The sequence below is a fragment of the Canis lupus genome, chromosome 11, assembly GCF_048164855.1.
Source record: "Canis lupus baileyi chromosome 11, mCanLup2.hap1, whole genome shotgun sequence".
NCBI classification, from domain to species: Eukaryota; Metazoa; Chordata; class Mammalia; order Carnivora; family Canidae; genus Canis; species Canis lupus.
This window is the reverse complement of record NC_132848.1, coordinates 67,464,906-67,609,084: the sequence shown is the minus strand read 5'-3', so window position 1 is coordinate 67,609,084 and position 144,179 is coordinate 67,464,906. Positions and strand designations below refer to the sequence as shown.

The following is a 144,179-nucleotide window of genomic DNA, read 5'->3' as shown; positions in this document are numbered from 1 at the left end:
GAAGCAGGCTCCATGCAGGGAGCCCGACATGGGACTTGATCCTGGGTCTTCAGGATCATGCCCTGGACCAAAGGCAGGCACAAAACCGCTGAGCCACCCAGGGATCCCCTGTTTTTATCCTTTGTACTAGCTTTATAATTAATCCACAATCTTTATAATATTACAGTATTCTAAGTTTTATCATATATTTACCTTTTTCAGTGAGATTTATATTTTCATATGTTCCTATTACTAATTAGCACTCTTTCCTTTCAACCTAAAGACATCCCTTTAAGGGCCCCTGGCTGGCTCAGTTGGAAGAGCATGTGACTCAATCTCTGGGAATCATGGATTCAAGCCCCGCATTGGGTGTAGAGATTACTAAAAATATTAACTTAAAAAAAAAAGACATCCTTTAACATTTCTGATAAGGCCTGTTGAGTGGTGATGAACTCTTTTAGCTATTGCTTATCTGGAAATGTCTTTATTTCTCCTTTGATTCTGAATAACAACCTTGCTGGGTAGAGAATTCTTGGTTGGAAGTTTTTTTGTTTTGTTTTGTTTTGTTTTTTCCCAGTACTTTGAATACATCATGCCAATTCCTTCTGGCCAGCAAATTTCTGTTGAAATACCTGCTGATATTTTTATGACTGTTCCTTTGTATGCAACAAGTTGTTTTTCTCTTGCTGCTTTAAAGATTCCTTATCTTTGGGTTTAAAGATTCCTTATCTTTGGGACACTTGGGTGGCTCAGCGGTTTAGCTCGGCCCAGGGCGTGACCCTAGAGACCTGGGATCAAGTCCCACATTGGGCTCCCTGCATATGGAGCCTGCTTCTCCCTCTGCCTGTGTCTCTGCCTCCCTCTCTCTGTGTCTCTCATGAATAAATAATTTAAAAAAAAAAGAGAGAGAGAGAGAGAATGTTCTGTGTATTTGAAAATAATGTATTCTGTTACTTTGGATGGAATGTTTGGTATATACCTTTTAGGTCCATCTGGCATAATGTGTCATTTGAGGCCACTGTATCCATATTGATTTTCTGCCTGGATGAGCTATCCACTGGTGAAAGTGGGCTATTAATGCCCCATACTATGATTCTGTTGCTGCTTATTTCTTCCTTAAGGTGTGTTGATATTTGCTTTTATATTTATTAGGCTTTTCTATGGTGAGTACATAAATATTTATAAGTGTCATATCCTCTTGTCAGACTGACCCCTTCATCATTATGTAATGCCCTTCTTTGTCTTTTAACATCATGCCCTGGGATCCCTGGGTGGCGCAGCGGTTTGGCGCCTGCCTTTGGCCCAGGGCGCGATCCTGGAGATCCAGGATCGAATCCCACGTCAGGCTCCCGGTGCATGGAGCCTGCTTCTCCCTCTGCCTATGCCTCTGCCTCTCTCTCTCTCTCTCTCTGTGACTATCATAAATAAATTAAAAAAAAAAAAAAATCATGCCCTGGGCTGAAGGCGGCGCTAAACCACTGAGCCACCTGGGCTGCCCCAGAACATTCTCTAGGATCATCATGTTAGACCACAAAACAGGGCTTAATAAATTAAAGGTTAGTGAAATCTGATCACAATCATGTTTTCTAAAAAAAAAAAACAAAAAAACAAAAGAAAAAAAAACAATGTTTTCTTTTTTTTATTTTATCTTTTTTAAAAGATTTATTTATTTATTCATTCAGAGAGAGCAAGAGAGAGGCAGAGACACAGGCAGAGGGAGAAGCAGGCTCCATGCAGGAAGCCCAATGTAGGACTCGATCCTGGGTCTCCAGAATCACACCCCGGGCTGCAGGCGGCGCTAAACCGCTGCGCCACCAGGGCTGCCCCCAATCATGTTTTCTAATCACAAGGGTACAAAATGAAATCAATTACAAGGAGAAAACTGGAAAATTCACAATATGTGGAGATTTAAAAACATGCTACCAAACAGCCAGAGTCAAAGAAAAAAAACTCAAAAATTAAAAAATACCTTGAGAGAAATGAAAGTGGAAACACAGTATACCCAAAACCTATAAATTGCTGCAAAAGCAGTTCTAAGAGGGAAGTTCACAGTGATAAATGCATACATTAACAAACAAGATCGATCTCAATTTTAAAACCCTACTTTATACCTTAATGTACTAGAAAAAGAATAAACTAAGCCCAAAGTTAGTAGAGGAAGGAAATAGCAAAGATCAGAGCAGAAATGAATGAAAAGGAGACCAAAAAGACAGTAGAGAAGATCGATGAAACCAAGTTCTGAATCTTTGAAGAAATAAGATTGGCAAACCGTTAGAGTCACTGAGAAAAAAAGGGAGGACTCAAATGAAAGGGAGGGAGTGGGTTAAATGTCCTGACTCGATTTCAGCTCAGGTCTTGATCATTCCTAGAAATACATAACCTACTGAATCAGGAAGAAACAGGAAACTTGAACAGATTGATTACTGGTAAAGAGAGTGAATCAGTAATCACAAACCTCCCAACAACCAAAGGTCCATGAACAGAGAGGGCCTCACTGGTGAATTCTACCAAAATTTTAAGTAGGATTAAGACCAATCCTTCTCAACCTCTTCCAAAGAACAAAAGAGGAGGAACACTTCCAAATTCATTTTATGAGGTCAGCATCACCTTGATATGAAAACCTGACAAGAACACCACAAAAAAAGAAAATTACAGGCCGATATCCCTGGTGAGCACAGATGCAAAACTTCTCACCAAAAATTAACTAAATTCAGCAAAACATTAGAAAGATCATAAACCATAATAAAGTGGGATTTATTTCAGTTATGCAAGGATGGCTCAATATCCATAAATCCATCAACAGGATTAGCAACATGAAGGATAAAAATCATATGATCATCTCAATAGGTGCAGAAAGCATTGGACAAAATTCAACATCCATTTATGATAAAAATCCTCAACAGGTCAGGTTCAGCACAGTCTGCTTTAGATTCCCTCTCTCTGTCCCTCCCCCCACTTGCACACATGCTCTAAAATAAAATCTTTTTAAAAATTTGCTTGAACATGGTTAATTTTCATCAATAATGTTATGTTAGCATGCAAAGGCTTATTTTAAAGCAAGTTTTTAATAAATTTTTTTAAAACCTCTCCATTTTAATCTCTACTATAGACCTATCAACAGCTACTAAAGCTCTTTGTCATCCTCATTAACTTCTAAGAGGATAAAGAGATCCTGAGAACAAAAAGCGAGTGGCCTTTCTCCTCCTTAGTTAACAGCTATTTCTTAGTCATTTCTGCCCTTACCCTCTCCAAATGCAGCTTTGACTCTGGCTCTTCTCTTTTGAGGTACTTTCTATTATCTTATTTTAGCCAGTTCTCCTCTGTCTCCTTTCTTAGCTCAAGATGGTTTTGTCTTTCTAGTTCCTTCTTTAGCCAGTTCTGCAGAGGCCAGATCTTTTTCTTTTTTTTTTTTTTTTTTTATCCTTTAAGAAAGAGAGAGAGAGATGGGGGCAGGGGGAAGGAGGGAGAGACAGAGAATCTTAAGCAAGTTCCACGCCCAACATGGAACCTGACTTGGAGCTCGATCTCATGATCTGAGTTGAAACCAAGAGTCAGAAACCTAACCGACTGAGCCACCCAGGTGCCCTGAGGCCATCCATATCTTCTTGCATCTTCCCAGAGACGCAGGGCAGCAGTTCTCTTAGATTAGCATCTGTTTCTATAGAACAATAGTGTTCAGAGAGTTGTGCTGCCCCCAGCCCTGAGGGCAGGTCTCCTTTCGTTCTTTTCATTGGCCCCTTGTTGGTGTTCACATGGAGAGCCCTCTCTCTGGGCTCAGCCTTGGCCATCAGGCAAGGTAAATGCAGCATCCTTAGCCTCCCACTTGGGTGCCGGCGGCCTCCTCTGTGGATCTGAGGCTGCTGAGCACCCTCTGGGAGATTTCTGAACCAGCTGACGTGTTTCTTCTCAGGCTCTCTGATGAGGCTGGGGAACGCAGCAGACCTTGAGCAGCCACTCCCGGCCCCCTTCCCCTCTCTACCCATTGCGGACACTTCCTCTAGCAATTCAGCATCTGAAGGAGATGATGCGTGCCTTTAGCCACCCTTCTTTCACTGCATTACGTGCTGGAAATTACAGTCCTTGTCGCTTTTGAGAAAGGCAGACGAGGGGAACTAGGCCGTGTCTGACCTGGAAGACCACTTCCTGCCTGCCCAGGTGAGAGATGATCACTGACCAAGGGACAGAGGGAAACAAAACCTAGTTCTTCCCCTTCCGGGGGCCGTCTGGTTCGGCGGGGCCAACATGAATGGCGTGACATCCAAGAATGTTCTTCTAAATGCATCCCAGTGGATGATGTGGTGAGTGAAAATTCTGCCCGGATTTTGGCTCGTGGCCCCAGTGTGGTCAGAGGGCCGTCGCCAGGCTTCACGTGCGTGTGGGATTTCTGGGAGGCGTGCGGGACGCTCGCAAGGGGGTATCAGGTGTGTCTGCTGTGCTTCTGCGCTCACCTGGGAGTCTTCGGAATTAATATTTGTGGCTCGATGCAAAAAACCAGCCCACGTTTTTCCCTTTTTGTCAAGACTGGGTAATAACTACCTCTGTCTCATGCTTGCCATGCTCCATTAGTAACTATGGTTGCCTTTTGAGTGTCTTCCAAAAAAGCCTTCCCCTGCCAAGAGAGAGAAAACTGATCATGTCTGCGCAGCCCTGAAAGCTGACATTGTAGGCCGTCACAAAACCACCCTGTGCGGTGTGCAGCGAAGGAGAAAGGGCAAGAGAAAGAAACACGGGACCCCAGGCTGTGGTCCCTTTCTGAGTCTACCTTCTGGGGCCAGGAAGTTGTGGCACGGTTCCTGCGTGCAGCTTTTGAATGAACGTCTTTGCCTCCTTGCTGGCTTGGTGTGACAAGCAGAAGCCACTTTGAAGATGCCTCGCCCCGACAGAGCCCAGATATTTACATAGTGGCCTTTCATTCTGTGAACAGAGTGTGTGCCTCTGCAAATATTTTCGGCCTCCCTGCATGCCTGTGGGCCCCTAAGTGCCATTCACCAGCTTTTAAGTTTGTTTTGCAGGCAGCAGGCCGCCCAGAGGAAGGCCTGACTCAGAGCACAGGGGGGCCCGGCCCGGCTGTCTGCCGCCACCACCTCCCACCACTGCCGACCTGGAGGGGAAGGAAGCGGTGGGTTTTACAGCTGGTGTTTTAGGTTTAGGGGAAAAAAAAAAAAGAGAGAGAGAAAAGAGTTTTTCAAAAAAACGTAAAAGGACACTAAATGTAAGTAGATGTGCAGTCTTGGGGGAGAAGAGAGATTGCATGTTTGCAGGATTCATCACTCCGCCCGGTGACAGCGAGGGAGGCCTGTGCTCAGCCTCTGGTATTTTGGGAGCTGGTTCCAAACGCTGTGAGAGGAGCAGGGGGCCCGGGTGCCTTGCCCCTTCCTTGGAAGAGGGGGTCATGTCCGGGTTATGTTGAGGCACGACGGTGTTTCCTTCCCTCTGTCTCCTGTGACTTTGCACTGAGATTCTCATTTTCCCATCAAATGGCGGGTTGGCGGCTTCATGGGTGCAGGGCACAGGGCGCAGGGAGCAGGAGGAGGAAGGGGGAAGGAAGGGGGGAGGAAGGGGGGAAGGAGGAGGGAAGGAGGGAAGAAGGGGGGAAGGGGAGGAAAGGAGGGGGAAGGAGGGGAGGGAGGGAGAGGAGGGGCCAGGAGGGGCGGGAGGAGGGGGGAGAAGAGGGGGGAGAAGGGGGAGGATGGGGATGCCGGGGGCGCCCTACCCCCCCCAGGCTGACCCGAGCCCAGGGACGCCCAGGGACATGCAGGGCCGGTGGGGCTGGCGCACGGGGTGCACGGCGTCCCCGGGGCTCCCCCCCCCCAGCTGGCACCGAGACCCGACGCTCCCGTCCTGGAAGCCGCAGCGCCTCGGGTCTGGGACAGCGCCCGGGCACTGAGCTTCCCGCCCGGGGCCCCTAGGAGCATCGCCGGCAGCTCCCGGGCTCGCCCTGTGGGGTGCACGCCGGCGCCCGAGCGGCCTCTGCGGACGAGCAGGGCGCGGACCCCATGCTCGCAGGCCCCAGCCGACCGCCGGTTCCAGCAGCCCCGGGCCTGGCCGCCCCCCAGCAGCCCGCGCCCCCCACCCCGGGACCTGGCACAAGCGGGGCCCTCCCGTGGGTGCTGGTCCCCATGGGTGCTGTCGCCCCGGGCTGTGCAGGACGGCGGCGACACAGGCCTCCAGGGTCAGCGCGGGGCCCTCCTGCGACCTCCGTCCCCTCCCCAGCGGCGTGGAGGCCACCCCATGGCATGAGCCACTGCAGGCAAGTGCAGGGGACACGGAGTCACTACAGGGAGGACAGCGGATCCGGGGCGGCCCGAGTCGGGGAGAGACACATAAGGACAAAGGAGACCTTGTATGAAGCCAGGACGACTGTAGGGGGGTTGTCACCCCAAAGACTCCTGACAGCTGGGCCTACAGCACGTCAGCCCAGGGACAGAGCGAAGGGCAGGCCGCACCCTGTCCCCCAGGCCCAGAAGCTTCTCACGCCTCAGCATGAACCAGAGTAGGGGCAACGCTGTGCACGCTGCACTGAGAGGGACGGTGGAGGGGACCCCCCCCCACCGTGTCTGCTGTGTGACCTGGGCCACCTCGCCACCTCTGTGGCTGCCTCCTGGGGTGGCGGGCGGGGCGCAAGCCTTACCAATGCCCGGCTGCCCCAGGGGGGAGCGGGGGGCTGGAGAGGAGCTCCTGCTCCCCACAGGCTCGGTCTCCTTCAGAAACACCCTGGGGGCCCGGGCGCTGCCACAGTCCGTCCCTGTCGAAGCCGAGGTGGTCCTTACGGCACGTACCAACGCCTAGGGCCTGGGTGGCTCCCTGGTTGCCATCCCCAGTACCCAGGGATGACGGAAGCGGAGTCTCTGACCCAGTAACCTGGTGAGGGACCCCCAACTGTCCCCACCTGTCATCTCGCTCTGGTGATCGAAATGAACAACGCGGTCACACACGTTTGCACAGCCATGTGCCTGAGGATGCTAACTGCAGCCCTGTGGCTGATGGCAAAAATTCAAGACAGGCCCGAGACACAGAAAACTCCAGAAAGTCCTCATGTCCCTAAGGAGTGGACTGGTTAAGTTCCTATATTCAGGTCTGTGCTGTGAACCACCGTGCGGCCACGTGAAAGGCAGTTGTGTACTGACACCACACGAAGAAGAGGTGCAGAGAGTGTGGACAGCACACAGCCATTTGCACGTACATGTGTAGACACACACACGGACACATCTGTGTGTTCCTGCAGCTGGAAGGCAGCACAAGCAGCCAGGCGTGGGGACTGGATCCGGGCTGGGGTCTGGTGGGACACAGTTGTTCCGCTGTAACCCCCTAGTACTGCCTTTTGCCGTATATGGACGGATTCCACTTTGAGGTTTTTTTAATCAAAGAAGAAAACAAGACACCGGTGTTAGAACCCCAATCCTAGGGGGCACCTGGGTGGCTCAGTGGTTGAGCGTCTGCCTTCGGCTCAGGTCATGATCCCGGGGTCGGGGGATCAAATCCCAAGTCAGGTTCCCCGCAGGGAGCCTGCTTCTCTCTCCACCTGTGTGTCTCATGAAGAAAGAAAGAAAATCTTTAAAAAATAAAAAAAGAACCCCAACCCTAGATTTTTTTTTTAAGATTTTATTTTATTTATTCATGAGAAACACAAAGAGAGAGACAGACAGACAGACAGACAGACACAGGCTCCATGCAGGGAGCCTAATGCAGGACTCCATCCCGGGACCCCAGGATCACGCCCCGGGCCGAAGGCGGTGTTAAACCCCTGAGCCCCCCGGGGACCTCCCAACCCTAGATTTCAAGCCAAGCTTTGCTGCATCACCACTGTGTGACCTGGGTTGAGCCTCGATTACCTGTGAAGTGGGGCCAGTACTAGTGCCACCGTCACCAGGCCGCCGCGGGGAGTTGGGTGCAGGCCCGGCGCCCCCGAAGCCTCCTTGGCCTCCACTCGCGCACCCACTCGACTGTCCCTGGCGGAGCCCAAGGGTCCCGGCCGCGGCCAGAGCAGGGGCCGGCACAGCCCGGAAGGCTCCCCCTAGGCCCCTCCCGGTCAGCACACAGGCTGCTCTGTCGGAGACAGGCCACTCTGCCTCTCGGGGCCGTGGGGTTGAGCCCCAGCGTGGGCGTAGAGGTCACTTAAAGAAAAACCCACAACACCAAACATTAAGGAAATCTGAATGAATCAGAAAAAAAAGGTAAAACAAAACTTGGAGCTTCAGGTGAACGCATCCGCATGCAGGGAGGGCGCCACCCCCACTCCACTGGGACAGGAGCTCCTGGGACCCCTCTGGATCTGCCCCCGGCTCTTTACCTTATTCATTTGTGCCCTTTATAACATCCCGGGGGACACACTGGTGAACGAATGGAAATGGACGTGGAAGGAAAGAGGAGGAGCGAAGAGCGAGCGGGGACCGCGCGAAAGGACAGCTTCGCCCCCGCCCTGGTCGCCCGCAGAAGGCCCCGTGTTTGCGGCCAGGAGAGACCGGCTGTGACGGAAGATGCTATTCCCTGGAGTAGGACACGGAGAGACGGAGACTGAGACTGAGACGTCAAAGAGGGAATGTGACGGACAAAATGTCAACGACAAAGCCGGTTTTTTTTTGTTTGTTTGTTTGTTTTGTTTTCCTTTCTGGTGGTTTTTTAGGGTTTTTTTTTTTTTTAATTTATTTGTGATAGTCACAGAGAGAGAGAGAGAGAGAGGCAGAGACACAGGCAGAGGGAGAAGCAGGCTCCATGCACCGGGAGCCCGACGTGGGATTCGATCCCGGGTCTCCAGGATCACGCCCTGGGCCAAAGGCAGGCGCCAAACCGCTGCGCCACCCAGGGATCCTGGTTTTTTAGGGTTTTAAGTCAACTCTACCCCCAACATGGGGCTCAAACTCCCGACTCCGTGATAGAAAGTCACGTCTCCACCCACTGAGCCGCGGGGCACCCCGAAGAGCACTTTTTTCACCTCAGCTGCATGATCCTTAAAAGTCCTTCTTCTGATGTGGTCTCTGTACACACTGGAATATTCCTCAGCCATTAGAAACGACAAATACCCAGCATTTGCTTCGATGGATGGAACTGGAGGGTATGATGCTGAGTGAAGTAAGTCAATCGGAGAAGGACAAACATTATATGGTCTCATTCATTTGGGGAATATAAAAATTAGTGAAAGGGAATAAAGGGAAAGGAGAGAAAATGAGTGAAAATATCAGTGAGGGAGACAGGACATGAGCGACCCCTAACTCTGGGAAACGAACTAGGGGTGGTAGAAACGGAGGTGGGCGGGGGGTGGGGGTGACTGGGTGCTATATGTTGGCAAGTTGAACACCAATAAAAATAAATAAATAAATAAATAAATAAATAAATAAATAAATAAAGCCCTTCTGCCTCCAAGGGAAAAAAAATGAAAAAAAAAAAAAAACTTGTTTCTGTTCTACGGTCATAAGAAATTCAGCATCTTTCTTTTTTTTTTAAATTTTTTTAAAACTTTTATTTATTTATGATAGGCACACAGTGAGAGAGAGAGAGAGGCAGAGACACAGGCAGAGGGAGAAGCAGGCTCCATGCACCGGGAGCCCGACGTGGGATTCGATCCCGGGTCTCCAGGACCGCGCCCTGGGCCAAAGGCAGGCGCCAAACCGCTGTGCCACCCAGGGATCCCAAATTCAGCATCTTTCATGATAAACAGAAGGAGCTTGTTGTACACCTTGTTGTTGTACAACTGGAAATGGATAGTGTTCTCAGAGTACACGCGCGCACAAGCACGGAACACGGGTTGTGTGGGCCTGTGGCTCGTCCCGGGAGGCAGAGGACCCGGAGTCCGTCCCCTGCCCCGCCCCCGGCCTCCCCACTGTAAATACTGCTCGGTCTGCTCTTGTCCGTCTGGCCAAAGGTGATCAGGGGCTGGAGCGAGGGTCACTGGGCCTCTCGCATCCGTGCAGCAACTGTCAGGGACCCGATCACGCCCAGCGCCAAGCAGGCCAGAGGGGGACTGAATTCTTAACAGCTGTGGTCCTGGAACAAGGGAAGGATCTTGGAAGCCCCGGTTGGCACAGGGGGACGGAGCTGCTTGCCTTTGGGAACCCGCTGGGCTGGGGCCAAGAGCACGCTGGCATCCTCCCTCACAGAGGGGAGACCAGAGGCCCTTCGCCGCACAGGCACCTGCGAATTTCTAGATGCGTCTGCGACCGTAAAAAAAGGGAGGACCGGGATCCCTGGGTGGCGCAGCGGTTTGGCCCCTGCCTTTGGCCCAGGGCGCGATCCTGGAGACCTGGGATCGAATCCCACGTCGGGCTCCCAGTGCATGGAGCCTGCTTCTCCCTCTGCCTGTGTCTCTGCCTCATTCTCTCTCTCTCTGTGAGACTATCATAAATAAATAAAAATTAAAAAAATTGAAATATGACGGCGATGGAACTCCACCCACCCTGTGAATGGGAGCTTGAAATCCTAATTAGGGGGGCAAAGTAATTGTGATTTTTTTGGGTATCAAAAGTTAGGAACTAAAACTCTATCAACTCTGTGGGGCACCCGGCTGGCTCAGTCAGCGGAGCATGTGACACTTGATCTCGGGTTGTAAGTTCCAGCCCCGTGTTGGGTGTAGAGATTACCTAAAAATAAGATAAATTTAAAAAAAAAAAAAAAAAGTCTTATCAACTACATCTGTATCCCTGGCAGCTGGCACAGAACCGACGTATAGTAGGTGCTCAGTACGTGTATAATGAGCGAATGACCAATCCGGAGGCCTTATAAGATCTTCCTCCAGTCATTAAATAAAAACTCAATTTTCATAAGTTCTATTATTCTCAAAGGCAGTGAGTGGCCTCCTACCGTTTAGAAAATTGCTCATGCCTGTTAGCAGAAAGTCTCCCTTAAACCACACGCCGCTCCCCTGCTTGATTCCCCTAGTGGCTTCCATCCACTCTGAATAAAGTCAAAAGCTGGGGATCCCTGGGTGGCTCAGGGGTTTAGTGCCTGCCTTTGGCCCAGGGCGTGATCCTGGAGTCCCGGGATCGAGTCCCACATCGGGCTCCCTGCATGGAGCCTGCTTCTCCCTCTGCCTGTGTGTCTGCCTCTCTCTCTCTCTGTGTCTATCATAAACAAATAAATATTTCTTAAAAACAGAATAAAATAAAGTCCAAAGCTCTTCCCGTGACCTTCACACAGTCCTATAGGGTCTGGCCTGCACCGTATCCCTGCGACCTTATCCTCTACCTCTGTCCCCCGCTTTTCCTCGCCTTAGCCACACTGGCCTCCTCGTTCCTCAACACGTTCCTGCCTCAGGACCTTTATATTTGCTGTTGTCTCCACCTGAAATGCTTTTCCCTGAGATCTCTTTAGGGTTTCATCCTTACTCACTTCAGGTCTCCGTTCAAACGTCACCTCTTTAGAAAAGCTTTCCCAGCCTACCTTATTTAAAATCACAACCCCTCTCACTTACAATGGCCAGATTATGGACCAACCCAGGTGTCCGTTGATAGGTGAGTGGATAAAGGAGATGGTGGTTATCTCTGGGCAGTGGGACTTGGGGTGGTTTTCTTCCTTTTTTTTGCTTAGTTGTCTTCTTTCTTCTTCTTTCTTTCCTCTTCCTTCCTTCTTCTTCTTTCCTCTTCCTTCTTTCTTCTTCTTTCTTTCTTCTTCCTTCTTTCTTCTTCTTCTCCCCATGCCCAGCATGGAGCCCAATGCAGGGATTTTTTTTTTTTTAAGATTTATTTATTCACGAGAGACACAAAGAGAGAGGCAGAGACCCAGGCAGAGGGAGAAGCAGGCTCCCTGTGGGAAGCCCCATATAGGACTCGATCCCAAGACTCCGAGCTGAAGGCAGACGCTCAACCACTGAGCCACCCAGGTGTCCCAAGTGCAGGGACCTGTCCTCCAATGCAGGACTTGAACTCATGACCCTGAAGTCAAGACCTGAGCCTAACCAAGTGAGCCACTTGGGCACCCCTGCCTAGCTGCATTTTTACTTTTTGGTAATACCTTTAAAAGGGGGGAGAAAAAGAAAAACCAAGAGCTCACGTAGGTGACACAGAATTTGCAGCTGTCACTCGGTTCCTCCCTAGCTCGTGACCTCGGAGCGCTTGCCCTCTCGAGTTCCTCATGTCAAAGCTGCCCCACCTTGTTCCTTCTGGGAGATTCTCTGGGAACCACCGCTGTCCCACGGCGCCCCTCCCGCCCTGTGTCCCCGCCGGTCCAGCCCGGTGACGGCAGGTGCAGCCCGGTGACAGCGCGGAGCCAAATGCACGGCCCCTCGCCCTGGCTCCGCTTGCGAGCAGCTGGGACGGAGCCGCAGGGTGTGCAGCTGGGGCGGAGGGAGCCAGGGCCGCTGGAGCCAGCACAGGGCCCCTCGGCCAGCCTCCCCCCAGGGGCATGAGGGGGCTCCGGGCAGGGCCACCCGGGAGGGGGGATGCAGCCTGACGGCAGCAGAGGCCACAGTGACAGGCGGGCCTGGGCTCATCCTGTCTGCGCCTGCCCCGGGCCCGGTCCCTCGCCCCCTGAGGACGACGACGGCGCCCAGGTTTGGGGTGATCGTCACCAGCAGGGGAGGCCCTGCAGGTATGGCCTGGCGGTGGCCCTCGGGGGCCTGCCCCGCGTCTCCCCCCGGCAGCCCCCCGGACCCCGAGACCGTCTCGTGGCAGGTGACCCGGGCGGGAAGGGCGCCGCGAGCTCCCGGCCTGGGAAGGGCCGTGGAAGCGGGAGGAGGCGCTCGCAGGTGTGATGGGTGCTGACACGGACCGTCGGGGACTGCAGGAAATGGGGCAGGAAGGACGGACACTCGGCGGCCCGGGTGCCCAGAGCTTCACATCCGACCCCTGGCTCCCACCTGAGCTTAGAGCACAGAAACTCTTCCAAAGTCATTATCTACTTGGGGCGCCTGGCGGGGCTCATTCTGGGCCCCCATGTTGGGCGTCTGCCTTTGGCTCAGGCCATGATCCCAGGGCCCTGGGATAGAGCCCTGCATCTTTCTCGCTCATAAATAAATAATCTTTTAAAAAAAAAAGTCATTTTCTACTTATATAACTAGTTCAAGCTCTTCCAGTAGAAGTGGGGAATGCAAAGTCTACCCAGACCACGTCCTCTTATTCTGATTTGCGCCAGTGGTTTAGAGCTTCTTTGTATGACAAATATTTTATAAACTCTTTTCAATACCCCCAAATAAAATTTGAGGATTATATGAGCTATTGACACACAAGTTAATGTAATTAATGTAATATCCTAACAGTTTTTTTTTTTTTAAGATTGTATTTATGTATTCATGAGAGACAGAGAGAGGCAGAGACACAGGCAGAGGGAGAAGCGGGCTCCTCACAGGGAGCCTGATGTGGGACTCGATCCCAGGACCCCGGGGTCATACCCTGAGCTGAAGGCAGACACCCAGCCGCTGAGCCACCAGGCACCCCAGAACAGGGTTTTTAACCTAACTGTTGGCACGGGCCCACATAGGCCCGCGGCCCTGTCCCTTCACTGCAGGGTGGCTCGGGCTCTGCCTACCGATGCCAGCAGCCCCTGACCCTCAATCACAACAACCAAAGTTGTCTCCAGATATCGCCATATGTCCCCCGGGGAGCAAAATCGTCCCCCATTGAGACCCACTCTTCTAACAAAGAGCATCAACAGAAAGATGATAATTTATAATAAAGTAGCACGTATTGCAAAATACAGACTCAAGCGTGGCTGCCCCAGAGGACAATGCAGCAGCCTGAACCTGCTGACAAGATGCTTGGGGTTTAAGAGGAGAAGATCAGAGCGGCTTGTACAAGAGCAGAAAAATGAAAGGCAGGGGTACGGGTGGATATTGGAATAAAAACTGATGTTACGCTAATAACAGAACACTCACCTGTGTGTAAGACAAAACCACCATGATTGAAATAGAGATAGCACGCTGAGGCAAGCCACAGACTCAAAGTCATAAATGAGCTGGGACTTACTTATAAGTACAGAATCCAGACGGTTCCCCGCTTTATGATTGGGGTTATCGCTCTAGGGACAGTCTCTACTTAAAAAGAACTTGGGCTGTGTCCTGCGAGGATGGAGTGAGAGAGGCCAAGCGGGGACACAGGACCCTCCAGAAAAGGAATCAAAATAATGTTCTTGAAAAAGAATTTTAGGGTGGGTGGGATTCTTACATCCTAGATTTCCTATCATTGTGCTATTAAAAAAAAAAACAATATGTACATAGATGGCAATATTATAACAATATTTTTTAAAAGATTTATTTATTTATTTATGAGAGAGAAAAAGAGAGAGAGAGAGAGAGAGAGAGGCAGAGACACAGGAGGAGGGAGAAGCAGGCTCCATACTGGGAGCCCGACGCGGGACTCGATCCCGGGTCTCCAGGATCGCACCCTGGGCCAAAGGCAGGCGCTAAACCGCTGAGCCACTCAGGGATCCCCTATAACAATATTTTTAAATGTTTTCAAACAATGAAACTCAAGGAGATCCTTGTATTTCACAAGCCTGTTTATATCTGGCTCGAGTCTGTTCAAAGAAAGCTCAAATCCCTGTTAACAAATTTTCAGTTGGTGTCATTGCACAGTACCTGGCCAATGGCACCAAAACCCTTTTCAGAAGAATTTGTAGTTAGAAATGCTTAGTGCGTCGAGCTGGCTCACGCCTGCACAGCGCGAGCAGATTACACGGTAGTTTCCAGACAGGATCTCTCCTCCTTCTGAGCTGGCTTCTCTCTGTGGAACGGTCTTCTAAATTACTGGGCTCTTCAAGTAACTTCTTGGAACTTACTTCCAGAATTATTATGTTCCAAGTCTCGCTTACGTTTACATTGGTAAGGAGTTTCGTCTGGAAGGATATTCAAAAGCCATGCGGGACAGGAGATCATTTTTCTTCGTACGGGACTACTCGGGACATTGCGGGACACCCAGCTTCCAGCCCATCCCCGAATGCCAGTGGGGGGTGTCGACCAAAGAGCACCCCCACTAATCTCCAACATGCCCCCTCGGAGGTACCGTAGCTCCTGTTGACTACCCCAAGCTGCCATGACGTCTCAGACGTGGGTCACTGCCACCCAAGACGGCCTTGACAAGCACCCACTTTGGATGCATAGACGCCTATGTTCCTGCCACCAGTGGGGTTTGGGGCACCAGGTAGGGTTATGTCTCTTATCTCCACCACTATTATCTCTACTACCTTTAACACGTCTATGCAATGTTCATTAATCATAACTCAATGACGCCCTCAACAAGTGGTGTTACCATGGTAACAACTGTTGAGCGTGAACCTGGGAGGCAGACCCTGGGCCTTAGGTCTGTCGTTTCATTCAAATTTCACCATAACCCTGTGAGATAGAGGCTAGGATTAGCCCACGTTTTGCGGAGGGTAGTTTGGGTAACTTGGCCCAAGTGGCCAACTAGCGAGAATCTGAACTCCTGGGACGCCTGGGTGGCTCAGAGGTTGAGCCTCTGCCTTCTGCTCCAGGCGTGATCCCGGGGTCCCAGGATCGAGTCCCACGTCGGGCTCCCTGCAGGGAGCCTGCTTCTCCCTCTGCCTCTCTCTGTATGTCTCTCATGAATAAATAAATGAAATCTTAAAAAAAAAAAAAAAAGAATTTGAACTCTAGCTCTTACTCTATTCACGATACTATTTCCCTAGAACCGGCTTCTCTGCATTCAAGTAAAAGGAGTAAACGGCAGAAAGCACATTTATGAAGAGTTGTAGGTGTTTATACCCCAAGTGTTCCCGGACTCGGTGTACATGCAGCACAGCCCTCCGACCACCGCCTGTTTTAGAGTCTTGTGCGCTTGGAGTTGGAGCAGAAGAAAGGCTGTTTGGAATCTTTGAGCCCTGAAAGCCACCCCATCGTGAAAGAAATACGGAGCTTAATTTTCCGTTTCATTCAAGGGTCAGCTGACTGGTCATGGCCGCCTACGGTGGGGAAGGATTTTTAAGGCAAGTTGGAGAGGTTATCAGTGATTGAATCTGTCCTGGCTCGGGAGAGGGTCCATGTTCTGAGGAGATCATCCTTATTTCCCTAGGTAGGAAGTTATACACCTTAGAAAAGTCTTCAAAAGTAGGGATAAAACTGAAAAGGAAGTTTTGGCGGGATTCTAAGTAACCAGAAAACTCTAGCTCCTCCGAAAGCCTTTTCATAGTCACAGAAACATTAAAGTAGGAAGGACCTTCAAGGCTCTCTGGACTCGTCGTCAGAAGAGGAGCAGAGAAAGGGCGGGGGGGGGGATACACGTACGCAACGGAGTTCTCCTCGGGCGTCAGAAAGGAACGAGATCCTGCCATTTGCAGCAACACGGATGGATCTGGAGGGTATTATGCTAAGTGAAGTCAGTCAGAGGAAGACACATACCATGTGATGTCACTTAAATGTGGAATTTAAGAAACAAAACAGATCAACAAGGGGAAAAAGAGACAAAGGAATAGACTTAAAGATTTGAGAGAGAAAGAGCACGAGCCTGGAGCCCCGACTCGGCGCTCCCTCCCGGGACCCCAGGATCACGCCCTGGGCCGAAGGCACACGCTTCACCCACTGAGCCACCAGGCGCCCCGGAATACAGCCCCTTCACTGTGAAGGACTGACGGTCCTGGGTGGGGGGCGGGGGAGACAGAGGATGGGGCCGAAGACTCACTTATCACACAGATACGCCAACGCGTTAACTGCCCTGGACTTTTTTTTTTTTTTTTTAAGATTTTATTTATTTATTCATGAGAGACCCAGAGAGAGAGGCAGAGACACAGGCAGAGGGAGAAGCAGGCTCCATGCAGGGGCCCGATGCGGGACTCGGTCCCAGGACCCCGGGGTCACGCCCTGAGCCGAAGGCAGACACAGACACCCAACTGCTGAGCCACCCAGGCCCCCCTGCCCTGGACTTTTTAGAATCAAAACATTTTACAGAAAGATTATTTGGGTTTATTTGCTTTAGAAAACGCTCGTCAAAAATAGGAAGAGAAACAAGAAGGAGGTTCTGGTGGTGAATTCTAAGTTCACCAGAAAACTCGGTTCCTCAGAATATTCCTTCACGGACTTGAAGAAACTTCAGGCGAGGAAGGACGTTTAGGGTTCCTCGGGCCTGTGGTTCTCCAATTCGGCTTTACAGTAGAATCACCTGGGGAACTTCTGAAAAATTCCTGCCTGGGTCCTGATTCAGTGGGGGTGGGGATGGACTCGGGAATTGACATTTTGTTAAAATTCCCCTCCTGGTCTTAAGGCTTGGCCTGGACTGAGAACTAGGGACTTGGTCAAAACCCCTCATCTCACAGATGAGGAAATGGAAGCTTGGAGAAGCCTCGTGGTCCCAGGGACACATGCTGGGGCACAGCAGGCTCGGGCCCGCGGCCTGGAGGAGTCCCGGGTCCCGTGGCGGCCCTTGTCCTTACAGCCGCCCGTCGCCTGGGACCACACACCCTAGGCCCGTGCTGCCCCCGCGCCCCCACCCCAGCTTCTCCTGCGGGGCCTCATGGCTTACCTTTTTTTTTTTTTTTTTTAAAGATTTTATTTATTCATGAGAGCTAGAGAGAGGCAGAGACACAGGCAGAGGGAGGAGCAGGCCCCATGCAGGGAGCCCGACGTGGGACTCGATTCTGGGTCTCCGGGGTCACGCCCTGGGCTGAAGGTGTCTTGTTTTTTTAAGATTTTATCTACTTACTGGAAAAAGAGAAAACAAGGAGGGGGAGGAGGGCAGCGGCGGAGGGGGAGGCAGACCCCCTCCGAGGACCCGGCCGTGACCCGAGCCCAAGGCAGGAGTCCGCCCCCCGGCCCCCACTTGCTGTAGGTGCCACGTCGTACTCCCCTCGGTGCCCCTCACGGCACCAAACACGACAGTGACAGGCACAGGCCGCGGTCCCCAGAGTAACCCTAGAGAGTGAGGAAGAGCCGGCGAAGGGGGAGATCCCCGAAGGGCCTCGGCCCGCACACCAGCTCCCCGTCAGGGGCACGAGGGGAAGGCCGTGTCCCCAGCTCAGGGGCGGGGACGGAGGAGCTGAGGGGGTGGGGGGGACTCCCACCCGGGGCCACAGGGCATATGGGAGCCAGGATCCGAGCCAGGGCTCACTCCCACCCTTGGGAGCCCCACCGTCGCTGTGGCCGGTCCTCGTCCCTCAGGGGATACGGCCCCACAGATGGCTTGTTGGCTGCCGGGAGACACCAGGGAGGAGGGGAAACCGAGGCACGTGGGGACAGCAGACGAACGTGGACATTCCGGTGGACAGCAGCCAGCACTCTGGCCTTGCCCTCTGGCCGAGGCGACGGCACCCGGACCTGCTCACAGGGAACCCAGATTGAGGAACGTCCTGCAGGATGAGCCTCCGCTCTCCAGATGCTCGAGGTCACCACAGGCAGAGGACGGCCGGGGAGCGGCCCCGGGGTGGAGAAAGCAGGGGACACGGGGCCTTCAGGTTCGTGCGGGGGTAGGATGGGCTCAGGGATGCTCTGTGGCCTCCTGGGCCGCTGGCAACCCTGGGACAGCCAGATGACGGCGTCACAGGCCCTGAATCTGGGGACCGTCGCGGCAAGGAGGCGAGCATCCGTCCTTCGGCAACACACAGAGAGACGAGGGCCACGGCGTCGCGGGCCACTCGGGACCAACAAACACCGCTGCGGCGCTCCTGGCAGCGGGCGGAGAGCTCAGCCCCCGCAGAGTGTGAATTAAAAAATCTTTGTCTTTGTGATTAAATAATCCCAGTTTCCTGACATCAAGGAAAATACTTCTCAAAGTGGCTTTCTTGGTTTCTAGCACTTCTGCTTGATTTCAGAGGAGGCACACCCAAAATTCTGATTGCCCCCCTGCCCGCTCCCCTCCGTACCCTCAGCCCCCAAGGGGAAAGCCCAGCTCTGACTTTGTTTCACCGTTTCCATCTGCATGCAGCCTCCATAGTTCCTGGAAATTTATTTCGGATTTTCTCACTCTTCCTGGACGCGTAGGGGGAGCAAGACGAGCCGAACAGGATCTGACCTCACGTCCAAACTGAGGGCTAAATAACCTAATCCTCGCAGAGCGGAATAATACGATCCAGCGCAGAAAAAGGTATTTCCTGCAAAACCCGTGTAACCTCAAATGTGCTTATTTAGCGTCAACTGAAACCGACGTTGTCATGAGTTGGTTTTTGGTTATTTTTTTGTTTCATTTCCTGGTTCACTGTCAAGTTCGACTGCAAGTTAATGTAATGCAGCCCAGGTGGCTCAGCGGTTTAGCGCCTGCCTTCAGCCCAGGGCGTGATCCTGGAGACCCGGGATTCTCCCTCTGCCTGTGTCTGCCTCTCTCTCTGCATCTTTGTGTCTCATGAATAAATAAAAATATAAAAAAAAATAATGTAACACATATACACGTGCAACACTTGCAAAATCCTTGGCTCCCGCAGGCCGGGGCTCCAGGCCCTTCCCTGAACAGCTGCACTTGGCTTAGAAACCCTCGGCCTCCTTTAGAGTGAAGATACCTGGGCAGCCTCTCAAAACGCCCACCCCTTGGCCTCTTTAAAGGTGTATGGTGCTATCCAAAGGCTCATTAAGGTGCTGAAGAGCCCCATCTGTGAGGTGTGACACACCATCGATCCCGAGGAATCTAGTCTTTGCCATAGAAGCACGGAACTGTGGAGGTGGTCAGGGGCCGGCTCAGTTACCTAAGAGCACCTGATGGAGATTCCTTGGCTTAATGGTTTTGATTAAACAGTCAAGAGATCACATCACCTTTGGTATCACTATGGTCACTTCTTCCATAGCATTTTTTTTTTTAAGCGATGAATTATTTTCAACAAGTTCATGAAACCTACTTAACCCCATTATGAAAACCTAAGGCGAACTGACAGGGTGAATGGCCTCAGAGTAAAACTTGCTGGTTATGGTCAAAGAGAACCAGGTTCCCAGGGGCCTGGATGGTTCTAAACCTCCAGAAACATGGGAGGAATCGGTTTTGGGGCCCTCGCTAGGCCCGGCCAGGCGCTCCACACTCTCGGCATCCGGGCCCTAACCCTCAGCCAGCCCCGGGACTACGTGAATTACAGATTCTCGCACAGCTCAAGTACTTTCTTGCAGCTTTTTTTGGTTTTGCTTTGTTTTGTTTATCCTACACAACTTCCTTCCTTCCTTCCTGCCCTTTGCTCCCCGGAGCTTTGAGAGAGAGGCTGACCACTAATCCGGTCCCCCTGCAGCAGCAGCAGCGACAGGAGACCCACAGGGGACCCGGATCCAGCCCCCCGCCCGCCCGCCTCTAGCCAAGGGGGGACAGAAGCAAACAACGGCCGTTTTCAACCACACTGCTCTTCCCAGCAGAGATCCGGGAAGGTCCTTGCACTCAAGACAGCGAGACGCCTGCTGCCCAAGGGACACCCGCGGCCCAGCCGGGCCACGGGGCAGCCTCCACGGCCGGCCTTCGGCGCCCTGAGCAGTCCAGCAGCCAGCCCTTAGCGGGTTCAACGACTCCAACGTCCCCGGTCCCCGAGTGTTCAAGGGCCACTTGGATTCCAGGGGCCACCGCGAACCTCAATAACTGACATTCTTTCCATTTCTCGCCTTCCTGTTGTGTGTCGAGATTTTGGAGACTCTACAGACGAATCTGTCAAGTTCTCATCTAAATTCAGGGCCTTGGACCAGAACGAGCACCCGAGAAGCAAAATTTAAGCCTACCGAAGGGAAATAAAAATTAAAGTCCCAGGGACGCCCGGGTGGCGCAGCGGTTGAGCGCCTGCCTTGGGCCCAAGGCCTGATCCTGGGGACCCGGGATCGAGTCCCACGTCAGGCTCCCTGCATGCAGCTTGCTTCTCCCTCTGCCTGTGTCTCTCATGAATAAATAAAATCTTTAAAAAAAATTCAAAAACCCAAACTTGGTAGACCCTCCCTCCAAGGACACGGCTCCTCTGGACTCAGGCCCGCCCCAGCCCGGCAGGCGGTTCCTCGGTTCAGCCCGGCGCTCCGGCTTCACTCCCGGCCCGGGAAAGGCTCGCTGGGCGCGGAGCAGGCGGTGGGGCCGCGGGACCAGCCACGCCCGCTGGGGCGCTCCCCTCTCCCGCCCCAGTTAACCGAAGGCGCACAGAGGACGAGGGCTTCCCCCGAGGCTCCGCTGGGGACCGGGAGTCAGACGGGCTCCTCCGGGGCCGAGGCTTCGAGACAGGCGGGCACACGGGAGCACAGGGCCGCTGCGGGCCGGGCGGGCTCGGGCTCGGGCTCGGGCTCGGCCTCGGCCTCTGGCCCTGCTGCTGGGGATCTTCCTCTCGCGGAGCAGGCGAGGACGGGAGGGGCCGCACGGGCCTGCGGCGGCTTGTGGGGGGCTCCTCCTCCGACCCCGCTGCTGCCCTCCTGGAGACTCTGGGAAAGGTCAAAGTTCGATAAGGCTGGCTCAGGATGCAAGTCCTGTTCCCTGCGAGGCAGTAAACTAAGGCAGGAAAATACTCCCCTTTTCCAAAAGGGGTTTGAAACAAAGGCCCTTTCAAACGGATGAGACTGGCAACACTTTGGAGAGTAATAAAGGAAGCCAATTTTCTCAAGGCACACAACAGGAAGGGGGGAGGGGAGGGGGAAGGGGAGGAGGGGGGAGGGAAAGGGGGAGGAGGGGGGAGGGAAAGGGGGAGGAGGGGGGAGGGAAAGGGGGAGAGGGGGCGGGAAGGAGGAAGTGGGAGGGAGAGCGGGTAGAGAGGGAAGGGGAGAGGGAGGGCAGGGAGGAGCCAGAGCCCCTGGGAGCGAAGCTCTGGGCAGGGAGCAACGAGGAAGCACAACCTTTGGGAAAATACACCCAGATTTTTATCCTTTGAGCCGCAGCTTATTACTTCTGCACAAAACACCCCGGTTTCGGCTTTAGGTTTTTCCGAGGCCGGGGGAGCTCCTCTCAGCTGGTCGCCTCCACTCCTGAAAGCGGGTCCGGGGCGTGTGTCGCAGCAGGTGCCCTGGGGGCAGGTCCGGGCCGGAGGGGCCGCTCGGACACCGGGAAATCGGCTGCTCTAGATGCGACAGTTGGCCGCGACAGGCTCCCAAACCAAGGCCCGGGCCGGCCTCTTCGGCTCCCCCCGCGGGACGGCCCTGGGGGGCCCCGCCTCTGAACGCCGGGCCGGGCCAGGAGTCCTCCTCTTCCCACTCGTCCCCGTGGGGCTTCCCTGCAGCGTCGTTGCCCTCACGGCCCGCCCAGGATGCCCGGATGGCTCTGCTGCCACTTAGGAAGCGCCCGCAGGAGGGGGCTCGGGGGCTCGGGCCTCGCCGACTCCGCCAGTCTTGGCTCCTCTTAACCGGTCTGCGCGGGAAAAGCACAGAAGGGCGCGCACGTGAGACAGGAGACACAGCCCATCCTCAGCCCAGGCGTTTCTGAGCTCACCCAAGCCAAACACGATGCCGTCTCCCCACTTTTAAAAGACCAGGAGCTTAGAGTCAGAGGACAGTTCTCCTACCGGCACTTCCACGGATTGAGCAAAGGCACGCGGCTGACACGCGGGGCCAAACCCCGAGGCACATCAGCAAGAGGCCCCGGCCCCGCGGCCACCACACCTCCGCTTAGGGACGAGCTGCAGGTGGACGTCTGCAGCCCCCGAGGCGCCCTTCCAGGGGCTGCGCCGTCAGAGGCGGGGCCTGGAGGCTGCAGGCTCCCGAGATGGAAAATTCAAGAGCAGCTTTACCTGGTGAAGACGGCGGGAATGGGATACAGGTCAAGGGGCAGCAAGCGTGGGCACCAACGCACGCCCCGGGACGAAGAGAGCCGCAGCCCCCCTCGCCGGAGGCTCCATCGGACTCCCCCCCCCACCAGGCTGCCCGCGCGGACTCCCTGCCTCCTCCCTGCAGCTGCTTCTTTAAGCTTCCCGCACGCTCACCTGCACGTGCTCACCTGCACACACTCACCTGCACACACTCACCTGCGGCCCGCACTGAGGCCTCCCCCCCTCAAATCTCTGGCTAACATGATCCTCGCCTGAGAAAGCAAACGCAGGAGGGTGAGCTTCTGGTTCTTTCCAGCAGCCGTCAGCCACGCTAATAAAACTCCACAACCTTCCAAATTCTGGAACTGGGTTTCTACTTTCAAAAACACAAAACCAACCGAACCAACCAGAACTTCACTATCTGTACTCGGCCTCCAAGCTGCATTCAGAAGTTTGTGGGTCGGTTGCGTGGAACTCGAAACAGATCCTTCCCCTCCAGAAGGGACGCTGCGTCGGGGAGGTGGGTTGCTGCTTGGCCAGACTACAAATCATTTTAATCCGTCAAACGGCTGGATCGCAGCACTCGCCGTACGAGCTGGAGCTCGGGAGCTGGGAAGCACGCAAGTCAGAGGGAGGACAAAGCTCTAAAAACAATCTTGAAATACGCAGTTTGCTCCGGTTATTTCATGACTCCCACACCCAGCTCCCCCGGACGTTTACGGCCCCTAAAAAGCAATAAACCAGTAAGTCCACATCTTCCCCGGAGTCTGGTTTCTGCGAGGCGCGCCTTGGGCCAAACTTACAGACCTTCCCTTGCCTTAAATCACAAAGAGCTGATAATCTTCCTGAGGTGTCGGCTGAGTCCCTGGTCTTCCTTTAAATTCACACACGTGTGAATGGCTAATGGTGCTTTAACCTCCCCAGAAGAATGTGCATTTTGAGTAAAGGCTGTTAGCACCCCCAGGACTGAGGACTGAGGATCTGTTTGAGGGACGGGGTGGAAACCAGCAGGGGGGCCACCCAGCACCGCCCAGACGTGGTGTCTAGGGCCTGTTCCCACCCCACTCCTGACCGTGTTTGCCAAGAGCTCCACGGGGAGTCAGGGGTGAGGGCAAGGGTGCACCGGTGTGCTCCCGGGCCCGTGGCTCGTTCTCTGGGGCTGCCTGCCCTGTGAAGACCCTCCAGCAGGGCAGTGAGAGCTTTGAGGGTGGGGCGGGGTCCCCGGCACAGCTAGAAAACAGGCCAACCCTCAGCCCCCCAGCCCCTAACTCCTTAGGTCGAGTCAGGGCAGGAACCTGCATTTTAAAACATCCTGTGTGATTCTGACTTCGTATCAGGAGTGACACTGAGTGGCAAGTAATTTGACTGTTTTGGAAATTTAGCTCATTACGCTCCACCTACCTAATTTCCTATAGGATACTTGATGTATGAAATTCTACCTAAAACTCTAAGTAAAAACAAAACAAATGAGCAAAATGGCCTTTTTCATTGATCATGGAAGTCTTCTGAATCGCACCTGGTCATCACGGTTTTAGTTTCCAAACCTACATTCCTTTCAACAGTTCTTAAAGTTGAATGTCAGAAGCTTTAGATCTAAGAAAGAAAACACAGACGTGGAGAGAGACCGAAAGCTTCGAATCAAAGGGTCAAATGCTATGTTATCAACTTATTTTTGACATTGGAGTCTCACTTAAAACCCAAATTTCTTACTCTTCAAATACCAAGTTGGCACGAGACTTGAAAATGTTTAAGTGCAGTTAATGGAAGTATTCCTCACTCAGGAAATCCTCAGATTTTGGTTACCTAAGATAAGACAGGCCTTGGAATTTCTTATGCATATTTTATAATATACCCGGAGAAAAAATCCCCACCCCTGCACACAAGAAGGCAGCCACTTCACAAAAAGATCAACTGAATATTGTTGCAAGTCTTGACTTCAGTTTCTTGAACTAACTGCTAAAAATGTCCACCTTTATCTGATATTCATACCTTTGCATTCAAAAATTTTTCAATGACTTTTTTAGTGCATAGAACTCTTTAATTCCTGAGGGTTGAGCCCTCTTCTCCAAACCCATATTCAAGGAAGAGCAAGGCGGCTCGGTGGGGTATCCTTTTTACCATTAAGAAAAGGCACTCATCAGGCAAAAGCTCAACCTGATGCTGACGGCCAAGGGCAGTGTTCTAGTCTACACCTTGGGCTTAGAAACCATACTTTATTATTCTTTATTTGCGTTCCGCACTCGCCAAAACCCAAACCCAAACCTTTCAGCTGGTGCACGCAAGCATAGTTAAAATACTAATTCTTCTCTTTCAAGGGAAAATATTTGCAGAGTCCTTTCCAGTCTTTTTCCTCCTCTGGGTGCGCAGGAACTGAGGGGAGACAGAGGAGACAGGACAGGAACTGTTCTGCCAAAGGCAGTCATCATTTAGATCCCCCTACCCCGATGGGGCTTTTACATCTGCACACGACACAAAATGAAATACTTAGAATAGGTACAAAGCATTATTATTATTATTGTCACTGCCATAGTAAAGATGATTTAAACAAAACTATAGTGTAATAGCTTCTTTCTCCCTTAAGTTTAACTTGAAAACCCGGTGTAAGTGTATACAACAGCTGCCTTATTTACAACCCCAACGCAAGTTTTTCTACTCTATAGCTAAGATTACTTGCAATACAGTGGTTAAAGCCAGTAATTTGGCCCTTCCAAAGTATTCAAGCTTTTAATAGGTCAAGGAATTTGAGCTGGAGGAAAAGAGGGACCCTACACATACCCCAGGTACTGTGGGTAGTTGGGTCGATTAGTCCAAGATTAGATGATTTTGTGTTAAATATTGAGCTAAAATCAATCTGTGAGCTTCTGGTTCACTTTTGTTGGGTACCGTTCTTTGATGCTTCTACAATTAGCACATTTCCACACTCAACTGTGCAGTGCTCAAAGTTTATGGGTGAAGGGAGAAAATGGGAGAGCACTGCAACATTCGTTCCATCACCGAGGAGCAGCGCCCGGTATCTTCTTCCTCTGTGGCATATGGACACAGTTGGTCATGTTATTCCGGCAACCAGGAAGAGGCTGCGGAAGACGCGGAGGCAAACCCCAGGAAGTCCTGGGGGAACGTGGCCATGAAGGGAGAGATGAGATTCAAGCACACAAGTTCATGAAGAAGGCTAAACGAAAATCCTATCACCTACTCCTCAGCGCCTATCCTCAAAGTAGGAAAGCAAGGAGAGAGAGGTCAGTAGAACAAAGGGGCACGTTACATAGAAGGTCTGTCTGGTGTTCCTAATCCTGCAACAGCCACTCTAAGTCTTGCAGGAAATAAAACTGTCCGCTTGAAGGAAAAATTACAGCTGTGGCTGTAATTTCCTCTGGTTTCCAGTTTCTGTTTTCCTTACGTATTTAAAATCATACTGGAAAAAAAGAGGGATTTTTTTGTCGTCAAATAATAGAACAACACGGAACTGGAACTGAACCTCGCCTGACAACTAGTGTGAAGTTGTCAATCCAATTTGCATTAGCAAAAATGAAAATATGAATAAAAATGAGGGCAGCTCAGGTGGCTCAGCAGTTTAGTGCTGCCTTCCACCCGGGGTGTGATCCTGGAGACCTGGGATCGAGTCCCACGTTGGGCTCCCTGCATGGAGCCTGCTTCTCCCTCTGCCTGTGTCTCGGCCTCTCTCTCTCTGTGTCTCTCATGAATAAATAAATAAAATCTTTAAAAAATAAAAATAAAATGAAACTAAAGAGAAAAATGATAGGCAAAACGAACACAAAATTCAAATTTACTTTCAAAAATCTGATTTTATTTTCTGAATCAAAAAGAAGTGTATTCACGTTAAATGTAGAATGTTTACTGTCCATTAATCTCTCAAAATGCTTTCCAGATATTAACAACAGTGCTTAGAACTGTGTAAAAAGTCAACATCCAATACCATGTTTTAAAGAAAAAAGTTTAAATGTAGGACTTATTTCTAAGAAACCCTTCTCAAAGGTCAAGGCATTGGCAATTCCAATTTAAAAAGAATTTTAAGTGACAATGGTTTCCAAGAGCTAAACATCAGATCTTTTTTAAAACAGAAAAAAATTTTAATTTCTGAGGGACTCCCGACCTGACAACTTCAATTAAACATAGTATTTCCACTACCCCCCAGATTACTAAATGCATTATTTTGCCTTGGAATAGGAAAATTAGAAAATGGAAATTTTAAAATTATACTATATATTTATATATATAAATACACCATTTTAACTGTCATGTTTGCTAGCAGAATTATGAAAGTAAAACCAAATTCTATATTCTAGGGACAAATGATAAATGATCTTTCATTGTTCTAAGAGTCCATCCTAGTCCTTGTTGTTTTCTACCCTCATATATTAAAATCATGACCAAAGGCCAAGAGTTAATCCATTTACCTTAAATGAACAGCTGGGTAGCTACTGTCCTACATTTGTGTCCTTTAGCCCAGGACTCAAAGGCTGGGGGATTTAGAAGAACATGATTTAGGAACACTTTAGAATTCCAAAATGACTGACATCCATGTCCCTCCACTCTGGTACACGTTATTCATAGGCTATTCATGTGTACTGAAGCATGGCCAGCATGCAAACTTCTTTTACTTGTTTCAAATTGAGGTAAAACAAGACAAAAAATACTTAATATTAACAGAAGCTGCATAATTAAAACTAACCTGCTTTTGCTTATTTCATATAAATTGATTTTTAAGTTTGCTCACAAAAAAAGACTCTACAGCCAATAACCTCTCTAATTTCAGTCACCTAAAAATTGAGCTTCTTTGCTCAAAGCCATTATTAGTAAAGAATATTTTGAAATGAAGAAAAACATTTTTTCCCCAGAATCTGCATCTTGTCCTTAGCGTGATACAATTTATTACTTTATTTTTCAAATTTAGAAAGAATTCAAGTCTGAGTACTATTTGATGTTTTTTCAGTTACAAAGCAATACCGACGGGATTCATAAATATGATTTTCCTGACAGACGGGAAAGTCTGCTAACATTTAAGAAATATCAACAACTCTTCTTTCAAGTGTAAGGTGGCTGAGATTTACTAGTTATGATTACTTTTTCAGTACAAATACAAATTTAAATCTTGATTTTTTTTTTTTGCCAATGTTTTAAGTAGTCAAATTTTACTCCACTTTCAGGTTTCAAATTAAAATAATAATAATAAAAAACTAATGAAAATTACCCAACTGGCAACAAGTCCCATATTTTAATGTTATTTTTAACCCAACAATTATAACCTACTGCCAGTAATTATTTATATGTATCTACTTATTCTTATTAAATAAGCACTGGTCAGTTATATAAAAGAGTAACTGCAAGAATGGTACTTGGCACTGGATTACCTTAATGCTTCTGGTATAAAAAGAAGCACTCTTAAGCACTTTTTAAATCTGTAATTTGAATTTCCAAGAGCATTTTTAAATTGTTAATTTTTCACTGATAGATTCTAGGGAGTCTACTCCCAGCTAATATGGTTGATTTAAAAACAAAACAAATAAATCCCTAAGCCACATGGTAATGTAATGGAATATTACACTTGCTTTTTATATCATGGAAACAGTTCCAGGCAGACCAAAAGTAGAAGAAAACCTGCCAAATCAAAGTACTGCAAATAAACTTCATCTTAGATATCTCAGAGCAGAAAAGCTCAAAAATCAAAAAGTCAAAATCAAAAGACCACTCCCTGCCCCCACGCAAAAAACCCACCCCAAACACTTTAATTCTGAGCCTAACATTTCCCTAAAATGTTAATTCCAGAAGCTTTAAGGTACTTCAACTGTGCAGTAACTGTTGAAAGCACCACACCACAGAGGAATTGCTGTAAAGGGGTCAACAGCTGCCCGCCCATGCCTTACCACCCCCACCCCAATAATATGTAAAAAGCTCCTGTAAAGTTTTTTCTTATGCTAATGAAGGCATACCACCTAGTGTGCTAAAGACTAATAAAACTAGCAGCATTAGAGCAGTAAAGTGAAAATAGGAAGCCGACAGCAATGATCTAAATGCCTACTTAGAAGAAACAAAGCAGCAGACAGGACCCTTTGCCCTCTCGTTGTGTTTGTAGGGAAGTGGTTGAATTAAACAGATTTACCCACATTAACAAAAATTTAACAAAGCTTCCCCAAGACACCAGAATAAAACCTGACCTTTCCAGTCAAAGGGCACAGAGAGGACTCTTCCATGTCCTGGAGTTGAATGAGTTCAAAGATTGGCAATAAAGGAAAAAAGAAAGCATTTAGGGGTGTGATGCGAACAAGCTCTGGAGTTAGTTTATCGAACAGTCACACCAAGTTTCTCCAGCACACGAACACCCTTTTCTTGATATTCTTGTCGGGTCATCCAGAAGTTGTCTTTGTCTTTCATGATATCTGCTAGAACTGCACCACCCAGGAACACCATATGCTTTCTGCGCGGTGGGTCTTCGATGCGGATCTTAAATTTCTAAAGGGGAAAAACAAGATCATAATATGTCACAAGTGCATAAAGCTTTCTGCTTTATGAAAATGATTTTTTCATATATTCTCCTGCTGAATTCTCACAAGTCCTGTGACATAAGTAGGACGGCACGATTCGGTATCTGAGACAGTGACATTTTTTGTATATTGCCCAAGGCTCACAGCTAAGAGATCACACACATCCATCCCAGTGCGCTCAGAACAGCCCTCATTTATACCCGTTGCCCCAACACTATTAACAACACCCCTGTCACTCTCAAAAGTGTCTTGATTTGACCAAGAGATTTCTACAATCAGCCTACTGAGAGCCCAAGTACCAGAGTCCTGATTGTGGCAGGTTTTCCCATCTCCTGGTGACGACCAGAGCAAATCACTTAGCCAGATGTCAAGAGTTTGGGTAAGAGGACTTCTACGGTTTCTTCAAGGTCTAATGCCTCTAAATCATAGAGGAAGGGGTCCCATGTAACTGTAAGATTGAAATTCTTTTCTTATAAGCAAAGCTCACTTTATATTGTCTCAAATTCAAATGAAATGTTCTCAAAATAAACAACCAAATATGGTCAAGTAAACCACGGGGATGCTGGAAGAATTGAACACAGCAACCAAAATTAAAGACAAGTGGGACAAGTTTTACACTCTGTAGTCACTCTTGATTATGTAACCACATAAAGACATACCTCAACCTTGCATGCGTGTGTGCTCTCTCCACCACTTCCTGGTGTTATCCTTAGTGACTTGGTCCTTCTCTCCCTCTTAAACTCAAGTGGCCCAACACCAACTACCGACTACACTTCACAGCTGCCCCCAGCAACTGTATACGACAGGTGAGAAACTCAACGTCTTGGTTTAACTGCATCACTTCTGTCACTTGAACCCCTCAGTGCAGCTCGGCAACTCCATGACACAGGTCTTCTCTCTTCTACTCGTCAAGACAACCATTCCATACCTCCTCCACTTCATAAACCTCCACCATCTCCCCCGTCCCTCCGAGCCTAACTCAGCCTTCTACAATCTTTCTTCCTCCCTCCAGCAACAATCTACTAACCACACCAGACTCAGCAATGATCCTTTTTAAAACAAGTCAGACCCTATCACTTTCCTGCTCAAAATCCTTCCCAGGCTTTCTATCTCATTAGGAGTGAAGCTAAAGCCTTCACTGTGGCTGAACAAGCCTTGCCTCCAACCACCTTTCTGAGCTCACTCCCAAGCCTCCTTGGGCTCACTCCTTCCCTTCTGGCCATGCCTGCACATTCCCAACAGCCCTTGCCGTTCCTGCCTGGAAGAGTCTTTGCACTGAGGGTTACGAGGCTCACTGCTCACTCTATTCAGGTCTCTGCTCAGAACCAATCCCTCAGAGCCCGGCCCTGACCACACTATAGAAAGATGCGTACCACCACTCACTACAGCTTTCTAGCCCCTGACCTTACTTCACTTTTCTTCACCGTGCCTTTTACTACTGACACATTCGCAGAATCCGAGTGGGGATCTGGTTTCTATTTACTACTGTTTTGCTTGTTTGGGCACCTGACAAGTGTTTGGCACCCAGAAGCAGTTCAAGAAATAATCACCTGAGACGAATTTTAAACTCTATGTGTAACTCAAAAATAGACAAATAAGCAAAATACTTAAACAAGGCTCCTTTTGAGTCTTTTAGTTTGTCCAATGCATGTGAATCCACATTCAATTCAATTTTCACAATCTGAGTCACAGTCGAAAGATATGACATTAGTATCTCTGATATATACGGTCCCCTGTAATATGTAATCTCATTATCTACAACAGCAGATCAAAGTTGCTAGGACAAAGCTCAGCGATTAACTCAGAATTCAATGACTCCCAGCTGAGTGCATAGTATATACACTATACTTCACACACTTCAGCGTTTGTAGGAAAAAAAAAAAAATCAATCCCAAATAACCATCAACTATTATATACTAGTTCATACATTATTTTTTATTCTATACATTCACAAGTACCAATTAACGCCTGTTTCAGGAGCTAAGATAGCTGATGGGGATTCAAAATATTTGACATATGATGTTTTACAATCTGATTAGGGAAATAAGACATATGCAAGAAACAGTCAGAAAAAATAACCTAAAATCAGAAAAATGAGACAGTCCAAGAGTAACAACGAAGGCTGATTACATATCCTAAAAGTAAGTTAAAAATCACCCCAAAACATCAAAGAAGTGTTTCTCTCTCCATAGTACAGCAGTCCCCACTTATCTGTGGCTTTGCTTTCTGTGGTTTCAGTTACTCATGGTCTGGAAGCAGATGATCTCTTTCTGACATATCACTACATCAAAAGGCCTGCATAACGCACGTCACCTCATCATGTAGGCATTTTATCCTCTCACATCATCACAAGAGTACAGTACAGTAAGATATTTTGAGAGAGAGACGTTCGTATAACTTTTATTCTACTATATTGTTATAACTGTCCTGTTTTATTGTTATTGTTAATCTCTTACTGGGTCTAATTTATATATTACTTATCATAGGTGTTCTTGTATAGGAAAAAACATAGCAACGTGGGATTCAGTATTATCTGTGGTTTCAGGCATCCACTGGAGGCCTTCAAACCTGTCCCCCACAGCAAAGGGTCTGGGGGAGGGACTTCTCTCGGCAGGTTCTTCCTGCACTTAGCGGCAGCTGACTCCAGGCTATTACAGATGAACCGGAACATTTGGCCCTGGACCTCACTGCCTCGGGCCACTGAATACAGAGCTGACCAGGCCGTACCACCGTTCTCAAACAGAGCTTACCTCCAGTCATTGACTTCTCCCTAGCTCTTCAAGGCTGCATGGGACTGCATTAATAATTTGTTTAGGAAGACTTCTTGCTCCCTCTGGTGGCTGTCAAGATTCACAAGCTACTTTACAGGGTTTTAAAAGTATGTTAACAGTTGCATTATTGATCTGTACTTACGGAAAGTTTTTCCACATCTCCCTTTAAAACTCGTTCTAGGTAAAGCTGTTTAAGTTCTCGTTCCAACCGTGATGGCAGCCCAGGGTACATAGTAGATCCTCCAGAGAGCACGATGTGCTTATAGAATTCAGATCTGGAAGGATATAAAAGGTACTCGTTTGGGGTTTCAGATGAGGAAAACAGTCTTTCAGTTTCTTTTATATCCGTTGGCCTCAGGGGGATTGCTGGGAGAATTAAATAAAACTCAACATGGAAGTTGCGGGGCTGAATGTTTGCTATTCACACTGCCAGTAGATAACCAACCCTCTGTACATGTGAAATACTGTAATTTTAATGAAATGACTTCTAAAGCATATGACATGCTTTCTTGCAAATATAACTGAGCCTTTATTTAAAAAGATTTTATTTCTTAAGAGAGTGAGCGAGCGCCGGGGGGCAGAGAGGAGTCAGAGAAGAGGGACAAGCAGACTCTGCACTAAGCATGAAGCCTGACTCCAAGCTCAATCTCACAACTCTGAGATCACAACCTGAGCCGAAATCAAGAGTCGGATGCCCAACTGACTGAGCCACCCAGGTGCTCCAGTAATTGAGCATTCAATAATAACCAAAGTTTACATTATAAACTTCCACTATTTGGAATGTCTTATCACAGTGCTTCCCCGGAGCCACCGTGATGTGGTTGTTACTATAATTAATCATTTTCTACTATGATTTCAGTTCTTGCTTTTCAATTTTTCCATTTGCCTTTTGTTCTTTTGCTTTGGAACTGCCTGCTGTTATTTTAGGTGAGATTGAGGTGTTTGCTTATTATAGCAGTCCTCTCTTTCTCCCTTCAATACGCTAATGGTTATGATACCAGATAATCAAATCTAAAGTAACTGCATATGTAGTAAAAGTAACATAACTGAGTGAGGGTCTGAGGAGCTCTTCTCAGAAAAGTTCAGGAGCCAAGTCACATCTATTTTAGCCTCACTCAAACTGGCTTCCAATGGCTCAGGCTATTATAATCCCAGCTTATAGAAGAGCGGTTTTTATATTTACTTGCAGAAGTATGCACATGAGTGTAGCATTTGCAGCTGAGATATGGCTACACATGGTATGTACCCACCGGCATTTACATGGACACCTTGAACATGCAGAGCACACAAAAGTTGAGCTGTGCTACTTCTCAATGCTAACTCTATCGTAAAGGTACTGAACCTGACTCCAGTGCTTTGGGAATGACAAAACTTGAATCACCGCCGATAGGCATACACTTTCAAATGCAATTTTACTGTTAATGATCATTAAATCAAGGGATGAAAGTAACTACATAATCTCTACTATGAAAATTTACTCCCTACTAGAAGTTTAGATTTTTGGATCATCTTCCATTTAATTTATTGCTTGTTATAAGACAACTGCTATTTTTATTACTTTCCATTATTATTCTGCTCCTCAGTCATTGCACAAAAATTAGTTTGGTGTTTATTTAATTCAGGGTTAACCAGACAAGTAAGCAAACACTTGCCTTTTACAAAATGCTTCTGAGTAAATTCCTCCATAACCTGAGTGTATAGAAGAAAGGCTTTTCAACTAGGACTCAAACCCTGGGTGCAATAAAAGGTTATAAACTTATTTAATACTGAGTAAATACAAATTTTTGTATAGCCAAAAAACACTATAAGCAAGAGACAAATGGAATTAGGACATGTATCTGCAATAGATATCACAGAGCTATTAATATAAATATAAAAAGAACTTTTATTTTTTTTTAATTTTTAAAAAGTTATTTCCTTTATTTATTTATTTTTTTAAAAGATTTTATTTATTTATTCATGATAGTCACACAGAGAGAGACAGAGAGGCAGAGACACAGGCAGAGGGAGAAGCAGGCTCCATGCAGGGAGCCCGACGTGGGATTCGATCCCGGGTCTCCAGGATCGCGCCCCGGGCCAAAGGCAGGCGCCAAACCGCTGCGCCACCCAGGGATCCCTAAAAAGAACTTTTAAAAACGGAGAGGGAGAATTGCAAAAATTCTACAGAAGCAGCAGCCAAAGCCATGAACAGATAATCCACCAGAAAAAGATAAAACCAGCCCTAAACATAGAAAAATACGTTCACCTTCACTTTTAAGTAAAATACAAACTACATTGAGATATCACATCAGTCTCGTGACTGGCATAAAAGTTAAAAAGCTGCCAAACCATGCCCAGCTGTGGAGACAGAGGTGCCCTCATCTATTACGGTAGGAAAGAGGAGGGTCCCACTTGCCACAGAGGGCGCTGAGCAGTAACAAAACTACATACATTTATTTATCCTTTGACCTAACAATTCCCTCTCTCAAAAATTTTTCAGAATATGCACACCAACCAGTACAAAAATGTGCACAAGGTTATTAACTCCAACATTATTTGTGTGCAAAAATACTGGAATCTACCTAAAGAACCAAGATTCACTGAACAGACCATGATATGTATACACTGGAAAAAAGGAGGATGACCACTAGGAAATGGTACAGGACTGTTTAGGATATATTAAGTCAAAGAAGTAAAGTGCAAAAAAGCATTTATACTATGCTACCTTTTGTGTAAGAATACATACACTCAGAAAGGATAAGCCTGAAACTAATGAGACCAGTTACCTACAAGAGAGAGGACTAGGGTGGAGAACAAGGGGTGGGGACAGTCTATTTCCAAGGATCCTTTTTATGTAGTTCCAACTATACATATGGTAATGTTTCATCCACAAAATTCTAGATAAGCCAGGACTATCCTGTGCCACAAAACAATGTGCTCAAAGAGATAACAGCATGTCAAAGGACACAGAGGTATGTTTGAAGGGGCTCTCACTGGCCAAATCAGGAATAATTTGAGCATCAAAATAAAGACAGTAATAAATTATAATCACCGGACAAAGTCATGAGTCCATGATGATAACAAACAGAATGAGGAAAAGCACCTCCTCATGCTGGAATGCCAATTAATAAATATAGAAGGAATGATGGAATTAGAAAATCACCTTTAATAAAAAAGGATTTAGGCAAGAATCATCAACAGACACTAAAATGGGTGGTGGGCAGAGTTTGACGAGGAACAGGAGATCAACACAGTCTCAGAGAATTTTCCTACAAAAAGGAGAATTATAGACCAATATCCCAGATGAACATGGATGCAAAAATTCTCAACAAGATACTAGCCAATAGGATACAACAATACATTAAGAAAATTATTCACCATGACCAAGTAGGATTTATCCCTGGGATGCAAGGCTGGTTCAACACTCGTAAAACAATCAATGCGATTCATCACATCAGCAAGAGAAGAATTTTCCTACAAATTACTTATAAACTAAGGAAAAATACAAAAACTAAACAGGAAGCTTCATTAAGAGCTTACTAATATCACCAACAAAGAACAACAGATCTCATCTGTGGATGGGAGACCCTGATAAGCACATAGCACCTAAGGAGTATTCCAGCCCCAAATGCGTAACCTGAATCTACTCATGAGAAAATATTCAAACTCAAGTTGAGAAAAATTCTCTAAAATAACTGGCCTGTGGTCTAAAAAGATGTCACTGTCATAAACAGATAAAAGGTAACTAAGAGACATGACAACTACATACACTGTGTGATCGTAGACTTGATAATCGCCTGAGGGAAAGAACAACTGTATAAAGGACATTACTGGGACAGGAGATGAAACTGAAAAGTGGATGGCAGCTAACAGTAGATCAGTAATCAATCTCCTGAGCTCAATAACCGCACTGTGGCTGTAAGAGAATACAATACCTCTCTTCTCAGGAAATACAAAGCAAGTACTGAGGAGTAAAGAGGACTTACGTGTTCGATGTACTCTCAAAAGGCTCAAGAAAAATGAGAGAGGGAGAATGAGAGACAGAAGAAACATGCACAACATCAAACTTAGAATGTGACACTGGGTAGAGGGTATACATGAGTTCTATCATTCTTGAAATTTTTCCTTAAGTTTTGAACTATTAAAAAAAAAGTTTAAGGTGGTTTCTGAGACTCAATGATATATACTCCACATCCAGTGCCACCCTCAAAACATTCTTTTGCCTTATGTGTTCAAAAACATGAGTGAGGTAATAGACAATTCGGTCATTTTAACTGCACACACTCCATCTACTGACAAATAACTTTGAAACTATCATTATGATGTACCTGGTATCAATGTCAGCTGCCTGGATTGTGTTAAAAAGCAATTCAGCAACACCTACTCCCTCAACATTGATCAAGTGAGGCTGAAATAAAGCTTCTGGTGCTTCAAATCTCTCTCCCCCAACTTTGATAATGCGGCCATCTGGGAGCTAGGAACCAAGAATAACAGGTATTAGTCAGCAAAACATTAAAAAATTTCCCAGTGTTCTTTAGAACACTAGTACTTCAAGCACATCTGTTCTATAACCAAAATCACTTATCAACAACATTATTTCTTCTAAAATAAGTCTTTCAAAAAGAAAAAAAAGTTAAAATAAAATACAGTTAGATAGTTATTATCATGCTGTTCTGTTTTTAAAAATGCAGAACATGCCAACATGCCATGCTCCAACACATCAGGAATTTCTTGGAAAAATCACCAATGCATGGACATGTTATGTTCCATTGCTATGTGCAGTTGAGCATAAAAAGGAAGCAATAAACAACTTGTGCATTTGGATTACTGCTGGTGTCAATGCTGCTTCTCTATTTTAACATATTTGTGATTTATTTTTACCATGTAGCAGAGCATAGACACATTCAGTTAAAAACTTTAAAGAATTTACCAAATAATTACACTGTGAAACTTTACTCTTTTGCCATCATCAGTTTCATCAGTCTACTCTTATTTGTTGTGCAGCTAACCCAACAACACAAGTTTGAACTGCATGGGTCTACTGACACACGGTTCTTTTTCAATAAATTGAGTACTGTAAATGTACTTTCTCCTCCTTATGATTTTCTTAACATTTTCTTTTCTACCTTACTTCATTGTAAGAACATGGTATATAATGTATATACAAAATATGTGTTAGTCAACTGTTCATGTTATTGGCAAGGCAGTGACAGGAGGCCATTAGTGGTTAAGTTTTGAGGGAGTCAAAAGTTATACACTGCAGAGGGGAATGGCGCTCTAAGCCCCTGTGCTGTTCAAGGGTCAACTGTATATTTTGTAATCCACCTCAAATTCTTTGAGAAAGGAGGGGAGAAATTAAATAAAACATGTTTGACATTTGTAGTTCCCTCATCTTTTTTCTCATGCCATATTCTTCCAAATAAGTCATGTAGATGAAAAATTATAAATCTAGAGGTACTATCAAAAAAGCTTTAGTTTTAAATTTTATTTATCTTATTTTACTTATTTATTCATGAGAGACACACACACAGAGGCAGAGACATAGGCAGAAGGAGATGCAGGCTCCCCAACGCAGCACTCGATCCCAGGACTCCAGGATCACGCCCTGAGCCAAAGTCAGATGCTCAACCACTGAGCTACCCAGGCGTCCTTCAAAAAAGCTTTAGAAAAGAATTGCCAGGGCAAATCTGGAGATCATTAAGTTGCTTGTCAATTATCTGGATCAGTATTTCTTAAAAAATAAGACAATATTATTTATAAAGATTAAGTTATTCTTAAAATGACTATTTCAAACATACTTGTGATCTGCAGAGCCTACATGAATCAAATGGTTGAAGGATACTTGCTTTTACTGCCTATTACTTGATTTCGTTTTAGTAATAACTAGATCAAATACGAGATATGGAAGTACTTTAAACCCAGATGACAATTAAGATAACAAGAAGTTAAAAATTCAGGTAGAATCAACTCCCCTAGTATAACCAGGGGTCTGAGTTCTGAGTCTTCCCAGTTACACTTTCAAGTTAACGTCTGTTTTGAACATCTCATTAAGAAAATACAGTCAGGAAAAGACTGCCACCTGCTGAGTTATTGGAGCAATGCTACAGGATGAGCACTTGCCAAAGTGTGCTTCATACAACACGAGTGTCATGAAATGCTGGAATCCTGTAGTCTAATAAGGCTGAGAAACCGGCAGTATGCCATATTCTCACAGGCACACACATACTAGCACAACAAAGATTCTGAGAAATTTTTCAGTAAAGTGGAACCGACTCCCAAACTTACCGGACAATGTAAACACATGTTGAAAAATGCTACTCCAGATACTAGAATCTCAAAATAACATCTCTTATCTAATTATGTCTTAAGGTAGAAAAGCAAGTTATGGTTCTTGCCGTATTTCACATTATGTCGTGTCTAAAATAACTAAATCAAAGAATCTTATTGTAGAAAGACATTAAAGGTCACACATATACACATACCGTAACAACCCAAAAACAAAAATACTGATTCTAAGAAAACCTACATAAGCACACACCAATGATCATGGTCCTCCATTTTAAACCCACATATATATTAAATACTGGAAATACTTACTGTATAAGATTCAACTAATACTGTGGTTTCTAAGGCCAGCTTCTGCTCTTGCTCAATATTATACCCCACATAACACAATTTTTCTTTAATCATGCGAACTGTTTCAAAGTCAGCAGAATGGTTGAAGGCATATCCTCGTAAAAGCAGCAGCTGATAGAAAAAACAGTAAATTCACAATTATTCTGTGAGTTCTACTCTGGCAAAAGCTATCATGGCTCACGAAATAGCTCATGCCCATAACAAATGGACAGTGAATCCTTAGGTCTTACGGAATGTTTCAGAAATAGGAGTAGTACTTTCCATAGAAGGATTTATATTTCGATTGTATAGAGAGTGAAAGAATGAACAGTTCATGAATAATAAATGGGTAAAACAAGCTAAAAAAACTAAGCTAGTTTTTAAAAATTACTGCTTGAGTGCTAATGTTTAGATGGTTTTGATAATCAAAAGTCTACATATTAATAAATAGTTTAGTACCAGACTCCTGTAATCTGCCATTTGCTCAATTAATGCCATACTCATGAAATACCCCTAGGTCTTAGAAAGTTTTATCCCTAACTTCTAATATTATATCTGACAATATTTATATTAGCAAGAGCATTTGCTAATCAAATACACAATGAGAATTCAAGTAGCTAAAAACAAAACAAACAAACAAACAAAAAAAAACAAGAAAAGCCATAATATGCATCATGAATAAATTGGACTTTTCATATAAAAACTTTAAAAATTAATCCCCTAATCTCTGTGAGAAAATCCTTGGAAATTCCTAAGCGGAATTTTGGCTTGGAATGAGAATATTATAGTTTTCATTAACTTAATCTCATTACTTAAATGAGATGAAAGGAACTCGATGTCAAGGTGAAGACTTAATACAAACCCATTTTACTGCACAGACATCACCCAAGAAGAGTTTCTCAACAGGAGCACCAATGATACATTGTGGACCTTAATGACTCTCTGTTGTGGGGGCTGCCCATTCGCTGTAGGATGTTTAGTAGCATTCCTACACAGCTGGAGAAACCAAAACGTCTCTCTCTAGACATTGCAAAATGTCCCTGGGGGACAGCATCACCCCTGGTGGAGAGCCACTGACCTGGGGTATAACCACTAGTTATACTAACCAGTCTAAACTTAAAAAAAAAAATACTCATGCCTCTAAATGACAGCCTTATATGCTTTCTCAGGCATTATTTTATTATTTATAAGATTTTATTTATTTATTCACGAGAGACAGAGAGAGAGAGGCAGAGACAGAGACAGAGGGAGGAGAAGCAGGCTTCATGCAGAGAGCCCGACGTGGGACTCAATTCCGGAATTTTGGGATCATGCTCTGAGCCAAAGGCAGATGCTCAATCACTGAGCGACCTAGGCATCCCATTTCAGCAATATTTTAAATAAAATTATACTAATTATATTTAGAACTAAACTTTAATATGGAGAACACTAAAAACTGGATATATTCCATGAAAACTACTAAATATTGAAGTCTGGTACAACTGGGCCCGATTGTTTAAAGATTTGAGAGAGATCTTGCACATCTGTGCCAGTAGGGCAGAGGCAGAGAATCTCAAGCAGACTCCCTACCCAGTGCAGAGCCCGATGTGGGGCTTGACACTGGGCTCAATCTCATAACCCTCAGATCATGACCTGAGCTGAAACCTAGAGTCAGATGCTTAACTGACTGAGCCACCCAGGTGCTCTAACTGGGCCCTGTTTTTTTTATTTTTTAATTTTTTAATTTTTTAATTTTTTTTTTTAATTTATTTATGATAGTCACAGAGAGAGAGAGAGAGAGGCAGAGGCATAGGCAGAGGGAGAAGAAGGCTCCACGCACCGGGAGCCTGACGTGGGATTCGATCCCAGGTCTCCAGGATCACGCCCTGGGCCAAAGGCAGGCGCCAAACCGCTGCGCCACCCAGGGATCCCTGGGCCCTGTTTTTAATCAAGCATCATTAACTTACTATCACTGTTTTTCTGGGGAAAGACAAGAAAAGGGAATCCAATCAAGATTATGGTTTTAACACATGGTTTTTGTTTTCTTAAAGATTTTATTTGAGAGAGAGCTCGCATGCGTGCACAAGCGGGGGGACGAGGGGGGACAGAAGGAGGACAAGCAGACTCCCTGCTGAGCAGGGACTCTGACAATGTGCGGCTCAATCCCAGGACCGTGAGATCATGACCTGAGCCCAAGGCAGACACTTAAAAGACTGAGCCACCCAGGTGCCCCTCAAAGAAAGGTTTTATGGCAGAAAAGGCCGCCTCTCTTGTTCAAGAAGTTTTAAGGTCTCTTCTTAGTCCCCAGTCCTCAGGAGTAGCAAACATAATTACGTAATGATGTATTCTATTCTCATTACTATACCTGAGAGCATGTGTGTAAATCTTACACAGGTTTTTATATGAATAATGGGGTAAATGGGTCATTCCCTCTGTGGTACAGAAGATCTGCTATGATCCTGACAGGATACATTCAAATATGTTAAGTCAGTAAAAACCAAATTACAAAAGTCAATTTCCTTCTTTCTTTCTTCTTCTTTTTTAAAAAATATTTACTTATGTGACACTGAGAGAAAGAGGGTGGGGGAGAAAACAAGCACAAGCAGGGTAAAAGGCAGAGGGAGAAGGCTCCCTGCTGAGTAGGGACATTGCAAGGCTCGATCCCAGGACCCCGGGATCATGACCTGAGCCGGAGGCAGACACTTAACTGACTGAGCCACCCAGGTGCCTCTAAAAGCAAATTTCTGTGAAACCTCTTCTGCTTACCTTGATAAGATATCTGGTAATATCCCTTCCAGCAATATCCAGTCTCCTGGTAAGGTGAGGGAGAGAAAAGCCTTCATACACTGGACATATGTGAGTTACACCATCTCCAGAGTCCACCACTACTCCAGTCAATAAACCTGTGTGAGAACCAGGAGGTTTTAAATAAAAAGCCAAATCAGAAAAATCAGAGCGAGCAAATTTCAAAAATTAGTACAGAAGCCAAACTAGAAACTTCACCAACCAGAATGGTCTAGAAGTCAGCATTTCTTTATTATTTGTTATTTTGCAATTTACTTCTAACATCTAGACACTAAAGTGGGTGTTCTCTCACACACGTCTCTTGTGAGACTTTTAGTCTAACCACGCGCTACCCCAGGAGATGGGAAGAAACAGATTCTGAAACCTATACTGAAAAACACGTTCTTAAAGCTCAGTATAATTCGCTTATTTTTCTTTCCAATTTAATCTTGATCCCTGAATTCCCTGAAGTGAAATTTTCTTTTAATTTTATTTTTTAAAAAAGATTTTATTTATTCATGAGAGAGAGAGACACACACACAAAGGCAGACGGAGAAGCAGGCTCCACGCAGGGAGCCCGACGTGGGACATGATCCCAGGTCTCCAGGATCACGCCCTGGGCCAAAGGTGGAGCTAAACCACTGAGCCACCTGGGGATCCCCCTCTTTTTTTATTTTATTTATTTTTTTAAGATTTTATTTATTTATTCATGAGACACAGAGAGAGAGAGGCAGAGACACAGTCAGAGGGAGAAGCAGGCTCCATGCAGGGAGCCCGACGTGGGACTCGATCCCGGGACTCCAGGATCACGCTCTGCGCCAAAGGCAGGCGCTAAACCGCTGAGCCACCCAGGGAATACCCCCCCCTCTTTTTTTAATAAAATTTTTAAAAAATTTATTTGACAGAGAGAGAAAACACAAGTAGGGGAGGGGCAGGCTGAGGCAGAGGGAGAAGCAGGTCCCCCCAGGGAGCGGAGAGCCCCATGCCAGGCTGGATCTCAGGATGTTGGGATCATGACCTGAGCTGCAGGCAGATGCTTAACCGACGGGGCCACCCAGGTGCCCCTGAAGTGAAACTTTCTAAAGCATCACAGTAACTTTTATGAAAACCATTGTGAGATATAAATACTACATGAATTGATAGTAAACTTGTTGAAATAATGTACTTATTATTTTTGTTTTATAATATAGTCCAAACTCTGTTTTGGAAAAGTTCCTATTGATACTAGATAGCTGGACACTTGAGAACCATTAATCTTGGTTAGCCAAAGGATCACTTCAATTATTCACCAGAAACAGAAAGACAATGTCAGTTGAACCTTACACTAAAAGAACAGCAAAGAAGCTGCCTTGTTTCCCATACATATATTTAAAATAAAAGTGACTGCAGATGTTATCATCTGCATTAAGGTTAATTCAGGAAAAAAAAAAAACAACCTTTTTCTGACTCAAATTTTCTAATAGTTAATAGTCTAATAATGTTTCTAACAACAACAAAAAAAAACAAAAAACTTTTTTTAATCTTATAATATGCAATGTTTACCTTTCTTCACTTGATCTTGGCCAAAAGGCCAAGAAACGATTTTTCTTACCCGTTATTTTATATTATCATTTTCACATCCCTGAATAGGCTCTCTCCCTTTCTTTTTTATTTTTATTTATTAATGATTGAGAGAGAGAGAGAGAGAGAGATGCAGAGACACAGAGGGAGAAGCAGGCTCCAATGCAGGGAGCTCGACGTGGACTTGATCCCAGGTCTCCAGGATCAGGCCCTGGGCCGAAGGCGGCGCTAAACCGCTGAGCCACCAGGGCTGCCCCGCTCTCTCCCTTTCTTAATACAGACTTGAATGCACTATAATATTTACTCATGATTCATTCATCTTTGATACATTCATTCAATCCATCTCCTTTTGAAGCTGGTATGTCTTGATTGATGATTTTCTTTCATAAAAAGCTTCATAAAAATCATCTACTGCCTTTTATTGCTGCATTCCTCTCGAAAAGAAACATTTCAGTGTAAAAAGAGGAATCCACATCATTAATTCAAAAATACTCCCAGTAACATTAACTAAAGAAGAGATTTACATTTCATTTTCCAAACAGACCTTCTCATCCAACTTCACCTTATTTTCTCCTACTCCCATAGGTCACAGATTAGCCCTCCCCTGTACAAATCTGACCCATTTCCAGTGGCACACCATTTTGCCACTGGAGTACCCATTCTCTCCACTTCGATTCCTATGGATTCTTTTTTTTTTTTTTTTAATGATAGTCACAGAGAGAGAGAGAGAGAGGCAGAGACACAGGCAGAGGGAGAAGCAGGGTCCATGCACCGGGAGCCCCACATGGGACTCGATCCTGGCTCTCCAGGATCGTGCCCTGGGCCAAAGGCAGGCGCCAAACCGCTGCGCCACCCAGGGATCCCTCCTATGGATTCTTGAAGGTTGAGTTTGTACCTGTTCATTTTCACCTTTCCTGACAACTCTAACCTCCAGATTCCCTAATTCCAGTTTTTCCCTTCAATCCTATCTGTAGCATGCAGTCAAACAGCTTCCTAACTCACTACGTCACTTCCCTTATTCACAACCCTTCTATGGCTCCAAATATCTTCTTCCTATTTTTGTTTAGCACTAACTACCTCACTTAGTAGAATGTACTGTGGCTCAGAGTTTTTTAGGTCATTATTAGACTATCATTTCTCAAAATTAAGGATTCAACAGTTGAACAAAAAAATGGCTAAATATCAATAATTAAGAGAGGGTATCTTCTCATTGGACAGAAATACATGAATACTGCAAGAAAAATCTGTTAAGGTCAGTTTTATTCAAATACAATTCAAACAAAAATTCACTTCAGCAGAACTGTCCCATCCTCACCACCTAAACTATTGTCACCAGCTTAGATTCAAATTTTTTAGTTATGTTTTTTTCAAAGTATTTTCTAAAATAATTTCTAAAATTTATTTTTCTAAAAATGAAATAAAATTGCCTTGGTGCAGGCACACTCCTTGTAAAGTAACAAGTGATTTTTAATTCCTCTTTAAAGGAAAATTACTCACAGCTGGAATATAATCATCTTAAGGTCAAGAAGAGACCACATCTAGCTTACTTACTACTACGTCCTCTGCACTAAACACAGTACAAGGTACATTCCACTTGGTGAATGAATAAAAGCTTCTTTAAAAATTTAATTCCTCCAAGAGTTTTCTAAGTGTCTATAGGTAGTACTGAAGACAGTTTAATAAGCCAACATGGATTTTTTCCAAGGTGATTTTTTTTTTCTTACTAATTCATGTTTAGAATTAGATGGGTCACCACAATATCAAAGCGAGTCTTCTAAGGACTATGTCATACACACTAATTACTAAGGCTGAAGACTTAGCTCAGGTGTCACCTCCTTCAGAAACCTTCTCTGACATGCTGAGTGAAATTATCTGTTTCTGTATCTTTTTCCCTATTAGACTCTAAATTCTTTGGGGGCATCTTCACATTTCAAGTGCTTAACAGACTATGTGGCACATATCTGAGAGCCCCATAAATTCTCTACTAAGACTAGTAGAATATAAAGAACTCTCCCACACAGCCATTTTTTTTTTTTTTTTTTTTTTTTAATTCATGAGTGACACAGAGAGAGGTAGAGACAGGCAGAGGCAGAAGCAGGCTCCCTGCAAGGACCCCAATGCAGGACTCGATCCCAGGACCCTGGCCAGGATCATGACCTGAGCCAAAGGTACACGCTCAATCACTGAGCCACCCAGGTGCCCCCACACACAGCCAATTTTTATTCTCAATAGTAAGGGAGGCAGTTACTAATGGCAGCACCAAGAAAACGTAAGTTAGGAAGGCACTTCCAACTGTGTACCTTCTCCTCTACTGTGTATACAACAAGCAAGACTTTATGCTAACTTTTTTGGATCTCTAATGTATTTTTTTTTTAGCTCTGCCAATTCTAAGGACAAATTCCATATTCACTCCTTACTGCATGAAAAATATTTACAAATAGTCTAAAAGAGGGAACTTTTTAAAAATTGAGAAGTTTTCTTTTTACCTTAAGTCTTTTCTTTTAAGGAAGGAAATAAAAATATATGTGATATTTTATTTGACAAAGTTTAGAAATTATGAAAATATTTGAATACTTGAAAATATTTATTTATTTATTTTTAAGATTTTTATTTATCTATTCATGAGAGAGGCAGAGACATAGACAGAGGGAGAAGCAGGCTCCATGCAGGGAGCCTGATGGCGGGACTCGATCCCAGGATTCCAGGATCACGCCCTGGGCCGAAGGCAGACGCTCAACCACCAAGCCACCCAGGTGCCCGGAAAAATTTTAAATAAATATATAAATACCGTGCTTTTCTGGGATTTATAACTTACTGAAAAATCAAATTCCTCTGACATAAAATGTACTTAATGTCTGCTGAGTTATTTTAAAAGTCAAGTTTCACCTACCTTGAGCATACAAAGTCAGAACTGCCTGGATAGCTACATACACACCAGAAAACTGGTAAGTTTCAAACATTACCTGAAAATGCAAAAGGAAAGAAAGAAATGCTGGAATTTAGAAGTTACATAATAAATACTTTTATGCTTTCTTGACGTCACAGAGTAGATTAGTTAAAACAGAATCAAAAGGGACCTAAAGGAGTCCTCCATTCTCCTCAGCTGTCACAGAGCTCCAATGCGGGGAACAGAATTTTGGATATATACTGAGTCCTCAAGTATTTCATAAGTACTATATAGCAAAGTTTTTTTTTTTTTTTGATTACTTATTTATTCACGAGAGACAGAGAGAGGCAGAGACATAGGCAGAGGGAGGGAGAAACAGGCTCCCTGCTGGGAGCTCGATGTGGGACTCGATCCAGGGACCCAGGATCACGACCTAAGTCAAAGACAGATGCTCAACCACTGAGCCACACAGGTACCCCCAAAGGAAAGATTTCTGAGTGTCTTAGTTAATGGCTAATTGGAGTGGAAAAAAGATTTCTGCATTTGAACAAGCCTTTCTTTAATGATGTCCCTTAATAAAAATATCTTTAATTTAAGGACAAACTATAGAAATTGCTTAACTGCTGACCCTCCCCCAACCCCTTTGCTCCAACCTGGGCCAAGCCTGGAGCTCTACCACCAGCAGTTAAAAAAAGAAGAAAAAGAAAAAAAGAAAAAAAAGGGAAGAAAGAAGAAAGAAGAAGAAGAAAGTAGTAAAACATCAGGGCAGGAAGACAAAAATAAATGCAGTAATTCCTGAATGCTGGCAGATATAGAAACTGCCTAGCTGTTACGCCCACTCTCCCAGCTTGAGCCCCAGTTGTGGCAGCTATGGCACCACTCTCAGCTGAACCACACCAAACAGAGGAGTCTCCTTGTGCTCTATGGTCACAACCATGCTCATTCTCTGTAGTCTAGGTGGGCTAGGAACATTCTGTAGGACTTTTTCTATCATCTACAGTGAGTACTACTTGACTGGCAGTGCTGCCCACCACTCTGAAAATCTAGATACATTTTATAACTGATCACAATGAGAATCACAAAGGTTTAAATGTTATAACTCTGAAACATATATTCATCACTTAAGCAACTAGATATTCTAACCAGTATTCTATTCCATCATCCCCCATTCTCCCTCCACAGGGAAGAAAACCGAAGAGTGGAAGATGAATTTGCATTTGTCATCTTGAAAGTCCATCAGAATTTGGTTTTATTTGTAAGATAATTAGAAAGTATTTGTAGTACTAAATCAACTTTCTGGATGAGATTAAAGTAGGGCATTATCAGTCACAGCCAAATTTGCACCCCCAAGTAAAAAGAATATTAATATAAGGTGAGACCAATTCTTGTCATTCTAGGGGCGGGGAAATAAATAAATAAATACACACATACAACTAGCTAGCAGAAGAGGCATCCAGGTATCATGTCATCTCCCTAACTTTTCATCTGAAAGGAAACTTGGTTCATTCCAACACTGAACTGCTTTCCTGAAGAAGTTTCCATGTGTAGGAGGAACCTTTTGATTTAATGCAAAAATACCTCTTCTCTGATTTTACAATGCACTGCTAAAAATAAAATACCAATTACAAATAACTACTTATTCATCACAAAGTACTAGTACTTAGAATAAATTGCAACTAAAATATGAACTAATACAGTATAGGCTATCTTTCACAGTTCTAGGGGTGATCAGGGAGGAAAAAAAGTAATAAGATATAAGCCATTAAGAATTACATGGATTCTGTAAATAACACCAGGATCTTAAAATTTTAAAACACTTAATATAAAACTTAAGTTTAATCCAGAATTTAAAAATATTGTCTAGCAACAATCTCATCTAAAATCCTTCCAAAATTTCCATCAACACCTAAATATGGTCATAAAAATAAAACAATATTAAGTTCTATCTGCAAAGCCACTAAAACAGATTTTGTTTTACAAAAAAGAAAAAATTACAAATTTTTACTTCATATATAACCAAAGACACATAGTATCTACCTCATATAAAACAAAACATAATGAAAGACAACCTTGAGAAGCTACTTATCTACACTATGAAAAATGCAGACTACTTCTTGCTCTCTGTACCTGCTTCCCAAAGAGCCCTTCCAATCTCCTGTTGCTAACTCCCACCTCCCTGGTCCTTAGCCAGCTCACTACTATCTGCTCCCACTTCCCTGGTGAACTGATTATCTATATCCTGATGATTCCTAAGTTGCTATCTGTAGCCTCGGGCTTTTCTCCTGAACTTGATCTTTTATAGGTCTCTCTGCTATCGGAAAACAAGAGCAATCCTATGAAAACTTAGGTAAAGCTGAAATATTGTAAATCCAAAGAAGCAATTACCATTAATTTATATGGAAAAATGCTGTGAGTGTTCCCAACCCCCAAAATAACCTCCTTAGGTTTTTCTGATACTCTAGGGAAAATCTTGCTAATGGATGCAGAAAACTAAAGCACAGATGCTCACAGACACAGTTCAAAGCTATGGTGCCCTGATGCTGAGTGTAGGTCCGGGGAAGGAGAGGAGCTTGACGGGGCCACTCCCGCTGTGCAGGGTGTAGCTGCCTCTATAGGCTCGCTGCAAAACAAGTGCTGATGCAATTTTCACTTTCCCCCCTTTCTCATATAAGTGAAAATCCTCTTCAAATTTCTTTCAGTTAGTGAAAAACAGGTACTAATGTAGGTCTTTGGTAAAAGTGGAGTGGCATAACATGAACTTTTGAAAAGGGGAGGGTACCTCTATCTCTCTGACATTTTTGATTGATGTCTAATGAAGGCTGACCAAAACTGAACTCCCGATCCATTCCCCTCAAATCCTGGTCTACTTATCTCAGTCTTTTCCCATCTCAGTTAATGGTAACATCATCCTCCACATGTCCAAGCCAAAACCTTTGGAGTCATCTCTGACTCTCCCCTCTATTACCTCTATTACCCATATTTAATGCATTAGAAAATGCTTTGGCCTTACCTTCAAAATAGATCCACAGTCCGGCCACTTCTCATTACTTCTGCTGCTATTACACCTAATCCTAACTATCATTTTCTGCCTCGATAAGTGAAAATCTTCAAATATGGTCTACGCAAAACACAGCAGCCACAGAAATCTAAATTGGAGCATGTCCCTTCTGTGTGACATGGTTCATTTCACTTGGAGTAAAAGAATAATTCTAAGGGCCTGAAAGGCCCTAGATGATCCTATTATTTCTCTGGCCTCATCCCCTATTGCTTTCCCATACTGGCTTCCTTGCGGACTCTAATATACCAGGCTTGTTCCCATTTTAAGACCTTCACATTGGCTACTTCCTTTGTTTGGAATGCTTTTACCCCGTATATCCTGGCAGATTCCCTTACTCTTTGTTTAAACATCACCTTCTCTCAGAAGCCTACTCTCGAACTCTATGAAAAATGTAACCCCCACCTCCCTTAACCTGCTCTTCCCCCCCCCCCTTTATCATCTATATTCTTCTAAGGAACCATTCAACTAACTCACTTTTTGGGTGGCAGGGGTGGGGTGGCGTAGAGGGGTGGGTGTCACCTGCCAGAATGTAAGTTCCATGGCAGTAGGATTTTATTTTGTTTACTGATATATCCTACTTAGAAATAATGACTAATTAATAGGATCTGGGGGGGGGGCAATTATTTTCATTGCCTTTATCCTTAATAACAATGGTAAAAGAATCTTTAACACCATATCACAGAAGCACATATATACATTTAAAAACTTACCTCTACAATCTTCTCTCTGTTTTTGGTTGGGTTCATGGGAGGTTCTGTGAGTAAGATTTTACAATTTCTGGTATCTATGTTAAGTTTCTCTGGTCCAAATGTATAGTCCCACAGGTGTTTCATGTCATCCCAATTTCGTACTATGCCATTTTCCATAGGGTAGTTAACTTCTAACATTGAGCGTAATTCGCTTGCCTCGTCACCAACCATAAGATCCTAGAAAAGTATAATATCAAGGCTTTAGGCCAAATTTTTGCATAAAATATCTTTAGAAAATTACATTTCCATGATATTTTTGGAAAACTTGGGGATAATTTAATTTTAATTTTTCTGGCACTTTCAGATAAAGTTCTTCATTCCACTAGTTTAAAAAATCTTTTCTTTCAAGAACAATGCCTTGGAAAGTTTAATCATGAATAATAAATTTTTATGTACAACGTGGTTTAAATCAATAAATGGACCTTACCTTTAATACACATGTTTCCAAAAGAAGAGCATTAGCACAAATAAACCCCACATTTTCATATTTTGGAGGGTTTTGTATGAGGTTTCATCTGTTTCTTTTGCTCAAATGTTCAAAAAATAAGGCCTGTGATATGTGAAATAGCACATCAGGGAAAAAAAACTTGTAGAAAAATGCTCAATGCATGCAGCACACGTCTTTGTACTAAATATCGAAATGGTAAGTGTAAATGATACGTTTTAATGTACTATAAAGCATAATGAAAGAAGTTAAAAATAAAATGATTCTTTATTATATTGTAATAATGCAAATATGCACCACGCAACTTACAAATTTCACAAATTTCTACCTGCACATGCCTCAGAACTGAAATTTTCTATATATGTCTCATCAAGATCAATGGAAATTTGTAGAGATACCAAAAATTAAGACACAGGGAAACAATTTTTAAAAATTATCTCATGAGCAACATTTTCAACCTTAAAGTATAATACTGGAAAACTATGCTAGCACACAAGAAGCAGAGTACTCACAAGTCTTGTCTCCAAGGAGAGCCAGAGCATACTTAAGATGACCCACATTTGAAAAGTCAAATTTTGTATGTATAATAAGGCTAATGATGTTGTAGAATTTATTTTAAAAATCAGCTTGTCAAGATAAATAATCCTGATTTCTACATATACTGATAAATTCACCTTAAAAAAGCTATCAGAAACAGCTACTGTTTGCTACAATACCATAAGTTTAAAACATGAGGAAATGAAATGTTAAAATTAACATAAAATGTCTCAAAATGAGGTTTAAATATATATGAGTTTAAAACTTTAAAAAATGGCAATTTAAAAAAAGATCAGAGGTAAACCAGAGTGAGAGCTCAAAAAAAAAAAAAAAAAAAAGATTTCTGGAAAATCCACTGAAAGCAACAACAAAAAGGAAAAACAAAGTTAAAGCAGATGCTAAAAATGTTCACTAAAATTTCTCTGTTGCAACTAATTTCTTCTAAAGTAATATTAGCATAACTTAAATACTTAAATTTCTTAAATATTAACTGTTTAAAATCATCTGATAGGAAAATGGAAAATTAAAAATCTGCATCTGTGAATTCTAGTCAATGACATGCATATGATAAATTACTTTAGAAGTATGTTGATACTTTGAATATATCGAGAGGCTGATGGAGGGATGAATAAATAAAATGTGATATGTCAGCAGAGTGAATATTAATGTCAGAATCTAAGTGATGGATATATGGGTTTCACTGTAAAATTCGTACAACTTTGCTATACATTCTAACCACTTAATAAAATGTTAGGGTGGAATCTATACCTACAAGAACATACGTTACTTTTAACCATTAACAAATATAATACAACAATTTTGTTACTTACTTTCCTCTAGAATGTATCATTCTATTAGATGGCTTATATAATCAATACACATTCACAACCATAGTTCATCAAATTTAGAATAAGTCTGATTTGATTTCATCAGAATATTTACTTTTATTTCCATGCAAGAATACAGCTTTACATGTCTGACCCAATATGAACTCAAAATAAAAGCCTCATCTATCTACTTCTAAAACAGCTATCCTAAAGGATTAACTGAAAGAAACATCTGGCATTGAATATTTTACCATTCCTCTGAAAAAAAGGGCAGTTAAAATGGAAAAAGGTGTTAACCTACGAAATTAGTGCAAATAATTTAGAGTAACTCAAACACCTAATTCAAAAATTTATCCATATCTAAAATTTTAATTAAAAAATCATAAAACATATAATCTTCCCTAGAATATTTCAACTTCAAAAAATACAAATGCTAAGAGCATGTGACTTGCCCTCATACCTCAGAACCTTAGATTTTTACCATCCTGAACTTCATCCCTGAACTTCAAGCCTAAACTACCACCTGTTACCTGAAAGAACGAGAAATCACAGAAACTGAGATGCTGTTTCAAAGGCATTTATATTTTACGAAAAGCAGGCAGTATAGATTATATTTGCCAAGAATTATTTTGAACAATGACACCTCAAATTGGAAAACAGAATGAACATACTTTAAAACCACAATTAAATCCCTAGAAGGAAATTCCATTAAAAAAGTTTATTAAAGCCTACACGGTTCTCTATAAATGTACTCTTAAACTCTAAGATTTTACACTAATGCATGATCTTTTATTTAGAATAAATATAGGAATTTCCATTTAAATGTTTTCATTTATACAAAAGAAAACTCCAAAAAGATACTGTTACTAGTTAAAATATAAATCACTAGAAATGCTTGATATTCATCTTTGTCAAAGCTGCTTACAAATAATATCAAAAACACACAAACCTGAAAATACCTACTACTGAAGCACTTAAGAAATACCACACAAAAATATAAAGAAGAGTGAATATAAAGAAGAGTTGGATGTGCCCAACTTCTAGTTCAAAAGACAAAGGGGCCACATGATGCTATTTACTTAGGGGGAAGATCTGTTGTTTATGTAAAAGTCTTATAAGACTCACATTTTTCTTATTTATCCTCAGGTAATGTTATAAAAAATCCGCTCATCAATAAAAATGGCAATCAATCTCTTTTCTTCCCTTTTTACAATCTATAGTCATTTGCATATTAAAGTTTTACTCAATTTATTACATATTTGCTACCCAACCGGAGGTAAATACATAAGACTATGATACGCAATGTTCAATTTAACATTGATCAATGAAATAGATTTATCCATATGTAACAACTTCACCCCAATGCTCTGGATCACACATATTCTAAATAAAGCTACTTGGTTTCTAATATTATGCACACCACATTCCATTTTAATTATAACATTCATCTACAAGAAACACAAGGAAAACAATTCAAAACTATGTTAGTAATTAGTTCTGGTTTGGTCCATTGTATGCAATCAGGAAAGTACAGGACTTAATTAGTTGCTACTAAATTGAAGCAATGAAAAAGGTTAAAAATCAAAGTACTTAAAATTAAAATATGGAATTACCCCCCTCCCCAATACTACAGGGACACAAAACAACAACTACTGTCCCGTCAAGCAAAAGTGGAAAACAAACAGAGAGCATGTGTGTAACCTCACTTACCATCTTTTTGTTATTCTACTTCAACAGGTCAAGAAAGGTGAAGAGAGAGAAGGTAGAAGTAAGAGTCAGAAAAGGCCTAAATAAAATCCTCACTGAAATTTTTAAACATACAAGCAATAGAGACAAATTAGGTAGAGGTCAGATGCAGTTCTATATTTTACGGAGTTAATAATTAGGGCCAAATTAACATGGACAGTTATTACTCCTGAATGAAAATTAACTCATTAAACAATTTAAATTTCCAGTTTTTAGTCTATCACCACATTTTAGCTAACAAAACACAAAATGTATAAGTCAATCCACTAGGCACAGGAATTCCAGAAAGTCAAGTTTCTTTAATTCATTACTGAATTTAAGAACCTTAATTAAGGAAAATAAATAACAGAAAAGGTCTAGCTGAGTAGGTAGAGGGTGAGTTTAGAGTGGCTTTTCCAAGCTCTAGTAGTCAAGTTAAATTTGACACAGATTTCTTCTACTATTTTCTACTGGAAGAACAAATTAACTTGAGAGACTTAAAAGATTGAACAGATTGAACAGAACTGAGCCAACAGAACACAGAATGACAAACCATACAAGCAAATGCTACGGGGGAATTCCTTAGCAAAAATGTCTTAGAATATGGACTAGTTTCATTTCTATCACTTGGCCTTAAAAAGCAAGAAAGTGGGAGTGAAAAGATATGTATTCATTTGTGCCATGTTAGAGAATACAAATGGTTATATGTGATGTATCTGTACACCTCAAAAATGTTATTATCTGTAAATTATATAAAAGATATTCTTTAAAAGCCTGATACTGAATAAAAATGTGACTTCCAACTTCATTACAAGGCTGTCCTTATCACTAGTATCAGCTAAATTTTAAGCTGTTCATTAAAGATTAAATTCAATCAGAATGAAAGGCATTCACAAAAAGAGAATAAGGTATCCCTAAATTTCCCAAAAGAAAAGACCTTGGAAAAAAAATGATCATATTGACTGTCCCACTTGATTGTAAAATAACGAAAGAGGCCAGAATCTTTCACTATCTTAAGCTTTTAAAAATTTAACCCAGAACCTCAGTTTCAGTTGGCATTTGTACTCATTGTGTAACTCAATTCTCCAGTACCAAGAGCAAAGTGCTACCAAGTAGCAATCTTTCCTAGCTATTAGTACCTTTCTAGATATCTCAAACAAACATCCCAAAGGGGTCCACTTAACTCATATTTCAAAAGACTCATAGTCTAACTCAAGTTTTGCCAAAGACTGTCCAGATAGGACCAACAATGTTAGCTTGTTCACAAATAATTCAGTAAAAGGACCCCAAAATTTGACTGCATTTTTTATAATCTGATCCCTAGGCCACCAGAAGAATTTAAGTCAACTGGTGACCACTGTCTTTTTGATTGTTCTATTTTTTCTTTTAGAATATTGTAATTCCCACTTGATTTCCAATCTCTTTAATACAGAGAAAAATCTATCATCCTTAATGTCCAATCTCTCATGTTTAAGTACAGTGAGTAGGTAATGACAACCTTCCTCCTCTCTCCCTACAGTAAGATAAATAATGCAAGGCCAACTCAAGACTTGCATGGCTCTTCCTGAACACTAGAAAATCAGTTACTATATTAGTGAAAAAAGGAACCAATAAAATTTATAGCCTGTTTTCCTGACTCGCAATATTAAAAAGGAGGAGGATCAGGCCATGAGAACATGAAAAGGAGAAGTCTTAGGTCCCAAATAGACAGTAACATATAATGAAAAATATATGGAGTTGAAAGACATAAAAATATCAAGCTGATTTCTTTCAAACATATGTAATAGAACTTTAAGTCACTAATACAATATTCACATTAATATATAAAAATCTTATTAAGAGTTTTACTCCATTCAGAGAGTAATGGCATTTCAGTTTTTGTGTCTTTCTTCAAGTGTGGATATAAATTAAAAATATAAGAAATTCTGCCTCTTAACTTTCTTGGTATCATATCTTAAAACTACTTAATTCAAAGAACACTCCACAAGTTTTGATCCTCATTTATCAATAAATAAAATATTACCTTGATTTCAATGTTTCCCACTTTGGTGGTTGATCTGATAATAGGTCTTCCAACCAAAGCTGGGAAGATGTGTTCTGGAAAGTTTGAGCCTGCATATCCACACTTCACAAACTAGAAGAGAACAGTAAAAGTGGGTTAGTGTCAAGGTATTTACTATGTCCACTTAAAAACAGCATCTGAAAAAAATCACTTTGCATTTATACAGTATTTTAAACTTTTGGTGCTTTCAAATTATCCAACGTAGTCACCCAATCTATCACATCTTCCTTTTATTTCCTTTATGGCATTGACTACTTCCAGAGTTCAAGTGTATTTACTGGTTAACTGCTTATTTGGTGCATAAAGCTCCCCATTACAGGAAAAGTCTCAGGAAAACAAGGAGCTTAAGCTGAGCAGTTCATAATGGAGCCCAATGTCTCAAAGAAATCTCAACACACCGTGGTCACACAAGTGGGACTGGGACAGATTCACTCAACAAATGCTAATAATTTTTAGAAAGAGAAATGTTAGAAACTGGGCAGAACTAAAGCTTCAATTTTTCTAAAGCAGGCTTTCATTTATCTCTGTCAATTCACTTAATCAACATTTATAGGGAGGAAAAATGGCATCTGACTAGGATGTTAAAATAAAATGGTAGGCATTTCTGACTGCTTATACTTTTACATTTATATAAATGTACTTTGTAATACCAGGTAACAGAATTTTATATTCGGACAGTATAGTTCTCCAAAGAGGACATAACACTGATTCTGATGATATTTTGTAAGAAACTGATACACTAGAGAAGTTAACAACTACAGTAAACCTGAAAATAAAACCAAGGGTTTTTTAATTCTTATATCAATAATACAGTCTGTTCAGTCTTCTTTTTAAGAGCAGACATTGCAAGGAAATGCAATTAAAAACCTTAGGGTGGGAGGAGGAAGCTATAGCACAGGAAGTGTAATCAGAGTCTCTACCCTCTTCCTTAATAAGTCTTTATTCAATGTAGGTTCTCTTGTGCAAGGATTTTGTGTCTACTGATGAATCCCAAGTGCCTAGAACCGTGTCTGGCATGTAGGAAGTGCATACTATGTAACTGATCAATAAAAATTAAGTTTGCTGTTGATTTGAATGTATGATACTATGATTATTTTAATACAGAGAATACATTTCATATTGAGAAAAAGTGCATTGTATCATGGCTCCAGGCACCATACATTCTCTGAAAAGAATTAAGGAGAAAAACAGTATCTGAATGTGACACATGACAGTAATAACGAAAAGGTTGACAGAAACTATTAACCTATCCCTTCACAGAAAGCTACTGTGTTTATTTTTATTTTATTTATTTTTTTATTTATTTTTATTTTTATTTATTTATTTATTTTTTTATTTATGATAGTCACAGAGAGAGAGAGAGAGAGAGAGAGAGAGGCAGAGACACAGGCAGAGGGAGAAGCAGGCTCCATGCACCGGGAGCCCGACGTGGGATTCGATCCCGGGTCTCCAGGATCGCGCCCTGGGCCAAAGGCAGGCGCCAAACTGCTGCGCCACCCAGGGATCCCCAAGGAACTGTTTAGTTGATTGTAAAACTTAGCATCAATCTTAAACTTACTGACTTTTGACTAACCCTCCAAAATACAGAATTTTCATATTTCAAACATATCTGCACCAACCTTGTTGGAAATGTTGATGAACAACATTTAATTATAAATAGCCTAAACATTCTGCCAATCAGAACTTCAAGTGAATTTCAAGTCTTTTATAAATAGAACTTTCAAAATATGTTAAAGTCATGACTTATGCAGATTAAACTATGAAAAATCTGTCTGAAATACCACCTGAATTCCTATCCTCTCAATTAACCTTTACATTCTAGAATCTACATAAAACATACCGGGCAGCCCCGGTGACTCAGCGGTTCAGCACCGCCTTCAGCCCAGGGCGTGATCCTGGAGACTCGGGATTGAGTCCCACAGTCAGGCTCCCTGCATGGAGCCTGCTTCTCCCTCTGCCTGTGTCTCTGCCTCCCTCTCTCTGTCTCTGTGGCTCTAATAAATCAAAAAAATCTTAAAAACAAACAAATAAAAACATACTGTTCATATTCTTCCAAACCCACAGAACCCAGTCCTGGTTACTTAACCTCTAAGCCACCAAGGCTAGGGCATTTTTCAGTTATAGCTACCTCCTTCTAAAACTATGATACAATTCCTATTGGATTACTTTCAAGTCAATAGTAGGATATGATGGCATAAGGAATAATCCGTTTGCTCTCACCTACTTCTCCATTTGAGTAGTGGTTGACAGTAAAGAACTATACTATATTCTTATCCCAAAATAATGTTAAACAGAATTCAGTAGTACTAGTCTATTTTTCTACAATGTCTTCTAACATATTTATCAATGTGACCCAGAAGGAATTGGAAAGACAAATGCCACAGAGGAAATTAATAATTCCTAGTATTTTTAAGTATATTCAAATTAACAGAAAAAGGAAAAAACCTCCCACATTCTTCTACAGCATAAATTCTTTCTTGTCCTTAAGTCAAAATTCAGCTCACTTAATATGAACTGAAAAGATATGGAAGGATAGAGAATCTCTTCTAATTATTATTCTAACCATACCCAAATTTCTGTAAGTAAAACTGTCATGATCATCAGCCTAATAACATTAGTCATAATTTACCTTATATTCCAAATATAGAAAGTACTATGTAGATATTAAATCCTTATGTTTACCACAAAGTAATGAACAGATAAGAACACTGGGAGTGTCAAAAGTGTCCACTGCAGTCTAAAAATGCTCACTTATATAGGTATAAATGCTTTCAAAGAAATTTATAGAATGAATGAAAAAACAATCAACAAGTTTTTAAGGGCCATCAGCATATTAAATATAAACAAATGATTTAAGAGAGAAATCATATTAAAATTGCAGGTGGGAGGATGAGCCTGGCATGGGAAATAAAGTCCTGGTGCCGGGAGGAGGCTGTGAAGGTTGATCTGCTTCCCCTCTCATTCTGAGAGGCACATACTCAGAAGCATGCCACATAGCAAATACATAAAAAAGCACATAGTCAATGTTTACTGATTATAAATGTTCACATGGGCAGTTTAGATCTTAAAATTCTTGTTTGAGCATATTTTAAGGGATGAAATACTTGCCAAGAGACTAAGCTATGAGACCCCCTGAAACTATCAAAACAACTGTAAACCTACTTACTTATTCTGGTGTTTTACAAAACAAGGAAATTTGGCTTTTAATTCAAATTAAATATATCAATCGCTTATTAATGAAATTACTTATTCAGCTTATGCAGCTTATTGGAAGCAGATGTTGCCACAGTAATCCAGAACTAACACTCCTACAAAGTACCAGATACTCAGTTAAAATGACAGTAGCTGTACTATGTCACATTATTTCAAATCCGAAAGCATTAATAGCTATAACAAGAATTTAATCAAAATCTATTTTTAATAACAAAATGAAGACGCAATTTGGCATTTCCTTTCTTGCAAAAAGTACTTTTTAAAAAAATCTAATTAATGATGCGATAAAATGCAAAGAAAATATTCTTTTCTCAACTACTCATTTGGTATTATTTTAATCCTTGAAATACCTCACCCACTCTAATCATTTTAAGACCTGGACTTAGTTCTCTCATTGTGTGCAAGAAGGCTATGTTTAAGAAATAGATTTTACCATATATAGTTTCCTTTTCGTAGCACTGTGGTTTGAACTGGCTCCCTTACTTGCCACTGAGTCATCAAATGGTAAGAGCATGAACAGTATAACGTTCTTTCAAGCAAAAATGAAGAAAAAAAATCCACCTATATATGCTCTAAAAGTACGTTTCTCCCCTGAGAAAAATAAACTGGGGTTTATAAAGCCTTATTTGAGCTTATTTAATTTTTTCTTTATTAATTCAATCTGATGGTATTAATATATTTATTAATTTAATTGCCTAGTGATTAGTTTCATCTTAAGCCAAATTCTATTCCAAAGCATTTTGCAGAGTGAAGCCAAATTTGTTTTTGGTTTGTTCTTACGTCAGCACTCCTAAATTCAACATATAAACTAGCAAACTAGCATAGGGATCTCTGGGTGACTTAGCAGTTTAGAGCCTGCCTTGAGCCCAGGGCCTGATCCTGGAGACCCGGGATCCAGTCCCACATCGGGCTCCCTGCATGGAGCCTGCTTCTCCCTCTGCCTGTGTCTCTGCCTCTCTGTCTCTCTCATGAATAAATTAATAAAATCTTTAAAAAAAAAAGTTAAAATATAGCATAAATCTGATAAAGCATACCATAAACAACAAATGTGAGAATTATTAGTGAAAGCATAATTATCCTAGCACTACAAGCTATTTTGTATCACTAGACCCTAGAAAAAAATTTTTTTAAAGATTTTATTTATTTACTCATGAGATACAGAGAGAGAGACAGAGAGGCAGGGACACAGGCAGAGGGAGAAGCAGGCTCTATGCAGGGAGCCCGACGTGGGATTCGATCCCGGGACTCCAGGATCACGCCCTGGGCGTGAAGGCAGGCACCAAACCGCTGAGCCACCCAGGGATCCCCAAGACCCTAAAAAATTGTACCAGTCACATAGCAGGCGCAGAGGTCTTCCCCCTTGGTGAACTAGCTCAATGCTGATGAAATCACCCATTTGGCAACAATATATATTAGGGGCCTTGGGCCCAACTCTTGAAAGACGCCTAAGCAGATCTCCAGATTTTCACCTGTCTGGCCATTTTCAGGGGCTCTATTTAGATGCAAGCTCTATTTTAGGTTTGAATGGTTACAAAGATGAAATGCATAAATGGAATCAGGTAAGTTTTCCTTCTCTAGGCCACCCACCCTAATTGAGAGAGACCCTAGTCTAGGTGGGAGCTGGTGCAGAAGAGACGCTGCAAGACCAACATCTGGCACGTGATCTGTAATCTGGCATGTAATCCTAAGAACTCACCCACTTTTAGAAAATTTGAATCAGGGCCTGCCAGCAAGGTTAGACAAAATCATCAACTTCTCAAATTGCCTATAAGTCTAAAACCTAAAATGTGTAAAAGGCAAGTTGCTTTAAGACTAACAACTATTGGGATCCCTGGGTGGTGCAGCGGTTTAGCGCCTGCCTTTGGCCCAGGGCACGATCCTGGAGATCCGGGATCGAATCCCACGTTGGGCTCCCGGTGCATGGAGCCTGCTTCTCCCTCTGCCTGTGTCTCTGCCTCTCTCTCTCTCTGTGACTATCATAAATAAATAAAAATTTTTAAAAAATCTTAAAAAAAAAAAGACTAACAACTATTTACATAAGTTTTTAGAAATTAAATTTGAACACCTTAGTATTTACTTGTAGATAACTCAGTATAGCTTTAGGTACCTAAACTAAATCAAGAGGACTATGAAATATAAGCAGTAAGAAATAGAGAATTTCTGTATTTAGAATACTCTAAATTTTCAGAAATATCACAGCATTCCTAGCTACATATTACATCAGAACTATTTCTTCATTTGAAGCCAGTCAGGTCTATAGAAAATTCAGATAAAATTTTAAAGTAATTAGAAATGTAACACCAAATACATAAATTTTGTTCAAATTAACTACATTTTTCCTTTACTGATCTCTTAAAGTACAAGAATCTTAAATTATGGATTAGCCATAAGCCTAATCAGTAACATACAATCAGCTTTCTACCTCAGGTAAACTAATGAAATAGTAATAAAAAAAGAACTCATGGCTAACACTCCTATTCTAATTGAATATCAAAAAGCTCATACACTACAAATACAGAGCTCATTATCATTCGAAGAGAAGGAATCCACTGAAATATAAAGGCTCTGATTTCTAAAGGGAATATAAAATATATCTACAAAAATATTTTAAATTCAATTTTTAAAGTCTTAGATTTATTTAGAGGTCAATTTGAGACTACAGGGGGAATCAAGCTACTTTTTTTTTTTTAAAGCACCTTTAACTGACTTTCAGCTATAAAAGTAATGTTTGTAGTTAATTTGAAGAGTCTCATGTTTTCTTAAAAAACAAAACAGACCACTTTCGAATAATGCAGAAGAGTCACAAAGCCTTTCCCATCTTCCCTCCCTCTTATCCCCAAACTCACAGGGTAACCTCTACGAACTTATTTCTCCCTCTAAAACTTTAGAAGTTTGTGGACACAGAAACATATTTACATGTTTCCATAGTGGTGGATCTTTTCTCTTTCTTTTTTTTTTTTTTAAGTATACGATTTTGAACGGATGTCCCATGATTATATCTCTTCTTACTCTCTTGTTTTTAACTTAGTTCATACAAAACTAATATAATCATCGCTTCTGAAAGTCTGTAAAACAGTAAGGGTAGTATTATGCCAGTAAATATCAGCTCTTTTATTTTTCATCCCAACAATCCAATTTCCAGAATATTTTAAAATTCAAGTAAAAAAATTTTTTTTCAGGTGTACAACGTAGTGATTTGACAACTGTATGTCGTGCCTCCCACACCACAGATGTAGCTGTCATCGGTCATCATATAAGTGCTGTAAAGATGCCACTGACCAGATTCGTACTTGTCATCCCTGTGATTTATCCACTTCATAACTGGAAGCCTATTTTCTTTTTTATTTTATTTTATTTTTTTTATTTTATTTATGATAGTCACACAGAGAGAGAGAGAGAGAGAGAGAGAGAGAGGGGCAGAGACATAGGCAGAGGGAGAAGCAGGCTCCATACACCGGGAGCCCGACGTGGGACTCGATCCCAGGACTCCAGGATCGCGCCCTGGGCCAAAGGCAGGCGCCAAACTGCTGCGCCACCCAGGGATCCCTGGAAGCCTATTTTCATTCGTATGCTACATTTATGGAAAAAAGAGGAGAAAAGTCATAAAATACCCTAAGTCCAAAATGATTGGAAATCATTGCAATGGGACAGCCCAGGTGGCTCAGCTGTTTAGCGCCTGCCTTCGGCCCAGGGCGTGACCCTGGATGGAGTCCCACGTCAGGCTCCCTGCATGGAGCCTGCTTCTCCCTCTGCCCCTCTCTCTCTGTGTGTCTCTCATGAGTAAATAAATAAAAATCTTAAAAAAAAAAAAAAAAAAAAAAAAAAGAAATCATTGCAATGTAGGGGCAAATGATCACTACAGAACTCATCCATCCCAGTAACACTTCTGTCTCCTAATGTGCCACTCCAAATAGGTTGCGTTTTTTTTTAATGGGGGGAGGGGTTTGAACGCAACAACTTTCACATGATTTCTAAATCAGTGTTTAGCCAATTTTTTTTTTTTTTTAACAATCGTCTGTCTTTTGGAATCTTAAAAACTTAACATGATCTGTGTTTCTGCATCTAAGGAAGTAGGATGGGGGAGGGAGTTACCAGAATTGGTGAACTTCCCCTGCAAGGTCCACAATGAACACTTGAGCCTTAGTGGGGGGGGGGGGGGTGTCCCAGATCTCCCAAGATCAATGGACACAGACGTGCCTCTGCGGAGGCTGCACCGAGGCCAAATTCCCAGCCTGCATAACAAAAAGTAAATGATGCTTGGCTCCACGCTGCTCCCTCACCCCCGGGTAAGGGGGGAGCAGCTCCAAAAACTGCGGCTGCCCGAAAACTGCGAAAGGGCTGCGGCTCGTTGCATGACAGCACTTCCCCCTTTTTTTTTTTTTTTCTCTCCTCGAGCTCGTTTCCTGCCTGCCGTTCGGTATCTTCAATTCTACAGGAAGAGGAAGGCCCTCCTGGTGCTTCTCCCTTCTACAGAAGCAGCGACCCTGGGGAACAGAATCCTCATGGAGCAGACCTACCTGCCCGGCCTTTGACCCCTGCAGCCCTCTAGCCAGAGCATCCCCGTTGGGCGCGGCGGCGGCGGCCGGGCTGCAGGCTGGGTCCCCCCGGGCCTCCCCATCCCCCACCCCACCCCTCCGCCTCCAGCGTCCGCCAGGCCCGCCGCCCCGACCCCGAGCTGCCCCGGGTCAGCTCGCCCCCCACGCCCGCGGAGGCCGGAAGCGCTGCCCCGCGCCCCCGGGTCCCGGCGGCCCGAAGGCCCATGGGCGCCGCCGCGAGCGCCGAGGGCCGCCGCGCCACCAGCACGTCCCCGGCCGGGCGCTTACCCCGGTGCCGTTGTCGCACACCACCACCTTCCTGCCCTGGCTGTCCATCGTCCTCCCGGAAGAGAGCCGCCGCCGCCGAACGACCTACAGCCCCCGCCGCCCGGCCCTTTCCTCTTCCTCCTCCTTCCTCGCGGCCCCTCCTCCGCCCCAACTTTCTTCCACCAACCGGAAGTCTCCGCCCGGCCCCACCCGCCGTTTAAGACACGGAACGCACGGAAGGGGCGGGGATAAGAGGGCGGAGACAGAGACTGGCAGGCGTGAGGTCCAATAAGAGGCGGAGACGCGACGAGGCCCCGCCCACAGATCGGGTTTCCGCCGTCGCGGTCACCGCCCACCCGGGCTCTTCCTCGCTGCTTCCGGTTCCGGGAGCTTCGCCGGGCTTTCATGGCGGCGGGGCTGGCGGGCGCTGCGGTCCCGGGCGTCGCAGGAGTTGAGGGGGCTGCTTAGCTGTCTGCAAAAGAGGCAGGCAGGAAGGTGAGGGACCGTGCATCCGTGGCGAGAGGAGACAGCGGAGCGGGCGGACGCAGGGGAAGCAAACCTGCACGTCCCTGCTGACCCCACCTTTGAGCACGGCTTGCGGTTGTCCTTGCTCCCCAGGCCTCTTCGGGGAACAGAATTGGGCTGGATACACACACATGAAGTCATGCGTTTGTCCTGATATCTCCCAATTCCAGCCCACCCCCCACCCTTTTTGCCCAATTTGCCTTTAGTGAAGAGGGCGGTAGTGGGCACCTACCTTTTTAGGCCCGTGGCTCACCACTTCCTTTCCAGCAGCACCCCGCTGCTCCACACTCTCCAGTGTATGCACCTGCTTGCACCCAGTCTCGGCTTCGAAATCCAGCAGCACCTCTCTGCTTCACACCTCACGCCTCTCCAGTGTATGTACCTATTTGCACCCAGAGTCTTGGCTTCGAAATCCAGCAGCACCTCGCTGCTTCACACCTCACGCCTCTCCAGTGTATGTACCTATTTGCACTCAGAGTCTCAGCTTCAAAATCCAGCAGCACCTCGCTACTCCACACCTCTCCAGTGTATGTACCTATTTGCACCCAGAGTCTCAGCTTCGAAATCCAGCAGCACCTCGCTACTCCACACCTCTCCAGTGTATGTACCTATTTGCACCCAGAGTCTCAGCTTCGAAATCCAGCAGCACCTCGCTACTCCACACCTCTCCAGTGTATGTACCTATTTGCACCCAGAGTCTCGGCTTCGAAATCCAGCAGCACCCCGCTGCTTCACGCCTCTCCAGTGTATGCACCTGTTTGCACCCAGAGTCTTGGCTTCAAAATCCGACGACCCCAGTTTCAAATACGGCCCTGCCACTCAAGCATTCTGTGATTTGGCCATACCCTCGCCTATGCATTGGAATGCTAACCTCTGCTTCCATGGCTGGTTGTGAGGATAAAATTCCGTGCATAAAGTATCCATTCAGTGGTAGCTGTTTATTATTAATTACTTCTAAATGTATCGTTCTTTCTACCTATAATGCCTCTACCTTTTTTTTTTAAATCCAATCAGGAGATGTCTGCACATCTGCACAAAGATGAAGACTTTGCTGATAACCCTCAAGATGCTCTTTGCTCTTTTTCTTCACTAATTAGTTTATCATGGATATATGCATAATATCGCGCTCATTACACTCAACAAGTATTGGATAAGTGATGTCAAAATTTACCTAGAAAAAAATGCCAGCATTTTTGACAGGTGACAACTACAATTGTGCCTTTCACATGGCTGTGTATGTACAGCGACTAGAATAAAACTTGGATCATGAATCCTTCAGTCCAGTATTATAATAGGCTGCCTCTCAGTTTTCACCTCTTTCTTTTATTAGACCAGTTTATTTGAATTTAGTCTTCTTCTTTTTTTTTTTTTTTTTTTTTAAAGATTATTTGTTTTAGAGAGAGAGTGCTTGAGCATGGCAGGGACAGCAGGAGAGGGAAAGAGAGAATCCGTAAGCAGAATCCCTGCTGAGCGTGGAGCCTGATGCAGGGGTCAATCCCAGGACCCTGAGATCATGACCTGAGTCAAAATCCAGTCTACCACTTAACTGACTGAGCCACTCAGGTGTGCCCCTCAAATATAATCTTATGTGGAACTTCAACATATAAAATAGATTAAAGCTGCCATAGTAGTTGAAAGTTTGAGAAATTAGGATGGATAGGAGGCCCCAGGGAAATATGCCTTTTCTGCATCTGCTTTATTTTTTTTTAAGATTTTATTTATTAATTCATGAGAGACACAGAGAGAGGCAGAGACATAGGCAGAAGGAGGAGAAGCAGGCTCCATGCAGGAGCCCAATGCAGGACTCGATCTTGGAACTCCAGGATCATACCCTGAGCCAAAGGCAGACGCTCAACCACTTGAGCCACCCAGGTGTCCCACTGGATCTGCTTTAGTAGTTGTTGAGGTACCACACCCCGCTGAGCAGTGCATTAGTTCACAAATTACACATCTTCCTTTTGTGGCTCCGGTGCCCAGCACTATACAATTTTCCTGGAAATATATTTATTTGATCTCAGCAAATTGAACTCAAGCATTTCTGTGTCCTTTTATTTTTCCTTTCTATGAAATTAAATTTCATATTTTTTAATTTTTAAGAAATTACATTTTTTGTTTCTGTTTTTAAAAAAGATTTTATTTATTTATTCATGAGAGACACAGAAAGAGAGAGGCAGAGACAGAGGCAGAGGGAAAAGCAGGCTCCTCGCAGGGAGTAGTGGGACTCAATCCCTGGATTGCGTGATCACGCCCTGAGCTGAAGGCAGATGCTCAACCACTGAGCCACCCAGGCATCCTACATTTTTCGTTTTTTTTCCAATTATAAAAACAGTACATGCAGATGATAGAAAATATCAACCAACATCTATTCACTACACTCATGGAAATGCAGCAAATCCTTGATTATGCAAATTCAGATGCAGTACTATTGGTGACTGGCTCCTGCCGTCTACCTGGTCATTTCACTTTCCTCAAAATAATGTGATCACACATTTTAGGCAATTATTTTGGGGTAGGAGGTAGGGAGACTTCGCTTCTATCCTTCTGTCATGATTTTATGTATATTATTTCACACAAAAATCTTGCTAGGTATATCTATCCCCATTTTACACATGAGAAACGAGGGCTTTAAAAAAATTAAGTCTAGTAACATCAAAGGATATGAGGTCTACATAACAGAAATCAATACATTATTATATGTCATTAGTGAACAATCTGAAAATGAAAGAATATCAGAAAAATCCAAATTTAATATAAAACCTATGTACTGAAAACTATGAAACATTGCTGAGAAAAAGAAAAGATCTAGATAAGTAAACATACCATGTTCATGGATTAAACACATTGTTAAGATGACAGTTCTCTTCAAACTGATCTATAAATTCAAATGTAATTTCTATCAAAACCCCAGCAGGCTTTTTTCTTTTTTAGAAATTGACAAGTTTGATCCTAAAAGCTATATGGAAATGCAAAAGGACCAGAATAGCCAAAACAATTTAGAAAAAGAAAAGCTAAAGTGGCATACTTTGACTGATTTCAAAACTTATTATAAAGCTACAGTAATGAAGACTGTGATATTGTCACAAGGAGAGATCAATAGTACAGAATAGAAAGCCCAGAAATAAACTTATATTTATGGTCAATTAATTTTCAACAAATCTGCTAAAACAATTCAATGAGGGAAAGGGTAACCTTTTTTTCAAAAAAAATAGTGATTGAATAATTGGATATTCTTGTATGTGGAGAGAAAAAAGAACTTTGATCCTTACCTCACGCTATACGCAAATATTTATTCAAATGGATCATAAATTTAAATTTAGAGCTGGGGAGTCTGACTGGCTTAGTTGGAAGAACGTGTGAATTTTGATCTCAGGATTGTGAGTTTGAGCCCCACATTGGGTATACAGATTAAAGATTTAAAGAAATCTTTAAAAAATTGAAAAATAGGGCAGCCCGGGTGGCACAGCAGTTTAGTGCCGCCTGCAGCCCAGGGTGTAATCCTGGAGACCCGGGATCGAGTCCCATGTCAGGCTCCCTGCATGGAGCCTGCTTCTCCCTCTGCCTGTGTCCCTGCCTCTCTCTCTCTGTCTCTCATGAATAAATAAATAAAATCTTAAAAAAAATGAAAAATAAAAATTAATTAGAAGAACTAAAACTCTATAAGTTATGGAAAAAAAGATGAGAAAAATCTTTTGATGTTAAGCAAAGATTGCTTAGATGTAACACCAAACTCATGATTCATAAAAGAAAAAAAATGATAAGTTGGACTTAACAGAAATTTTAAACTTTTAACTCATGTATATATAAAACAAAAAGACAAGCCACAGACTAAAAGATTTTTGTAAATTATATATCCAACAAAGAACTTGTATCCAGAATAAATTAAGAGCACATAACAACAACAAATTAGACAAATTACCTAATTTTAAAGTGGGTGAAAGATTTGAATAGACATTTCACCCAAGATGTTTTATAATAATAATAAGCACATGGAAAGATACTAATCATTAGGGAAATACAAATTAAAACCATAATGACAGTGGTGGCCTGCAGGCAGGAAAGCTACCAGTAGACTGGGACTTGTGCCTCTCCACCAGGCTGGCGATGTAGGGCTCCACCAGGCACTCAAGCTGGGACTACCGGGCAGGCCGCCCTCAAGGCTGGTGGGAGCTGCCAGGCAAGAGCCTTTCACTCCTGCAGTTTTGGCATCTTCCTTCAGGGGCAGCTCCGCAGTGGCCTTCAGCATGTTGATGCTCAAACCCAAGAACCAAAGCATGAAAGATGTCCCTGGAGGATATGGTTTTAGACACTTCCAAACAAGTCATAGGAATGTTGTTCACCCACTCTGCAAATGTGTACCCAGCAGATCTTATTGAAGAGGACACTTGTTCATTTCGACTTCGTCTTGGGACACAATTGTTGGCAAGTTGCTCATCTATGTAGGGGTGTAGACCCTAAGTGATTTGGTCAAGTCAGTGGGAGCCCCTGCATTTGGACAAATGGGGAGACCCTCTGCAGTGTGGAGCCTAGGTCCGGCAGTGTGCTCTTTACATCTTTTTTTTTTTTTTTTTTTTTTTTTTTTTGCTCTTTACATCTTGAATGTGATTTTTGAAAAGTCTGTTGGCTTCATCACCCTCCTCATACTTCAGTGGAAAAAGGTGGCTCTATTGAGTCCTGCTGAAAACCCAGATCTAAAACTGGCCATTGTCATGCTGGTCACTCTCTTCTTTGTCAATGCTTTAGTGTTTTGGATAGTGGATTTCACTCCTAAATTCTTCAACATGCCCATTTGAAGAATACATGCAATCTTTTACAAAACCATGGTGTCATTATATCTAGGAAAAATTAGCAATAATTCCATATCATCTAACATTCAGTCCATATTCATATTTCCCCAGTTGTCCCTACCACATTTATAGCTATTTTTCTTCCTAAACCAAGATCCAATCAGGGTTCATATATTGTGTTTGTTATCTCTCTCTCTCTTTTAAATATCTATTTATTTATTAGAGAGCACAGGGCAGCCTGGGTGGCTCAGCGGTTTAGCGCTTCCTTCAGCCCAGGGTGTAATCCTGGAGTCCTGGGATCGAGTCCCACATTGGGCTTCCTACATGAAGCCTGCTTCTCCCTCTGCCTGTGTCTCTGCCTCTCTCTCTCTCTCCTCTCCGTGTTTCTCATGAATAAATAAAATCTTTAAAAAAAATTAGAGAGCGCATGCACTTGTACATGCAACTGGGGATGGGGCACAAAAGGAGAGACTCCCCACTAAGCATGGAGCTTCAGGTGGGCTCCCATGAGATCATGACCTAAGCTGAAACCAAGAGTTGATGCTCAACTGACTGAGACACCCCAACACCCCTTGCTACATCTCTTTGATCTCTTAATCTAGAGTAAGTCTAGAAAAGTCTTCCCACTTTTTTTTCATGATGTTAACTCTTTGAAGAGTCCAGGTCATTTGGCTATAGAAATGTTCCATGTTCTGGATTTGTATGATTGCTTTCTTTTTTTTTTTTAATATTTTATTTACTTATTCATGAGAGACACACAGAGAGAGAGGTAGAGACACAAGCAGAGAGAGGCAGGCTCCATGAAGAGAGCCTGATGTGGGACTCAGTCTCAGAACTCTGGGATTACATCCTGGGCCGAAGGCAGGCACCCAACTGCTGAGCCACCCAGGTGTCCCATTTGATTGCTTTCTTGTGGTTGGTTAAATACATCACGTTGTTATGGCATTTGATGATACTATAGACAGGTTGTGTTACATGGATATTCTTTGCTTTTGATAATACAAAATTAGCATTGTATTGATATCAGAACCAAGCAAAAGTCTTGCAATACTATAAGTAGTCCTATTGTCTTGAATTAGATCTAGCCTAGAAAGAGTACAATTGTTATACACGGATACACACACATACACAAATGTAGGGATCTGTGATTTATGATTCCATATCTCTCTTGGGGAAGGGAATAAATATTATGAAAGTTAATAAACTAAATGCTTTACTATCTGATTTCCTGACTTCATTCATTCATTCATTCATTTATTTTAGAGGGAGAGCAGGAGCAGGGAGAGGGGCAGACAGAGAGGGAGAGAGAGAATCTCAAGCAGACTCTGTGTTGAGTGTGAAGCCCTAAGCGGGGCTTGATCTCACAACCCAGAAATCATGATCTGAGCCAAAATCAAGAGTCGGATGCTCAACTGACTGAGCTACCCAGGCGTCCCAGTAAAAGTATTTCATAGGCAATTATATGTACTTCCTATTGCATCACATTTGAAGAAACACAATGTGTGGATGTCCCACAGTTAGTGATGTTAAGATTATTCAGTGGATTTTGGTTTTATCAAATGATACATTACAGAGTTCCCCATGAGTTTGTCACTAAATTGTTAAAACAGTCTTCAATGATTGTTGCCTCAGTGGATCAGAAAACAATAAAGTACAGTTTGCCTGACCCATCATTTCTCATTTCCAAAGCTAATAGGTTTTGACCTTAATTAGCCACTACAGTTGCTTTCCAATAGAAGAATTATAGTTTTAAAACTAGATTAATTAAATTGTTTTTAAAATCAAAAAACAAATCTCATAGGCACTTAGTGTGTATAAGCTATAGTTTTAGTTGGCATTTTAGTTGTGATATTCCTCATTCAAAAGGTTCATATTCCCTCCCCTCATTTCACCATTTAGAAAAATTAACTTAATAGGTCAAAAATATAAATTTAAGAGGTAAAATTATGAAACTCTTAAATATATATAGGGGGTAGGGATGTCTAGGTGATGCAGTTGGTTAACCATCCAACTGTTGGTTTTGGCTCAGGTCATGCTCCCATGGTCATGAGATCGAGCCCTGCATTGGCTCTGTGTCTAGTGAAAAGTTGGCTTGAGATCTCTCCCTCTGTTCCTCCCACTTCTGCTCACTGTCTCTCACACAAATAAATCTTAAAAAAAAAAAAATAGGGAGTAAATCTTCATAACCTTGAATTAGGCAATGGTTTCTTAGATGTGATAACAAAAGCACAGAAGAAGAAATAGATAAATTGAATTTAATAAAAATTAAAAACATTTGTGCTACAAAAGATACCATCGAGTGAGTGAAAAGACAACTCACAGAATGGGAGAAAATACCTGCAAATGATATATCTGATAAGAAATGTGTATCTAGCATATATAAAGAAACTTTAAAATTCAATAATGAAAAAAGAACTAAACCAATCTGAAAATAGGAAGATGTTTTAAATAGACATTTATCGACTGTGAACTGGTGCAGCCACTCTGGAAAACTGTGTGGAGGTTCCTCAAACAGTTAAAAATAGACCTGCCCTACGACCCAGCAATTGCACTGTTGGGGATTTACCCCAAAGATACAAATGCAATGAAACGCCGGGACACCTGCACCCCGATGTTTCTAGCAGCAATGGCCACGATAGCCAAACTGTGGAAGGAGCCTCGGTGTCCAACGAAAGATGAATGGATCAAGAAGATGTGGTTTATGTATACAATGGAATATTACTCAGCTATTAGAAATGACAAATACCCACCATTTGCTTCAACGTGGATGGAACTGGAGGGTATTATGCTGAGTGAAGTAAGTCAGTCGGAGAAGGACAAACATTATATGTTCTCATTCATTTGGGGAATATAAATAATAGTGAAAGGGAAAATAAGGGAAGGGAGAAGAAATGTGTGGGAAATATCAGAAAGGGAGACAGAACGTAAAGACTGCTAACTCTGGGAAACGAACTAGGGGTGGTAGAAGGGGAGGAGGGCGGGGGGTGGGAGTGAATGGGTGACGGGCACTGGGTGTTATTCTGTATGTTAGTAAATTGAACACCAATAAAAATAAATAAAAAAAAAAAAAAAAATAAATAGACATTTATCCAAAGAAGATGTACAAAATGGCCAATAAGCTCATGAAGAGAAGCTTAGCATGATTAGCATCAAACAAACCACCAGGTAAATAGAAATCAAAACCACAATGAAAAAAAAAAAAAAACCACAATGAAGTTTCACTTCACACTCACTAGGATGGTTATAATCAAAATGACAGATAATAACAAGTGTTGACAAAGATGTGGAGAAATTGGAATCCTTATCTATTGGTGGTGGGAATATAAAAGGTGTGGGTGGGAATGTAAAATGGTACTGCTTTACAAAGCAGTCTGGAAGTTCCTCAAAAGGATAAACACAGTTAACATATGACCCAGCAATTCCACTCCTGGGTATATACCAGATAAATGAAATATGCACATACAAAAACTTGTACATAAATGTTCATAGCAGCATTAGTCATGATAGCCAAAAAATGGACACAGCCCAAATGTCCATCAACCAATGAGTGGATAAACAAAATGTAGTACGTCCATATAACGTAACATAACAGAATGTTGTTTAGTCATAAAGAGGAGTGTAGTATTGCCACGTGTTATTACATGGATGAACCTTGAAAACATTATGCTAAGTGAAAGAAGCCAGTTACAATTCCATCTATAATTTGTTATTTTATTTATAAAAGTATCCAAAATGGCAGATTTGTAGAAACGGAAAGTAGATTATGGTTGTCCATGACTAGGTTGGTGGGTTGTGGGGGAGGGACAAAGAAATGAGGAATGACTGCTTCTTTTTGGGATAACAAAATGTTCTCTTTTTAAAAAATTTTATTTATTTTTAATTTTAATTTTTTTTTACAAAATGTTCTTTTTTTAAAGATTTTATTTATTTATTCATGAGAGACACACACACACACAGAGGCAGAGACACAGGCAGAGGGAGAAGCAGGCTCCATGCAGGAAGCCCGATGTGGGACTTGACCCCGGGACTCCAGGACTACGCCCTGGGCCGAAGGCAGAAGCCCAATCGCTGAACCATCCAGGGATCCCCCTACAAAATGTTCTTAAATTACTTGTGGTAATGGTTGCACAACCCTATTGCAGTATTTACTTACTTTTTATAGTTTATTGAGACATAATTGACATATAGAGTCGTATATATTTTACATAAGTGAATTGTATGGTATGTGTATTATAACTCAATAAAGCCCCCCCTTTTTTTAATCTTTCAGGATAAAAGCTAAAGCCGTTCACTTTACAGGTGAAGAGAACTGCAAGTACAAAGACTCCCTGAAGCCAAAAAAGGGAATGAACAAATGAACAAAAGAGAGAAAGAAATGAGGTTGGTAAGTTGATCAACATATATTTGTAAGCTGGATAGCAGATGGAGGAATGGCAGTTATTAAACATACCTTAGAGGGATCCCTGGGTGGCTCAGCACCCTGCCTTCGGCTCAGGGCATGATCCTGGAGTTCTGGGATCGAGTCCCACGTCGGGCTCCCTGCATGGAGCCTGCTTCTCTCTCTGCTTATGTCTCTGCCTCTCTCTTTCTGTGTCTCTCATAAATAAATAAAATATTTAAAATTATAAACAAACAAATAAACAAACATACCTTAGAAAGCTTAAAACTTAATGCCTGAGGTTAGGATGGGGAAAAGAAGCTTCTTGAGGCAGAAATCAAAAAGGGAATTGATTAAAAATGGTTTAAAAATTAGTTGGATTCCTAAATATCCTCCTTCGGCCCTTGCAGCCTGCTCCCCATTCCATCCCTTCTGTCATGGATGGAGTGGCTTTTCTCTAGAGTGAGGTAAAGCCCAAAGGGACTCTGTTGTCAGGCACGGGCACAGTTGGGGACTACAGGGAGATTAATGGGAAATTTACATCCAAAACAGTGAGACACCCATCCTCCTTCCTACTGAACTGCTAATAAACTGGTTATCAGTTTTCCTATAGATACTGACAGCTGGGGTTCCCCTAACAAAAATAGACAAAGCTTGGTAGATCTTACTACAATAAAATCCATCAGGCACCAAGACTCAGTGCCCAACACACGGCTTCCCATCAGTTTTTCAATCTTTCTCTCCTAAATATCATTGGACAGCCTAAGATCATCAACACTTGAGGACAATCTCTAACACCTAAGACAAAAACCAAAACAGTGGCAATGTAGGAAGCAGAAGAGAACTTTTAAAAATCATTATAATTAATATCTTTGTATCTTCAAAGGGATAAGAAAATTTTAAATATGACAGGAGAAAAAATTCAACAGAAATGTTGGAACATACAGGTTGAGACACTTTCCGGAAAGTAGAGTGGAAAGATAATAAAATGGAAAAATATTAAATTAGAGGACCAGGCCAGGACTTTTTTTTTTTTTTTTTTGAGATTTTGTTTATTTGAGGGAGGGAGAGAGAGAGAAAGAGAGATCGTGAGTGTGTGTGAGTATGCACATGTGTATGCTTGAGTGCGGGGAGGGACAGAGGGAGAGGGAGAAGCAGACTCCCTGCTGAGCATGGAGCCCAATGTGTGGCTCCATCCCAGGACCCTGAGATCATGACCGGAGCCGAAGTTAGATGCTTAATGAACTGAGCCACCCAGGCACCCCAGGCCAGGATATTTAATATCAAAATAATAGAATTTACAGAGAGAATAGAAAGCAAAAGGAAAGAATTTGGGAAATAATACAAGATTATTTCCAAGAACGGAGAAACAATTTTGTAGACAATACTCCATTTCTTAGAAAGTTACTAAAGGATGTATCCCTGGAAAATGGAGCAGTTATTCAAGAAATATGAAATCACGAGAAGTAGAAGACCAGGGATTCAGTACAACAGAAGGAAATAAGAATTCCATGACTGATGATACAACAAAAATCCCAAGGAATCTGCTGTGCATCACTCTAGAGTCTGAATCAGAACAGAGTACTTCAGGAGGGAAATCAATCTCTAGCCCAGCCCCCATATACACATACATACTAGATTATCCGATATATTTTAAAACTTTGACGGATGCTTGGGTGGCTTAGTCAGCTAAGTATGTGCCTTAGGCTCAGGTCACAATCCCAGGGACTTGGGATCCGGCCCTGTGTAGGGCTCCCTGCTCATCAAGGAGTTTGCTTCTCCCTCTCCCCTTCCTTCTGTCCCTCCCTCCCACTTGTGCACTCACTCTCTCTCTCTCTCATTCATAAACAAACAAACAAACAAGCAAATAAAGAAATAAATGGCTTTGTGAGCTGTATGTAGGTACTTCTAGTGGAGAGTTTGGTGAAAAACTAGTGATTACTTCTTAAAGAGAGGAAAAATAAGACAATGATTAAATCCAGGGAAAAAATTTAAATTGTAATACAAAAGAAATGTTATTATGTATACTACATGGCTCAGTATGAGTGTAAATACTAAATAATGGTCTAATCAAATATTATGATATTTGGATGCTAGGAGGATGAGGGGAAGAGAAGTGTGTGTGTGTTGGAGAGGAGTTAAGTATCAGAACAAGGAATTAAGTATCAGAAGAAACAACTAAGTTGAAGGTAGTTGTCTTGGCAAAGTGGAAGTTGAGAGTAGAGAGGATAAGGCCAATACTCCATGTTCAACACTATAAGCTTTGTAAAACCATTTGACTTTTTTTTTTTTTTTTGATTTATTTATTTCAGAGAGAGAGAGTGTGTGCACTCAAGCTGGGGGAAGGGCAGAGAAAGAGGGAGAGAGAGAATCTCAGGCAGACTCCTCTGGGCTCAGAGCCCATCAAGAGGCTCCATCTATTAACGCTGAGGTCATGACCTGAGCTGAGATTAAGTGTCAGCCACTTTAACTGAGCCACCCAGGCATCCCTTGACTTTTTCCCTAAACTTTTCAAGGCTATTTAATCATGTTACTTACAATGTACACATTCCTGAGAATCCCCCCATCGTAGCAACATGGTTTATTTCCAAAATTTTCTACATTCAACTTACAAGGTGTTTCTTCCCAAGAAACTGCACTTTTCTGTCAAATGCGCTTGATCAAATAGGAGAATCAGGTTCATAAAATGGATTCATTGTAAACTTTATGTATAAATCATAGACATCAGTAAAGAACTTCTTTATTTCATCTTCTTGCCTTATGTCATGAAGCATAATAAAACTCATATGACTTGCAATAACAAATGCTGAAACAAACCACTCATTGAATTTTTCCACAGTTTTCAAGTACATGTGGTTGGACAGCCGCATGTTCTCATCTATGAGGTTGAGAGCAGTGTGTGCTATGCATTTGGTTCAGAAGACGATGATCATCTTTGGATTCTGCTTTTCCAACTGGCAAAAACTCCATTTCAAAAACTGGATTATTATGGTTGCCAGATGGTGGGAGTCAGTTCCCACCACAGACCTGTGTGGGCAACCTCTGTTGGAACTCCCTGAAAAACATTTGACTTTCTAACCTGTGTGTGTGTGTGTGTGTGTGTGTGTGTGTGTGTGTGTGTGTGGAGTGTAGGTGGAATACCCAGTGCTAAATAAACAATGGCTGATTTCTTACTTAAAAAAAAAGATTTTATTTATTTGTTCATGAGAGACACAGAGAGAGGCAGAGACACAGGCAGAGGGAGAAGCAGGCTCCCTGCAGGGAGCCCAGTGTGGGACTCGATCCCAAGACCCCAGGATCACATCCTGAGCCAAAGGCAGATGCTCAACCACTGAGCCACACAAGTGTCCCTGATTTTTAACTTTTTTGGTCTCTTTTTATCAAGGCTTTATTACCGTATGCAACATAAATTGCAAGATCCTAGTGTATCTTGTTTAAATTAAATTTTAACCCTGGATTTGGTAGCTTCCTTAGGCTTCTACATACAATATGGCAATATGGACAACACCCTAACATAATCTCGTTAGCAGCACGTTTACAAACTTTTACAACTTGATTATATATGTTGTTACCTCAACTCAGCTACTTACTGTTGATTCTTACAGGCTTCTACTTCCAAGTTTAGTTTTCCGTCCTTGAGGTTTGCTGACAGGTACACAAGAACTCTTCTATTACATAAATTTTATTACAAGTTGCATCAAAGATATATACTATAATAAAAATGAATATTGCATAAATAACATATAAAAGTAAACACCTATTGGGCGCACAGGGCCTGGCCCACACCGCGCCATGGCTTCCTACTGCACAGAGGAGCACAGCCAGCCCCGCTCCCCCAGTTACCACCTCTTCTTCAAGAATGTAGCTGGTCACTACATTTCCCCCTTTCATGATATTCCTCTGAAGGTGGACTCAACAGTGGAAAATGGCATTCCTACAAAGAGAGCAAGAAATGATGAGTATGAGAATTTGTTTAATATGGTTGTAGAAGTACCTCGGTGGACAAATGCTAAAATGGAGATTGCCACAAAGGAGCCTTTGAATCCCATTAAACAAGATAGAAAGGATGGCAAGCTACAGTACGTGGCGAGTATCTTCCCTCACAAGGGTTATATTTGGAATTACGGTGCCCTCCCACAGACTTGGGAAGATCCCCATCGAAAAGATAAGAGTACAGACTGCTGTGGAGATAATGATCCTATGTGATGTTTGCGAAATAGGCTCAAAGGTTCCTTCTTGTGGAGAGGTTATTCCTGTGAAGATCCTTGGAATTTTGGCTCTTATTGATCAGGGTGAAACAGATTGGAAAATAATTGCTATCAATGTGAATGATCCTGAAGCCTCAAAGTTTCATGATATTGATGATGTTAAGAAGTACAAACCAGGTTACTTGGAAGCTACGCTTAACTGGTTTAGATTTTATAAGTTGCCAGAAGGAAAACCAGAAAACCAGTTTGCTTTTAATGCAGAATTCAAAAACAAGGCTTTTGCTCTTGATGTTATTAAATCTACTCATGAATGCTGGAAAGCATTGCTTATGAAGAAGTGTGATGGAGGAGCTATAAAGTGCACAAATGTGCATATATCTGACAGCCCTTTCCATTGCACTCAAGAGGAAGCAAGATCAATAGTTGAACTGGTGTCATCTTCACCGAATCAAGAAAATAATACAGAAGATCAAATGTGGCACTTCCTTGGCAAGTGACGGAACATTTGAAGTTTGGCTATCAAGACTCCAATCTCCAAGGACTCCACGACTCCCTTTCCTCCACCTGCTAGCACAGGCAGATCTATGAGGATTTCCTGATTTCCTGTTGAAACTTCATTGTTTTTCCAGCCTTTTTTGAGATACACAATATGTAAATAAAGACTGATATTTAAGAAAATAATAAAAGTAAACATATATCCAATATAATATGTATAATAAAGCTTGTGTCTGTGGGGCATATTAAAAAATGATATTTAATTTTAGTGAAGATTATTAGAAGTTTTTTAGCGAAAGATAGTATAGATATCCTGCATTATTGAAACAATGCAAAGTCTATTATTAATCCAGATAGTTTAAAAAAGAACACAGATTTTAAAATATACATACAATAGTATATATTTTCTATGCTCTCACTTAGATATGTAAATATATGTTAAAAGATAAACTGATAACCTCTTAGGACAGTACAAAATTTGAAAGGGATCTAAAAGGACTTACCTTAACTAAAATATTCCAGTTTTTTTTTAAAACACAGGGGATGTTTTCATATATTTCCCATGTAATTAAAAAATTAATGTTTAAAAATATATATAATTTAAAATAAATTTTATTAAGGTGTAATACACATGAAAAAGGTGCACAAATGACACTTTTAACACTCAAGACATTTTCACTAAGTGAACACAGCTATGTAACCACATTGAGTTCAAGAAGCACAATATTAGGGATGCCTGGGTGACACAATCAGTTAAGCATCTGCCTTCAGCTCAGGCCATGATCCCAGGGGTCCTGGGATGGAGCCCCACATCAGGTTCCCTCCTTCAGGGGGAGACTTCTTCTCCCTCTCCCTCGGTCTACAATGCCCCCTGCTTGTGTGCTCTCTCTCTGTTTAAAAAAAAAAAAAAGTATGATATTACAAGCACCCTAGAGATGCCCCTACACCTCCTCTCCATCCCTGGCCTACTTCTCCACATCAAAGGAAAAAATATTACCCAGTTTCTGACAACAAAGATGAATGTTGCCAATTTTTTACTTCAAATAAATGGAATCATTATGATATATATTCTTTTTTAAAAAAAGATTTTATATATTTATTCACAAGAAACACAGTGGGAGAGGCAGAGACACAGGCAGAGGGAGAAGCAGTCTCCCTGTAGGGAGCTGGATGTGGGACTCGATCCCAGAACCTTGGGATCACACCCTGAGCTGAAGGCAGATGCTCAACCGCTGAGCCACCCAGGCATCCCAATATATATTTTTTGTCTCATTTGCTCAACATCATGTTGTAAGATTCACTCATTCTTGTTGTTTCCTGAGGCTGTCATTCCACTCAGATTTTGACTATTACCAGATGACTTTTTCATAAGGCTTCAGTTTCATTAAAATAACTAAGTAGGTTTGAGGTTCACTTTGCACGCAACTTAGGGGGAAAAAATGTGCCTGACAATAGTATCCAACATCAACATGTAAGCTCCTGACCTCGGAGTGATCTGTCATCACCAAAAGAAAAGCAAATGATCAGAACAGCAGAAGTTTTAATTTAAGAATCATTTGAATTATCTAGATAAAATGCATAAAATTTGATTAAATTTGGAATTTATGTATGTTTAGCCTAAATTAGATATGCAGTTAGTTTGACACCGTGATTAAAATCTGATGGAATAGCTTGCTACTGAAAAGAAGAAACATGAAGCTTGCGGAGGCAGTGATAAATTTAAATCTCTAATGAAAGATTAAAAAGGGATATGTTGCATGGCCAAATCCCCCAACAGCAGTGTGAGGAACAGCATGGAGCTTTTGTCACAAGCTGTTTCAGGCCCTGAAGCTTAACAAACAAGTCGAAATTTAAAAAATGTGACTTTACAGACATGAAAATAGAACCTAGGAAGACTAATCCTGGGGCCCTGCCTCTTCCACTGGCCTGGAGGCTTAAGATCATTTCTTCTACTGCATGGGGTTACTTCCTGTCTGGGTTATGGTCTTCATGAATCTACCGGAGATCTTCACCTGCAACTCCCAGATGAAGCTGTAAACCCTCTTCAAACTCCAACTCATCTGCTGCGGACTGACTCTCAGATAAGGTGTAGACAGCAAGAGGACTCCGCAGGGAGTGAACTCTCCCTGTCACTGCTAAGACAGTGTAGAGATCTTAACCCAGTGGTTTCCAACCTTCCCAGCAGGAAGATCCCACCGCATACACATGGCTACTTAATTTGGGCTGTTGCTCTGAGTTGTTGCCAGACAGAGCACATACTCTCCGTGCTCAGCATGCACAGGTGACTGGCTGACATGTGTCCCAGTTACTGGCACACCCTGAAATAATCAGTATCGCTGTTATGAAATAACAGTATCACTGTTCTTTTGCAGGAAATTGAAAATATCCCTCAAAGGCCTCAGACGCCCATGACTACCTTCAGATTTGTTACCGCCCCCTTATTTTAAAGGAGAGCAGCCTAAGGTGATGGAATACTGAATATAGTTCTATCACCAAATATAGAATCTAGTGGGAGGCCTGAATTAGAAGGCCTGGATTCTAGTCTTCACTTTAAGAAGACTTAGCTTGGTGATCCTGGCCCCACATTCTCCACTTTCCTCACTTTATACATTTCTTTTTTACCCCCAAATAAATGCATTACTCTTTCAATTTATAAAAGGTAGTATCATTTTATAACACACAGTTATAACACTGAAATTCATGTTCCTTTTTATTTTTTCACTGGTGATATTCTAAGTAGGGTGAACACTGTATGTTCCTCATATACTTGTTCCTTCCTTATTCTCCTTCCCTTGTTCCTTTTTATCCTCAATTAACAGAATAAGATTCCACATTTTCACCCTTATGACCTGTATTAACCTTCCATGAAGTGCAATCACTTCTTCATGTTTGTTCAGATAAATGTGCATAACTGGGGGATCCCTGGGTGGCTCAGTGGTTGGGCGCCTGCCTTCAGCCCAGGGCGTAATTCTGGAGTCCCGGGATCGAGTCTGCCTCTCTCTCTCTCTCTTTCTGTGTCTCTCATGAATAAATAAAATCTTAAAAAAAAATAAATGTGCATAACTGACACAGTACATTTGAAATGAATTCCCTATAAATTACAAATGCAATGTGCTGGTGCCTGGAAGACTGTTGCTACCAGTAACAGACTGGTCATCTCCGGTAGCAAAGAAACCTAATTATACTAAAGTAGATTAACTCATATTGGAGGCCTATCACATAATTTTGGTAACATGGCGCCTTCATTTAACACACAGTGCAGAGAACTTGAGTTTCTTTTGAATATCTGGATGAGATTTTATCTTGGAATGTGAAGGTGCCAGAGAAACGGACGTGTTCAAACCTGTTTGGGTGTTTTTAAGGATGAATGATTGCTCTTTACTCTGCTTAAAATTACAGACTTTCTGTTGTTGAGTTGGTCTGATGATCATAATAATGTAGAAAAAGGCTTTGTTAAGCATTATAGACAGTTTTGTAAATTTTGAGGCCCTCAGGGAAAAGGGTCTACTAGGGATTTGCTAGTATCAACTTTGTACAACTTATAAGTACAATCTATTACTCATTTAGGAAGCATGGAATGAGATCATTAAGCATGTTTTAGCATAACACTGTTCTTGAAAATGAACACTAGTCCACTAGTGTTAAGGTTAAGAGCAGTCGAAGGTCTAAATAAAGCTCTAAAGACAATAATAAAGTCTCCATCTTAGTAGGAACAGTAATTGACTACTAAGCAACTCATTTCTGCCATGTACTATACTAAGCCCTTTTTAAAAAAAATATTTTATTTATTTATTCATGAGAGTCACAGAGAGAGGTAGAGACATAGGCAGACATAAGCAGGCTGTCTGCGGTAAGCCGGGGACTCCAGGATCATGATCCGAGCCAAAGGCTCAACCACTGAGCCATCCAGGTGCCCCTCTAGGAGGTCATTCTTAGAATATCCATTAGATACACAGAAAAAGATATTCAACAACATTAGCCATTATGGGAGTGCAAATTAAAATCACAATTAGATACCACTACACACCCGTTAGACTATTCAGTGACTTAAATACACAGCGATAACATCAAACGCTGGTAAAAATACAGAAACTGGTACTTTCAGACATTGCTGATCAAAATATAAAGTGAAACACTCAGTCTAGAAAATATGTCTGTGAATTCCTTGTAAAACTAAACATCACTTACCCACAACACAGCAACTGTATGCTTAAACTTTTACCCCAGACAAGTGAAAACAGACTTTCAAAAAGGAACTGATACTGTTCATAGCAATCTTACCTGTAATAGCCCAAAACTGGAAACAACCGAAATGTCCTTTAATGAGCAAATGATTCAGCAATGTATGTTCTGAATCCTTACCATGGAATTCTACATAGTGATAAAAGGAAACAAACTATTGACACACAAAACAAGAGCTTAAATAGATCTCAAGGGAATTACACTAGGTGGAAAAAAGTCTTAAAAGGGTTGCATGCTATTTAATGCCATGCTATTTAATATAACATTAATATAGCATTAATGCCATGCTATTTAATATAACATTCTAGAAATAACAAAATTATAGAGATGGAGAACAGATGAGCGGTTGCCAGATGTCCAGGATGGGATGTAAAGATCATATTTGGTGTGACTTTAAAGGGGTAGCATGGGAGATCTTTGGGTGATAGAGCAGCTCTCTATTTGGATCGTAGTGATAGTTACATGAATCTGCGTATATGATAAAATTGCACAGAAGTACACACACACACATACACACACGAGTGCATATCTGGTGGTATTTGAATAGGGTTGTAGATTGTATCAATGTCACTTTCCTGTTTTGATCTAGAACTATACTTATGCAACATGTTATCATTGGTAGAAACTGGAGCACAGGTACGTGGGACATTTCTATACTATTTTTTTTTACAACTCTCTGTTGATCTGTAATTATTTAAAATTTAAAATTATTTAAAAGTATTTAAAATTTATTAAAGTTCAAAACATATTCACTGAATACACCTATGCTCCTGTATAAATTTCTAGTATTAACTTTTGCGTGTGTGGTTTTTTTCCCATAAATACTGTTATCCTGAAGTGTCATTCCGCAAACTTGATGTCTCATTCAACATAAAATCATTCATTCATTCATGTAGAGTATGAGCACCAGAGAGAGTGAATCTGAGTCAGACTCTGTGCTAGAGTCAGACGCAGGGTTCCATCTCATGACTCTGAGATCATGACCTGAGCCAAAATCAGAGCTGGTTGCTTAATCAACTGATCCACCCAGGTGTCCCTCAACATTTCTGTTTTGAGGTCTAACCAAAATTAATACATAGAGACCTAGATCTTATAACTATTGGATAGGATTCTAAAATATGAATACATCATGTTTTATTTATCCTTCCCCAATTTATGAACATTTAGATTTTTCCTTTTTTTTTTTCTGTTTCAAAGCCTGATGTAATGAATATTCTTGTATGTGGCCTGTTGTGCACATGGACAAGAGTTCTTCTAGTGTAGTATTTCCTATACTTAGAGGTAATAAAAATATTAGCTGTCCATATTTATTGAGCACTGGCTATAATATTGTTATGATTGATGAAGGAATGGGAAAGTGAGCTAAATTACCAAAAGTCACAGTCAGTAGGTGGCAGGGCCAGTGTTCAAACCCATCCTGCCCAATTCCGAAACCCGTATTCTTAACCACTATGGTGTCCTGCTGTCTCCAGCAGTGTTCAGTGAAAATATTCTGGATGTCTTCCCTGAATGTTGATCCATGTGTCCCCAATCTGTACTTTGCAGTTTGCTCTTCCAACCTGGTGTCTTTTTATTTATTCTGGTTAATTAAATCATCTTGATTTGAGACTGTAATATTTTAGCATGTTGAAATAAATATTTACTTCAAACACAAGGGGTTTTTAGACCATTTCCTGTAATGTATTCCTGCCAAAAATGCTAAACTTGAATCTAATCAGGCTTCTAATGTTAACTTTTATTTAGAGAAAATAAAATAATAGAGGAATAGTTTAGTGATACCACAAGGAAGCTACTCATATATCCATAGTGTGGAGTATTCTATAGGGCAATCAGTATAATTTTTGTGATAAATTGATGCCATGGAAAAAATATATTATATTTGTGGGGGGGGGGTCGGGGAGACTTCTCTAAATTAAAAGGAATTAGGAGACATGATATCAATTCTAATAAGGGATCTTATTTGTACTTGAATTTAAATAAATCAGCTTTTTAAAAAGATGTTTTTGAGATGAGTGGGGAAATGAGATTTTCTGTTACTAGATAATGTAAAAGGATACCAAGGGATTATTCTTAATTTTTATACATGCTTTAAAGGCATTGTGGTTATATAAGAAGCTGTCCACTTTAGAGAAGAGATTCTTATCAAAGTATTTGCAGGTGAAATTATATGGTGTCTGGAATTTGCTGTAAAATATGCTGGGGGAAAAAAAGAAGGGTAGATACAGCAAATGGGCAAAATCTTGACAATCACTGAATCTAGAAGATAAATATATAGGAGCTCATTGTACTCTTCTATCTATTTTTTATTATTTTACCATATTTTATAATAAATTTTAAAGTGTTTTTAATTATAAAGTAATAGAAAACATGGCAAGGTGAGGATAAATCTTGGAAAAATAAGAGAAAAAGCTAGAGTTCACAACCCACTACCCAGAGACAACCACCATTAAAACTTAGATGCATTTTCTTCTAGTACTTTTCTATGCATCTTTTGATTAGATTTTCATTATGAAGATAAAAATCTTGATATAGGGGCGCCTGGGTGGCTCAGTTGGTTAAGCATCCAACCCTTGATCCCAGCTCAGGTCTTAATCTCAGGGTCATGCTGGGCATGGAGCCTACTTAAAAAAAAATCTTGATATAATTTTGGGACCCACTTCTTTCCTTTACATATATGAACATTTTTAATATTGTCTTGAATTCTGTTAAGCTTCCTATCTAATGATGGAATAATATAGCTCATTGAATAGTTAAACCCAGGCTTCATTTGATACCTCCCCTCTGTGCTTACATATCATTCTATTAAGATTTCTATTAAAATATTTATTCTGTATCACATTTTTTGTTTTTGGGGAAAGTACAGTCTCTTCTTATGTACTATTCCTTACCAGTGCTTGATACACAGTAAACACTTAACAAAAATATATGTAAATCAAATGAAAAAAATGATACTTTTTCTGATTGTTCAATTAGCTGTGTACAATGGTCCATGTTACTTTATTTTGCCAATCAAAATATCATGAAAGTCCATGTTGGATTTATTATTTGAAATGACATTTGACTGCATATCTCTGGTCTTTCAGTCTACTAACCCAATCAAAAATTAAAATGCCTCTTGTTAATAAACCTTCCCTTGTTCTTATTGTTCACCACCTGATCTTTAGAAGAGCTGATGAACAGATAACCTGGGTGGCTCAGTGGTTGAGCATCTGCCTTTGGCTCAGGTCATGATCCCAGGGTCCCGGGATCGAGTCCTGCATTGGGCTCCCCTCAGGGAGCCTGATTCTCCCTCTCTCTGTGTCTCTCATGAATAAGTAAATAAAATCTTTAAAAAAAGATGATGAACTGATGAAGCACTCGCACAGTAATCTACTAAAATTATACTGGGGAGCTACACAGTATAAAACTATATGTCTGGCAGCAAATTAATTTTCTATGAAATCTTTCTTAAGAATGCTGCAAAATTTTAAGTAATGTAAAAAAATTAATATTTTTCACAGCTGAGTATATACATGATCATGGTGATGTCCGCCATGACCTGATATAGCATAAAGCAGAGGTAATGCCTTATAATGTGACAAAAAGCTGGCACCAAAGAAAGATTGTTTGCATCCTAGAACATGAGTAAATTAGTTTTGGGAGAATAAGAGTGTCAAAGAAAAATCAAAAAGCAATTCAATGGATCAATTATTAGCATGGTTATTTGTATGTAAGAGAGAGAAACCGACAGATTGAATCTGTCTAATGAAAACAAGAATGAATTTATATAATAAGGAAAATGGGAAAGAGGGAGGGAAAACCCCACTGTTGGGGAACAATGAACTTTGTTTTTCTTTTCTTAGGTAAGTGCTGCATAGAGGTGGTTAGCAACAATTTGTTGTTTATGGATTGTTTAGGGTTGTTTATGGATTCCCTAGAAAGGTTAGCTACGGAATATTCTTGATGGCTCTTTGTGTGATGTTTACCTCTGTCCTTTGTTAGCATCTTTTGTTCATCTTAAGCAGGCCAGGTATACACATCAAAATTTCTCCAGTGCTTGAAAGTGAGAAAAGCAAACTTCTATTTAAATTGAATCATATACTATGTAGCTTACAATGGTTTGACTTATGATTTTTCAATTTTACCACTTGCAAAAGTGATACGCATTCAGCAGAAACTATACTTGGATTTTTGGGTTTTGATCTATTCCCAGGCTAGCAATGCTAGGATTTAGTAATGCTGGGCAGCAGCAATGGCTTACGGCTCCTAGTCAGCCCTGCCCCATGACAGGAGAGTAAACCACTGATACATTTACAGCTACTCTGTACCCACACGACCATTCTGCTTTTCACTTTCAGTAGAGTATGTAATACATTACATGATATTCAATACTTTATTATAAAATAGGCTTTGGGTTAGATGATTTTGCCCAGCTGTAGGCTAATGCAAGGGTTCTGCACGTTTAAGTCAAGCTAGGCTAAACTATGATGGTTAGGTGTATTCAATCTATTTTCAACTTATGATGGATTTATTGGGATGTCCAGGAGGATCTGTAGTTGACGGATAAGTGAAAAGTGTAGGAGTAGACATTAGGTATACTGTGATCAGGGACTCAAAGAATGACACTGGGACTCAATTTCTCTTTCTCTACCTCTTGGTTACGTATCTATTGTGTTGGCTTTATCTCACACAGGCTTTTACCATGAGGTAGTGAGATGATGTCACAGTTCATCATCGATTGTTCAGGGCTCAAAGTTAATTGAAAAGAAGTCTTTCCCCATGACTCATTATGATTAGGCAAATTTGATCAAATGGCCTCCCCTGAACCAATCATTGTAATCAGGGGAATGGAATTCCAATACTTGGGTGGTCCTGATCACATGCTCAACCCTCAATAAAGGGGAAGGTTCCTACTTGCTGCACAAGGACTAAGAATGGGAAGAATTCCTAAGAAGAAACCAGATTGTGGTTCCCAAAAGGGGAAACGGTTGTGTGCTGGACAACCAAAATGCCATGGCAGGCCACCATAGTGCCACACTGATTTATATCAGTTAGGATTTTTTCAGATACAGGTAACAATAACAACAAAATCTAATTCTAATTGTCTTTAACAAAATAAGAAAGAGCTTTATTGACTGCTGTTCAAAAATACACCCAGGATTTGTTTTAATTGGGTATGATAAGACATGCAGGCATAGAAATGATTGTCACATAGGAAGAGGTTTCTTCTCACAGACCCCTAGAAACAAGAGGCATGGCATTGCCACACAGGGCCAGGTGGAGAAGGACTAGGGTGGGTCAGGAGGCAGAGAGATGTGAAAAGGGAGAGCATGGCCCAGAGTCTTTACTGGAGTTCTTGTGAGAAGAAATGGGTAAAGCAGGGTAGGTACAGGGAGTTAGTTTGAGATTGGGTAGTTGGATTAATTTCGGTAGGCTCTGGGCTATAGAGATGATCTCTAGTTGTCTGGTACCTGGCCTTGGGAGTGAATTAACTAGTCCCAGGAGGAACAGTCTCTCCAGAATCAAAGCCCCAAATGCTAGTGTCAAAAATCAGAAAATAAGAAAGTATATCAATGTAGCTCCCATAACTGAAAAGTCCAGGGAAATATATTTTCTGGCATAGCTGGATATGACACATACAATATTATCTAAGCATCATGCTCAGGCTCCCCCTGGTGGCTCCTGGCAGTTCCAGACTCCACCACCCCCTTTTCCACCCACAGTCCACGATGCCTAAATGACTGCAGCAGCTCTTCTCTGAAACCTTTTTGCTTCTAATCCAGAAGGAAAGAAAGGGCTTCTTTCCTCCAACAGCCAAACAAAAATCCTGGTCCTCATTCTTCTTGACCAGACTTGAGCCAATCACTGCAGCAAATGGGATGGGAATTGCTTTTTGACTTAGGAAGCACCCCTAGCCCTGCAACCATATGGACTGAGAGTAGAGTGGAGGTGGCTCTTTGGGTATCCTGGCATGCTATTTTCCCAGAAGAATGGAAAATTGATGCTAGGGAACCAAAACCATCTGTTCTCAACACAATGGATGTCAGACATATTTATCCTGGGATATCTCTTACCCTGTTATTATTGTTCACTTGTTTTGTGTAACTCTGATTTCCAATTCAGTCACACGTACCATGAAGAAATATAGTATTTTGGCTTCCAGAGAAGATGGAGGAGTAGGAGGCCCCTAAACTCACCTTGTCTCATGGGTACAACTAGATTACATACATATCACTATAAATAACCCAGAAAACATCCTAAAGATTGGTAGAACAGACTCTCCATAGCTAAAGGTAGAGTCAAGGCCACATCGAAGAGGGTAGGAAGGCAGAAATGCAGTTGGGAGCAAATAGATCCACAGAATTATTTGTGGGAGGAAGGGATGCTGTGGGTGTGGAGAGGTACGAGAAATAGACCCTCACTCCAGGTGCCCCAGGCACAAGCAACCTGAATGGGAAGATGAATCCCCACAATGTTTGGCTTGGAAAACCAGAGGGACCAAATTTAGTGAGTTCTAACAGTCAGCATGGCTTAACACTTGGAATTTGAAAAAATCAGCGGGTTTGGCTCTGGGACAGCCAGGAAGGCTATAGGTCCCCACTGTTAGAGCAATATGCAGAGATACAGCATAGAAGCAGGACTTTGAAAATTTCCTGGGGTATACGGGAGGGAAATTTGTTCACTAGCCTCGGAGCAGGTGCTTGGAGTCTTCTTCAGAAACAAAGGAGCCGGCACATGCCATTTCCTACCTCCCCCATCACCACCCAAGCCTAGATACATGGGAACTAGCACAGTGCTAACACTTGCTATCTAAATTGCTAAAAACACACCCTACCCTGTGTTCTTTTGCAAACATGCCCCCTCCAGCCAGGCCTTGGCTCCAGATCCCCTCCCATAGCAGACCTGGGCAAACCTTGCTAATACTGAGCATCCCGTCCCAGCATATTTCTGCACGTCCACCCCCTCCAATCTGGCCGACTTTGATCCTGCCAGCTGCAAGTCCTGTTCCCAAAGCAAGCAGGCATAAACCTTGCTAATACCAGCACAGTGCCTCAAGTTCTTCTGCACACCTGCCTCCTCCAACATGCCCTGGGCTGGAGCCATCCAAAGCAGTGCCACAACCGTGGCAGTGTGCAAGCAGCCCTGATAGAGACCAGCACACCCCAAAGTAGATAAGGCAGTCCAGCTGCACCCTCAACAGTGGGCTGTGGGTAAAGAACACAAATACATGGAGGTTAAATAAAGTGCTACTAAGCAATGAATGGGTCAATCAAGAAATCAAAAAAGGAATTAAAAAATACATGAAGACAAGTGAAAATGAAAATGAAAACACAGTAGTCCAAAATCTTTGGGACACCGCAAAAGCTACTCTAAGATGGAAGTTTGTAACAATATAAATATCACAAAGCAAGAAAAACCTAAAATAAACAATCTAACTTTATACCTAAGGGAGCAAGAAAAAGAAGAAAAAAAACAAAACTCAAAACCCGTAGAAAGAAGGAAATAATAAAGATTAGGTTAGAAATAAGCAAAATAGAAACTTAAAAAACAATAGAACAGATCAATGAAAACAGAGATGATTGTTTGAAAAGATCAACAAAATTGATAAACATTTAGCCAGACTCATAGTAACAACAACAAAGAGACTCAAATAAACAAATTTCAGAGTACTCAAACAAAATCAGAAATGAAAGAGGAGAAATAACACCCAATGCCACAGAAAGACAAAGGATTATAAGATAATGTTATGAAAAATTACATGCCAGCAAATTGGACAACCTAGAAGAAATGGATTAATTTCTAGAAACATTTAACTTCCCAAAACTGAATCAGGAAGAAACAGAAAATTTGAACAGATTAGTTAACAGCAATGAAATTAAGTCAGTAATCAAAAAACTCCCAACAATAAAAAAAGTCCAGGACCAGATGGTTTCACAGGTGAATTCTACCAAACATTTAAAGAAGTATTATTCTTAAACTATTTCAAAAATAGAAGAGGAAGGAAAGCTTTCAAATTCGTTATGTGAGGCCAGCATTACCCTGATACTGACACCAGATAAAGTCATTACAAAAAAAGAGAACTGCACAATAGCCCTGGTGAAAACAGAGGTAAAGATCCTCAACAAAATATTGGCAAACTGACTCCAACAATACATTAAAAAAATCATTCACCATCATCATGTGGGATTTATTCCCAGGATGCAAGGATGGTTCAATATTTACAAATCAGTCAACATGATATATTACATTAATGAGAGAAAGGTTAAAACCCACATGATCCTTTTAATAGATGCAGAAAAGGCATTTAACAAACTATAATATCCATTCATGATTAAAACCCTCAACAAAGTAGATTTAGAGGGAACATACCTCAACATAATAAAGCCCACAGGTAACCTCATACTTAATGGTAAAAAATTGGGAGCTTTTCCCCTAAGATCAGGAACAAGACAAGGATGTCTACTTTCACCAACTTTATTCAACATAATACTAGAAGTCCTAGCCACAGCAATCAGACAAGAAAAAGAAATAAAAGGCAACCTAATTGGTAAGGAAGAAATAAAACTTTCACTATTCACAGATGATATGATACTATATATAGAAAACCCTAAAGACTCCACCAAAGAACTACTAGAACTGATAAATGAATTCAGTAAAGTTGCAGGATACAAAGTTAACATACAGAAACCTGTTGCATTTCTATACACACTAATAATGAAGTAGCAGAAAGAGAAATTAAGAAAACAATCCATTTATAATTGCACCAAAAATAATAAAACACCTAGGAGGTGAAAGGCCTATATTTTGAAAAATATAAAACACTGATTAAAGAGAAATTTAAGATATACAAACAAATGGAAAACTATTACATGCACATGTCCATATTATTTAAAGCAATCTACAGATTTAATGCAATCCCTATAAAAATACCAACAGCATTTTTCACAAAACTAAAATAAATTTCACATAACTAGAATAAATAGAAAAAAAACTGTATAGAACCATTAAAAACCCTGAATAGCCAAAGCAATCTTGAAAAAGAAGAACAAAACTGGAGGAATCATAACCCCAGATTTCAAGATATACTATAAAGCTTTAATATATATCACAACACTGTGGTATCAGCATAGAGATCCCCCAAATAAACTCACAACTATATGGTCAATTAATCTTTGACAAAGGAGACAAGAATATACAATAAAAAAAAGTCTCTTCAAACAAATGGTGTTGGGATCACTGGATAGCTACATACAAAAGAATGAAACTGGGCCACCTTCTTACACCATATACAAAAATAAACTCAAAATGGATTAAGGATATAAATGTGAGAACTGAACCTATTAAAATCCTAGAAGAGAACATAGGTAGTAATTTTTCTGACATTGGCTATATGCAACATTTTCCTCTCTTCTCCTGAGGTGAGGGAAATAAAAGCAAAATTAAACTATTGGGATGACATCAAAATAAAAAGCTTCTGAACAGTAAAGGAAACAACAAAACTAAAAGGCAACCTACTAAATGGGGGAAGATATTTGCAAATGACATACCCAATAAAGGGTTAGCATCTAAAGTATATAAAGAATTTATATAGCTTGACACAAAACCCCCAAATAATCTAATTAAAAAATGGACAGAAGACTTGAATAGACATTTCTCCAGAAAACATATCCGGATAGCCAACAGACACATGAAAAGATGCTCAACATCTCTCATCATCAGGAAATGCAAATTAAAACCATAATGAGATATTACCTCATATCTGTCAGAATGCTAAAGCTAATACAAGAAGGAGCAAGTGTTGACAAGGATGTGAAGAAAAAGGAACCCTTGTGTACTACAGGTGGGAATGCCAACTGGTCCAGCCACTGTGGAAAACAGTATGTTGGTTCCTCAAAAAATTAAAAATAGAAATACCATATGATCCAGTAATTCCACTACTGGGTATTTACCCAAAGAATACAAAAACACTAATTTGAAAAGATACATGCACCGCTGTGTTTGTTTCCTTATTTATTTTATAGACTTTTTAAAAAAAGATTTTATTTATTTATTGATGAGAGACACACACAGAGAGAGAGAGAGAGAGAGAGAGAGAGGCAGAGACACAGGCAGAAGGAGAAGCAGGCTCCATGCAGGGAACCCAATGTGGGACTCGTTCCCAGGACTCCAGGATAACACCATGGGCCAAAGGCAAACACCAAACCGCTGAGCCACCCAGGTGTCCCCACCCCTGTGTTTATTGTGGCATTATTTACAGTGGCCAAATTATGGAAGCCACCCAAATATCTATCAATAGATGAATGGATAAACGAGGCGTGGTGTGTGTGTGTGTGTGTGTGTGTGTGCACGCGCGTGTGTGTATATATATGTATATGTATATAATCATACATATATATGATTACTCAGCCACAAAAAAGAATGAAATCTTGCCAAATGGCAATAACATGAGTGGATCAAGAAAGTATAATACTAAAGTGAAATGAGTCAGTCAAAGAGACCCCAATACTATATAATTTCACTCATCTGTGGAATTTAAGAAACAAATGAATAAAGATAAAAAGAGGGGTACCTGCTGTTTCAGTCAGTAGAGCATATGACTCTTGGGCATGACATTGGGCACGGAACCTACTTAAAAATAAATAAGTAAAATAAAATTAGAATTATTTAAAAAGAAAAAAGGAGAAGAAAGAGACAACCCCCAAAACTGACTCTTAACTAAAAGAACAAACTGATGGTTACCAGAGGGGAGGTGGGTGGGGGGATAGGGGAAATAGTTGAAAGGAATTAAAGAGTACACTTATTGTGATGAGCAAGGAGTAGTGTACAGAATGCTAAATCACTATATTGTATATCTGAAACTAATATAACACTGTATGCTAATGACACTGGAATTGAAACTTAAAAAAATAATTGAAAAGAAAATCCAATACAGTGTATTCTTATTACAAACCATTTACAAGCTCATTACAAACTGTCAGCTAGGGATAAGAAAACAATTATTTGAACCACAGCAGTACTAAACCCACATAACAAAGAGATATCATGTGAAAAATAATAGAACTGCAGAATTTTTAAACTGTCTCACAAATACCAAAAAATTAGAACTACTGTCATATAGTTAAAGTCGATATCTTAGTTGACAGAGTTGGGCTCCTCGGCATCCCTCTCCCATGCCTTAATACTATTGATGTGTGTCCAGTCTTTTGATATTTCATCTGTTTGAGATTTCTCAAATCACAGTTGGCAGTGCTATGCTCACGTCTGCAAAGTCTTTTGTTCCAATTCAGTGAAATTTCCCTTGACACCTGAGCTCTGCTATCACAGGCTTCAATTTCATCTTTAACATAGCCGTTCTACCAACATCCATCCACCCCTCGCAAATAATGTACCAGCTATAAGACTCAAGGGGGCCTATGGATGGATCGCCATCCCCAGTTCCCAGGGATGGCTCTGATGGGTTTAATTCAATCAGGATAATTCCTTGCAGCAGTCATTGGTTTAGGTGATCTAAAGAGAAGCCAGTTGCATGGGATCGGCTGAACACTGGAATTGGGTCAGGTTTGGCCCAACGAGGGAAGAAAAAAAAATTCCCTGCCTTTTGTTTGAAGACTTAAAGGTTATATTTCTTTATTTATTTGGATCATGTTATGTCTCAACTTTCATTGAATTTACAGCGTAGAGACGAGATAGAGATACAAAAAATTAAGTAATTTCCTCTAATATCCCCTGCTTCCATGTAAATTTAAATGGGGTCATGGGGGAAGCCTCCAATATCTATAGAACATTGTAATTTCTTCTCAATTCCAATACTAATATATGTGAGCAATACATAGATATTTCCATCTTCAGGAGTTTATATAGCACTGTGTGTGTGTGTGTGTGTGTGTGTGTGTGTATCTATCTAGACATATCTTTGTTGGTCATATTAGTATATTGTGTATCTAAGAAAGATCATAGTGATTTATTTTCATTAGCAAGGCTAGAGATTTTTACTCTGCAGATAGAACTTTTTGAAACAATGAAGAATGTGTGCAAAGATTTAGCTGCTAAAGACGTTTTTTAAAGTGTTCTTGGAAACATTTTATAAAAGCGGCACCCGGGGGGCTCAGTTGGTTAAGCATCTGACTCTTGGTTTCAGCTCAGGTCATGATCTCAGGGTCCTGGGATGAGCCCCACGTCCAGCTCCCAGATCAGTGAGGAGCCTGGTTCTCCCTCTCCTCCCCGCTCCTGCTCTCTCTTGCTATCTGTGTCTCTCTCAAATAAATAAATAAAATAAAATAAAAAGGAAAATGTTTTATAATAATGTTGCAATAAGCATCTTTGGTGTTAAATCTTCTTATACATAATTATTTCCTTAGGATGTAAATTCCCAGAAGAAGAATAACCTCATAGACATATCTTTCGGGCCTTTGCAGGGGACTGCACACACCTCGGCTTTATAATTTATTTTTCCACCTCTAGTTTCTCTCTCCCTCCATTCTTTTTTTTTTTTTTTTTTTAAGATTTTATTTATTTATTCATGAAAGACACACAGAGGGAAAGGCAGACACGTAGGCAGAGGGAGAAACAGGCTCCAGGCAGGGAGCCTGATGCAGGACTTGATCCTGAGACTGCAGATCATGCCCTGAGCCAGGGGCAGGTGCTCAACCACTGAGCCACCCAGGCGTCCCATTCTGTCTTTTGTTTGTGAGTTTATTTTCATTAAATCCTGTACTCAGCATTTCACTTTTGGGCTGAAAACCCTTCCTTTCCCCTTGCTGGGGCCCAGTTCTTTACTGATATCTGAGGACTTTTACAACCTGACTCTGCCCCAGATTTCCAGTCTTTTCTGCCACCACTCTCTTGTATATATGAATCTTTCATTTTAACTAAATTCACCTAACCCCTGGGTGCTTGGGAGGCTCAGTCAGTTCAGCATCTGCCTTTGGCCCAGCTCATGATCCCAGGATCCCGAGATTGAGCCCCCACATCAGGCTCTCCGCACAGCGGGGAGCCTGCTTCTCCCTCTCCCACTGCCCCTGCTTGTGCTCTCTCTGTCAAATAAATAAATAAAACCTTTTAAAAAAATTCATCTAATCACTGCCTCCCACTTTCTTTATAATTTCCTGTCTTTACACTTTTGTATCGTGCTGTTTCCACCTCGTGTAACCCAGATGAAAATTGAATAACAAGGGAAATGTTAGAATTAGGAATGAGTAGCTCAATCTGTCACAGCCTTCCATTGATGTTTCCTCCACGTGTTTTTCTCCATGTCACCACCCTGCCTTCAGCGCTCAAAGCATCCAGGTGTATACACTGCTCCCCACTCCCTTCCCATTCACGCCTTCACCTTCCCCAAAGCTGAGGTTCATTCCACCTGCTGCTTATGTTCCAGGCCCTTTCTCTCCTGTCAGTGGCCAGACTCAACCTGTCTTGTTGATTGTGAGATTCATTGCTCCTCTGTTGTCCCTGAGGGCCCCACCCTTTGCTGGCCACTTCTGATCTTCTCAGTCTGCTGTCTACCACTTTCTCTTTTTTTTGGGGTCTGCTTTTCTTCTTTCATTATGATTCCTATCTCTTGGTTCCTAAAAGAAGAGACAGGCCTTCACAGTGCTTAGAGCATTCCTTTCCCTCCCTCCCTTCCTTCCTTCCTTCCTTCCTTCCTTCCTTCCTTCCTTCCTTCCTTCCTTCCTTTTTTCCTTTCTTCTTTTCATTTCTTTCTTTTTTACTTTTAAGATTTTAGTCATTTATTTGACAGAGAATGAGCACATGTGAGAGACAGAGAGAGAGAGAGAGCGCATGGGCAGAGGGAGAGGCAAAGGGAGAGGGAGAAGCAGACTCCCTCCTAATCAGGGAGCCCGAGGTGGGGCTGGATCCGAGGACCCCGGGATCATGACCTGAGCAGAAAGGCAGACACTTGACCAGCTGAGCCATCCAGGCTCCCCCTTTCTGTCATTTTCCATAACCGTCTTCTCCAATCCCATTAAGCAGAACATACTTTTCCATCCTTCTTGGCTCTTTACAACATGCTTTCCTTCCTCTCCATCCCTTCCTTACAAATCCTATAGCTGGACCCAATGCTCAGATGCCCTGAAAGAGTCCTCATCCATGGAATTGGGGAGATGAAATATAAAAACTATACAAGTTTTAAAGAGAGGAAAAAAACATTATTTGCCTCATAAAGTTTTTTCCATCTCAGTTTCGGTTTCTAGGGCACAATATAAAAGAAAGCCTGCATAAATTCTCGAGTGTTATTAGACCCTGGGGGAATGATCTAAATAAGCTTAAAATAAAAATAAGACTTCCACAAAGCATAGCCAAATTGTTAACAGCTCTGGAATTGTGACAATTACTAATGATGAAGGGAGAGTTTAGAAAGAAAAAGACATAGTTTGGTTAGAGAATTTCGATCTAATCAATGGAGATAAGTACATAAGTCTCAGACAGCACAGGCAAATAGGTTTTTAAAAACAAAATTTGGGGGCACCTGGCTGGCTCAGTAGGTTAAGGGTCTAGCCCTTGATTTTGACTCAGGTCGTGATTTAAGTGTCGTGATATTAAGCCCCATAGGCTCCGTGTTCAGCAGGGAATCTGCTTGAGATTCTCGCTCTCCCTCTCCCTCTGTCTCCTTCCTGCCTCTCTACAATGAGTAAATAAATCTTTAAAAACCCCAGTTTCTTTAATTTCATTTGACTGACTGGGTTCACATTCCCATTAATAATCCAATCGAAAGATAAAACAAGTAAGAAAAATTAGACTTTTTAAATATGTAATAGATTTTTTGAGAGTAGATTCAAATGATAGAGACCTATTATGTTCCTGTTACTTAGAATCATTTTTCATATTGTATCAATGTGTAATGACTTAAACTTATATATGTAGAGTAAAATAATTCTCTTCAGTGGTTTCTGTGTCCTTTGTTCATGGAGTTCTACTTGAAGTGAAATAGATTTGAAATCAATATAGTGTAAGACAAAGACATAACAACATGATTTGGTAAGTGAAAGAAAAAAGGAAGAGAGAAAATGACCCAGTGGAAAAATATCATAATCAATATTTTTAATATCCTCATTCAAACATCTTACAGGATTAAATAATTTTTCAAATCTTCTCATAGATGTAATTAAGTAAGGTTATCTAAAAGCACTATTTTCTTTATTATTTTGAATTATCATTTCATCAACATCCTTTTGGAAATTTGTAACTCATTTGCTTAAAAAATAGCTTGAGATATAATTTGCATGTTATACAATTAATCCATTCATTTATTTTATTTTTTAAGGATTTTATTTATTTATTCATGAGAGACACAGAGAGAAAGAGAGAGGCAGAGATACAGGCAGAGGGAGAAGCAGACTCTACACAGGGAGCCTGATGTGGGACTCGATCCCAGAATCCCAGAATCATGACCTGAACTGAAGGCAGATGCTCAACCACTGAGCCACACAGGCATCCCCATTTGACTATTAGGAATAAAATTGCTATGAACATTTATTCATGTAATAAGTTATGCAGACATATATTTTAATTTATCATTTCTCTTAGGTAAATATTTAGGAGTAGAATTGCTGGATCACATGGTAACTCTACGTTTAATCATTTGAGGAACTGCCAAACGGTTTTCCAAAGTAGTTGTATCTTTTTACATTTCCACCAGCAATGTATGAAGGCTCCAATTTCTCCATTTCCTCGTCAACAATTACTATTATCTGTTATTTTGATTACAGCCATCCTAGTGAATGTGGGGTGGTATCTCACTGTGTTTTCCATTTGCAGTTACCTGATGGCTAATGATGTTGAACATCTTTTTATGTAATCATTGGCCATTTGCATATTTGCTTTGGAGAACTGTCTATTCAGGTCATTTGTTCATTTTTAATTGGGTAGTCTTTTGGTTATTAAGTCATAATAATTCTTGGTGTATACTGTTGGCTATAAGTTCAAAACTAAGGAATCAACAATATATATTAAATCAGATGCCTTTAAATAGAAACACATATAAAAACGAGGGTGTGTATTAATCAGTTGATGAAATGTGACCAGAGGCTTGTAGGAGTCTAACTCAATACATTCCCTAGGAGAAATGGGAATATTCTAATTCACTATTTATGGTGAGTTTATAAAATATAGTAAGAATTAATTCTACCTTTTTATGCTATTGCAGATGGAATTGTTTCTTCATTTCATTTTTGGTTTGCTCATTGCTATTGTACAGAAATATAATTGATTTTTGCATATTGGTTTTGTATCATGCAAATTGCTGAACTTGTTTATTGCTTCTAAAAGTTTTTTAGTGGATTCCTTAGGATTCTCTTTCTCTCTTTTTAAAGATTTATTCATTATTTTTGAGAGAGAGAGTGAGCGTGAACACAAATTGAGGAGGTGGGGAGGGGCAGGGGACAGTGAGAGAGAAACCAAAGCAGACTCCGCACTGAATGGGGAGCTCACCGAAGGACTCAATCTCATGACTGAGACTGAGATCAGACCTGAGCTGAAACCAAGAGTTGGACGCCTAACCAACTGCACCACTCAGGTGCCCCTCCTTAGGATTTTCTCATACAGAAGATTATGTTATCTACAAATAGAGATAGTTTTTCTTCTTCCTTTCCAATTTATATGCAGTTTATTTTGTTTTGTTTTATTTTATTGTCTAATTTCCTTGACTATGACTTCCAGTACAATGTTGAATAGAAGTTATGAGAACAGACATCATTGTCTTGCCCCTGATCTTAGAAAACATTCAGTTTTCACCATTAAGTATGATGTTACCTGTGGGTTTTTCATAAATGTCAGGCTGAAAAGATTCCATTCCATTCCAAGTTTGTTGTTTTAAAATGAATAGGTTTCTGTAGTTTTGTGAAATGCGTTTTCTGTATCTGTTGAGATGTTCATATGGTTTTTGTCCTTTATCGATGGGTTATATTATATTAAATCCATAAATAATGGATTTTCAGATGTCAAATTGACCTTGCATTTCTGGAATAAATCCCCTTAGTCCTGGTATATGATTCTGTGCTTATATCACTGATTTTGGTTTGCTAGTATTTTAAGATTTTTGCATATATATTCATAAGAGATATTAGTCTGTACTTTTCTTTCTCGTGATGTCTTTCATTATTTATTTATTATTTTTCAAAAAGATTTATTTATTAATGAGAGACACACAGAGAGAGGCAGAGACACAGGCAGAGGGAGAAGCAGTCTCCTCACAGGGAGCCCGATGTGGGACTCAATCCCTGGACTCCAGGATCACGCCCTGAGCCAAGGGAAGACGTTCAACTGCTGAGCTACTCAGGCGTCTCATGTCTTTCATGTTTGAGAAAAAAATATTTTATTCACTCACCTGACAGAGAGAGAGAGAGAGCAAGAGAGCGAGGGTACAAGCAGGGGGAGTGGCAGAGGGAGAGGGAGAAGCCAGCTCCCCACTGAGCAGGAAGTCCATGTGAGGCTTGATCCCAGGACCCTGAGATCATGACCTGAGCCAAAGGCAGATGCATAACTGACTGAGCCAACCCGGCACCCTCTCATTGGAGTTTATTGAGATTCCTGGATGTATAGATTAATTTACAGATTATTTTCCAACAAATTTGGGGTATTTTCAGCCATTATTTCTTTTAATATATTTTCTGGTTCTTTCTCTCTGCTTTTTATGCTACATTTTCTCATTACACATATGTCAGTGAGCCACATTTTTCTGTGGCTTTGTCAACTTTTCTTCATTATTTTTTTCCCCCTCTGTTCTTTGGATTATATAATCTCAATTGATCTACCTTCAAGTTTGTTGATTCTTTCTTTTTTTTTTTTAATATATTTTTTTTAAGTTTTTTTTTTTTAATTTTTATTTATTTATGATAGTCACAGAGAGAGAGAGAGAGGCAGAGACACAGGCAGAGGGAGAAGCAGGCTCCATGCACCGGGAGCCCAACGTGGGATTCGATCCGGGGTCTCCAGGATCGTGCCCTGGGCCAAAGGCAGGCGCCAAACCGCTGCGCCACCCAGGGATCCCATGTTGATTCTTTCTTATGCCAGTTGAAATAAAGTTAGTTTCTCTGGAAAGAGCTTTGAATTCTCTGCTCTAACAGGCTGCCTCCCCTACCCCAACCCTCCACCAAAGCAGTATCATTGAGCCACTGCTCTGGAGCTGAGGGTGGAAATGACCTTTAAGTGCTTTACAAACAGGATGCTAGATAGGGATGGTAGCCTCTGGCATTCTTGTCTTGGCTCTCCTCGTGTGGCACCTCTCCCCTCCAAGTGACCTGAGGCAAGGCAGTTGAGGCCTGAGTATTCTGAGTCTGCAGTCCCTGGGGGAGAGCCTCCATCATATGAGTAAAATGTGCATAGAGGAAAGAAGCTTTCAATTTCTTGGCTATACTTACCAGGAATATAGACTGCAAGTCAGAGAGGGAGGAGATAAGAGCTGCTAGTAGCAGCTTCAGGTGAGATACAGTAATCCCTTGACTGGAAACTCAAGAGGAAGAAAGCCCTGCCTTCTTGGTCAAATATTCCTGAAGCGGAACTTCCATAAAGCTAAGCTGGGGAAGGGGAGTGAAGGAGTAGGTTGTGTCTTAAGCACTACAGACCTTCACTGTCAGTACTGAAATTTAGTAGATTTCCTTGAATAAATATTTCTTCATTTGCTGTATGACCTTAGGACAATTTTCAGAGACTTTAATGGGGTGGTTTTTAAAATAATTTTCTTCAGTTATGGTTATTTTGCTGGGGAACAGATTTGTGTAGCACCTCAAGCTGCCGTTCTGGAAGTGGAATTCCTTGAATTTTAGTTTTCACAGGTAATCTTAGGATAATGAAGAAACAACTTATTTGGGGAAAGTAGTTCTTATTTTTAAATGAATAACTCTATGACATGTTCATTTCTTATGCAAATAATCCTATTGGTGAGATTAACAAGCATGATCATGAAAACAAGGTGTCCCTTTTAAAGTCATAGATCTCTGTATTTGTATTTATAAATCTCATAGGCAAACACATACTTCTCCTTTACTAGGGGGACTTCAACAGGTATATGTAAACATTAGGGTAGGGTGGCAACAGCTTGGGCGGTGGGAGGAGTGGAGGAGTGGCAGTGGCCAGGCAGCCCAGCTTTGTGAAGGCTCTGGGTGGCCCACCGGCACGCCTCGCACACCTGCCCTGGCACCAAGGTACCCAAGGGCAAGGTCAGCTTTGCCAAGAGGGCAGTGAAGGAGGAGTCCAAGACGAGGTCGGCGAGGTGGCCAGCCAAACCTGCTTCTGCAAAAGTGGAAGGGAAGCCAAACAAGGAGACAGAAAAGGCTAAGTCTTCAGACAAAAAAATTGCAAACAACGAGAAAAAGGGAGCAAAGGAAAACCAGACTCAAGTGACTAACCAGAAAACAAAATAAGACAGACTTTAGAAATGGGAGAAAATGAAAATGAGGAGAGGCTAGCCTCTGATGAAGCAGGAAAGAAAGAAGCCAAGTCTGATTAAAATCCTATATCATGTCCTCTCAGTGGTCCCTATCTCCCTGCTTGTACAATCTAGAGAAATATTTTTATCAACTATTTTGTAAATGCAAGTATTTTAGTAGCTCTAGAAATTTTTTATGTTCATTAACAAATGTATTATTATTATTTTTTTTTAGCTCTAGAAAATTTTAAGGAGGGAATCCCACTTCATCCCATTTCTAAACTGTAATGCTTTGTTTTTTTTAAAGAGGTGAAATCATTGGCTGGTTGTTTATTTTTTGGTACAACCAGAAAACAGTGGGATATTGAATGCGGGAAGCTTCAGTTGTCTTGACTGTCAGTTTAACATTCCGTGGATGCGGTGGTTTTTATATCCTATAATACCAAGCATACTGAATGGCAATTTGGAGTCAGTTGTGCATTTAATATGTCTTGATATTTCAAATTATATTCCCATGTTGTTTTTGGTAGAATTGTTTCCTAAAGAAAACCACTCCTTAATCTTGGCTCTCCCTGTCAGAATTTTGTACACTCTGTAACATCTTGGTTGTGGTAGTCCAGTTTTCCTAGTAACTTTGTTAATGTGCTATGGAAGACTGAAAATCTGAGTATGGAATGTAGATAAATTGGGAATTAATGGGATTTATCAATGTAACAGCATATCAACATTTGAAGATATAAGTACTTGATATACCATAGAAAATTTGCCTCCAAATTTTAAGCCAGAAGATCACTGGGCTAACTTTTAAAAAAGAATCACAAATACATGATTTTTTAGACTTTTGGTATGTATGTTAAGAATTGTGTACAAATTGAGGTGAGAGTTGGTTAAGAGTCCGACTCTTGACCTCAGCTTGGGTCTTGATCTTAGGGTCATGAAACAAACAAACAAATAAACAAACAAACAAAGAATTGTATACAGATTGAAATGTCTCTACTGATCTTCAGAATAACCAATAAAAACTCAGTTATGAAAGAAAAAATAAACATAAAGGCAGCAATGATTATAAAACACAATGAAACTCTAAGTCAAGACTTCATATTTATTTTTAAAATCCATATTCATATATTATTAGGTTCAAATTAAACTTCCATCTATTAGATTGAGTTTATCTCCCCAGGATATATGTTATTTATCCTGAACCAACAATTCCTCCGTATTGGAGTGTATGACATATGAATTAGTAGCGAGCACAATCATTTCACTTTAATGCATTTTTAGTTCCTTTCTTAGGTTTGGTCTCTGTTGGGATGATTTAGGCTTCAGTAGCACAAGCACACGCAGAACAAGAGACAGAGCATTTCTCTGTAAACATAGCAAACCTGCAAACAGTACTAATTCTTATGCTCTTGAAATTTGGCCAACAATTAATAATTCAGGATATCCTAAGTACAGAAAACACCAAACACATCCCTGACCACTCCCCCACCCCTTTTAAAACATAGAACATGTTAAGGTAGGGATGGCAGGATCTGTTAATGGATAGACTATGGGCTGTGAGGAGACACAAGGATGATTGGATGGCTTTGGGCTGAAGCAACTGGAGGGGTGGAGTTGCCATTAAGTGAAACAGGCAGTTTTGCAAGGAGAGCAAGTTTTGGGGTATGGAGGTTCATCAGGGATATTTTAGTAAATGAAATGTGCGGGCTAGTGTCTGAATCACAACTTCACACTTTTACCTAATTTGAACCCTCACTCAGCTCTGGCTTGCTTTAGGCTGGAAAGGCAACAGTAAAGTCTTGGTCAGCTTCTGACTCTCTTTTCTTTCTTTCTTTCTTTTTTTTTTTTTTTTTTTAATTTATGATAGTCACAGAGAGAGAGAGAGAGAGGCAGAGACACAGACAGAGGGAGAAGCAGGCTCCATGCACCTGGAGCCTGACGTGGGATTCCATCCCGGGTCTCCAGGATCGTGCCCTGGGCCAAAGGCAGGTGCCAAACCGCTGCGCCACCCAGGGATCCCCTGACTCTCTTTTCTAACTGTGGTTCTACTCCTCTTTCCTGTCCCTCACCCAGCTCTTCTTTCAGGATAGTAAGGGACAGAAAGATCTTATTGACAGGCACGTACGGACGTGCCCCATGGGGAAGGCAGATCCCTTCCTTGAGTCCATCAGAGATTCTTGTGCCAGGCTCTTTGATGACAGCTCCCTAGACCCTGGCAATGCCTCTCCTCTGATTGCCTTTCTAGACCCCTCCCTTTCATCTTTCAGGCCACTCCTTTGGTGGGAACTATGAACTCTCCAGGACAGGATCCAAGAGGGACCTAAGACCTATATTTCATCCATAAGAACCACCTATGCCTTGCCCTGCCCTCAGAAGGAGTGTACTCTACATTTAGTGCAGCTGTCTCTACTCTGCTATCACTTGCTGCTTTAACCTGGAGAATTTTTTCAGAACCAGGTTTGGCACTAGCCTCTGGGCCATAGAAAATCCAAGAGAAACAAGTCAAACTCTCTTTTGAAGCCCCCTTTAATAGTTGGCTAACATGAGAGGATGTACATACTAGAACACAAAACAAAACAAAAACCTAACAATACCAAGCATTAGCAAAAAACGTGGAACAACTGGGATCATCATATGCTGGTGATTGGACTGCTTCTTTGGAAAACCTTTGACAGCATCTACTTAAAATGCCCTGGCAACTCTGAATCTAGTTAGATTTCTACTATATACATGCACTTGTATATATGATCAACAGAAGGCATATGGAGTAACAGTCATAAACTGGAAACAACCCAAATGCTCATCAGCCAAAAGAATGAATAAATGATGGTGGTATATTTTCTAAATGGAATTTTTTTTTTAAAGGAGTGAGCTACTGCTATATGCAATATGGGTAAATTTCACAGATATATGTTAAGTCAAAGAAGCAAAGTACAAAAGAATATGTTTGATTCCATTTATATGATGTGGAAGAACAGACAAGACTAATCTGTGTTAGAAGTCAGGATAGTATAGTAAGCAGTGACTAGGGGTGGGCAAGAGAAAAATTTCTGGGTTGCGCGAATAACTCTACATGTAATATGAGTGATGATGGTTACATTTGGAATGTGATGGGTTTACACATTTCCAAAATTAAATCTAGCCATGCAGTTACAATTTGTACATTTTATAACATGTATGTTACACTTTGCCGAGAAAGAAAGTTAAAAACAAAATTTATGGAGAAATTCATGTTCTCCCAACTATTCACGCATTGCATTCTCATTATTTGATAACATGCGCCTGGAATTATCTAGAGGGGGTGTTTTAGCTGTGAGGACATTCTGAGTCAACTGCTCCTGGAAGAGACATTTCAAAAAAGTGAAAATGTTATGTCTAAGTAAAAACGGTCCTCTTCCTTGGCTGCTGGTTTCCCTAAGCTTCGGAGGGTTCTACTCAGCCCGCAGTTTGGCTTCCAGGGCTTCTTACCAGCACTTACCAGCAGGCGTCAGCCCTGTGCAAAACCCACACGCCAGCCCTCCGTGAGTTGGAACTTGCTTCCCGGTTCAGGCAACTCATCCTGGCCTTTCAGTTCTCTGATTTCACATCTTTAGCTCCACTTTACTGTCACCACCACTCGCTCCCATGATCATCACGGGGACCATCCTTCTCTTTGCTCAAACACACTGCTCTATCCTTCCATTTTCTCAAGTAACCACCAGCAACACTCCTTTCATGCCATCACACCCTCAGTCCAGCGGCCTGCCATTCTCTCTCCATTCTGCTCTATCCCTCCTCTCTTCACTGACCCCTTATCCAGCCCTGACATCATGGCTCATCGGTGCAATTACTTGGGCCAACACTTTCAACCCTTTGACCAGGCCAGTCCCAGCTCTTAAACTCATTGCACTTAGGTTGAAATACAAATGCCACTATAGGGCCCGTAAGGCTTTGCCTGCCTAGCCCTGTGCTGGTTGGTCCCTTTCTACCGTAACTTATTTGCCATGGGTCTCACCCCACACTTTCAGTTCTTCCCTGCACCACTATAAAAGTCATTTCTTCCAAGTCCCTTCTCTTAGTCTCTTTCCTGATGATAAGGTGTTTATTTCCTTCAATACACGATTTAAAATTATAGCCATATTTGCGTACTTGTGTGCTTAATGTTTGTTTTTGGCTTGAGACTGTGCACTCCACAAAGGTCATGGCCATATCTGGTTTTCTCATCTTCCATACAAGTAGTGCCAAGTACTCGTTGGGTGTATGGTAGATGCTCAATAAGTATTTTTTGCATGCCAAGATCAATCTGTTAAAAAAAATAGCTCTTTGTATAATATTTGTCCCCTCAGAGCACTTTAACATCCATCATCATTATAATTGCATAATTAGCTAGATCAGGGTTAGCTGGCTATCAAACTCCTATTTGATAGATGAAGAAAATGAGGCGTAAAGAGAGTTGACTAAAATGTCAGAGTAAGGACTAAAGCCAAAATCTCTAACTTACCCATCTGTGTGCATCTTAACTAGCATATGTAAACATTCTGTCTCTTGATCAAACGTGCAGTGGGGAGGAGAGCTTAACGGTTAGGTGCTCAGGCTCTAGGGTTAGACTAAGGTTCCTAACTGGATCCGACGCTTAAACTTGCTGTGTGACTTTGGGCAAGTTACTTAACTTCCCTAAGCTTCAGTTTCTCCATCTCTAAAGTGGAAATAACAATATCTATCTGAGGAGGTTAGAGTGAGGCTTTGAGAAGCACTCAGTCAAAGTTAGTCATTCTTTGTGAAAGTCTTTTGAGAATAATGATTATATTTCCCCCTCTCCAGTCACTGTAACAGCGCAGGGCCTGTCAAGGTGCTGTTTCGCACAATTGCTTGACACAACCTTCTGGCAACATTGGGATTTTTGTTTTCTTGAATTTATGCTTATCTGTGAATACTGTTGCCTTTGAGGAATGAAAAAAAAAAGTGTAATATGTACCCTCGGTGTGACCACTCCCACGTGTATATGCTTTAAGACCTGATAATTAGGAGCAGACTTCCAGACGCCTGTTTTCTCTTAGTTCACTCATTTTAGAGTCCATTTTCCTGTCTCTCTTTGGAAGAGTGTAATGGATATAACTTGCATCCTCAAACTCCCTTTATTCTGGAACGGCTCTATATACTATAACCACGGCAGTTCCTGTAAATTGACCTAATAAGGCATTGAGTTAATGGGATAATCTCTACCCCCACAGGATAGAGTAGAAAATTATAGAGTAGCATGCAAAGTAGAAAGGTTAGCTATCTTTATGATAGAATTCTAAAGTTTATTAGAATGGAAAAATCACATGCCCTTTGAAAAATTGCTTTATGCAAGATAAAGGGATAATTTAAAATAAGCCTACAAAAGAGAAGTAAAGGTCATGACATTTTATCTAAGTTTTTTTTTGTCTCCTGCAGTTATTAATATAAACATATAGGCATAATGGTCCCTCATGAGACTTGTGAAACATATGAGAGCAAATTTAACTGGAGGTTTCCTTGGAAAGCTAGTACAAATGACTAATGGGTTGCAGTCTGTTAGAAAAGACAAAAATGCTTTGTTTATGTATGATGATGCCTCTTCCTCTCTTCGTCATCATTTATTCACATTTTTATGTAGCTACTTGAGGTATGAATCTGCGAGTCAGAATTTGTTAAAAACACAGTCAAAGCATTTTTACATATTTTGTTTCTTTTACAGAATTCAGGAAACTATTGAAACAGAATAGAACAGGCTCCATCTTAACATTCAGTGATCCTTTCAGTTTTCATTGAGATACTACAAATTGATCAGTTTTAATAGGTTCTCTTTTACCTATAGTGCATTTTTTTTTAAATGATAAATTGCTTCTCTGGCATTCCCCAAAGATGGCCAATGAGATTTTTCTAATGAATAATTTGAATTTATGATGTACCCACACTTAATGTGTTTTAATTCATGACAGCTATTATTCTCACTGCTGCTCAAACTGTTACATCCTGGGCCAGTAGGCATGTCTTCAGGCATGACTTCCAAGGCATTTTGACATGATCCTGTTAATCTTTGATAACCTCTTTGCTTTCTGGTAGGATAAAATAGTTCAAGTCTCCATGTGTATATATTCTACTTCAGACCTGGAGTTAGCCATTTCTTTAAGAAGTGTGGTTCCTTTCAGTAGGAAACTGTCTTTAGAAACTACAGTCTAATTGCTCAAGGTGCGTGTTGCTGAGTTAGTCGTTATTGGCCGACTTTTCCAGAAAGCTACTTTCAACCAAATATTTTTTTAAAAGATTTTATTTATTTATTCATGAGAGACAGAGAGAGGGAGGCAGAGACACAGTCAGAGGGAGAAGCAGGCTCCATGCAGGGAGCCTGATGTGGGACTCGATCCCGGGACTCCGGGATCATGCCCTGGGCCAAAGGCAGATGCTCAACTGCTGAGCCACCCAGGCGTCCCCCAACAAAAATTCTAATTGATTCATTTGATGAGTGTGGTATCTCTATCACCTCACTTTAGAATGTCTTGCTTTCCTCAAGTTCTTAGCGACTTTTCTATGGTCTTAAACACTCATTTTTCTACCTGTTTTGTTAGAAAGTATCTTTTTCCTTCTCTGAATAAAATGTTTTGATGATTGGAAATCAAAAGACTTGGAGCATATGTGATTTCATCAGGGAGTCTGTATGGCATAATTCTAAGGGAGCTGGCATTGGTATCAGAATGCCTGGATTTAAATCCAATTAAGTTGATGCAATGTTGGTTCCCAAGCATCCTACCAGGCCAGCTATCCTAGACTAGGTCATGGTGCAGAAAAGCTCACAGATCAAAAAGAAATTACAGTGTGTTGAGTCACCTTCAAGGGGGTAAGGAGAGATTGACACACATGAATGGTTCCAAGCCACGTGGACTACTATACCACCTGAATCCCACATTCTACAATGTCCAGATGGATATTCTGTCTCTCTCTGCACATCGGTCTTCCCTGGTGATGGTGTGATTCCAAAGACCAAAGTCAAGGTTGAACAAGGTGCTTAGCAGGAAGGTGACCGAAGCAGACACACTCTTACTTTTGGGGAGGCAGCACAGTCAAGTACTTCTGGCCAAAAGCTGTAGCTTGCCAGTGAGTCTGCTGAGCAGCTGTGGACTTTATCTGTGTTTCTTGGATGGAGCACATGTGGAATCAGAGTGGGACTGTAAGGGGTGTCACTATTGGGGAACTGATATTAGAGATAAGATATGATCAAGATACTGTGGTTATGAGTAGAAAAAAATTTTTTTAAATTTATTTGCCTTAGAGAAAGAGAGAGTGGTGGGAGGTGGTACAAAGGAAGAGGAAGAGAATCTCAAGCAGACTTTCCACTGAGCATGGAGCTGATACAGGGCTAGATCTCATGACTCTGAAATCATGACCTGAGCTGAAATCAAGAGTCAGACACTCAACCGACGGAGCCACCAAGATGCCCTTGTTTAGAAAAATAAATTTAAAGAGATATGGGTTTGAAACAAAGCAAGAGAGCTTGACAATATTTTTTTTTACCTCATTGGGTTGGTAGAGCAGTTGCCTTATATTTTTGCTTCTTGGTTCTAAATCCACACAGTCAATTCAGAAGATGGTGTTCACAGTTTGCTCTTCAGAACTAGGCTCCTTGGGATTTTCCTAGTGCTCCATGGGCTAAGGAAGGTTAGGGAAAGATAGAGAATGGGAGGTAGGGGTGCAGGGTTGTGGGAGAAACCACCATATCCACCACTACAATGATTTAATGGTTTCATAGGAAAATATGCTTTAAAAAGTAGGGGTTGAGGGATGCCTGGGTGGCTCAACAGTTGAGCGTCTGCCTTTGGCTCAGGGTGTGATCCCATGGTCCCAGGATCGAGTCTTGCGTTGGGCTCCCTGCATGGAGCCTGCTTCTCCCTCTGCCTATGTCTCTGCCTCTCTTATTGTGTCTCTCATGAATAAATAAATAAAATCTTAAAAAAAAAAAGTAGGGATTGAGCCAGTTTAAACTTGATCCCTAATTACATGACAAGTTTATGGCACTGGAGACAAGCTTATTAAAGCTGTAACTATGATTATCAATAAGTTCTATCTACTTTACAAAGCACCATTTTTAATAAGCATTGGTTCTTTGGAAAATCTTAATGTAGGGGCGCCTGGGTGGCTCAGTTAATTGTCTGACGGCTTAGATCAGGATCTCAAGGTCCTGGGATGGAGCCCTGAGATGGCCTCTGTGCTCAGTGGGGAGTCTGCTTGTCCCTCTTCCCCTCCCCCTGCTTTTGCTCTCTCTCAAATAAATAAAAAAATATTGGGGGGAAAAAAAGAAAAGAAAATCCAACGTACCCCAGCAAGAGATCGTACATTAATGAGGTTATTAGTAGGAAAATTAAAATGTGATTCCTCTGATAATGCATATGATGTACAAATTTCAGAATAAAAGAAAGTTAAGACTTTAAAATAAATATATAAGACAATTTGGAAGATATAATTTTTTAGGGAGGGGAGAGGCAGAGGGAGAGGGAGAGAAGCAGACTCCCTGCTGAGTGTGGAGCCCTATGTGGGGCTCAAGCTCAGGAGCAGAGCTAAAATCAAGCCAGACATTAACTGACCAAGCCACCTAGGCACGCCTGTAAGATATAATTTTCAAATATTAAAAAATATTCACAAAACTACCATCATAATAAAATTATTTAAAAATTTTTTGTGTTGGGACACCTGGGTGGCTCAGTGGTTGAGCGTCTGCCTTCGGCTCAAGTTGTGACCCCAGGGTCCCGGAATTGAGTCCCACGTCGGGCTCCCTGCATGAAGCCTGCTTCTTCCTCTGCCTGTGTCTCTGCTTCTCTGTGTGTCTCTCATGAATAAATAAATAAAATCTTTAAAAATAAATAATTGATTTTTTTGTGTTATTTTTACTTATATAGATAATTCTTGAACAATTATCATATTTTTTTTATTTCATGTTCTGTTTTTTCATGTTTCCAGGTTTTCCTGATTATCATTTAATACCTTATGTTTTATTTTGTTGATGTACCATAATTTACTAAGTTGTTCTAATATTGTATATTTAGGTTATTCTCACTTTTTAAAAGATGTCATAGTCAATGCTATAAGGAAAGCTGTATTAATATTTACTTTTGCTTTGCTTTAGTATTTTCTTCAGGATAAATTATTAGAAGTGAAATTATAATAAAATAGCATAAGCTTTCACTTTTGCTTTACATGATCTAACAGTTCACACAGGTTTATATGACATGATAAATAAATGAGGTAACAATTTTTTGTCTATTTCAAAGGGCCTATCTAAACCCGTTTAAAAACACTGTTTAGGGCACTGGCTAGCTCAGTAGATAGGGCATGTGACTCTTGATCTCAGGGTTATAAGTTCAAGCCCCACCTTGAGTGTAGAGATTATTTAAAAATAAAATCTTTTTTATTTTTTATTTTATTATTTTTTAAATAAAATCTTTAAAAAAAACACTGTGCATACTTATATATCTAAAAATCGACCCTTGTAAAGCAGAATATAACAGTAACAATGAACAGGAATTCTTCTCATTTGCCTAACATGTTAAAATTAAGAGTGCAACTGATGTATTGATTTTTCTTTCTGAGAAAAATCAATACATCAGTTGCATTCTTAATTTTATTTATTTTTGCATTCTTTATTTATTTATTTTAAATATTTTATTTATTTATTCATGCGGGACAGAGAGAGAGAGGTAGAGACACAGGGAGAGGGAGAAGCAGGCTCCATGCAGGGAGCCCAACGTGGAACTCGATCCAGGGTCTCCAGGATCACACCCTGGGCTGAAGACAGCACTAAACCGCTGAGCCACCTGGGCTGCCCTCTTTCAGGTTTTAAAACTTTTTATTTGTATATTAAAAAATTGTGCATTCCATTGGGTGCCTGGGTGGCTCAGTCAGTCAAACATCTGCCTTTGGCTCGGGTCATGATCCTGGGGTCCTGGAATTGAGCCTAACATCAGGCTCCCTGCTCAGTGGGGTATCTGCTTCTCTCTCTCCCTCTCCCCACATCCCACTTATGCTCTCCCTCACTCTCTCTAATAAATAAATAAGATCTTTTTAAAAAATTGTGTATTCTAATAATTTTTTTTGTATTCTAATAATTAAAAGCATTGGAACAAAAAAATTGGCACTCTGATTAAACTGCATTTTACGGCCTCCCAATACCTTGTACCATTTTGGTTTTTACTCTAGATTTCACCGTTGTCCCACCCAGCTTCTTCCCTCACCAACACACAAGTTCTTTTCCTTCCCTGCCAGCCAGCCAGGCAGATGGGAGAGACAGGCACTGCCTCCATTGTCAGTAGTTCTCAATTCTTTGATATGAAAAGGGGCAGTCATTTACACTTGATCCAACCTCTTTATGTCTTACAAAGTTAAATGGCTAAAAGAAATAAAACAAGAAGGCAATGCTTATGGAACGTACAGTGCACATCGGCAGTGCACGTCTCATTACAATTCACCTGCTTGCTCCTCCTGTTCAATTGTTTCTTTTGAAAGCAGATTTTTCTCTTATGTTTCTGTTTTCTTCAGTTTTGACTTACTGAATTTCTCAATCGCAGCCATATCAGGTTGGTCAGACATGGTTATAGGGGAAGCGGAACGAGGCATACAGTCAAGTGAAGTTGGGTCTGTGCAGTGGCCACCAGCGAGTCTTAACTGATGTATTGATAAATTGTAAACTTTCTTCCTTCTTTGAATGTCTTGCCAGAAAAATATTTAAAAAAAACACTGACATAGCACATAGGCAGCATGAAGCATAGAATAATTTACAAAATGGACATTATCCCAATTTTGTAAACCATAACCTTTCTTTAAAATAGAGATATTAATTTGGGAAAGAAGTTAAATCAATTACCAAATGATTGACTTTAACAGCTCACCATTAGCCTCCAGAGCTAGCTTTATGTTGTGAGAATGTTGATATTCCTTCTTTCCAACTAACCAGGTTTTTTTCTTTATCCTAATTGATTTAAGGTTCATTATATACAGAAAGTTTTACACTATTTTTTAATTTTACATAATAGAATGCACAGATATAAAAAATATATATTTTTAAGATTTTATTTATTCATGAGAGACACACAGAGAGAGGCAGAGACATAGGCAGAGGGAGAAGCAGGCTCTCTGCGGGGAGCCTGATGCTGAATTAGATCCCAGGACCCCAGGATCATGACCTGAGCCAAAAGCAGACGCTCAACCACTGAGCCACCGAGGCATCCCTGAAGTATATATTTTGATCAGTTTTGACAAACACATAAACCTGCATAAAACATACCCCAAAATCTTAGAAAATAATGTATGCCTCCTTGTAGTCAGTCCTCTCTTTCTCTCCTGGCCTGCTGAAACAATCACCCTTTTGATTTTACTGTAATAACTTTGTTCTAGAACTTTATATAAATGGAATCATTCAGTAGGGTTGTTTGCCTCTTTAGCTCAGCATTTTAAAAAATTCATTCCTATTGTTGCATGTTATCAGTAGTCCATTCCTTTTTTGCCAAGTAGTATTTCAACTTCTGAATAAATTATACTTTATCCGTTTTCCTGTGAATAGACATTTAGGTTGTTTCCAATGTTCAACTACTGTGAATAAAGCTATTATGAACATTCATGCACAACTCATTTTGTAGACATGTTTTTATTTCTTTTGAGTAAATTCATAGAAGTAGAATATTTGGGTTATGGGATAGGAGTATGTTTAACTTTATGAGAAAATGATAAACTGATAAATAAGATGACAAATAAGAAAAAGACAATCATATAGAATAAGGGAAAGACTTGAACAGATTTTACAAAAGAAGAGATCCAAATGGCCAACAAATATGTGAAAAGATGTTCAGTTTTATCAGTTATCTAGGGAAAGCAATTTAAAATTATAATGTGATCCTCTAAAAAATTATACTACGATACATTATACATGCACCACAGTGACTAAGTTAAAGAGATGAAAAATACCTCTTCCCAGCTTGCTTATAAAATGGGACTGCTGGAGATGCCTGGGTGGCTCAGTTGGTTAAGTGTCCAACTTTTGATTTTGGTTCAGGTTATGACTTCAGGGTTGTAAGATTGAGCCCTGTGTCAGGCTCTGTGCTTAGCACAGAGTCTGCTGGAGACTTTCTCTTTCTCTCCCACTGTCCCTGCCAAAATAAGTAGATAAATCTTAAAAAAAAAAAAAAAATCCATTGCCTGGTGAGGAGATGGAGACTAGAAAGAACTCTTTTATACTACTAGTGTTGAGTGATAGAAATCAGACATACAAAGGTGCATTCTCTATGATTTTATTCATATGAAGTACAAAAACTAGTCAACATGAACCTATGTGTTTGAAGTCAGCATAGAAGTTAAAGGGAGCATGATGAGGCTTTTGGAATAGTGGTAATGTACTGTTTCTGCATCTGGGTGCTGATGACCCAGCTGTGTTTGATTCATGAAAATTCACTGAGCTTTACACTCATGATATACACATTTTTTCACTATGTATAGTAAATGTCAATAAAAAGTTAAGAACTACAATTTAGTATAACCGCATAGCCACCAGGACAACTAAAATTAAAAAGATGTAAAATTCGGGACACCTGGATGGCTCAATGGTTGAGTGGCTTCCACTCAGGGCGTGGTCCTGGGGTCCCAGCATGGAGTCCTGCATCGGGCTCCCCTTGAGGAGTCTGCTTCTCCCTCTGCCTGTGTCTCTGTCTTGCTCTCTGTATCTCTCATGAATAAATAAATAAAATCTTTAAAAAAAAAAGATGTAAAATACCATGTGTTGGTGAAGATATACAGTGATAAGAATACTCGTAGAATTCCTTTGGAAAACCATTTGGCAGTATCTACTATTGTGAGAAATATGTGTATATATATATACACACACACACACACACACACACACATATATATGTAATTTTACGTATATTACCTAGCAATTCCATTCCTAGGCATACATACCCAATGGAAATAAATATATACATATATATGTCATATATATATGATATAAGAATTTTCTTAGCAAAAGTATCCATAATAGACAAAAGCTGGAAACAGCCCAAATGTCCATCAAAGGTAAAATAGATCAATAAATTGTGGTATATACACTTTGCAGAATGCTGTGTATCCATGAGAACGTACAAACAATAGCTGCATGCAACAAGCAGATGAATTTCACAAACTTAAAGTGGAGAACCCAGATATCAAAACATAGGATTCTATATATATAGAAGTTTTATATATGAAGTTTTAAAAAAGGGAAAACTAATCTATGATATCAGAAGGGAGGATATAATTAACTTAGGGGGCTTTGTGACTGGTACCAGTGACAAGAGGCCTCTTAGTGCTGCAATAATGTTCTGTTTTATGATCTACGAGCATTGCACAAAATGTGAACTTCCTAGAAGTCCATCAAGCTAAAGCTTGATATGTGTGTGTTTCTGTATGTATGCTATATTTCAATGAAAGTTTTCTTTAAAAATGCCCAAGGAAGGAGAAGGTCCAAGATGGCTGTGTAGGAAGATCCTGAGCTCACCCTCTCCCATGGACTTCCCAAAGTTACAACTATGTATAGAATAATTCTCTCCTAAAAAGACCGGAAGACTAGCAGAACAGCTCTTTCACAACACAGGAAAAAGACAGACAGACATTCAGAAAGAAAGAGCCATGTCAAAACAAGTAGGAGGGGCAGAGAAGTGGTCTTGTCAGGACTCCCACTCCAGTGCAACTACCCACAAGAGGAAAGGATAGCACAAATGCACAGCTCCTCTCTGAGGAGTAAGGGTTGTGAGCCCAGCTCCGCTTCAAGCACCCTGCCTGTAAGACCTGATCTAAAAAGCAAGTTCCCCAAATGACTAGCTCTGAAGACCAGCAGAGGTAATATCTGGGTGAGCTAGAGAGCTGTGGGAAACAGACTGCTCTTGAAGGCTCACACACAGACTCAGTTGCCATAAGTCTCAGTGCAGAGGCATGACAAGTGCCTGGGCCATGGGTGAGGGTTATCATTGACTAGAGGAGCAGGAATCTGTTGGAGATCTCTCTAGAGAAAAAGGTACTGGCAGGTACTATTTTTTCTTAAACCCTTCTTCTTCCTTGCTAGCCCAGTGCCAGCAGCTGACATTTTTGGCACTCTCAATCTTCCTCACTAACCCAGTTCACCCGGTCCCAGCAATCTCCTGGGGCCCAACCCCAGCAGACCTAGCTCAGAGTTTCTCCACAGACGCTCCCTGCCCTGACAGACCCATGGGGTAGGCACACCACAGCCAGGTACTCTTCCACTGCTGCCTTGCCCCACCAGACCCAGAAGGTGCATACACCTCACACAGAGGACATCCCTTGAACATTTGGCTCTTCTGGCTAGGGGTCCTGGGACTGAAACAACTGGAGAGGCAAAGCTTGGGAGGCTTCCACGCCCAGGGCACTGCACAGACATCAGACTGAGACACACCCTTAACATTCCAGTGACCATTACTTCAAGATTGAGAGGGACAGCTGCTTTGCCTAACACACAGAAACAAACATAGAGAGCCAGGAAAATGAGCAGAGGATATGCCCCAAATGAAAGAACAAGACAAAATCTCAGAAAAAGACATTAATGAAACAGAGATAAGCAATCTATTTGATGAAGAGTTTCATGTAATGGTCACAAAGATGTTCACTGAACTCAGGAGAAGAATGGATGAACGCAGTGAGATCTTTAACAAAGATGTAGAAAATATAAGAAAATTACAAGCAAAAGTTACAGGACTGAAGAGTATAATAATACACAGTACATTAGAGGGCTTCAACAGCAGACTGGATAAAGCAGAAGGACAGATCAGCAACCTGGAAGACAAAGCAAAGGAAATCGCCTAGACAGAGCAACAAAGAGAAAAAGAATTTTTAAAAGTGGAGATAGCTTAAGGGACATGTGAGACAACATCAAGTGAAATAATATTCACATTATAGAGGTCCCATATGGAGAAAAGAGAGAGAAAGGGCCAGAAGACATATTTGAAGAAATAATAGCTGAAAGCTTCCCTACTCTGGGGAAGGAAACAGATTTCTAGGTCCAGGAATCCCAGAGAGCCTTAAAAAAAAAAAAAAAAAAAAAAAAAAAAAGAACCCATTGAGATCTACACCAAGACAATTTATAATTAAAATGGTAAAAGTTAAAGGAGAGAATCTAAAAGCAGCAAGAGAAAAACAACTTCTTGTAAAAAAGGAAATTTCATAAGGCTATCAGATTTATCAGCAGAAACTTTTCAGGCCAGAAGAGAGTGGCATGATCTATTTAAAGTGCTGAAAGGAAAAAACTTCCAACCAAAAATTCTCTACTGGCCAGGTTATCATTCACAATTGAAGAAGAGATTGAGTTTTCCTAATAAGCAAAAGCTGAAAGAGTTCATTGCCACTAAACTGGCCTGACAAGAAGTGTTAAAGGAACTTCTTTGAGGTGAAACAAAATAGTACTAATTAATAACCAAAAAAAAAAAAAAAAATCTAAAAATCTAAAGGTAAATATAGAGTAAAAGGTAGTGATTCAGTCATATATGGTAAGTATGAAGGTTAAAAGACAAAAGTGGTGAAATTAACTAAAACTACAATAATTAGTTAAGGGATGCATAAAATAAAAAGATGTTAAATGTGATATCAAAAACATAAATCACTATAGGGGCAGTAAATATGTAGAATTTTGGAATGTGTTCAGATTTAAGTTGCTATCAACTAAAAATAGACTGTTATAGATATAGAGTGAACCTCGTAGTAACCCCAAAGCAAAAACTCATAGTAAATACACAAAAGAAAATGAGAATCTAACCATAGATGACTAGAGAAAGTCATCAAACCACAAGGGAAGAAAGAAAGAGAAGAACAGAACAGAGAGAAACTGCAAAGAGAGTCAGGAAACAATTAAGAAAGTGGCAAGAAATACATACCTATCAACAAATACTTTAAATGTAAATGAACTAAACTCTCTGATAAAAAGACATAGAGTGGCTGAGTGGGTAAAAACAAAACAAAACAAAACAAGACACATCTATCTACTGCCTACAAGAGACTCTCTTCAGATGTAAGGACACACATAGACTAAAAGTGAAGAGATGGAGAAAGATAGTCCATGCAAATGGAAATGGAAAAAAAAAAAAAAAGCTGGTGTAGCCATACTCACATCAGGCAAAATAGACTTTAGCACTAAGATTATAATAAAAACAAAGAGGGGAAATTAAATAATGATAAAAGGTCAATCTGTCAAGAAGATATAACTTTTATAAATATATATGCACCCAAAATAGGAGCACCAAAATATATAAAGCAAATATTGACAATAATACAATAATAGGAGGGGACTTAAAACACCATACTTACATCAATAAATAGATTAATAAGGAAATACCAACCTTAAACAACACCTTAGGCCAAATAGACTTTATAGACACATGTGGAACATTCCATCCCAAAGCAGTAACTTACACATTTTCCTCAAATAAAAATGAAATATTATCCAGAATAGATCATATGTCAGGTGACAAGTCTCAATAAATTTGAAAAGACTGAAATTATAACAAGCATCTCCAAATACAATGATGTGAAACTAGAAATCAATTACAAGAAGAAAACTGGTAAAACCACAAAAATGTGGAGATTAAACAACATGCTACTGAACAACCAATTAATGGGCCATTGAAAAAATCAAAGAAGAAATAAAAAATTGAGAGAGAGAAATAAAAACAGAAATATGATCTACCAAAGTCTCTGGGATGCAGATAAAGTGGTTCTAAGAGGGAAGTTCATAGAAACATAAGAAAAAAGGAAAATATCAAACAAACAAACAAAAAATCTAACTTTACACCTAAAGGAACTAGAAAAAGAAAAACAAAGCTCAACATTAGTAAAAGGAAGGAAATAAAGAGCAAGAAATAAATGAAATAGATGAATGAAATTAAAAGCTGGTTCTTGGGGATCCCTGGGTGGCTCAGCGATTTGGCGCCTGCCTTTGGCCCAGGGCTCGATCCTGGATTTCCAGGATCGAGTCCCAAGTCGGGCTCCCGGCGTGGAGCCTGCTTCTCCCTCTGCGTGTGTCTCTGCCTCTCTCTCTCTCTCTCTATGTCTATCATGAAAAAAAAAAAAAAAAAGGCTGGTTCTTTGAAACGATAAAAATTGACAAACCTTTAGCTAGACTAAGAAAAAAAAGAGGACTCAAATAAGATCAGAAATGAGAGAAGAAAAGTTATAATACCACAAAAATACAAAGGATTTATCATAATTATATGCCAACAAACTGGACAAGCTAGAAGAAATGGGTAAACATGTAGTATTCCAAGGCTAAATCATGAAGAAATAGAAAACCTGAAGATTGATTACTAGTAAAGAGATTGATTCAGTAATGAAAACCTCCCAGCAACCAAAGTCTGGGAGCACAGAGCTTCACTGGTGAATTCTATTAAACATTTAAAGATTTAATGCTTGTCCTTAACAAACCCTTCCAAAAAACTGAAGAGAAAAGTATGCTTCCAAACTCATTTTGTGTGGCATTACCCTGTTACCAAAACCAGACAAGGACACCACACACACAAAAACAAAAGTATAGATTAATATCCTTAATGAATATGGATGCAAAAATAATAAAAAATACTAGTAAACTGAATCCAACAACACACTTAGAGAATCATACACTATGACCAAGTAGGATTTATTACAGGGGATACAAGGTGGTTCAGTATCTGCAAATCAATCAACATAATACACTACATTAACAAAATGAAAGATTAAGATAATGATGAGTAACCTAAAAAATACACAAAACAAAACAAAATGAAAGATTAAAATCATATGATCATCACAATAGATGCAGAAGGAGCACTTTGACAAAATTCAACATCCATTTACGATAAAAACTCTCAAAGTGGGTATAGAGGAAACATACCTTGACATAATGAAGGCTACGTATGACAAACTCACAGCTAACATTATGCTCAATGGTGAAAAGCTGAAACCTTTTCCTCTAAAATCAGGAACCAGACAACAATCTAGTCTCACCCCTTTTATTCAACATGATATTGGAAGTTCTAGCCATAGAAATTAGGCAAGAAAAAGAAATAAATGCCATTCATATTGGAAAGGAATAAGTAAAGCTGTTATTATTTGCAGATGACAGGATACTTAATATAGAAAACCATAAAGATTCCACCAAAAACCTGTTGAACTAACACATGAATTCAGTAAAGTTTAAGGATAGAACATTAACTTACAGAAATCAGTGGCATTTCTACACCCTAATGACAAATTATCAGAGAAATTAAGAAAATACAATCCTATTTACAACTGCATCATCAAAAAAAAAAAACAAATAAATAAAATACCTAGGAATAAATTTAACCAAGGAGGTAAAAGACCTATCCACTGAAAACTATGATGGAGACTGAAGATGACACAAATAAATGGAAAGATATTCTGTGCTCATGGATTGGAAGAATATTGTTAAAATCCCCATACTACAATTCGATGTGATTCCTATCAAAATTCCAATGACATTTTTTTCACAGAACTAGAACAAATAATTTTTTTAAAGATTTTATTTATTTGACAGAGAGAGAGAGAGAGACAGAGAGACAGAGAGCACAAGCAAGGGGAACAGCAGAGGGAGAGAGAAAAGCAGGCTCCCCGCCGAGCAGGGAGTCCGACGCGGGGACTTGATCCTAGGACCATGGGATCATGACCTGAGCCGAAAGCAGACACTCAACTAACTGAACCACCCAGACACTCCTAGAACAAATAATTCTAAAATTTGTGTGAAGTCACAAAAGATCCAGACAGCCGAAGCTGTCTTGTTCTTGAGAAAGAACAAGGCTGGAGGTATCCTGCTCTCTGACTTTAAAATATATTACAAAGCTATAAGAACAAACACACAGATCAGCAGAGCTAAGAGCCCAGAAATAAACTCATGCATACATAGACAATTAACTTACAATAAAGAAGCCAAAAATACACAATGGAAAAAAGATGGTCTCTTCAATAAATGGTGCTGGGAAAACTGGACCAACACATGCAAACAAAACTAGATCACTATCTTAAAATATACACAAAAATGAGCTTGAAATGGATTAAAGACATGAATGTAAGACTTGAAAACATAAAATTCCTAAAAGAAAACATAGATAGTAAGCCCCTTTGACATCAGTCTTACGACATTTCTGTGGATTTGACCCCAAAGGTGAAGGAAAAGAAGCAAAAATAAATAAATGGGACTACATCAAACTATAAAGCTTCTTCTGCACAGTAGAGAACCATCATCAAAACAAACAGGCATCCTGCTGAATGGGACAAGGTATTGGCAAGTTGCATATCCAACAATGAGTTAATATCCAAAATATATAAAGAACTCATACAAGTTAACAACAACAAAAAAACAATTAAAAATGGGGGGGGGGCAGAGGATCTAAATAGACATCTTTGAGGGGATTGCTCTGTGATACCAACTTTACCTTAATAAAGTAAAAAAAAAAAATTTACCTTTTCAGAATGTGACCACAAAAGAAAACCAAACAACCACAAATCCCCCTAAAATGCTCATGACATTATAAATGAAAAAAGAATTTTACTGTGTGTAAATTATTCCCTAATGTAAAAAAAAAAAAAAAAAAAAAAACCAAGACAGGTGGATACCATTACCTTTCCCTTTTTAAAAAGGCATTAATATTTTCTGATTGTAATAGGACAACAGGCAAATTATAGACATTTTGGAGAAATGTACAAAGAATGTACATCCCATCCCTTGCAGAAAATACTTCCTCGCTATGATCTTTATGGACGCAAAAGACCCACATAAGCTGGGACCATGCCGTACACATTTGCTTTCTGAAATATATTAAGCACGTTTTTCTGTGTCATTCAATCATTTTCAAAACCGTGAAAACAATGCCCTCAGAGCCGAGGTCCAGTCTGACTCAAACATTACTCACATGCTTTCTTGTCTCTTTGAGTCACTCTTTTCTTTTTTTTTTTTTTTCCTTTCAGGGTTATCAATAAAAATCACAGTGCTATTAAAAAGGGAAGGTCTCTATTGCTCCTTGCAGCAAGGCGAACCTAACATATCCACGTGTTCTAGATAGTCCAGGGACACAACCTTGAGCTTGGTCATCAGTGTCCAAGAGCTGACTAGGTTGCAAAAATAGAATAAGATGAAGCGTTGCACTGGCACATGGCTTTTACCCCAGTTAGATGAATCATTAACTCAGGCGCTCTGTGGTACAGGACACTTGCCTACCTTGGAAGCCAAGCCAGGGAGAAAAGTAGAGTCTGAGGCAGCCTTCCTCTCCGAAGGAACAAAGCAAGAGGAATGACTTAAGGAGGAGTTCCAAGCGCCACGTGGCCCGTCCAGCTGTCGGTTCTCTCACTACTCATGTCTTCCCTCTGACCTGTAAGGGAAAGGATTTTTTTTTTTAATTTTTATTTTTTTTAAGGGAAAGGATTTTAAAGGATTTTAAAGGACTGTAAAGAAAAGCCCAAAATAGCCCTTTTCCCTCTTCAATGAACTAGTGGAACACTTTTAGGGGAAGCTGAGTGGGCTGTTGACTTATCTACTACAAAAACGGGGAAAAAAAATCTAATTCAATGTTTAAATGTTTTATCTTTTCCAAAAATGAACTTTCCCTTTTCATGGCCGGTGGTGATTTCTAGGTTAACGTGTGCGTTCTTTGGCAGCTGCAGTGGGTAACAGGGATCATTTAATGATGTGAGCTTACTCAGCCAGAGGGGGGCGATCAGAAACAGTTCCCCAGGATTTCAAGTCCAGTGTCTTTGTGTTCATGTCCCATTTGTGGCTGCCAGATTCACCTGCCCCAAGGGAGCCAGGGGGAAAACCACCTCAAAAACTTAGAGCAGCTCCCTACCACGTAACAAATAAAGTACAAACTCTGTGTTCTTCAAGGTTGGCTCCGATGAGTGCTTCTTTTAAAGCAGATGGTGTGTTTTTGCTTCTTGGTGGGGAAGTGCAAAGGCGGACCCAGGAGGTTACAAGAGTCTGGGTGGTGAGGGGAGCCACAGTTTTGTTTGGCAACCACAGTTTCCTCCAACAGGCTTTGCTGTAAAAAGTCTACAGCTCTTGAGGGATGACCCCTTGAGAAAAAAGCAGAGAAAACCAGCACTGGTAAAGAAATACAAAACCCCTAAAATGACTTTCTCTGGATTCAAATTTAGGCAATCATTTTCAGCTCTTCTCAACACTCATCCCTGGGTCTTCTTATTACCTGGAAAGAAACTAGAATACTTGCAGGACTACTATATTTTTTTCAATTACCACCAGATAAAAGTTATAGATTAAAAGTTCTCATCTGATTTCACTTCACTAAATGGTTGATATTTTTCTGCTTCCTGTTAACAAGATATCAAAAGCTAGGCTAGCTGCTGGCAAAACATTCTTTTAAAAGATTTTTTAAATTTTTTATTTATTTGAGAGAGAGCGTACAAGCAACGAGGAGAGACAGAGGGAGAGGGAGAAGCAAATTCCCCATCCATGTGGGATCGTGACCTCAACCAAAGGCAGCCACTTAATGGACTGAACCAACTGGGCACCCTTAACTAATCATTTTTAGTGGTATATATGTTTCTTTTTCATCAGCTATATAAGAAATGTTTGAAGACAAAAGTAACTCCAATTTAGCTTTCTGTCCTGCTTAGAAAACTCCCAGTCCAATCTAGGTTATTTGCATATGTTCCATGCAGTGTCTGGAACATGGTGCTTTGCAAATAAATCTAAATATGAAAAATAAAGTAATAAAACATTAGGAGAAAAGATGAGAGAATTCTTGTATAACTTTGTGGGTGTGGCAGTCTTCTTAAGCAAGATGAGAAACCCAGAAAAATTAAAGGGAAAAAAAATAGCCATGTTTGACTACATAAAAATTAATTTTTTTTTTTTGCCAGGCAGAAGAAATCATAACCAAAGTGCAAGGAAAAGGTGAGAGAAAATGTTTGCAATAAAAATGACAAAAAATGATAAATATCTTAATAAACTAAGGCTCAATAAATTAATAAACAAGAGACAATACAATAAAAAAATGAGCCAGTGTTAGGAAAAGGCAATTCATAAAAGAGGAAGTAAGAGCAGATGCTCAGTTTACTAGGAGTCAGGAAAATGCAGGAACATAAATATATGCATGAAAAGGTATAAAAATACCCAATGGATGAGAGGTTGCCTCAGGGTCTAGGGACCTAGGGGAGGGTAACATGCCTGGGATTAGAAGTCAAAAGGGCTTTCAACTTTAACTGCAATATTTATTTCTTCTATTAAAATACATTAAGATTTAAGGGGAATGTGATAAAATGGTAACCATTATCAAAATTGTGTCTTTTGGTTAACATATAGGTGCATTTTTGTTGGGTATCTGCCTAGGAGTGGAATTACAAGGTCATAGGATTTCTATAGGTCTAAAAATGTTCTGTTTCTCAATCTGGGTATTGGTTACAGGGGTGCTCAGTTTATGAAAATTCACTGAGATATATACTTATGACATGTGCATTTCAATAAAAAGTTAAATAATAACAAAACCAGAAGTATAAGGCAATACCGCTTTGCAGCCACCAGCACGGCTAACCTAACACAGCAGAAAATGCCGAGTGTTGCTAAGGATATTCAGCAACCGGGTTACTCACATATTATTACTAGCAGAAATATACCTCCGTACAATCCCTCTGGAAAACTTGATGTTATCTACGAACAGAGAAAATTTGCATACAAATTTATATATGTTGACGTGGTGGGATATCCCTGAGAAGTTAAATGAGGAAAGCGAGTTGTATATAAACTGTCCTCATTTTTTTTTTTGTAAAAAAAAACAAAGACAAAACTGCTTTTGTGTTCATGGAAGTATGCAAGGGCACGAAGAAAAGACTCCAAGTAAGTTAATCAAAATTTTAATATGGGAGGGTAAGATTAAATGGGGAATGAAGAGAGAGGTGATCAGCTTTTTCTTTAGTCAGCTCTGTATTGTCTGACTTGCTAAAACTAGAATTGTTTTGGGGGTAATTCATATACAATAAAACTCACCATTTTAAAATATATAATTCAGTAATTTTTAGTATGTCCACCAACTTGCACAAAGCATTGCCACTATCTAAGAAGATTTTATTATATTTTTTTAGAAGATTTTAATAACTCCCCTCTTTACCACCACCCTTTCCCCAACAAAAATGTATACTCATCAGCAGTCAGTCCTGATTCCTCTGGCCTCCCAGCCTCTGGCAACCACTAGTCTACCCTCTGTCTCTATAGGTTGCTTGGTCTGCACATTTTGTATAAATAGAATTATGTAATACCTATGTGACTTTTTGTGTCTGGCTTCTTCCCCTTAGCATGCTTCTAATGTTCAAGCATGTTATAGCATGTATCAATGGTCCGTGGCTTTTTATGGCTGAATCATATTCCATTGAATGGATATAGTATGTTTTATTTATCCATTCAACACCTGCTGAAATCAATATCTGATACCACTTAGATACTCCAGAATAGTTTTATTTTAATGTCATCTGAATAGCAAACTCAATTCCCCTTTACCTTCTAAAGCTAGTATAGTCATAGCTTCTGGGGATTAGGATGTGGACGTCTTTTCTCTGGGTGGGGCATTATTCTGTCTACCAAGTTCCTCATCACAAACGTTGAATCAGGGGACCCCTCTTACACTGTTGGTGGGGAGGCAAACTGGTGCAGCTGCTCTGCCAAATCCTATGTAGCTTCCTCAAAAAGTTAAAAATAGAACCACCCTATGACTCAGCAGTTGCACTACTAGGTATTTTCATTCAATGGATACAAAAATATTGATTTGAAGGGGCACACGCACTCCAATGTTTATAGCATCACTATCAATGATAGCCGAATTATGGAAAAAGCCCAAATGTCCACCAACTGATGGATGTATAAAGAAGGTGTGGTGTATACACACACATACACACACACACACACACACACACACACCATGGACTATTACTCAGTCATCAAAAAGAATGAAATCTTGCCATTGCAATGCTGTGGGTGGAACTAGTGAAACAAGCCAGTTTGAGAAAGACAAATACCATATGATTCTACTCAAATGTGGAATTTAAAAAACAAGACAGATGAACATAGGGGAAAGGAAGGGAAAATAAAAAAAAACAGGGAAGCAAACTATAAGAGACTCTTAACTATAGAGAACAAATGAGGGTGGGGGGAGGCAGGTGAGGGGATGGGGTGTAGGGGATGGGGTAACCAGGTGATGGGTATTAAGGAGGGCACTTGTCATGGTGAGCACTGGGTGTTATAGATAAGTGATGAATCACTAAATTCTATACCTGAAACCAATACCATACTATGTTTTAACTAGAATTTAAATAAAATCCTTGGAAGACCAAAAAAAAAAAAAGAAAGAAAAGAAACAAAACCCCCCCAAACTTTCAATTAGAATGCAAATATTTTTTAATAGTTTACATTGATGTTGATTAAATGAGTTGCTTTACAATCTTATAGCAGGTAAGTGACAGGGTTAGGCAGAGGACACAGGTGTTTAGGTTCCCTGTGTGGTGATCCATTTGCCTCATGTTTCATTCAAGAAATATACACTAAGGGGCGCCTCCATGGCTCAGTCAGTTAAGCAGCTGACTCGATTTTGGCTCAGGTCATATCTCAAGGTCTTGGGATCGAGCCCTGGGTCAGGCTCCATGGTCATTGGGGAGTCTGCTTGAGGATCTCTCTCCCTCTGCCCTTCCCCCTGCCTGCACACTCTCTTTCTCAAATAAACAAATCTTTTAAAAATAGTAATACAGGGGCAGCCGGGTGGCTCAGCGGTTTAGTGCTGCCTTCAGTCCAGGGCGTGATCCTGGAGACCTGGGATCGAGTCCCACGTCGGGCTCCCTGCATGGAGCCTGCTTCTCCCTCTGCCTGTGTGTGTGTGTGTCTCTCTCTGTGTCTCTCATGACTCTCATGAATAAATAAATAAATAAATAAATAAATAAAATCTTTAAAAATAAAAAATAAAATAGTAATATATATTGAGCACTTAGACAATGCGGCATATAACACTATGCTGTTTTAATAAAGACATTTCAGAAAACCAGCTTATTGGGTTTTGAGTTCAAAATCTGCAATATTTTAAGCTTTTAAATCATTTTAAAAGAAAATTAATTTTTAAAGATTTCATTTATTTGAGAGAGAGAGAGAAATATGAGCAGGGGGGAGGGACAGAGGGAGAGAGAGAGAGGCTGACTCCCCACTGAGCAAGGAGCCTGACTCTGGGCTCCATCCCAGGACCCCAGGATCATCACCTGAGCCAGAGAGATGCTTAACCGACTCTGCCACCCAGGTGCCCCTTAAAAGAAAATTTAAAGATAGCTAATTACTTGTAAAGAACTGACAGTTCAAAGTTTACTGTTGGAGTGAAGTCAAAAGCCATTCAATGACCCAGACTGTGAGGCCGAGGCAGGAAATGCTGGTTGGTAGGAAAGGGGCAAGCGGGGTGGAACACAATCAGTGTCGGAGTCCTTGCAGGGCCGCTCACAAAATGAGCAAGGGGCTTGTACAAGAAACAGAATTCTCTAGAATTCTAGAGTCGATGTCAAAACAGAGGGAAAGGTATCCATGCGGTTGCAACCAGGAAAGCTCAATATGTGGTTGAAACAAGGGCAAAAATAACAGCTTGTAGAGGAGCATGTGCTATAGAGTTAGTTCATTCATTTATTCAGCCATTGAACAGCATAAGCTCCAGGCCTTGGGCCTGGGTCGGGAGCGTGGCTCTGAGGGGAGCTTGAGACCCCTAATCAAGCCACCTTCCGCCAGGTCCAGGTCGTCCCCTGGATGAGGGCTGCCACCCAGGGAGGCCGTAGGTCCCGGCAGCCCGTGCCCCCCCAGCCCTGCCCCCGCCCTCCCCACCCCACTCACAGGACCATCCCCTCCCTGTCCTCTTCAGTTCTCCGTGTCATCCCACCCTCCACCTTGTCCCATGGAGCTTGGCTTCTCCCCTCCCCCAGCTACCAAGATAATCCTCAAGCTGTAATAATCCCAAACAGTCCACTTCCCAGGTTGGCTTTTTCCAGTAAAGCTGTCAGGGTGAGGCAGGTCCTGGGGCCTGGAAGAGGGCCGGAGAGGAGGTGCACAGGGCTGGGTGAGGAGGGGGAGCAAGACCCCCCCCAGCCCCCGTCCTCTTCAAAGGGCAGTGTGGTGCAGTGGTTAGGATCCTGAGTCTGCAGCTCCATTGCCCCCCTCGCCCCCTGCGCCAGCTTGACCCTGCCCCTGGCCTCTCTTTTCCCCTTCCCCACCTGTTAACCGTGAAGCCCCGTGATTTGTAGGTTTGTAGGTTTTATTTCATGAGGCTCTATTCGTAACAGGGACGGAGCACTCAGAGCAGCACCTCCAACAGGACAAATGCTCGGCGCGCTAGCTGAAAGCATATTTTGGGGAACCCCGCGTCCCCGGGCCACCAAGGCAGGCCTGGCCAGTTCTCAGCTCCCCTCTGCGGCTCTAGCCCCCATGGCCTGCCGGTCCCTCTTAGGCAGAACTCAGCATATGCCATGTCTCAAGACGACCCGCCGCTCCAAGGGCCAGTAGCCTAAATTCACTTTAAGTAGAAAAGAAGGTTGGTGTCCAAGGGACACATCTGCAAAGGCCCCCTGGGAGATGACCTGGGAGGTTGTTGTGCAGAGTGATTTCATTCCTCTTCCCTCAACTCCCTGCTCCTGGGCCTGGCCCAGGGCCTGCTTCGGCCTCAGAAGCCCGTTTCAGTGCCTTTCCACCGAGAGACATCCCTTGGCAGCCCTCCTAGAATGTGCAAGCCGCTCCTGTTAAAATAGAATCCTTCCTTTTGCTTTGGTCCTTCTGCATTTAGTATACAGCGTCCTGGGGGGAAAATAGTCATCGTAGGCCTTCGTCCCACTTCCCGCCCATTCCTCTGCTCCAGTCTTTCCTTCTGGCCCCTCTCCTTCCCCTTTGATCATCTCTGTTCTCCGTTTCCTCCTCGAATGTCTCTGGAGGACTCCGGAGGGAGCTGCTGTGGCCCGGGGCCTGGGTGTCCTTCGGAACCAGGCAGCCCAAGGGTAGCAAATAGTTTTGATTTTCTGAACCTGGTGCTGGGCTGAAAAGGGAGAGTGGGGAGTTCTTGGGTGAAGACCCCAAGCTGAAGAAAGAAGCAACCGAGTCCAAGGCCGGGGCATCCCTGAGCGGGCTCCCGCATTTCTGGCACAGTCCGCGCCCTACCTTCCCCTGGAGCGGCCCGACTTACTCTCTCTTAGACTCAGAATAGAAGTCATGATGGGGAACCCAAGCCTGGGCCCACTCTCAGTCTTCAATCCGGTGTCTTTTATCTCTGGGTTCCAGGCTGTAGATGATACCAGTCATTTTTACTTATTATAAAGCACCTTTTTAATCTTGAATCCACTTCTGATTGATTCTGTTACTTGTTTCCAGAGTCATGAAGGGAGAGGATCCAGGGTTCAGGAAGTGCAAGAATGGACGAGATTTGCCATATTGCTTAGCAACCTGTCTCCAAAAATTTTTCAGAGTTCCGCCCAAGGACCAGGTACAGGGAGGAAGTCCGCTCTGAACCTGCAGATAGCCTATTGATCTCGGCTGTTGTTCGACTGTGAGCAATATTTCAAGGGAAATAAAAGATTTTGGTATTTAACCACAATTTATTTTGTGTAGGTGGATGCGAATAGCACCTTTCAAAAAGAAAGGTTCTCTATGTGATTAAAACAAAAATCAAGTTGTCATTCAGCTTTTTTTCTAAATTAGTCTCGGAATGTGATTGGTTTACTTTAGTTTTGAAAACTGACTTATTATTTTTTTTTAATTAAAAAAATTTTTTTTACCAATTCAGACAACAATTTTGAGACTTGGCTTCTCCATCACATAGAGAAGAAAATATAATTTTTCTTTGACTATTCTGAGTTAATGGCTGAGCCCTCTTTTAATAAAAGAGAGATTAATGTAGTGAGAGAAAAACAAACAGAGGTTGATTAACACCTACACCTCGTGTGTATGTGGGAGACACCCAGGGATGTGTCTGAGAGGTGGCTTAGAATTCAGGATTAAATATCATCTTAGGAAGAAAAGGGGAGGAAGAATGTAGGTCTTAGGAGAGAGTAAATGATTTTTAGGAAGGAGGAATGGGCCCTCAGAAGAACAGATGGGAGGTATTAGGATGTGTGACAAAATTTGCCTGGGTATGGTGTGGACTTCTCATTTCCTCACCTGTGATAAAAGTCAATCTTCTCAGGTGGGTGAAGATCCCAGGGAGAAGATTTTTTGACAACTGAGTTCCTTTTGGAGGATCTGGCTTTGGGCCGATGAGGGTTGTTCAGAGAAAGCCTCTCCCTGAATTATTATTATTATTTAAAGATTTTGTTTTTGTATTTATTCATGAGAGACACAGATTGAGAGAGAGGGGCAGAGACACAGGCAGAGGGAGAAGCAGGCTCCATGCAGGGAGCCCGACGTTGGACACGATCCTGGGTATCCAGGATCACGCCCTGGGCCTAAGGCGGTGCTAAACCGCTGAGCCACCCGGGCTGCCCTTATTATTATTTTTTTAAATCAGTTTTTCAAACAACTTCAGCTCAAAATAATCAAGATGCTAAAGTGGCATGTTTTGGGGTGGCATATTCTGTTTCTTTTCAATCTTGTATGGAGTCTATGGCTCAGGGTTTAGTAGGTTGCACATTCAAAAACAATCTGGAGTTACTGGATTCCTTTTACAATTATTCCAGTCTTGAGTAGACCAAAGGAAAAAATTAAATTGCCAGTGCACAAGTGTGAAGGAGAAAACTCCAAAGTTAGAAGGACAAGGCCCATGAATAGCTTTTGTATCTGTCTCTTTACATTTTGGTAAATGTAAGCAATCAGAAGAGATTCCTCTCTTGGTTTTTATCTCCCTCAGTGATTGCTCCTTCTAGGTTCTTCCTCTTCTCCCAGAACCCTTACCCTTGCTCTGCCCCAGGGCTCCTTCCTTAGCTCCATTTCTATCTGCATTCATTCCCCTGTTATCTCCTCAGGTCTTGTGACTTTATATTCCTGCCCGGAATGCGGGAGTGTTCGGGAGTGAAGCAACAGGATGCCTCCAACTCTCAAATGGCTACTTAAGCAAACAAAATAAAAGTTTATATAAATAGAGAAGTAGAGGGTTGGAAATGACAAAGTGTTAATAATTATTGAAGGGAGGTAGAAGGGATGCATATTAATTATTTGTACATTTCTGTACATGTTTAAAGAATAGAAAGAAGTAAATTATCATCTCTGTACTAACTCCCAAATTATGTCTCCTGCCTGGACCTCTCTACTGAACTCCAGATTTGCATATCCAATTGGCCCCTGGCTTCTGCATTTGGATATCAAAGGAGTATGTCCAAACTGAATTCTTGATCTGCCCTCCTCCCAGAAACCCTGTCCCAGCTGCAGCTTCCACGCCTCAGTTGATGACAACTCATTTCTCAAGCCCAAGCCTCTGGAGATATGGTGACTCTTGTCTTTCTCTTCCAGTCCTTTGGGAAATCCGAATCTGTTGGCTCTGTCTGCAGAGCATGCCCAGAACGTGACCAGTCTCGCCGCCACCACCACTCTAGGCCCTGGTCTAAACCACTCCCAGCCCCCAGCCCATCCTCAGACCATTCCAGTCGCCTCCTGAGTCATCTCTATGTGTTGGCCTTGTCCTCCTCGTTCTGTTCTCAACCAAGAAGCCAGGGTGACTCTTCCAAAATGGATTCACATTGTGTTCCTGCCCTACTCAAGAGCAGAGTCTCACCCAGGGTAGACAAGGAAAGACTGGAAGCTGAAATCCTTCAACAGCCCCAGGCCCTCCGTGGTTTCCTCCTACTTCCCTCCTGGCCCACCATGCTCCAGTCCCTCTGGCCTCCTCTGTTGTTTCTGGAATGAACCAAGATGCTCCTGCTTTCTTGGGACTCTGTACTGGCTGTTACCTCTTCCTGGAAGTCTTCTTCCCCCAATTTTTGCACATTTTCCAAGTCTTTGCTTATTGTTACTTCTTAACAAAGCCTACTCTCATAAATGCAGCCTGCTCCTCCACTCATGCTAGATCCATCCAACTTTGCTCTTATTCCCTGTAGCTCTCACCACTGTCTACACGTGACCTAATGTACCGACGTAACGTATTTATCAGCTGTCTCTCCACTTGAACATCGGCTCAATGAGGATAGGGGTGTTTTGCTGTTGTCAAATGCCCTGTATCTGGTCCAACATGGGGCCTGGCATGCACTGAATATTTGCACAATGAATGAACTGAATGAATAGTCACACGTTGATTGTATTGCTTGAGAAAGAACCTGTAATGTGAGCTTTATGGGGCCATAAATTAAACTTAAGTCAAAACTCTTTCAAATCCAGAGCTACACTCTCACCCCAGCTTGGTCTTTATTTTCTTACTTCAGTGGCACAAAGCTGTCTGTGAATGGGCTCTTGTATGAATGATTTCATTGATCTTTTTATTCCGCATGTTGCAATTCTTGGAACGCCTGTCAATTTAGCTGTTTCATTGATTTCACTTAGTACTTCCTTAAAGTGAAAGGACACTACTTAATATGTGAGAATCAGTGTGAATTAAAGTCAGAATAAGAATAAAACCCGTTAAACTGGCCGAATTCTAGCAAGTGTCACATGGGATGTGAAGCTGTACCCTTTAAAAAAAAAAATTATTTATTTGATGGAGGGAGAGGGAGGCAGAGGGAGAGAGAGAAGTAGGCTCCCTACTGAGCAGGGAGCCTGATGCGGGGACTTGATCCCAGGACCCTGGGATCATGACCTGAGCTGAAGGCAGACACTTAATCGACTAAGCCCCCCAGGTGCCCCTGAAGATGCACCTTTGATATCCATTCTCTCTAAAACTCACCCCCACACACTCTACATTCAGTAACAAGCTGTGTTCTTAAATGTTATTAACCCCTTTGGGCCAGCATAAAAAATTTCTTTTTGGTAACATAATAGATTTCTTCCAACCTTTCTTGGCTGATTCCTTATATAGCAGAAGCAGAGTTATCATTATACTCCCAGAAAGAGCTATTTTTATAATGCAACACCCTTCTTTTCTACAGTAATTCTGCTACTATTAATAGTCTCTTCTAGAAGGTTGCCCCATTTTTTTTTTTTCTGGCTTGACCATATTCATAGACATGTTAAATGCCTTTCTTGGTTTCTCAAACTGAGTCTCAGTTTTAAATGAAGGAAACCCAATGGTTAGGGAGTAGAATAAGTTCAGATTATCCTTCGAACTCCATCTCTTCCTTTTCTAATAGGACATGAAATTTGGTGAATTCAGAGGAAAACAGAGCTAAAATAAAGCACTAGGGGCATCTAGGGGCATCTGGGTGGCTCAGTCAGTTAAGTATCTGCCTTCAGCTCAGGTCATGATTTCAGGGTCCTGGGATGGAGCCTCACGTTGGGCTCCCCACTGAGTGGAGAGCCTGCTTCTCCCCCTCCCTCTGCCTCTCTCTACCATTCATGCTCTCTTTCCCTCTCTCTCTCTCTCCAATAATGAATAAAATCTTTTAAAAAATAAAATAAAGCACTAAATGGAAAGGAATTGTATAGAAGTAAGTTGAGCAGGGGTTTACAAAAAGGTCTGATCCTTGAAAGAGAGGATGGTAAAGCTAATGTGCCAACTGTGTTTTGGACACCTTTCTCGTTTTCCACCTGGTCACTTGCTAATAATGTACTGCCAGGGACAAGGTGCACGGCGGGCAATTCATAACTACTCTTTTGGGCAGCCCGATATTATGTCTTCTGATATAATACAAGGAAGTAACAATATCACCTATGACAGTCTAGCAAAAAACGTTTAATTGGAGCACGTTAAGCTTTTGCACCCAATTTACAATTTGTGGGTAATACAAGGGATAGAGGATCAAGCTAATATACCCAAGCAAGCAATCAGATGAAACGAGAAAGTGGGACAACTGGCTGCAGTTCTTCACTAAGTCAGTGTCATGCCTCAACAGCCTGGGCTAGATGAAAAGAGATTTAGAGGACAGAATAACCAGACGCAATGGAAAGGGACTGAATTTTCTTGAATAAACCAATTTGGGATCTGGGAGTCAACGCAGATGAAATTTAGTAAAATGGACAGACCGAGAATGCTGACCAAAAAACAAGCAGGTTACAAAGCAGTATGTACAACATAATCTAATTTTAGTTAATAATTACAAAGATAAGGATTTAGAATATGCACTCATGTGAAGGGCTCTGGTTTTTATTTTTGCTTACCTTCATTTCAGTTTTTTCACTACAAATATACTATAACTGGAATAAGAAGAAGTCATTTAAAAAATGTTGGAAAGTACTCTTTTACTTCCATAGGCTAGGCTTGGCCCTATTTCATCTTGCTATGATCTCTTACAGTTTATTCTCTATATGAAAAAAAAGTAATACCACCTAGAAAGACAATGGTCAAGTGGTTTAATTGTGAGAGGAATTCAAGGTCGTATATTATATTCCTAAGCTAGTTATTCATTGATACTAATGAATGTTGCACCAAATGATGTTTAATAGTGTGTAGACAGCTTATGCACAGCAATTCTGTTTGTGCTTCACTCTAAATTCTGATGGCTTGGGATCCCTGGATGGCGCAGTGGTTTGGCGCCTGCCTTTGGCCCAGGGCGTGATCCTGGAGACCCGGGATCGAATCCCACGTCGGGCTCCCGGTGCATGGAGCCTGCTTCTCCCTCTGCCTGTGTCTCTGCCTCTCTCTCTCTCTCTGTGACTATCATAAATAAATAAAAAAAAATTAAAAAAAAAATAAAATAAAATAAAAAAATAAATTCTGATGGCTTTATGCATTGTTAGGTATTTTATATTCAATAAACACTTGATGATTATATGTAGGAAATTTTAAATTAGAAGATTTGGTCTTTGTTTCCATAAGCACTACAATTTGGAAACAAAGTTATGTGTTTCTGTCCTCATTTTCATTTTATTCTGGGTACAAGCAGATGACCTAGTTACTGTTTCCCGGTATTAAAGTAATTATATGCGGACATTGGTGCTCCTGCTATTTCTACTTCTAAGGGTTCTTCAGAACAGAAATGGCAGCAGACTTGGAGCTAGAAAACTTGAATTCCAGTCCCAGGTCAGTAACTAACTAGCTTAGTGTTTCGTGTATTTGAGGTGAAGAAGCAAGGGTAAAAGAAATCTAGGGTTCCTCCTAGCTCCAGAATTCCATAATCCTAAAGCACTGCTTTCTTATATTTTTTCCAAAATGAGATTCTCCATTCCAAAACAAACAAATGAACAACAAAACTCCATGTATATTGTGAGGCTTTAGCCAGGAAGTCCTTTGCATGAGTGGCATTCCATAATTTGCATATGATGATTTCATAAAGAGATTTAAACCAGAAGTTATTGTTATTTTTTTATATTTCCAGAACAAGTAAAAGTAATAGGTTACTTCTAGTTCTACTGATGACCCAGTAGATTCCAATATATATCCCAGTATATTCGATGATGGCTAATAGCTGCATTATCCATCACAAGGAAATACAAGTTCATAATTCAGGTTAGGTAATGTTTACAAATCTAAGAAGCCTTTCTTTGATTTTCATGGGCTGTGGGTAAGGCTTACTTGGGTTTAAATGACAGTTTTGACACTTTCTGCTTATTTTCCAAAACTTTTTTTTTTTTAAGATTTATTTAGTTATTTGAGAGAAAGAGAGAGCACACGTGCATATGCGTGCAGGGGAGGGGCAGAGGGAGAGTGCAGAGAATCCTCAAGCAGACTCCCAATCCTGGGACCTTGAGATCATGACCTGAACAAAATCAAGAGTCAGAACCGTAACCTACTGAGCCACCCAGGTGAGCCCTTCCAACCATTCTTTTGAGTTCCTCATTTTTACTTTTTTATTTTTAACTTCTAGGACCATTCTCTAAATGTTTTCTTTTTTTCCCCCAGTAGCACCCTGTTCTTGTTTTGTGGTTACCTATTGGCTGCACCCTGCATTATCCCTGTTTCCAACAAGTTTATTTTTTTCTGTTTGTTGTCCTGCTCCATGTTTTGACATTAGAAGCTTCTTTCTGATATGTCAGTCCTCAGGTGTCTGCTTTTCTTCTGTTGGGTTCTTTTTGTTATTGAGTGGTAATTGTATTTTTAAACTGCACCCTTATCAGATATACGACTTGCAAATATTTTCTCCCATTCTGTAGATTGCCTTTTCACTTTTCCTTTAATACACAAAAGTTTTAATTTTTGACAAAATCCAACGTAGTTTTTTGTTGTTGTTGTTGTAGCTTATGTTTTTGGTGTTATGACTAAGAAACCATTGCCTAATCCAAGATCATGTGGATTTTCCTGTTTTATGTTTTCTCCTGAGAGTTTTATATTTTCAGCAGTTATATTTCAGATCCATTTTGGGTTAATTTTGTGTATGATGTGAGGTGAGAGCTCACTGATTTCTTTTACTTTTGCATATCCAGTTGTCTCAGCACCATTTTTGAAAAGATTATCCTTTCTCCCATTGAATAGTCTGTGGCACCCTTGTTGAAAATCAATTGGCCATCAATGTATTATTTGTGGACTTCAGTTCCTTTCCAATGATCTATATATCTATCTGCATGCAAATATACACTCTCTTGATTACTGTAGATTTGTACAGTTTTGGAATCAGTAAGTGTGAGGCTTCCAGCTTTTTCTTTTTTCAAGATTGTTTTGACTTATTTGAGGTCTCTTACACTTCCATATGAATTTCTGAAGAAAAGATTAATGAGATTTTTAAAAAAGGTTTTATTTATTTATTTATTGGAGAGAGAGAGAGAGAAAGGGAGAACTTGAGTTGGGGTGGGGGACAGAGGGAGAGAATCTCGAGCAGACTGCACTGAGAGCTGGAAGCCCAGATCCCACGGCCTTGAGATCGTGACATGAGCTGAAATCAAGAGTTGGATGTTTAACCCATTGAGCCACCCAGACACCTGAAGGCTATTGAGATTTCGGTGGAGATCGCAGGGAATCCATAGATCACTTTGGATAGTATCTCCACATTAACAATATTAAATTGCCCAGTCCATAAACCTAGGATGTCTTTCTATTTACTTAGGTCTTTGTTAATTTTTTTCAGTAATGTTTTTTAGTTTCAGGGTACAAGTTTGCACTTCCTTGGTTGCCTTCATTCCTAAGTATTTTATTCTTTCTAATATAAGTGGAGTTGTTTTCTTAATTTCATTTTTGGATTGTTCATTGCTGGTGTGTGGAAAGACAACTAATTTTTGTGGGTTCATCTTGTGTCTTGTAACTTTGCTGCATTCATTTATTAGCTCTAATAGTTTCTTTGTGGATTCTTTAGGATTTTCTATATATAGGTTCATGTCATCTGCAAAAAGAGATAATTTTACTTCTTCCTTTCCAATTTGAGTGACACACATACACACACACACATTTTTAACCTAATTACTCTGGCTAAAATATCCAGTACCATATTGAATAGAATTGGTGAAAGTGGGTGTTCTTGTCTTCTTCCCAATCTTACAATGCTCTTATTTGAAAGGGAGCATGGGGAGCAGCCCCGGTGGCCCAGTGGTTTAGCACTGCTTTCAGCCCAGGGCATGATCCTGGAGACCCGGGATTGAGCCCCACGACAGTCTCCCTGGGTGGAGCCTGTTTCTCCCTCTGCCAGTGTCTCTGCCTCTCTCTCTCTGTGTGTGTCTCTCATGAATAAATAAATAAAATCTTTTTTAAAAAATGAAAGGGAGCATGGGGAAGCTGAAAATCGAATTTGAAGCTTCGGGTGCATGCCTGGCCCTTACTGAAATGCTCTGTGGTTGATCTGGCTAGGCCAGTGAGTTGGGAGGCCTTTGATGTCATCAACCTTTAGATTTCTCTCATCTGTTAAATTCCTTGCCTCCTGTGTTCCAGTTTCCAAAATTGTGTTGCTGTTGTCTCTTCTCTCTTTCTTCCTGTCCTTAAAAAAAAAAAAAAAAGAAAAAATCCCATTGCATTACATTATTGTTGTTTTATGGGGCAAAAAGTATTTACCATCTTCTTCAAAACTCCAGGAATGAAATTAATGGGTGTTGTGCCTGGTCTTGTTTGTCATTCCTCACTGAGGCCTAATTCAGTCCCATGAATAAAATATGCTTTTCACTTCTCAGGAGATTTTTAGAATTTCAAATGGATTGAAATTTAAATGACCCAGAGATACCACTGACATGACCTACTGGCCCTGACAAGTGTTGTGGAGGACTGTCCCTTTGGAGTACCAGAGTTATCCGGTGATGTGGAAGGAGTTAGTCACCAGCTAATGGGAGCCATCAGTGTGGTTTCCATCCTGACTCACTCTTTTTATGCCTTTTTGCTTATTTGTACCACAAAATAAACCCTAATTATAGGAGTGCCTGAGTAGCTCAGTTGCTTAAGCGTCCAACTCTTGATTTCAGCTCAGGTCATGATCTCAGGGTCATGAGATCAAGTTCCATGTTGGACTCTGCGCTCAGCAGGGAGTCTGCTTGAGATTCTCTCCCTCTGCCCCTGCCCCTCCCTGCACTCGCATGTGCATGTGCACTCTCTCCCAAATAATAAATAAATAAATAAATAAATAAATAAATAAATAAATCTTAAAAAGAAACCCTCTAATTACAGAAACTGCCTGTGAATTAGCCTTGTATCACATCAGGAAAAATGTCCTTCTAGTAATCTAGTTCATCGGAAAGCTATGGCATCAAAAAGTCAGCAAGGGGCCTTCAACAGAGCCATATTTAGATATTTATCTCCTGCTTGGGTCTGGAAATCATTGGCTTCACTCATTTTAGGACACAGGCTCTGAACCCTGAGTACACATGAGAATTATTTACAGAACTTGAAGAAGAATAAGGAGGAGGATAGGAAGAGGAATGGAAAGGGGAAGAGGAAAAGCTTGTCTTCAGTTTTCACTCGGCACTAATTAATTCAGAATATCTGGAGATGGAATATAGACAGTGGTATTTTTTAAAGCTCCCCTAGTGGTTCTAAAGTGCAGCAGGGTCAAGAGCCCTGACTTAAGGGGCCTACTGGAGAGAAATGTTTGGCTGAAGCTTCTGGGGGTTCTCCAGAGTTCCTTCTCTAGGTAAGGTCAAGCCAAAGGCACCTAGGCCACCTCACTTTAACTCTGAAAGTCTGTAAATGAAGCAACAAAATCTTTTGACTTTTCCTTTTGAGGAAATTACTTAAAATATGGAGATTTTATAAGAACTTAACCCTTGAGTGTGGCAAGGAATGCTTAGGAATTATGCGGCACTCCTGACTTCATGTTTATACTCTTTTATTTTTTTCAGTAGACTTTTATGCTCAGCATGGAGCCCACTGTGGGGCTAGAACTCACGACCCTGAAATCAAAACCTGACCTGAGATCAAGATCCTGACACTCAACCAACCAACTGAGCTACTCAGGCACCCCATGTGCTTATGCTCTTGAAAAGACAGTATAACATCTTTTATCTTCAATTTCCTTGTGTATAAAAAAAAGAGGATAAAAATTTCATAGAGCTCAATAAATAGCTGCTTTTCTATTGTTTGGAAAATAAAAATAAAATAAGGGGCAAAAATAAGAGTTTAAAAATGGTACTACCGAGGTAAAAGATGCCACAGAAAGGCTGTGCTGGGCATACTGTATATGATTAGCACTGTGTTTGGCAGGGAGTTGCAAGAATGGTGTTGCATAACAGTGCTTTGCAAACAATGTTCCTACAAATCACCTGGGGATCAAGTTAGGATGCAGATTCTGATTCAGTAGATTTAGTGTGGGCCTAAGAATCTGCATTTCTAACAAGCTCTAGGTAATGCTGATGCTGCCAATCCAGGGATCACACTTAATTTTTTTTATTATTTCTTAAAAGATTGACTTATTTATTTGAGAGAGAGAGAGAGAGATTGAGAGAGAGAGACTGCATAGGGAGGGACCAAGGGAGAGGGAGAGAAGCAGAGGAGCTGTGTGGAGCCTGACATAGAGCCCAGTCCCACGACCCTGAGATCATGACCTGGGCCGAAATTGAGAGTTGGATGCTCAATTGACTGAGCCACCCAGGCGCCCCCAGGGACCACCCTTTAAAGAGCAAAGAAGAGGGCATGTCAGCCAATGGTGCCTGCTGAAACTGACCTTCCTCCTCCTTCTTCCCCCCTGACTGCACCCATGGGGCCTCTGACCCAAGAAGTCATCCACAGACTGGGCTTCAAAATACAAGATGATGCAGTGTAAGGGGGCCATGGTCATTCTTGGGCCACTCAGACTAGAAATTTTCACCAAAGCACAACCGAGTCACCAAGGGCAATGCCTATAGCTCCCAAGGGGTCTGATAGTCTCTACAGTTCCGCTGTGTTTCTATCTAAAATTACCCATCTCTTTGCTTTGCTTCACAGAGTGTGGATGCATTCATTCGTCATTCATTCAGTCAATATGTGTCCAGCACCTACTTGACTCTAGGCATGATTCTGGGCTACAGAGAGACAGCAGAGAGCAAAATAAGGCCCCTGTTCTCAGACAGTTAACGTTCTGGGGGAAGACTTCTTTCAACCCAGTTGAATAGGTGAGCTAATTGAAAGAGGGATTCTACAAAGAGCCTCCAGGGTGTCTTGTTAAATACCTGGAATGTGTTTAACTAAGATAAAGGAGCTTGTTATGGAAGAGACTGTAAGCCAAAAACGTAAGCACATTTCAGAAGGGATCAGACAAAATAATATGTGAGGCAGTCGTAAGTGTCAATGTATGAAGCATGTATGTATTCAGGTTACAAAGAAAGTAGGAGGCACTCCTTAATTTTTCAGAATTGTACTTTAGAGAGAGCATTTATCTTTATTTTTCATTGGGTTCCTTGTTTTGAAGTATAGTTGACAATATTACTTTAGTCACAGGTGTACCACATAGTGATTCAACAAGTCTGTATGTCATGCTGTGTTCACCACAAGTGTAGCTACCATCTGGCACCATCCAGCGCTATGATAATGCCGCTGACTAGAGTCCCTATGCTGTACCTTTCATCTTCATGTAAAGGGTATTTGTCTTTAAACAACCTTATCTTAAAATGATTTGAAATAGGCTATTGACTCCCACTTTTAAGTGGAGCGTTTTTCAAGTATTATAGAAGGAAACAAAAGAAAAACAGTGACTAAGAGTGTATGAACTTGTAAGAAACACTTTAAGTCTTTTTCGAGAGCAGTTAGTAGCAAAATGACAAAACCATGCATATATAAAACCTGTAGAAGGGCACCTGAATGGCTCAGTCGGTTGAGCATGTGACTCTTGGTTTCAGCTCAGGTCATGATCTCAGGGTGGTAAGATCAAGCCCCATGTTGGGCTCCATGCTCACCAGGGAGACTGCTTGAGGACTTCCTCTGTCTCCCTCTGCTGCTCCCCTCCCTCTAAAATAAGTCTTTCAAAAAAAAAAAATAAATAAATAAAATAAAATAAAATAAGTCTTTCTTTCTTTTTTTATTTTTAAAAATTTTTTAAATTTTTATTTATTTATGATAGTCACACAGAGAGGGAGAGAGAGGCAGAGACATAGGCAGAGGGAGAAGCAGGCTCCATGTACCGGGAGCCCGACATGGGATTTGATCCTGGGTCTCCAGGATCGCGCCCTGGGCCAAAGGCAGGTGCCAAACCGCTGTGCCACCCAGGGATCCCCCCCCCCTTTTTTTTTTAAATGCAGCATTCTTAACAGTGTTTTATAAAGTGATAGTTAATGCATGAAATAGAGCAACCAGCAGCACTTGGAATTCTGATGCTCCCAACCTGTCCTTGTTTCCTACATTAGGAAGCAGTGAAGCACAGTGGTTAAGGACGTAGGGTTCAGAATCAAATATACTTGGAGTCTGATCCCAGCTCTGCCTCTTGAGAGTCATGTGGCTTCAGGAAGGATACTTCCTTTCTGATTCTCGGCTTCCTCATCTGTAAAATGGGAATAATAATAATGCTACCCTCACAGGATTTACTTTAGGGGCTAAATAAAAACAATTTATGTATGATTCAGTATCTATTGACTTTTTATGAATCACTGAACTCCTTAAAAGATACTCCCATCTCCTTTCCCCCACAGTGACCCAGCATTGCTATTGGGAACAAACAAAAAGGTGCTTCAGTACTGCCCGTCATGACATCTTCCCTCATCTGGTGCACTGCTGCTGTCTGTAGTCTCATGGTGGTACCCCCTGATTCACACCTCCAAGCTGTGGTCTCTGGGTGCTCCCAATATTTCCAGTTCTTAGAGCAGTTCACAGTTCAAGAACAGTGCTGGGGCAACTAGAAATGGGAGGAAGGGGCCTCCTCCTCTTCCTTCCCTAATTTTGACAGGTCTCTCAAAGCCTCTTTTGAAGAGTTCCATCAACTTCAGCTTCTCTCCCCTATTGGTGAGCTCAAAACCATTCCAAGGAACTAGGTGGACACTGGAAGCCCTTCTATCTCTTTCCATTCTTCAATTGCTTCACCTCCCAGCTTCTTCCCCTCCCCAGACTTCCTCTCCATGTTCTCTGTTACAAAATTAAAGCTCCTTCCATATGTGCGCATACATGCTAGCTAACACTGACGTGGATGTAGGATCAGTAGTGGAAGTAGGGTGTCTACACTGGCAGTAACAAGACAATAAATGCCTTGTTTTATACATAAGTGTTTGGATACTGATTGTGCTTCATCCCACATTTTACCTCTCTTTTATGACTTTTAATTTAATCGAGCAATATAGAGTATAGTTTTGTACGTGATAGACACTCAGTATTTTCTGTTCCTGACAAATCAAATCAATTCCATAGACACAATGTCAAGTATTTATTAATGGGATTTTGTGCAATGAAAACAAATGGAGTGCTGCTTCCATCTTGCTTTTCCAGTGGATGGGAGAGAGAATGTTACTTCTCAACTCTTAATTTTCTGCACAGCTTTTGGGGCTGATGAACTGAGTCCAAGGTTGGGACTCTGAGAAAAAAAGAAAAAAGAAAACCAAAGTGAGTTCTTTCTTTTGAATTGTCCAAACTAGTCAGTGCGCTCCTCCTATGAGACTGACTTGCCTCAGCAATTGGATTTTAGGGATGACTGAAGTGGTTGGCTTGGCCACAGATGCAGCCCAGCTGGACATCTAGAAATGCATTTGACCAGATTCCAAGGAGCAATGGGTGTGTCCATGGATAGATATTACATTGATGTCACCCCCTTTACCCCAGAGAAGAGGATTTTTTGGTGAATGAAGTATTATGTTTGTGTATTTTTTATGTACATAGAGTATTTTTACATTGCTGAATATTTCTATTTGATTTTTTTATTATGGCAAATACACCTATAAAATGTACCATTTTATCATTTTAAATGTACAGTTTAATGGCATTAAGTACATTACTGTGTGAAGCATCACCACTATCCTTCTCCAGAACTTTTTTTACCATCCCAAACAGAAACCCTGTACCCATTAAAGAAAATCTCCCAATTCCCCGCTTCCTTTAGCCCCTCAAAGTCACCATTCTACTTTATGTCTCTGTGAATTTGACTATTCCAGGACCTCATGTAAATGGATTGTACAATACTTGTCTTTTGCAACTGGCTTATTTCACTCAACATAATGTCCTCAGGTTCATCCAGGTTATGGCATGTGTCAAAATTTCTCACCTTTTTAAGGTTGAATAATATTCCATTGTATGTATACACCACATTTTGTTCATCCATTTTGTCCATCTATTGATGGGCACTGAGGCTGATCCCACCTTTTGGCTACTATGAATATAGCACATAACACACTTCTAGGAGCATTGACGTAGGGCTAGCTGAAAGATACGCTTCTTACAGAGCACTTTTCAGTTATCTCATAATACTTTGAAAATAACTTTTGCATGAGAGAATTAGAAAGAATTTAAGTAAATCCCCCAGATAATGTAGTTATTATACTTAAGGAAAAGTGAGAGGAAATAGGTTACAAATCTAAAACAAATATTAGAAATTATTGGAAATGTTAGAAAAATATCAAATGCCATTCTGTGTTTCATAATGGGTCACTAGTGCCACTGTTGAGAAAACCAGCATGAAATAGAGTATCTTGAATGATTCCAATCAACTAGGACAAAATAGGTGTTTGAAAACACTTGATCACAATGAGGCTATATTTCCAGTTCTCATAAAGAATATTATTTTCTTCCTGCCTGCCTGCTTTCCCTCCTTACCTTCTTCCTTCCTTTTGGTAGTGACACAAAAGAAGCTCATCTACCTTCGTCTCTACTCATTTTGGAATTCCAGCATTATTTTAAAGTGGTTAGAAATATGAATGAGGGGGGGTTCAGATAGGAGTCAGACAGTCTAGAAGCAGTCCTACGACCTCGAAATAGAAAATATTGACTATGAGACCCCAGTCATAGTTTTCCTAACCATCCATTCCTTCCTCTCATAAATAGGCAGGGCCAGTTTGCCTCATGGGCTCCCCTCCAGCTGAAGTGGGAGTTCCCTGCTGGTGTCGCTTCTGATTGGTTCATGCCTCATTTGGACTGGTTTGTGCCCAAGCCAAATATTTTATTTTCTCCACACAAAGTGGATGTAATAACTACACTGCCCACCCAAAAAGGCTTGGAAGGATCTTGTAGGGCAACTAAAGACTTTTCAAAGAATAACAAACATGTAAATGTGTCAAAGTGTCACTTCGTAAATGTAAAGTCCTAAGGAATCAAAGGACATAAAAATACCAAGGATGATAAAGCAAAGATCATAATGTGCACAGCTCCAACTGGGGGTTCAGGGGGAGGTTACTCTTAATTTGTTTTGCTTTTTAAGCTACGTCTTTGTTTCTGCTGCCATTTAATTTGGGGAAAACAAAGGCCATTATGGCCTTGAATTTTATCTCAGAGTAGTTCAAATCATTTTTGGTCACAGGAGAGCAAATTATGACAGAAAAAAAAATCTTCTAAATAATTGGGTCATCATGGCATGGATCCATGTGAGCTCTTCTGGGGCAAGATTTAATCACTTCATAAATTGCGTATGTTGATTGTGTCATAAATAATAATCCTGTGTGCCTCATTAAGCCCCAAATGCATGTCCTTGCGTGAAACTCATTCTTTTCTTGCCAGCCTGACTAGATGCATTGTCTTTGGAGTTGTCTTGGAAAACAGGTGCACCTGGCTCAGTTCGGCAGGTGCGAGATGTCTCAAGAGCAGTGAAACTTTATGCTCAACAATTTTTGACAACACATGCTCTAGATTAACTAGCAAGGCTTCTCTCCTTTTTTTATTTGTAAATTAACTGATAGATCAATTAATAAAAATTGCCAGATAGGAAAAGTAGCTTGACTCC

The 144,179-nt window shown here is 41.3% G+C and overlaps 2 protein-coding genes, 3 long non-coding RNA genes and 3 pseudogenes across 6 annotated transcripts; 4 read left to right on the top strand and 4 right to left on the bottom strand.

The window, feature by feature from the left end:
* Positions 1 to 26,301: 26,301 nt before the first annotated feature.
* On the bottom strand, positions 26,302 to 63,207 carry ACTR2 (actin related protein 2). Its single transcript, XM_072768627.1, has 9 exons — positions 63,033 to 63,207; positions 54,958 to 55,068; positions 49,362 to 49,577; positions 45,597 to 45,669; positions 41,129 to 41,265; positions 38,366 to 38,515; positions 36,097 to 36,242; positions 31,932 to 32,064; positions 26,302 to 28,986 (listed from the first exon to the last, which is right to left on the bottom strand). The coding sequence occupies exons 1-9, from the start codon at positions 63,078 to 63,080 to the stop codon at positions 28,816 to 28,818; spliced, it is 1,185 nt and encodes a 394-aa protein (XP_072624728.1). The 5' UTR covers positions 63,081 to 63,207; the 3' UTR covers positions 26,302 to 28,815.
* Positions 63,208 to 75,301: 12,094 nt separating this feature from the next.
* Positions 75,302 to 75,704, bottom strand: LOC140642219 (trafficking protein particle complex subunit 2-like; annotated as a pseudogene).
* Positions 75,705 to 76,475: 771 nt separating this feature from the next.
* On the top strand, positions 76,476 to 77,496 carry LOC140600375 (inorganic pyrophosphatase 2, mitochondrial-like). The gene is given in 2 exon segments (XM_072768628.1): positions 76,476 to 76,901; positions 76,903 to 77,496. Coding segments are annotated over 2 exon segments (912 nt in total). The 5' UTR covers positions 76,476 to 76,490; the 3' UTR covers positions 77,404 to 77,496.
* A 4,753-nt stretch (positions 77,497 to 82,249) lies between these two features.
* Positions 82,250 to 101,066, top strand: LOC140642218 (non-histone chromosomal protein HMG-14 pseudogene; annotated as a pseudogene).
* A 10,365-nt stretch (positions 101,067 to 111,431) lies between these two features.
* LOC140642217 (thymosin beta-4-like) lies at positions 111,432 to 111,563 on the bottom strand (annotated as a pseudogene).
* A 9,105-nt stretch (positions 111,564 to 120,668) lies between these two features.
* LOC140600377 (uncharacterized) lies at positions 120,669 to 128,427 on the bottom strand. Its single transcript, XR_012003635.1, has 3 exons — positions 128,183 to 128,427; positions 121,855 to 122,057; positions 120,669 to 121,357 (listed from the first exon to the last, which is right to left on the bottom strand). It is a non-coding gene; the product is annotated as an uncharacterized lncRNA (long non-coding RNA).
* Positions 128,264 to 141,488, top strand: LOC140600378 (uncharacterized). The gene is made up of 3 exons (XR_012003636.1): positions 128,264 to 128,542; positions 139,280 to 139,446; positions 140,956 to 141,488. It is a non-coding gene; the product is annotated as an uncharacterized lncRNA (long non-coding RNA).
* LOC140600376 (uncharacterized) lies at positions 134,279 to 138,418 on the top strand. 2 transcript variants are annotated; one of them, XR_012003633.1, is made up of 2 exons: positions 134,279 to 134,458; positions 138,202 to 138,418. It is a non-coding gene; the product is annotated as an uncharacterized lncRNA (long non-coding RNA). The 2 variants fall into 2 exon arrangements; XR_012003634.1 differs by having other exon boundaries at positions 138,199 to 138,418.
* Positions 141,489 to 144,179: the final 2,691 nt, after the last annotated feature.

What these genes read in the sequence shown, in the direction of transcription:
- ACTR2 (XM_072768627.1), bottom strand. Translation starts at nt 63,080, where the DNA reads ATGGACAGCCAGGGCAGGAAGGTGGTGGTGTGCGACAACGGCACCGGG. An exon ending in GCAGCTGACATTGATACCAG is followed by an intron (nt 32,065 to 36,096) that starts GTACATCATAAT and finishes ATATCCTTCCAG; the next exon opens with ATCTGAATTCTATAAGCACA. An exon ending in GAGATGTGGAAAAACTTTCC is followed by an intron (nt 28,987 to 31,931) that starts GTAAGTACAGAT and finishes TTTCCCCTTTAG; the next exon opens with AAATTTAAGATCCGCATCGA.